We start from the raw sequence: 144,179 nt of genomic DNA, 5'->3' as shown, positions 1-144,179 counted from the left end.
TAAGGAATGGGCTTAAAAAGTAAAATGAGATTCCTAAAAAGCATTGACCACTTACCCAAATGCCATAAGTGAGATTGACTGACTGACATAATAATAAACATTTCAAAATGCTGACCAGCAGGGTAGCATTCGGGAAAGCGTGGAAATAAAAAGCCATACCTTCCAGGTCATCGATGGTCTTCTCAAGCTTGGCTACTGATCTCTCAGCGAACTCAGCACGAGTCTCAGCCTGTGGTGGAGAGACAGATTTGTGAGTCTCCGACACTCGTGTGAACTGCGATACTGCACCTCTGACATTTAGAAATTATTAGCCTGGCCGCCGGCCAACATCTCCCCAGATAAGGCCTTGTGAAACTTGCCTCCTTCAGCTTGTCTGTGAGGACCTTGATCTCCTCCTCGTACTTGTCCTCCTTCTGTGAGTACTGTGGGACAAAAACAACAACGATAGTCGTCAAACATACTGCAGGCGTGTGTGAGGAGCAGTCAAAGCCATCGAAATAATACCAGTGTGCTGGAAATGATACCAGCGCAGAGTTGATCTTCATACATTTCAAATCGACAAGCATTATTATGGAATAAGAGTGAAATGGAACATATATGGGTCCCCGGCTCTTCTGCTCCCTATATCCACCCAGTCTATGGGCGAGCTGAGGGGTTTGACGGCATGCACTGGGCTGCGGCCACACGTACCTTCTCAGCCTGGGCCTCCAGTGACTTCAGGTTGTTGGTCACAGTTTTCAACTCTTCCTCAAGCTCTGAGCATTTGCTGGTGTTTTAGACAAGGAGGGTAAGGTGCCAAGGAGAAGAGGAGGGATGGGGGTCGAGGAGAGAGGTCACAACAGGGAAGGGGGAGGGGGGGCGAGGATGGACAGACCAGAGGCAGACACAGAACGGGTAGAGGGAAAGCAAAGTAAGAAAAAGGGTAAAGGAGGAACAAGATGAATAAGAACTATGAGGATTAAAAACGAGGAGGTGAACCCCAAGTATCTCAAAGTGCCCCCAACACAGCAGGAATGTGAGAATAGCAATGTGAGCAATGCAACTACTCACAACGAGTGAGAGGCGGAGCTTAATGCATATTTTTGGTAAATGCCATTGGAGCATCTAGAGTTCACATGCAGCTGTTGCACTCTGTTAACTGTGAGGTGTCATTCTTGCACTATTCCTGCCAGGTTAGGTGTGAGTGACAGAGTCTAATTGATCCAGAATTTTAAAAAAAGAGAGCGCAAAAAGCAACAGGCACAGCAAGCAAGACAAGAGGCTTCATCCATTGAGGTGAATGAAAGGTGACATGGGAAGAAGCCATGTAGCAAAAGAAGCCGGCGTGCGTGAACATTGTCTGTAGTACCTTTGCAACTGAGGAGTTTAGCGATTTCGTGCTTTGCTCCAAAACTCGGAGCTCTTCCTCCGCTCGTCGAGCCCGTCTGTTAGTGGGTGTGGCGTCATGCAAGCCAAAAACCATTCAAACCGTGGAACACATGCAAATTATTAGCACATGCAATAAGAACATAGGGCGCATTGTTCAAATGCAAACCGAGCACGTCCTGTGCTCGCTGCGTCGTTAAAATAAAAAGCAGACCTGTTTCAACATCAGCATACATGCAGATTCAAAATGCAAATTTGTGTAGAGAGGTGAAACTTCTCACCCTTCTGAGAGCTCAGCGCGCTCCTCTGTGCGCTCCAGGTCGCTCTCAATGATGACCAGCTTACGGGCCACCTTTAGGTGCAGCACAACAAAGTGTCACAATACAGCAAAAACACATGGTGCAATTAGGATAAAGGGGTTTCCTCTCCACCCTTCCCTATGCCAATGAACAAATCTCTTCACTGTGTACTGCTCTCATACACACAAGTACACATGCACACACACACACACACACACACACACACACACACACTACTTTTAGAAAAACACAGTTCATATAGTCCCTACATTTTGGACTGATCGGTCAAAGTATTGCACTGAATTAGGCAATAGACAATAATGATTTGCAATTAATCCATTAATTCTGAAATTGTTTATGCTTTACATGTCTTAGCAAATATTCAAAATCCCCTGGCTGTTAGGGAGTCTAGTGAGTCTGACTGAATGGAAATCAATCAACTTGTCCAAAAGGCATGGAAGTAACGTGAGTGAGCAGCTGCATGTGGTGTTGCCAGATGGTTAGTAGCTGTATGGGCAGGGTGGGTGAGCTGCCAGTGGCTGGGAGACTCGCCTCCTCGTATTTGCGGTCAGCCTCCTCAGCGATGTGTTTGGCTTCCTTCAGCTGGATCTCCTGGAGCTCCATCTTCTCCTCGTCCTTCATGGCCCTGTTCTCAATGACCTTCATGCCTCTGTGGGAAGGAACAGACAGGCGAGACATGTCAGGAGTCACTTTCTCTCACAGAGCTGCTGTAACGCAGTGCAGATCAAAAGGCAGACAACTGAGGTGAACGCTGGCAGACAGCCCACAGTCTCCCTGAAGACATGTATGTATGCCTGGTGCACATTAGTGTAGGCTGGTGAATATTTCAGATTCCCTTCTACAGTTGAGGGCTGATGTAGGGGCTGGGCAATAGATCGATATTACATGGATATGGTGATGTGAGACAAGTTATTGTCTCTTACATTTTGGACATCGTAATATCGTAATATGCATAAGTGTTGTCTTTTCCCGGTCTTAAAGGCTGCATTACAGTGAAGTGATGTCATTTTATGAACTTACCAGTTCTAGTTGACCTATTGTAGCTCTTCTCTTACCTGTTCTAGCTTTTCTATTAATTGCCTTTACCAACTTAATCATTATATCCACATTACTGATCGTTATCCATCAAAGAATCTCATTGTGTAAATATTCTGTGAAAGCACCAATAATAATAGGGGAGGAAACCCTGTCCTTGCATTTTATTTAATTTAAAAGTTGGCTTTGATTTACAACTGAACCTTTAGCCCACATTGTAGAAAATACAGAGATATATATTGTGTATCACCATTCAGCCTCAAAATACAGAGATATGATTTTTGGTCGATATCACCGACGTTAGTCGGTTTTGGGGAAATGCAGCATTTGGGATGATAGAAGGACTGCACGCAGTCTGGTGCAGCAACCGTGATGGTGGGCTGTCTGGCATCAGGCCCTGCAGCACAGAGGAGCTGCTTATACCCAAAACAAAGGGATGGAAAGGCAGTCACATGACCCATTTACCCCCGGCCACCTGGTCTCTGGAGACGCGGGGGGCGAGGGAGATGATCTGAGGTGGTCTCTGGAGACGCGGGGGGGCGAGGGAGATGATCAGAGGTTTAAGTGTTCAGGGGGGAACCCACCTTTCGCTCTCATCTGCAGCCTTCTCAGCCTCCTCCAGCTTTTGCAGGGCAGTGGCCAGACGCTCCTGGGCACGATCCAACTCCTCCTCCACCAGCTGGATACGTCTGTTAAGGGAAGCCACATCGCTCTCAGCCTAAGGGGAGAAAGAAGAGGAGCATGTCAGAAGAGCCTGAGGGTCGGGACGTCACCATCTTGGATAGACAAAACAGGAGCTGAATTATTACAGACATACACAACAAAGATTAAACACTAAACATCAGCACAAAGAATGAAGGTGATCTAGATTTTTTTCCCCCTTTATCAGTTTGTTTAGTAGTGGTAATTCTATGCTCATTGATGAGCGTAATCACGGTTGTTCACGGACGGTTCTTTCTGTGTGCCACCACCTGTTGGGAAAAGCAGAGGGCCGTCCCAGGAGGAGTCCCTGTGCCTCATTGCCTATGTGTAATGATAACGATGCCCCCGGCTGACAGAGGGGGGAATACCCTGTCTCATTACTAGGCCCCCGGCTGACAGAGGGGGGAATACCCTGTCTCATTACTAGGCCCTGGAGGGGACATTACCAAGCCTCAAGCCAAAGGGCCTGTGACAATTACACTGTAAAAGACTGCACACATGACACACAATGCAACTGCAAAGGACTCCCTAGGTAGGTACAACTATAGGAGTTATTTTAATTTGCAACATATTGGTGAACCGGGGTCTGCAGTGACAAATTGCTATTCATTATGGTGGGGGATATCATATCAAAGCAATGACAAATGATACAGCTGTTTTCCACGAGCAATTATATCGATACTGGTGCTTCTGCATTTTGTGTTCAGCAAAACTGGCTATTCTTGAAAAAGGCCAGTGAACGCAGTCTGTTAAACTTCCCCATACTAAGGGTAATGCAGGACAAACTCAAAGGTCTCTTTAAATGCTTTCTCTTGTAACCCACAGCTGACTTTAAGGTGTGCTGTGTGGGGCCAAAGTGCACCTCAGGCTGTAAAAGTGTGACAAGGAGGAACTTACTAATAATAATGACTCAGCTTGAGCGTGGTTCAACTCCACCAAAACCGCTTAAAGTTGATTGAAAATAGACTGCGGACAAACTTGAATATCACGTTTTGAGATAACTGACGACATGCATCTATATTCACCTGCAGCAATGTCTATTTCCCGCCTCTGTTCACAGAGGAAATCACTCTGCACTCTGCATGTGAAAAGCCCTTGTCCTTATATGGAGAAGTCAAAGAGCAAAAGCTGAGAGCAGCACTGGCACATTCAACTGTTGTCACTGCCACAGTTCTATCACTTCCTGGTTGTAGACATTAGTTTATTAATCTACTGCTGATGTGTCTGTAGAGTTACTGTGTAGCAGGTCAAAATGAGAGTTATGATAAGTGCATCAAAGATGATATTGAAACCGACGAGAGCAATTGATGTGATGATGCAGCAACCAATATAGTGTCACATTGTATCAGCAACAACACACTGATACAATGTGACATGATTGATTGCTCAACTGCTCTATGTGGGCATCCAACGGCCTACCGATTATAATCGTTTAGCCACCAGCCACATAGCCTCAGATTAGCAGGCGATCAAAATCGTGGGCAGGGGGACTTTGTAATGGCACCGGAGCCAAGTAAAGCTCAGTTTACAGCACCGCAGTGCATCAAGACAAATCCCGCTATGTCACTGCTGCCTGCCTGCCTGCCTGTATCACTATCCGTTCAAACGGCCGCCTCCACACACACGAAACAAGCACACAGCAGCAAGGCTACACTGAGGATGCCGCTTTGCTTGGACGCATTTGATGAGGTCTCCTGTCCTGTCCTGCCTGGCAACACGAGGTAAACATGCTTACTTCTTCTTTGCTTTTCCTCTCCGACACCAACTCCTTTTGTAACCTCTCGGCTTTCTCTTCTGCACCGTCTGCCTGCTCCTGCAAGTTTCTGATTTTTCGTCTGACTGCCTCCAGCGATGTAGCTCCAGCCATTGTCTACTCTTGTTCAAAAAATGCACTAGGCTAAAGGCTACAGGGCAGCAGAATTTCCGAGAATTGAATGGAGAGAGAAATGACGTCCTTGATTGGGACTACGTGAAGGCGGCTGGACAGTGCGCGAGTTTTTTTTTTTTTAAGACGCACTCGGCTGTGTTCAGGAAGTAACAGATTACCGAATAAACCTTATTATTGTATTTCGCATTCTTATATGCAGGACACGAATCTGTAATAATCTTGTCTTGGCTCAAAAAATAAGAAAAGATAAAATGTGATTGTTACTAAATTACCAAAGAAGACACTTTAATGATAATATGGACCCGCCCAGTTATCATCAGCATCCTTTGGTCGCAGTTGCTACACGGCGCCCTCTGCGGGCCAACTGTGAGCAGTGCAAATGGTAGTCAAATTTTTTGAAACAGGATTCAACAGGAATACTAATCCTAGTATCCTACAATACATTTTAGAATTATACTAGACATATAATACAGACAGCGTGTCGTTTGAGAGATTGAGATATTACATGTATATATATATATATATATATATATATATATATATATATATATATATATATATATATATATATATATATATATATATATATATATATAAACACACACACACACAGGCTATCATACATAGTAGACACTATAAACTCACTGCTGGCTACTGTAGACAAAGTCCCTAAAGGAATCTTATTATAGGATTATCATAATGGGTTTTTGTTGTGTGTATCTTATGGTCCACACGACAGACTGATTTTTGTGATTGATACTTGTAGCTTGTAGGCCTATTTCAATTGTTACTTTTTTTTTTTTTTTTTTACTAGGCCAAGGCCTACGCGGACCTTTTGCTGGGAAACTTCAGTTCCCCTGTGGTAAGCAGCAAAGGGCGCAGCCCGGAGATGTGAGCTCTATCTTGACCATATAAAGCAGTGGGCTATATTTATCCAGGCGCTGCGCTCTGCTCTTGGGAAGACTGCACATTTAGCCAGTTCACTTTCCACTCAGAAAATGTCTTCTTCTGCCTATGAGCTACAGGAATAAACAGGATTATAATTGATCATTAATTGGATTTTTGAATAACACTGTTGTGTCAGTTGCAGTAACAGTCTTCTTTCTTTGTGCTGATTTGAGTGATTGTGCATTGTGATCAGTGATACAATAAAAAGATGACAGTTCAACACTAATAGGACATATGTCTGATGGAAAAAAGTTTATTTTATGTTTAGCCTACTTGCCAAGGATGGGCAGCAGGTGTAAATCATTTGAGGGATGTAAGATATTTTTGAACACTTGACAAGATAAGTCCTGTGGTGTTGCTCTGTCATTTCACATGTACATGGAAAAAGATGTGCAGGAAGAAGGCTGGTGCAGAAATTGTGCCATTGTGTAGGCCTACCCTCCTTACTTACGTCGGCGGCTTTCTTCTCTGCGAGCTCAAGTTTCTCCTGGGCGTCTTTAAGAGCCTCAGAGTACTTGTCCAGCTCATCCTCAGTTCCCTTGAGCTTCTTCTGCAGAGCTACCAGGTCGTCCTCAAGCTGAGGCGCGTTTCAGTGCAGCACAGTTTCAGAGGTGATCAGCGGGGAAACGGAGTGCGTGATGCGCGCACAGGCGCAAGACAGGCGGACAGAGAAACAGACAGAGAGAGAGACAGATAGACAGACACACAGATAGACAGACAGACATACAGACAGACGAAGAAAGTACAAGGGGGAAGAGAGAGAAGAGAAGTTAGGGAGACCCATGCAAGTCAGGTGAGAATACCTTGGTGGCGACCTCGTCAGCGCCCAGCATCTTTTCCTCAGCAGTTTGGAACTCCTCAAACACTTTATCTCTCTCGTCTTCAGTAATGCGCAATTTCTTTTCCAGCTCTCGCATATCATCCTCTAACTATAATACATGCATATAAAAGACACAACGTTTAATAGAACATGGAACAAAACATGCATTATCAAATTATTATCAGACTACACATTTTGAATTCTATCAGTTTATCTATATCAACATCCTTATTATATTATTAACATCGTTTAGGCTATTTACATCACCAATTGGCTCAACAGTTGAGATGATGACTTAGAAGTGAGGATATCCCCCAAAATCAAGAAAGACAATATTCTTATATTTTCTCATGATTTTTCTCCCAAATCCTTATTTCGAATTATCCATGAAAGCATTTAATCCGTATTGGGGGAAGTGATCCATTTAGCCGGCGTTAAGAGCCACTGGTATTCCTGCCCTTTTCTAGACATCTTTGGGATTGTCAAAAAAGCTGCCGACCTGTTTGCTCCTGTCCTCTGCTGCCTTCTTGTCTCCCTCAGCCTGCTCAGCTCTGTCCAAGGCATTCTCCTTGTCGAGCTTGAGCATCTGCATCTTCTTCTTGATGGCATCCATGGCTGTTTATCGTTTGTTCGGCCGCACTAATGTCCAAAAGAAATCAAGAGATGAGACTGACTGAGAGAGAGGCGAGAGCGTCTGTGCCTAACCGAACGCTAAGCTGGAGTGCAAGCTCTTCCTGACTGTGCCCTGTCAAATATGTACTTTCAAGGGGGGGTGACTGGATTCCTTTGGTCATCCAATACTTTTTCGGAGCGGGCCTGTGGGTGTGTGTGTGTGTGTGTGTGTGTGTGTGTGTGTGTGTGGGTGTGTGTGTGGGTGTGTGTGTGTGGGGGGGTGTGGGGTGGCCCTTCGGCGTGCCCCGTCGTTTTTTTAAGGATGTGCTCAGCGATTCGTCGCTCTCAGACATTTGATCATTCAGATGCCTATATATGGGGTCTGATGGGCAAGCCAATAGCTCCAGCAGAAAGGCTTCCTATTGCTAATGTAATAAAAGCCATTCAATGCACAGAGGAGATGGGGACGAAGACCTCTGCTCCTGGATCAATTCTCTCTGCATTGCACTTGTGAACATAGCCTACAGTGGTGTAGTCTGATTAATATGAAACACAGCATGTTGATAGGCTAGCTGTGTCTTTATTCAGTGCATCTTGTTTTTATTAATTTCCAGAATGATTTAAATCTGGACCATGTTTGCCTTTCATGCACATTATATCTTATCTAATGTTGACTCTTTTTCCGTGTTGCCCTGCAGGCTGGGATCTGGACCTTGGGCAGCTGGACCAGCGCTCTCTGTAACAGTTTGCACAGGATTTTATCAGCCAACAGCTATTGTTGTGTGGGTAACACTTTACAACAAGGGTCACTAAATGAATGGTTAGTTAATGCTAACCATTACTTAACAGTTAACTAATGTGTCTAGTAGCCTAATCATTTACTAATGGTGTCCATGTAGGCTATTACTTTATGCATTATTGAATAGTTTAGACTTAATGGTTAGGGTTAGTTAATGCTTAGGGCTAGAATTAGCCTACTGTAATAAACATGAATTAAGTAATGCTTATTAATGCTTATTAAACATTAACTATTAGATTATTAATGCTGTATTAACCATTCATTTAGTGACCCTTACTGTAGTGTTACCTGTGTGTGTGTGTGTGTGTGTGTGTGTGTGTGTGTGTGTGTGTGTGTGTGTGTGTGTGTGTGTGTGTGTGTGTGTGTGTGTGTGTGTGAGAGAGAGAGAGAGAGGCTGTAAAGTTCCTCAGGGATGAGCTTAGCTCAGGGCAAGTGTTCTGTCTGAAGAGCTCCTGTCGGTGAAAGACCTAAGCCAAGCAGCCCCGGAGGCATTGTTCACAGTCTGAGAGGCGTAAGACTGGGATGTGTATTACTGTACCGTACAGTAAATACCTGCTGTATCAAATATCCTCCCAGTCAACTGTTGATGGCTGGGCAGCCTTCATAGCAGCCTGCATAGCCAGGCGGGATGGCTATTATACCTCAATTACAGCAGCTTATCTTGGAATTACAGAAATGCTAACTGCTTTCTGAAGAATATATATTAAACACTTTCCTAAGACTTGAAATAGGGGAGGAGTGTTACATTTTGCAGTCTAGTTTCATCTACAATTTGAATTTGAATTTAATTTCTGACTTTGTTATTTGAACTGAGCCAACCAATATGTGAGTAGAACAGACTTACCATGCTTTTAATTTAATTAATTTAATTTTAGATGCTGATGCACTGAGCTAATTAAAAAAGCTGAAACATACATGGGTGGTAAGTGAGGACACACGGAGTCTCATCTAGTCTTCAGAAAGATTCTCAAGGAGATATTTTTAGGATCTCCTCTTTCATGCACCTGCCTTGGTCTGTAAAATGCATCCAAGACACTCTGCCAAGTGCCAAGGCCTACCGCTATAAGATACGGCCCTAAAATAATCTGTCTTACTCAGGCTTGGGTCTGTTCTTAAGATTATTGTAGGTAGGCTCAGCTAGCAGCAAAATAAACTATTGCTCATGTGCTAAACTTGTAGAATCAAATCCAATGCATGCTTACCGCAGTCAATAGCAAGATATGATCAAGGCAAGGCGTTTACCATTCATTCATCGTATTGCATCACTGTAGTTTGTGTTATTGCATTGGCAATGCAGACATAAGCCTATAGCCTTCAGCCAGTGGAGTTTAAAGTTGTCATGGACTTTAACGGACGGGTGCAGTAATACAAACATATTTTGATAATCCTACATACAGGGCCAGCTTGTGTTGACATTTTGTATAATTGTGATTGGCGGTGAAAAAATACTGGCCATACATACATACAGTACATACATACATACATAAATACATACATACATACTGGCTTATTTCTGCCTGTTTTTCATGTCCTCTGGCTCAGAATACCAGCCAAATGGTTTGAGGATCAGTGTTCTGGGAAACTTTATTATTTCACCTTTTCCTCAATCAGCAAATTAGTGACGATGATTGTATGTACAGTATGTATGTATGTATGTATGTATGTATGTATGTATGTATGTATGTATGTATTTTATTCAAAGGATTCAAAGTCTGAATTGATATATCATGATGTTTATGTTTCTATATTTAAATAAATATGTAAATATATAAATCTATAATCTTGTATTTGTCCATATTGTATAGGTATATTTAATGCTGTATATATTTCCAGTCTCGTAAATATTTTCAGATTTATTGCTCATTGAAAGTAAAGTGCTTGGTGCCTGCATGGCCTATTATTGCAATTTGATCTTAATTGTCTTCACAGTATTTTCACTTTGGGCACTCGGGAGCTTTGTGGTGACATGCTGGATTTGCTGTGGCATTCTGGGAATGGAAATAAGCTCCATTATGATGTTTTCTTTTAAGATATTGATACAGTAAAAATAGCCCAGGGTCCCATACTGTACACCTGCTTGTACAATAAGTAGTCACAAATCTCTTTCTCCGTCTAGACGGCATTAAAACCTCCATCCCAATGGGAAATTAAAGGTAATGTAAGCTTTACTCTGACACGTCCAGGTCCATTTGTTTACATGTGCAGTTATGAGAGAGTTAAAGGAATGAAAAGGCATATTCAAAGTTTGAAACATTATGAGAACAGCAACAATTACAGACCAACTAGTATATATGCCAAGTCAGTGTTAGTAGTGTTTTGGCAGTGCTAGCTTTCTGGAGCTAGAATATGTTTCTTTTTCCTTCCCACTGAAGTAAAAAAAACTCTCCAGAGGTATAATTTGGTGCTTTTTGGAGAGAGAGAGAGAAACTCTGCTTCCCAAGGCTTTCTAAAGCATTCTCTCAGAGACTCCAAAAACATTTACACTGTAAAATACATACTGGCTTTAGTAGTATCTCATTTAGTTTAAAATGTAAATTCAAATATGAACATGAAACAAGGTGAGCAGATTTCTGAAATGAAAATCGGCGCCATTAAAATGTTATCTATTAAATAGTTTCATGTATTTTGACCATGATACTGTAATAAACTATGGTGCAGGCCGACTGATATCCCTAAAAAAAAACCCATTAAGACACAGACCTTGAGGAACACCAAATTCATGCTGTGATTTGATATCAAAAGCTTTTGACATTTGGAGATTGCACTGAATGAGTAACATCTGTAGCAGGACATGGGTTGGGACCAATGGATGCCAGTAGGTCTTCTAGTTTCATATATTAAGTATCTTCACTATAACTTTAAAAATGAGCCCGCTAGAGCCTCTGAAAGACAGTAATGTCGGCGTAGAAAATCGGGGACAGCTCCAGCCAGGGACATGAAAACACACTGGAATTGAAATCAGAAAGTTAGTTGAAAGAACAACATGTTTACGCTATCAATGTTGTTTTGTTATATTTCAAATCTGCTTTTCATCCACTGCTAAGTGAAGGTTGTGTTGTCTTTCTACATGGGGGAACGCTACATTTGGCACTTAGACAAGGCTGTCTGTGCCGAAAACAGACACCCTCCTTTGTGGCAGACAGCTGAGGTGATCCACACAGACATTACTAGATCAGGAATTCATTCTTTATAGCTTCCTATTTGTCTGGCTGTCACAGTCAACGTCTTGTCAACACTCACACTGCTCATTTACAGACAGAATTGAGTCGTGGTGTTGTGATTGTGAACATCATAGCTTTCAGCTGGCATCATCATTTGAGTGGAGTTCCAGTTTGATTCTAGAGACAGGCGCAACATTCAAGCAGAATTGACCTTCACACTATCTCATCATTATCTCTATTGTCCCACCAGGGGACATTTTGGTTGCAGGGATGGATTAAAAACATATATGTTGGGGAAAAATATGCAGAACCACGTCAAAACTTGAGATAACACTCAGGACATGTAGACCAAACAGCGGTGATAGAATGCAAAAGGTGCTGATGTGCAAAAGAAGCAGGCAAGGTGTCAGGTATGCAAAGGTTATTTCAGATGCACATTCAGGTAATCAATAGTAACTGAGACAAAGAAGATACTGGACTCTGAAACAGTGACCCGGAGGGTGGAGCTCCGTTCAGAGCCGTGCCTCTGTGAACCACACAGAGCAATATTTCCATTTGTTTTAATGTCACTGTATTAATTAATGTGGTGGGCCTACAGTGACGGCTCCCTGTATATATATATATATACAATATATATATATATACATACACGCATTTTACAAAATGTCTATTGGAAAATAAATTGCGGAAGAAAACCTCTGGTACAGTGCTGAAGCAGGAAGTGACGTTCACTTTGCCTCTATATGTTTCGGAGAGGGAAGCTTAGCTTACGCTTCTATCATGGCTAAAATGTCATTGCATTATGTGCAGCTACCTCTCTGCCTCTGCGGTCGCTCATTCTGCCCCACAGAATGACAAGTGTGCGCTCCTTCCTTAGGGAATAACAAATACTGCTCTTTGTTTGCTCCTGACCAAAGCTTGGTGTGAAGCTATACCATTGTGACAGGACTTAAACTACACTACTGATCACCATGTGAGGCTGGAGCAGCGAGGGGCAAACAGTGTGGAGGGTAGCTGGAGTAGAAGCACAGTGTTGGTGGGCTCCTTGTCAAATACCATCTGAGGATTTCTGCAGACATGCTCCAGATATATATAGAGAGCCCCTTGGCTCCCAGTGACAGTACCCTGGGGATTAGATAGCTCCATGCAGGGGCATATTCATTTAGCACAGCAAATAGGGAGAGGGGTACTGGGAGGGTGCAACCCAAGATGTAACCCGAGTGCAGCCGCTGCCCTAACGCCATTGAGTTTCTTCACAGCTATGTTCCACTGGCTTATCCTATAGTCCCAACACTTGAACTGGTATATGTTGAACCTAGAAGGACATCTGGCTGCAACCAATAGTATACTAGAAGGCTGTGACACCTTGACTCATGCAGGTCCCGCGGTGATAAATCTCGATCAGTTGTAAATCTGTTAAAATCTTCTGTTTAATCAGTGGAATCTGACAGTATGCAGTAGACCCCTGCTTAATAATATGAGCAGTCAAATTCCTGAGGTAGGGAGGTCAAATATTTCAGCTGCAGGTGCTCCATTGAAGATGGGTAGAATTCCACGTGCCCTGGGTTTTTGCTCCGGTACGAGTAGCTGCTGATAATAGACAGACTCTGTCATCTCTTGGACTGTTGACACCTGCTTTGAGGCTCTTACAGGCCATGAATGGGGCTTAAAATGCCTTGCCTCAATTTTTTTTTCTTTTTTTAATCAAAGTAGAATGGATGCTGAAGGGATTTTTAGGAGATCTACTAGTGCATCCCCTGATTGACAATTTTCAATTTGAAGGTTTGTGCAGAAGTTCAAGTTCATATCCTGTTCTTGTGCACATTTGAAATTACAACTGGTCCCACAGTTGAACGAAAGATGTCATTTTCCCAGTTTAAACTTTTATATCTAAGAGAGAAGACACATATATAGTATTCTATTCTGGCACCTACAATTCATTCAAAGAAAACAAGCTGGGCTACAGTAAAAGTACCAAAAGTGAAGGTTTTCCTGCGCTAAAAAGAACCGTGGGTGGCAGGCAGTCATAACGGAGGGATATTTGTGGCCAACCTTGGGCTCCTCCCAAACTGTTTGTTTGTGTTCCCCTTCTACAGATGGGGACACACAAAGGCAAAGAATGTCGGCCATATCTGATGCTGCTCAGTCAGCTTAGCAACTGGAGGCGGGGGGGATGCATTTGGGGGGAACTGTCACGATTCATTTCAATCTCATGTGGGATGCTATGCTAGAAGCCCAGTGCATTACATTCCCCCAAAAATGCAAGACATGTCATAGCATGGATAGTAACCTCCCCATCCCTCCCACAGCCCAACAGTGCTGTTTCCTTACACTTTTACTGGTTGTTTGTGCACAGCAAAGGGCAACAAGCCAACAGGGATGTGGAGAGTAAATGATTGTTTACAGACAGCTTGAACTTCTCCCTGCAGACAGCGTCAGATAAGAGAGTCCTCCTCCCACAGCATCAGCTCTGTGTCCCTCTCAGGAATCCTTCCTTCAGGGCCTCCACACGCTGCTGGAAGATCGCTCTCAATATGGGGGAGATAGTTCTCACTCGTTGACCTAAACCCTCACTGTCCCCTGTGGTGCTTTTTAACACTATGATCTATATCTAGTTGATATCTTTACCCTCTTTACAATGATTGTCTTTTGGCTCATTTCTGGAGCTCAGCATCTTGTTGATAGGCCTCTTTAAATATTTGCTTTAAATCCTTGGCCCTTTGTGTCACAAGGGTAGAAGTTTCCGTGTTTGCACACAGAGGGAGAATCTTTCATATATGAGTCCATATATGGGGCTCTCTGGTGTAGTTGCCTTGTGTAAGCGAAGTGGAGACTCTGAGAGAGACGCAGGAGAGGGATAGGTTTTGGAAGCTTTCTGTGACGTCCAAAGACATACTTGATATTTCTTTCCATTCCAGAGGGCTGTAAAACTCCTTGGTATGCACTTACAGCTGAGCCACTGTTCTCTCTGTTACACTCCGGCCTGTCAGAGCCTCCTGGCACACAGAAATGAAACAATGGCAAGTAGAGGAGGATGCTATACTTGTGAGGCAGTAGCACCGTATATCAGAGATACATATTTTTGTCACTACAAACGTCATGAATCCACTCATGAAAACAGAATCCATCTGAGTGTTTCCCTACGATAGAGTAATCCTCATCAAAACCCTCACAATTTCCATTTTTGGTAAAAAAAACAAAAAAACAAAAAAACAGTTAAGTTAAGTCTAAATTTGAATTAGAAAGTTAAAGTCTAATTCTAGTTTATGAGCACGGACTCCAAACCCCAAAATGACCATAGCTTGGCTGAAGTAAAACCATAATTTGGAGGCTGTGTGAGAATCTATGGTGATGAGACATTCCACAGTGGTTTTGAGCGACTGTTTGAAAGCTTGCCGAGAGTGTGTTTTGTGTGACTGTGGCCACAGTGCTCCCCCTGCAGAGAGAGAGTATGTTCTCTGTGACTGTGGCCACAGTGCTCCCCCTGCAGAGAGAGAGTATGTTCTCTGTGACTGGGGCACAGAGGCCTGTCTCCCTATAGGCTACAGTGAGGAATGCCACAGGAACCCACAGCTCTGCGGTACCTGCATTCTTATACCAAAGCCTGTCTGTGCTCCTACAGTATGTTTAATCAGATGCCGTTTTCCAGCCAGACTCAGAATCACTGAGTTACAGTGATCACAGTGAATCACTCAGTTACAGTGAACACAGTGAATCACTGAGTTACAGTGAACACAGTGAATCACTGAGTTCCAGTGATCACAGTGAGTTCCAGTGAGTTAGTGATCACAGTTAGCTAGCTGGCTAAACTAGTTGTGCAAAGTCATAAAACAACTGTTCGGCTGCATATGAGGATAAATCTGGTGTGGCCTGGCTGTAGTTTGTGCCTCGAGGCCTTAGCAGGCTGAGATAACAACGTATGAGTGTAATTATCCTCTGAGGCTGCTTAAAGACATCACTCCTATATCAAAAGAATGGAAATGGCTCAGAGGTATTGGTGGGCGATATGGACCAAAAATCATATCTCTGTATTTTTAGGCTGAATGGCGATACATCTTGGTATTGTGAGATGTCACAAGCACTTTGATTAAAACTAGACTGATCAAATTAGGATTTTTCTCAAAATATTTACACAATGAGATTTGTGATAATCATCAGTATTGTGGATATAATGACTAAGTGGGTAAAGGAAAATAATAAAACGACTAGAACAGTGTGTGTGGTAAGTTCAGAAAATGACATCACTTTACTGTAATGCAGCCTGACAACACTTACTGTATGACATATCACAATATGACAATATCCAAAATCTAAGACGATATCTAGTCTCATATGACAATCTCGATATAATATCGCCAATATGAAAGATGTTTTGGATCACCCCCTGGATCCATCAAATTCGATCAGCTCAGTCTCTGGGTCAGTCTTTGGTTGGGTCAGTCTCTGGATCAGTCTTTGGTTGGGTCAGTCTCTGGGTCAGTCTTTGGTTGGGTCAGTCTCTGGGTCAGTCTTTGGTTGGGTCAGTCTTCGGTTGGGTAAATACAGCAGAGGAAGAGGGCAGACAGGCAAACTCTCTGTGTAATGGAGATAGTAACGTGGCGTCACATTGATTAATCAGTCTAAATCCCCTCGTGAAAAACGGCGTCAGTGTGGAGAAAAATCTGCTGAGTATTGAGTGGAGGCTGTTTATTTAGCTTTAATATGGGGTGGGGAGGCCGCAGAACTGAGAGAGAAAGGGAAGGAGCCAAGGACTTTTTCAGTTCATAAATGCGGCCTGTCATCTCTAGTGTTGAGCAAAGTTTCCTTATTAAGAGGGAGGGGATTGAATGGACAAGTGTTACATTTCACTCTAGACAGCTTATATCCCAGGAGACACTTGCAGATCACTTCCAGTCTGCAGCACAGAGACTGAGACAGACGGTTCTCCCGGCCACTCCACAGCTCACTCTCAACACACTGTTTCAGATGTGAGGGGGGGGGGGGAAATAAAAACGGAGAGAAAACTCGTCACAAATCCTGGGAAAGCCTGTCTTTGGAAGACTGGGTGATGGAGTCAGACCATAATGATTTAATAGATATTCCGTATGTTACTTGTAGAGTTGTCCAAAATTAGCCTCCATGGTTTAAGTCTCAGCTCTGGCCCAATATAGCCCTGCTGCCATTGCTGACTAAGAAATACTGCAGCTTCCTTAAAGGAGCTGCTGTGCCATGCTGGGAGCAGCACGATACTGTGGCACAGCACAGCACAGCACAGCACAGCACAGCACAGCACAGCACAGCACAGCACAGCACAGCACAGCACAGGATAGGATAGGATAGGATGGATCATCATTTTAGGGGAAAGGCCATTTGGCCTTCGGCGTTACACATTTCTTTAGAGCACAAGGGCACGTGCCAGGTCACAAAGGCCACTGCTCTATTGACATTGTAAAGAGCGATTTTTCTGAAACTCGCGTGCTATGCTCGATTCCTAGGGTGGAGACTCTGGAGATGATGTGCCATGGCTGCAGTTATGGAAATCGCCCGCTCTGTGGGCTCCCAAAATCATGACTGACATACAGACAGACAGACAGACCATAGAGACAGACAGACAGACAGACAGAGAGACAGACACCGCCCACCCACCTAGGTGCCATCGTGCAACCATGCGCCATCGGCTCATACCAGGAAGGATTTATTAGATCACTGATGACGTCACAATTGCTCGAGTGATATCACTAATGACATCACAATTGATCGCCTGACATCACCGATGACATCACAGTTGCTCGAGTAGACATCACTGATGACATTACAATCGTGACTGACACCGCCACAGACACCGCCGTCACAGACGCCACCCATTTAACCGATTTTAACTAAGAAGAATGAATAAGCCAATGACACATCCTTTGCACAGAGCAGGCGACATTAAACTGAGACCACTGATGCTTTTAAAGCAAATGACAGTAGCAGGCTGGTAGCAGGGTACTGCCAAGGTGACCTTAGAGCCAGTGGGAGGGGCAACATAGGCCTCCGTGTAATTCTCACCATGATGGACGCACCTCCCATCCTGGGAGCAGCCAATACTGTGGCACAGCAGAGGATGGACATGCCAAAGGTGACTGACTACCACTAACCCTAATGCACGACTACATCAAAGCCCCGCCCACCTGTCCAAAGAGATCTCCTGGAAATAGGTGAATTCTGTCTGCTGCAGCGTTACATAAGGGCTAGAATGTAGGACACGTCCTGCAATCCGACACTCAAAATATCCTTTTTATGATGTGCGGCTGGTGCAGTCGAGGCTTGAACTTGTGAACCAAATCTCCTTGTCATTTTTAGACATAGCCTGGATTTCATTTCATCAGCTCCTAAAGCTCACTTACTGTACATTGCTCTCCAAATTCAGGCAAAAGCATCTGTTCAATATCTCTTGGATATAGAATAAGAAATAGTTGTAAGTCAACCAACACTTAATTCAGAGCAATATTATTACTATGACCTTCGCAACCCCCTTTTTATATAAAGGTTGTGAGATATCGAGAAAATGGACATTCACCAGTTCCTGCTTATGATACCACAGAAGTCATCTGGACAGAGACTGTTTAGTATTCTGATTAGAATAACAAACAGTTAGGCAGTGCAAGCGGATGAGTTATGGAGCCGGAGCATGGGGAGAGCCCCCACTGATGGCCTAAAATAGTCATGTGTTCCAGACCAGAGTAAAGGGCTCTCTTAGATCCATCAGCTGCTGTATCCCACGTTTATGTTTGGCAGCATGTGTCTCGGAACAGAATCCTTTGTGTACACACACAAGGGCAGACAGACATCTTGTAACACAATGACCTCACTCGCTTAGGTAAAACCAAGTCACTATATTCCACAGGTTTTTCCCACAGCGCTGGGCCAGCAGGCCCTGCTGGGGTCAGAAGATGGCAACGTCACTCAGGACACTCAAGTCAGTCAGTCAGTCAGTCGATATTTAGTGAGGCTAGGGAATAGGGGCCATAGCTAGGGATAGGAAGGTGGTCGAGAGTCGGGATTCGAGGGGTGGGTAGGGGGAATGGCTATAGGGGGATATGGGTTTTGGTGGTGGGGGGATGCAAGGAATGGGGGGGGGGGGTGAGGGGAAATGGGCCGTAGCTAGGGGTAGGAAGGTGGTAGAGAGTCTGGATTTGAGGGGTGGATAGGGGGAGTGGCTAGGGGGATGTGGGTGGTGGGAGTGGACGTACTGCCATAAAGCTGAATGGCCACACCACTGCGCTGTGGGCTGAAATGTTTGCACTTTTTTGAGTAGGTAGAAATGTGTTTGCTTCTCCCTCCGAGACACCCGTGCTGTACACACGTTTCACCAGGAGCATCCTGGGAGCAGCTAAAGCTTCAGTGGCTCGCTCACGGGCATCTGGATAAAGATGGATACATTAGCTGCTACAGAGAACAAACCTATGACCCTCAGTTACAGGACAGCATCTCTAACAAAGAGGCCACCACGGCATGAACAATGGAGCTGAATTCTGAATATAGGCGACATTAAAGGAACACTCCGCCAATTTTCAACCAGCTTTGTATCATTAGAACATCAGTAGTATATCAGAAAACTGTAAACGGTTTTGAAGTCTGTCATTTAATTTGACAGTTATTGAGTGTTAAAGTGTGGACCAGTGACATCACTGGTCCACACTAACTCAAATTAATAACTCATTAACTCAAATCAACTCTCAATAACTGTCAAACTATTCATCATTCATCTAGTTTGACAGTTATTGAGAGTTGATTTGAGTTAATGAGTTATTAATTTGAGTTAGTGTGGACCAGTGATGTCACTGGTCCACACTTTAACACTCAATAACTGTCAAATTAAATGACAGACTTCAAAACCGGTTACAGTTTTCTGATATACTACTGATGTTCTAATGATACAAAGCTGGTTGAAAATGGGCGGAGTGTTCCTTTAAATGAGAGGTTACATAAAACAGAGGCTGGCCATGAAGGGAAAAACTGCCAAACCAGGTGTCAAAACACCTTAGACAAGGCCACACAATTCTGGGAGGTTTTCTTTCTCACAAGTTGTTTGCTGCGTTATCCATAATGTGATAACCTGCAACTTGACTTTTGGGGATTCAGTTCAAATAAACTGCCATGTCGGGTCTGTGCTACGTGAAACATCCTGACAAAATAGACTGAAGTTAAACACGAAGTACACGTAATCTAACCGAGAACAATACTAGATTCGTTCTTGCCAGTTTGGGTAAGATGTAGATGAAGATGCTTATGGGACTTTTAACTTCACATTCTCACAGCTATGCTATTTCCCCCCGTAAATATTTCACCCAGTTTTTCTACCAATTGTACTTGGCAGCTTGCTCCTTCTTTAGTCGACAGTATAGACACCACAATCCCAATACAGTCTGTTAAAAATGCACAACCCAAAACCAAAAATCCTTCCCTGACATGTGTTTTTTTCCCCAAACTCTGCTTCCCATTTCTCCACTGTCTGCCAGAGGAGAAACAGATGCATTTGGCTCAGGGCAGCGACTGCTTCTCTGCTCACTGCAAATGAGATAAAAGGAGTTATGATGCTCTCTGAACGTGGCTTGGACTGGTTTAAACAACAATAACAACAATGACCAAAAAAACAACACTACTGCAGACAGGGTCGATTCACACAGTTTTTCTATTTGTGCTGTTTTAATATATAAATTCACTGCTGTTTAGTCTAGCAATACAACTGTATAAGCAAATCCAAAAGGATCAACAGAGAAACTGGGTGACACTTTATAATAATGTTCAGTTATAAGTCATTTATAAGCCTTTAGTTAACAAACTAATAATTTAAAAACATTCATATGGATTTGTAGATGATTAATAAGTCATTCGTTTATATATTATGAATCATTTCTAAGTCGTTCAAAGATTTGATATTCCACAAATCTGATCAACAGGGACTAATGATTCCATGTGTGTCAGAGAAGACAGCTGTCTATACCACTGAGCTATATTAAATAGATCTATACCCTCCCCAGGCCTGCAGAAGCAGTCAGCACTTACAAACACTGCAGTACAAAACGACAAGTGTTCCTCGCCTGTAATAAATTACGTGTAAATCATTCACACTTCATTTACAAGGCTTTCTGCATCCCCCAATCTAAAGTGTTTAAACAATTCAGCACACATAAATGTGTTACATACAAGGGCGTAGCTCCGTTTGTGAAGATTGAAGCCAATGCAGAAGTGTCTTAAACCTGCATTCTTTCGAATATTGAAAGTGTTAGAAGCACATTTATTAGCAAAGAGTATTTGTTGTTGCTCGGCAACGGGCGGCTTCCATTGATGAATTGCACCTGTGAGCCAAAATAAAATGTTGAAATTGGAGAGTTGACCCAGTGTCAGTTAGTTTAGCTCTGGGTTTGCACGGCTTGGTTTTTTGTGAACTTGAGCGTGGAACAAAGCCCGAGCTAAATGGCTGCCAGGCTGTGGGGATTAGGCACGGCACTAGCAACAGCGCCTGCAATGCTAAACCTCCACACAGCGATTGTAACACATTTGGGAGGTCAGAGTTGCTCCGGTGTGGGTGCTAAGGAGGACCACTGCGTGTCTCATAGGCCTTTTAGAAACCCCCAAAATAATCTATCACTGCCTGGGCTGTTATTAATGACATGGGATACCTCACAGTGTAACAGATCAGGCATCAGTCTCCATATAGCACGAATGTGACATGGGTGACAGGAACTCTGTTTAATGCCAACCAACTGACTGCTAGGCCTCCATTCTTGCCTTAGAGAAACATGGGTAACACTTTACAATAAGGTTGACTAAATTAAGGGTTAGTTCATGCTTAATTAACAGTTAACTAATGTATCTAGTAATCATTTACGATTTGAATGTTGTTAATGTTAACTAGGTATTAATTTATGCATTATTTCATAGTTTAGGATTAGTTCATGGTTAGGGTTAGGTTTAGTTAATGGTTAGGGTTAGAGTTAACAAACATGAATTAGGGGTTAGTTAAGCATTAACACATGCTTATTAAGCATTAACTAACCATTCATTTAGTGACCCTTATAGTAAAGTGTTACTGAAATGAAACATGATTAAGAAACCCCATTGATTACAGGTGAATGAGAGAAAGAGAGCATGAGACATGTGGGGTAAAGTGAATAGTGGAGATGAGCATAAATAATAAAATAATGACTATTTGCTGCAACAATATTCACGTTGGGGCCATGGAGGTATTTGTGCCTCGGTGCCAAATGGAAATGTTGCAAGAGGAGGCTATAAATGCATGGTCTTTGTGGAAACTTGATTACAGCTATAATATAGCGGTTTGCTAATCAGTCTGCTGCAGCCATGGAGTTCATGACAATAAGAGGACGGACTGGACCAGACCATGGGCTCTGCTCAACATCACTCATCTACTGATGGTTTTGATCGTTCGATACATGCCAGAGTCAACCAGACAAACATCCTCCAGTTCCTCTGGACTAGTGTGTGTGAAAGTGAGAGAGAGACAGCCGAGAGACAGAGAGAGAGAGAATGAGTTGTAAAGGGGCACTCCCTGTTAAAACACATGGCTTCAGTTTCCCCTCTTCCCGTCTCCACTGTGTGGCCTGGCCTTGCATGAGACCCAAACACTCAAATAACCAAATATGGTGCTCATTAGGAAGACTCTGTGTATTGTGCCGACCACCTCTAACCATCCTTTTACACACTCTGTCCCCATAAGGTCCACATTGTGTGAAAGAGAATCAGCTTCAGAATGGAATAGCTATCACCTGAGAGAGAGGTTCAAATCCAATTTGATTTGTCCACATTACAGTAGTTGGCTGATGTGATATCAACATGCGGGTGTTTATCAATAACACTGAAATGGTTTTTATTCATACCAGACCGTGTAACCCGGAGGACAAGACCTGAAATCTGGAGTCTCATCATTGCACCAAAACATCTAAATGGGAATCTCTGCATAGTTCAAGGTCTGGTCTATGGACCGAGGAGGGGGGGAAACCACATAGACCATGTCCATATTTGGTCTGGCTAACCTTGCCAAGCCTTTCACAGAGAGCATATTTCTCCAAACACCCGTTGACCCCCTCCATCTGAACTATGAAGGATAATACTGACATCTATTGGAAAGAATGTAGGATGACTGGTAAAGTTTTACTTTTTGTGTCAACATCTCATTCAAGCTCCTCAGTATTATATACATTAATTAAAAAAAAAATGATTAATAATCATCTTATCTGAACTGGTTGTTTGAAACTCTTTTTATTTTTGGTGAATACAAAAAATACTTTTGTGACCAGATAAATATTATACATACAGCATGAAATCATAAAACTAACGGAGTCTGTTAAAGAAAGCACAACACCTATTCATAACGGAGCTAGTAACTTTTCTATTTCAGTTAATACTCGAACAAATCGGTTAGACAATATATCTCAGGATAATACATTTACTGATAAAAACTTCATTTAATAGTGGTTAAACAATGAAACAAGGAAGTTATTCGGTCCAACATGTGTGAGGGACTTGGTATCATGTATTTCGAGGCGCAACAATGTCTCCACTTTTAAATCACAAATTGCCACATGCTCATGGAATGCAGTGTAGTGTTAGTTCTCCGATATAGTCTCTAAATCCTAAGGTATCCACAGACGCCCTTTTCCTATCAGCATATAAGATGGTAGGCAGATAGGCCACCAGCCAAGGCATTGTATTGTATGGCAAAGACTAGGTGACAGATTAGACTTAATGTTCTGATCCAGAGAGAACAAGGCTCAGGCTCTCACCCAGCCTGCTCTCCAGCTGCTCAAGTAAGGCACTAGTACACAATGCAGACCAGACACTGACAAGAATGGACTCAGGAGATGTACTGGTTACAATTGCTAATATATTCTATGTAATAATAATACTATACAAACAGAATGATCACTGAATCCGCTAACCCCAATCAGAGCGTGAAGCTATTTTCCTTCTAGTTTGTTAGGAGGGTGTCCCATATTGAGGATAATGGAAGCCAATAATTGCCTTCCTCAGTGCATAAGGGTTTTTTATGAGCAATCTCAGTGCATTCTGCAGCCTTCCTCATGTTCAAATGATTGCACACAGTCTTTTCACCAATACTGCACAGACTCTCATTGATTTGCTAGAATATTCAATGTAATGTATTGCTATAGACGATAGTCTAAAAGTGAGAATGCCTCTACCATGACGGGACAGTGACTGTGTGCGCGTGTGTACAGTGGGCGCCCGAAACAAAATCTGGCCACTGTCAATAAGAGTGGAATTAAAACACCAAGACAAGAGAGAACAAACATGACAAATAATGTAAACATATCTTCCTTGTACAGCTCAGTGTGGCTAAGGGAGGGAGCGGGGGGAGAGACTGGGTGACGTGATGGATTTGGTCATAAAGACCTTATTCTCTGATCAACCCTTATTTCACCTGTCACAGCTTGTTTAGACCTCACTTGCTGTGAAAAAGGTTTGAGTCGAGAATCATTATCTTTATAGCTAGCGTCTGCCGATATAGCCCGTTACCCTTTCGACTGTGTCATCCACTCCGATCAGAACCGCTCGCCGTTTGGTGTTAAGCTGAACAATAGTTTCATCAAAACCCCTACGTTCTAAAGGTTTGCTAGTTCCAACAGCAAACCCCCGAAGTTCACATTTATATTCGCAAAATACAAGTGCCTTTCCATTCTATACTACTCTATTGGTTAGTAGCTTCATTGATATGTATAGACATGATGGTGCATGCAAGACAGTGGTGAAAGGCGGCATGGAGTTCCTGCCATTAGATGGACTCAGTGGGTATGTTAGAAGCTGTGGATTCCAAGGTTAGTTCTGCCCTAAACCTGCTTTTGTCACATTCATCAATTATAGAACATATCTGCATTCATAACATTTCCATCCATGATTGTAACGCTCACGAAGCAGTGACGCCTATTATCATACAGCCTGCCATAATAAAGATATACTGTCTCAACTTGCTTATAATGACAACTGTAACAACCTTCTCCATATTGAAGTCTGAATGTCAATTCCATTCTCTCTCTCTCACTCACACACACACACACACACACACACACACACACACACACACACACACACACACACACACACACACACACACACACACAATATAGAGCACAGGCACTTGTTTTTCTCGTCAAACAGGCCTGTTTCAAGTGCTGTATATTCCTCAATTATATGAGAGCAAAGCGGCCAATCATACATCGGCAACGTCTCTCCATAACAAGACGGTCCAATCGGAGGCTGGTATCCCGCCCGCTCAGCCAATCAGCCCTCATCCTCCCTCAGCTCGCTGGGCAGGAACTTGTACTGCTGCTGTCGGATCTGAGCCAGCTTCTTCCTGGCCTCCTCCAGCTCTCGCTCCTTCCTCAGCATCTCCTCCTGCGCTGCGATGATCTGAGGAAGACAGGAAACAGCTGTCAGAATGATCTGAGGAAGACAGGAAACAGCTGTCAGAATGATCTGAGGAAGACAGGAAACAGCTGTCAGAATGATCTGAGGAAGACAGGAAACAGCTGTCAGAATGATCTGAGGAAGACAGGAAACAGCTGTCAGAATGATCTGAGGAAGACAGGAAACAGCTGTCAGAATGATCTGAGGAAGACAGGAAACGGCTGGCAAAATGATCTGAGGAAGACAGGAAACAGCTGTCAGAATGATCTGAGGAAGACAGGAAACAGCTGTCAGAATGATCTGAGGAAGACAGGAAACGGCTGGCAAAATGATCTGAGGAAGACAGGAACCAGCTGGCAGAAAGGGAAAGTGCGTCTTCTACTCCTCCTGTTCCTGTGGATAGGACTGAACTGAAAAATCAATGACTGCATTCGACTCAGCTCACACTACAGTGTTTGTAATCTAAGAGCACAAGAGGACAACTCTTCAATTGTTTCATTGGCTTTTTATTTTAAGGGTGTTTGCTGTTATGGTTAGGCAAGAACAACTTGGTTAAAGTTGGGGTTTTCTTATTTAACCACAACCAAACCCAAACCAAATTGTTGGCGTTGCCTAACCCTAATAACCAATCTTTGGAATGTAATTTCAGTTTTCAAATAAGAAAAATGCTTGTTGAAAATGTATAAAGCTTGACCAGGAATCAAACACTGCAAGCATGGGCCAGGAGAGTGGGAGGGTCGTCTCACCCGGGCACAAAATATGACCCATGCTTTCATGTATATTTGAACAGTGTATATTTCATGTATGTTTGATCTGTGATGTAGAATAAAGTTTTATAAAAAGGTAATCAAAACCCACTCTCATAACTTTTGGACTGAATATACTTTATTCCAGATGCACGCTAAACAATATGGTACAATGATCAGATTGACACAATCACCACCTCACAGGGTGGAGCACATCCACACATAATTGATAATTAACCATGTAAAAAAGCCCAGGGAAATACATAATAAAGTGAAACAAAGTGGGCTTAAAAGGGAGAACAATATACAAACAACAATATAGGACTATAATGCAAGAAACACAAATTAAAATCTACATTGCGCCATGATACATAATATAAAGGTAGCAATGGAAGTTTTGAATAGAAAAATAGAAAAATAGAATAATATGGAAAAGGTTTAATTTTGTAAATGTTTTAAAAGGGGGGGGGTACATATATTATACGTATCTAGATGGTTCAAGGTCCAATAAATAAATAAATAAATAAACCGGACACTAGAGAAGACATTAGCAAACAATCATAGGGGCAATCATAGAACCTCCTATACATAGGCACATTTACAACTGTTTCAAGTTTTATTAAAGAAAGTGTTTTATATCGTACTCTTGGTTCAGACCTCTGGGTGCGAGAGTCTGAAGGTTAAAGATATGAAAACTCTCTCTTCTAAGAAGGAGGGTGTTTAGGTCACCTCCTCGTCTTGGAGTAGGTACATGCTCAATGCCTATATATTTCAGGGAGGACACTGGGTGCTTTGCCTCCCTAAAATGGACTGCCACCGGGTTCCGTGGATCCTGGGTTCTGATGCAGCTCCTGTGCTCTGCAATCCTAGTTTTAAGGGCTCTTTGTGTTTTGCCCACATACGCCAGGCCACATGGACATTTAATTAAATAGACCACATTTTTTGTTGAACAGGTTATCAGGCCCTTTATTTTCATCGTTTTACCTGTTGTCGGGTGAGTGTATGTGGTGCATTTATATGTGAAATTGCACTGTGTGCAAGAACCACATCGGTAGTTGCCAGGTGGCAGATCAAGAAAGGTGGTGTTTTTTGTTGGAATGAGGTCAGATTTGACCAGCATTTGCCTCAAATTAGGAGGACGTTTGTACACTACCTTGGGAGCAAAATTGAACTCATTTTTGAGCGATGGATCCGAACTTAAAATGTGCCAGTGTTAAGCTGAGCTGGCAGCGGAAACGTCAGACAAAGAAAAACTTTCCGCCATTGACAACAATCTGCTTAGATACCAAGCAGATCTGGAGAAAGAGATCAAATCCAACAAGATTAAGAAGTTCAAAAGAGACTCGGAGGACTACAAACTCCAGAATGTCTACCCCTGGCGCAGCGTGAACGGCGATGAGAAAGGGGATCCCCGACCCAACTTCAGAGGGAATCTCCAGACACGCGCATCTTCTAGTGCGTCATCGCTGGACGCCCAATCAGATGGCAGCCGAGGCTCCCGAACCACCACCCTTCCTTTTTTGGGCAGAGGCAGGGGCAGAGGTTGGAGAAAAAGAGGAGGAGGAACTGCCAACTGGGGTCCACCACCACCCCCTCACAACTGGGCACCGCCCTTCCCCCACCAAGAAGAAAGTGCCGACGGGGTAAGAAAAGAACAAAGACGTTATGCAACACGCTATTACGTCACCCACAACAAGACTTCCTAAGTGTGGTGAACTTGTCTGATAGATCCATCTCCCCAGAATGTGAATCTGCCCTATGTAAGGGCCTGAATTTTGTCCCCACCACTCACTGTGATCCTTTTGAAGCCTCTGTTGACTTTGAAAAGTTTTTCCGCAGCCTGCGATTAAGAGAGTTTTTTTCATGCAATAAGGCTTCCAATGAAAGCACAATAAATGCACATGAGCAGAATGTTGCTGTTGCTGTGGTTAATGAACATGTTTCTAATATCCTGCCCGATCCGGAGCAGGATAACAGGGTCTCTACCCCTTTCCGGGCAAAATCTACTTTTTGTCCCCCCAAGTATAGAAATGCTTCCTTAGATACATATTGTAGACTTGTAGAAAAAGACGTAATGGGTTTGTTGAATAAGCGAAAAGAATACAAAGTATTTAACAATTTATCCAAGAAAGAACGTGATGCTTTAATTGAACTTAAGGAAGATACTAGTATTGTTATTAAACCTGCCGACAAAGGTGGTGCAATTTGCATATTAAAACGGGTTGATTATAAAAATGAAGTTGAACGGCAATTGTCAGATCCCATTTATTATGAATCACTTGCAAAGGATCCAACTCATGTTTTTAAAAGTGAAATTGATGTAAAACTGAATGAATTTTTTGAAGCAGGAGAAATCACAAAAAAAGAATGTGCTTTTATGAAGGTGGCACACCCCATTATGCCCGTTTTTTATATCCTGCCAAAAATACATAAAAGGTTGGAAAATCCACCTGGGAGACCCATTGTGTCCGCCATTGGATCACTCACTGAGAATATTTCCAGTTATGTCGATTTCTTTATAAAACCCTTTGTCACTGCTCTCCCATCATATGTGCGAGATTCAATGGACATGATTAACATTTTAAAGGCAGTGAATAATCTCAGTAATGACACACATCTTGTCACAATGGACATACAAAACTTATTTACCAACGTTGACCACCAGGGCGGCCTAAATGCTTTGACCCACTTCCTAGACACAAGACCACTTGGAACTATACCCAGTACTCAGTGTCTAGGCAAATTGGCAGAATTGGTGTTGTCCAAAAATGTTTTTATGTTTGAAAAAGTGTCTTCTTTATACAGGCAATGCAAGGGGACAGCCATGGGCAGCAAAATGTCCCCTAATTTCAGTTCCCTGTATGTTGCCTGTTTTGAAAATAACTTTGTCTTTTCCCCTAATAATCCATTCCTCAATAATATTCAATTATGGAAAAGGTATGTTGATGATATTTTTATGATCTATGATGGTTCTATTGAGAGTTTGATGCAGTTTTATGAGTTCCTTAACCAATGTCATGAACATTTGAAATTCACCATTGAGCATGATACACAAAAAATCAGCTTTTTGGATATCTTGGTTTTACGGGAAGGTGATGTGTTAGTTACGGACCTGTATAGAAAGGAAACTGATAAATGTTCTTTCCTACATGGTCAATCGTTCCACCCACTACACCAGAAAAAAAGTCTTCCCATTAGCCAATTCAGTAGGATAAAAAGAATATGCACCAAACCCACTGACTATGAAAAACAAGCAGATGTTTTGGAGTACAGATTTAAGCACAGAGGCTACAATGACAGCTGGGTTAACTCTGCCCGTAATAGGTTTAAAACTGTCACACAAGAACAAAGTCTTATTAAGAAGGATAAACTTCCACCCACTAACACCCCTAGATGCTTCCTTAATTATTCAGCTCTGGGGAAAGACTTTGAGAGAACTATTAGGAAACACTGGCACATTTTAAGTTCGGATCCATCGCTCAAAAATGAGTTCAATTTTGCTCCCAAGGTAGTGTACAAACGTCCTCCTAATTTGAGGCAAATGCTGGTCAAATCTGACCTCATTCCAACAAAAAACACCACCTTTCTTGATCTGCCACCTGGCAACTACCGATGTGGTTCTTGCACACAGTGCAATTTCACATATAAATGCACCACATACACTCACCCGACAACAGGTAAAACGATGAAAATAAAGGGCCTGATAACCTGTTCAACAAAAAATGTGGTCTATTTAATTAAATGTCCATGTGGCCTGGCGTATGTGGGCAAAACACAAAGAGCCCTTAAAACTAGGATTGCAGAGCACAGGAGCTGCATCAGAACCCAGGATCCACGGAACCCGGTGGCAGTCCATTTTAGGGAGGCAAAGCACCCAGTGTCCTCCCTGAAATATATAGGCATTGAGCATGTACCTACTCCAAGACGAGGAGGTGACCTAAACACCCTCCTTCTTAGAAGAGAGAGTTTTCATATCTTTAACCTTCAGACTCTCGCACCCAGAGGTCTGAACCAAGAGTACGATATAAAACACTTTCTTTAATAAAACTTGAAACAGTTGTAAATGTGCCTATGTATAGGAGGTTCTATGATTGCCCCTATGATTGTTTGCTAATGTCTTCTCTAGTGTCCGGTTTATTTATTTATTTATTTATTGGACCTTGAACCATCTAGATACGTATAATATATGTACCCCCCCCCTTTTAAAACATTTACAAAATTAAACCTTTTCCATATTATTCTATTTTTCTATTTTTCTATTCAAAACTTCCATTGCTACCTTTATATTATGTATCATGGCGCAATGTAGATTTTAATTTGTGTTTCTTGCATTATAGTCCTATATTGTTGTTTGTATATTGTTCTCCCTTTTAAGCCCACTTTGTTTCACTTTATTATGTATTTCCCTGGGCTTTTTTACATGGTTAATTATCAATTATGTGTGGATGTGCTCCACCCTGTGAGGTGGTGATTGTGTCACCCCCACCTATCAGCATAGAGCCCATCAGCCTATGACTGCGCTTGTGGTGTACTATATATATGAGCATTCTTCATCCACTAATCATTGCTGACCTGACGAAGATCCAGTGTGGATCGAAAACGTTTGTTTTTGAATTAAACTTTTTTGGCATTGTGAGTAAGTGTGCAGGCTCTACCCTCTTTCATTTATGCAGCGTTTTTTGCTCCAGCCTTATTGCACCTTCCCGTGATGTGCGTATAAATCCCTCTTTTTACAATGATCAGATTGACCCAATATTTTAGATGCCAAAATGTACCCTTATAATTTAACTTAACAGTACAAGTTTTCAAATGCAGATAAAGGAAGATTTAGTGCAGAATTCTAATTAACTTGTAATAGCAGGACTGTGACACTGAGCCAATCCCTCCTTAATAGCTGCCACTTTGCCTCTATTTGATGTTTAATCGATCGTTTAAGCCTCATTAGTGTCAAACAACGGTGTTTGAAAGTGTGAATGTCCCTGGATAGAGACATAATAATGAGAACATTTGTCTCAGTAGGATGAACTACAGCGTAGCAAACCTTCTCTTCCTGTATTTGAGCTATTTTACTGGTATGTCTGTTGGTAAATGGTGGATGGAGCCTAATTGCTGCTCACTTTCCGTGTGATCGAAGGGATTAATAATTGTAAAGTGTTGTCATTTCTTCAGAGAAATAGGAAAATTGTTCAAGATTGAACAGACAGGTAATGTGGAAACAGCTTACTGCCTTCACATTCTCATGCTGACTTCACATGTCAGTAACGGACGACTGCAACGACGGATTTGATCCTCTGCCTCATGTCATCCCCTCTCTCCCTCCCCATCCTTCCTGTCTGCCTACTGTCCCCCCCCCCCCACAAAAAAAGAACAAGAAAGACCTCAACCTTGGGGGAGTGCACTGCCGGGAACCCGACAGAGTACGGTGCCCAATTTCGGACAAATGCAGTCATAGCACCACCTACTGGCAACACAAAAAGCGGATTATCTCAAGAACATCACAATGGAGTAGATGACCTCACACTCTGACTGATATCGCATATCTGGTAGCAGCTATTGCGAATTTGCGCTTCTTTTCAGTTTTTTCCGCACCAGATTCGTCCCAGACCCCTGAAAAGGGTTTGCAAATTTTGGAGGCGATCGGAGCAACGGTGCCCGTTTAAACAGATAGACGGACAGACAGCTCTCTAATTATAGTAGAACATGGCTGACCAATTTGGGGCCTGCGGGCCAAGTTCGGCCCATGCTCCGTTTGTTTTGGCCCGCCATGAATTGGACAAAAAAAAAAGAAAAAAAGAAAAGCCAATTACTGTCTTTCAAAGCTGTGGCAGGCTCATTTTTAAAGCTAGCGTGATGATACTTATACCAACTAGAAGGTCTAATGAATCCCTTGGTACCATGTCAACCAAGCTTGTCGGGAAGGGGGCTAAATAGCGCTCCAAGGTTAGGCTAAATTCTGACGAGGGAAATACTGGCATGGCTATTTTTAAAGGCGTTCCTTGACCTCTTACCTCAAGATATCTGAATGAGAATGGGTGCTATGGGTAGGGTTAGGGCTACACACACCTTGAGCTGCATGCACTTTCTGTCAGAAAGGTGCCTTTCCCTTTTAAATAGGCAGTTTTTTTTTTAAATGTATTTTAGATTTAGAATGTAAATTGTCTATAAAATATAATACATTTTAATGTAATGTAATGTCACATAACATCAACATTTCTTTTTGGCCCACGGCCCTCCATCCAGATTATTGTTTGGCCCTTCATAGGAAAGAATTTCTGCACCTCTGTAGTAGAAGGATGCACATACTGATCAACACATGGGAAGTCACACTCAAAAATGGGTAGAAGCCTCATTGGGGAGGTGCTAAAATGTGTCAAGTTGCCTAGGTTACCACCTGGGGTGTACCACCGGACTGAGATATGAACTCAGCCACGCTTCCTGTGGCACCCCAGAGTTTCTGAATAAATAGACACTCACCTTTCAATAACTTTCAATTTGGGCGAGGATGAAAAGGAAGTTGTTTGCTATAAGAGAACAAAGATAAAACTCCTGAAGAGAGCTGCTGAGGGTGCCTGCCGGGAAACAGCTTTGAAATCCAGCTGATGGGCTGTTTATCTACAGTGACTCATCGCCATTTCAGAAACATTTACAGCACCAAAGAAATGACAGACATTTTTGCTTTTAGGGCCAACAGCAAAGGGCGAAAAAGTGCAATGGAAAGGAAACTTATTTTTCAGCGTTTTGTCTCACCTGAGCAATGCCTCTCTTACCTGAGCAATGCCTCTCTTACCTGAGCAATGCCTCCAACAAATCTGGTCTTCACCACCACACGGTCATCGTCGGCCTTGTCAAACGCTGCTTTCTGAGCCGCCTTCACCAGGTTGTCTGACGCACGCTTCACCGCGTTGCCAGCAGCCTTCAGGGACAATAGTGTCAAAGTTAGCAGGCACAGTCAGTTTCAATGGGTAAATAAATGAAAATGTGCAGAAATGTCCAGCTGGTTACCTGCAGCCTCCTCATGGCTTCAGAGTCCTGGTCAGCCTTCACCTTGCAGGCCACCAGCAGCTGAGCTGTGGAGGCCGCGACCTGTTTGGCCGAAGAGATAAGCTTCTCCTCACTGGCGTGGCCCTGCACCGAGGCGTTGGCTGCTTCACACAGGTTACTGGTGGCTGCAGCTACCATGCGTGCCTGCAGCAAGCAGCACATTTACACATGATTATGGTCTGGTTTCATTTCGGTTACTGAGACCTATGACCCATTTTCCAATATCTCTCCCTTTCTCTCTGCTCCACGGTCTACAGCAGGGGTGGGCAACATTTTTTTTTCCAGAGTAAGCGAAGGGCCACACATTGGACATCATACCTGCCAACACTCAACTCATGATTTTTTTCCCCTGTTAATCCCTCGATATAATATATATATATATATAATGATACAAATCCAATGGCTGTAGCAGATGAGATTTATTAACATAATTCTGCGTTTTATTGATTTTTTGGGGGGTTGTTTTCTTTTCTTTTGAGGACATTGGGGGCCGGATTGAGATGGTCCAGGGGCCGGGGCTGGCCCTGGGGCCGCATTTTGCCCATGTGTGGTCTACAGGGTCACATGCCCTCCTGTTTCTCTGTTATGTAGTCAACACGTGCTGATTGTACCACACCAGGAGTAAAAAAGGATTCTGTGCTTCATAAATCAGTATGTAAACCTGTCCGTCAGTTACATTCAAAAACCTTTTGATCTCTAAGATCCCAATGAAATGGCATCTTTACTTTGTTAGTTTGATGTCCTGTTGAAACAGGATAGGCATAGACATAACATAGACATAACACAGTGAGGCATCATTCAAAAGTCTAAACCAATGGACTATCAGTCAGGGAGAGAACAGTTTTGATTTGATGGGAGAGGTGGAGAGGCGGGACTTTTCAAAAATCTGTGCTGGTTTTATTACCGGTAGTTGGAATTTATAAATGTACGTCTCCTGGTGCAGCATGAGGTCACCTTTAAAGATACATTGTCTACTAGGAAGGAAAGGTAATGGGAGGTCATTTCTCGGGGACAGTAATATGCATACTGTAGCAACTCACAGCTGATATGAGACCTTGTGACCACTGGCCATCATCCACTGCATTGGCTAGATTGGATCCCACCTGGGGTAGAGATGCAAAGACAGTGTTACATCAGCACTGACGCATGGCTCCCGTGCTGAGTGTGTGTGAGTGGGCATCCACTGACCTTGCCTTGTGCCACCAGTTCTCTCTGAGCTGCTGATGCAGATTTAACGAGAGCGCTGGTTGCCGCAGCGATGGACTTTGCTGCTTCTAGGATCTGCTCCTCAAAATCCAGCGTCTCATCTGCCTGCTGGAAGGAGAACCACATATCAACTTAGACTTTGAACTGCAGCGTCCTGCAGTAGAAAACATCTCACAAGTGTTGTTAGTATTATATCACCAACTGCAATAGCATCATTCAGCATGGTCAGCTTTTAGGGGTGTAACGGTTTGTAAAATTCACGGTTCGGTACGTTTTCGATACAGCAAAAAAAGGAGAAATACCAGAGACATTTCCTTGATTTTCTTCTTTTTTATTTATTCATTTTATTATTTTGACAGTCTAGTTTAAATTTGTATTTCATTTTACGACAACGTTTTTTTTAAACACCTTTCGTCTTTTTCGTCTGTTCAACAGTGAAAGATTGGCTCAGTTTCTAATGCGTATTGAACCTAAAGCCTCGTACCTAAATGGTTCAATACGAATATGCATATTGTTACACCCCTATCAGCTTTATCTTTCAACAACAGCAACAATGTTTCGTTTTCAGTGAAAACAGAGGGTGACATTCTCGTGGTATTTACCACCTCCCACTCCCACAAAACCAAACTGAAGATCAGTATAAAGATCAATGCATAAATTTGGGGACAATTTACAAACGGCCATCTCTGCCTCAGCGGTCAACAACACGTCATTGACCACAGATCTCCAAAAACACACAAGGCACACGTGGCTGGAGACAGAGCGGGACACTGTAGGAATATGTTTGATATATAGTTGGACTGAATAACAACCTAATATATCAAACATATCAGACAGAGCCCTGCAGAGAAGGCTTCCAGGTCTACAACGGCTCAGATAATGAAGGGGGGGGGGGGGGGGGGGGGGGGTGAAGGAGACAGTGAAGCATGCTGGGGCAGCAGAGCCCCCCCTATTGGATGGGAGGGACATATGAGCAAGGAGGAGAGGGGGAGCACAGAGGAGGAGATATGGAAGGAGGAGAATCAAAGGTGTTTTAGTCACTCACAAACACATACTTCTTTGATGGAAACATCTGAACACCTGCCATTCTTATGTTAAGTGTCTGATAGATTTGATGTTGGCTTGATGCTTTTAAGCATTAGTCCTGCTACTTTATTACCTCTTCCTCGGCATGAAGTAAATTAGAACTTTCCAACACTTGAAATATTTCTAATGGCTATAGGTGATAGCAATGCATGTTTACAAATACAAAATGAACTGTCCTCATGGGACAAAATAGCAAAAGTCAAATTCAGTGGTATCCCCCCTATATCTTGGTAGGACTGGATGCAACATCACTGCCAGATCACTAGAGGGAGACACTGACATCCAAAAGAGGAAAAGCCTTTAGCTGGCGAATCCCCCTCATAAACATTAAGCTGGTCATAAGTGCAGTATATTGGTATGGAATTATGGTATGAGACAGAGCATTATGAGGTATTAAAACCTGGGGTTACCTAGATATGCTTTCCTTCATATGATACAGACAGAGGGAGCACAAGCAGTGCAGTATGTATATACTGGAAGAGGTATAGAGAAGGGGACAAAGCACTACAGGCACAGAAGGAAGAGCATTGGGATCTAGCTATCCAGTCTCCAGAGACAGATAAACAAACAAAACAATCATGCCGCCAGTGAAACACTACAAACACAACCCCACATTGCATACTGTACAACAGCAAATTAATTTCACTTTCACAGAGCACGATGGTTATCATCTCCTGTCTACTACGACATTTTCATTAGGTGTTGTATGCTAACATTGTTTTGATTTTTATGCAATAGCACAGCATGGGGCAGACCAATAACAGCCTGAAAAAGCCTCCCTCAGTTTAGTTTAGAAACAATGAACGATGTAATAAAACAGAGGAAACAGGCCACACAGTTCATCATACACTTGAACTCAATCCAACATAAGCTTTTGGACCGGGCAATGTAATTGTGTCTCCTGGCAACGCAACTTAAAAATTTGATCCCCAAAAGTGACCTTGATGAAACTTTCCAATGATCATACGTCAGCTGCTCAGCTCACCGAACCATGAATTTGTCTGAGTCAACAAAGTATAAAAAAAAACTCCCTTTTTTATTTTTTTAAATGACATCAACATAGCAGCTTTTATTCACTGAAAAAGATGACTCCACTTCAAAGTCAGTGTCACCTTTTCCTCCCTTTGGCTCACAGTCTCTCCGCTGATTAATGGCAAAAAGCTGTGTGTGGTTGTCGCGTGGGAGGCGAGAATAACGAGGGGGCGTGGCACTAATACCTTGGGCTTGGCCCTGGGTTTCAGCTGCTCCAGTTTCTTGGCTGCGGCTTCGATGGACGCTGCAGCTCCCAGGAGCTCGGTCTCAGCGATGACAGTGGGGTCTTCAGGATCCACCCATTCTGAACCTGGAAGGCATCGTCACAAAACCCAGACGGTCATTATCTCATACTTTCCAGGCACGGGATCACAAAAGGGTCAAAACATCTCCGGTGACGATATTCCATTTAGCCTACTTCAGAAAACAGCATATCTCTACCACAAAACAAGTCAAAACGATGCCTCAAGCCAATGTTCTTGTTCGCATATCGATTCATACAATCCAGGCGTCGATAAAGATGGTAAATCTCAACAACATGTAGCAAAGTTCACTTGCTCCACTCTCAAAGAAATGGCTTGCAGTATGACTATAATGCCTCAAAGTTAAATAACATTAACTACGACTAAGAAGAAATGCATGTTTGATGGATCATTGTCTTTTTATAGGTTTTAAAGTGCCCATAAAATGAAGTGTTTTGGAACAGCTTGGCGAAGCAGATGGAACGATGTTTTCGTAGATTATGTCGAACCCTGGGGAAATCTGTTCTTGCACCCCCGCCCCCAGCCCCTCTACTCCTCTGCCCCCCTTCTGAGTCTATATGAAAGGTGATCTGGAGGAACAAAACACGACCATATCCCACTTACCTCCATCTGAGGCAGCAAGGCAAGAGAAAGAGAGGGAGGGAGGGAGAGGGAGGGAGCACAGGGGACATTAGAGAGGTGAAGTGGATAGCCCCGCTGGGTCTCAGGCTGTACGCTGAAATCTAATTCTCATCCAAACACAATCTATTACTCCTGTCAGAGATATGGCAACGCGCCTTCTAGAGGCACCACTCTGGTACGCTCGTGTCACAACCACACTACCGAGCTCAATTTGGAGCTATTTTCACAGCACTCACTCCACAGTACAATTTCAATATTCCAGAGTGATTTTCATAATCTATCTTTATTGGAGACACAGACAGTTTTGGTGGCTTGACTCAGTAATACTAGAAAAATTATCCATGCACAAGAGGATTAGTGCTCCTTTGCATGATTTCTAACATATTTTTTTACATTGTTAACTAAATTAGTCAGTTCCTAATGGGTATCTCCGTGCTCTGAACACAGTGGAAACTAGTTCAGGCTTTCGCAATTTTGAGGCCAGGATTCCTCATGTCCTTTGATATGAAAATGATTCCATGTCCTTTGATATGAAAATGGAGTCCTTGAAAAAGGAATTAATACTAAAACGACTACAATAATGTCTGACAGCCATTTTAAAATTAAAATCTACTGCCAGCAATTTTTGCACAGCACAGAAGTGTCTGTAAAATGATTGCAGCTTTAATAGCCTCAGCACAGCTGTCAATTAGCAGCTACAGTCAAAGTGGCTGGATTTCTGACACCCCGAGGAGGGAAAAAGTGAAAGATACATAACTTCTATGTCTTAAATGTTGGGTCCCTAAAAACTGACCTCTACATTTGCATCAACAGTGGAAAAAAGGCTGTGTGAACCCTCAGCTCTAGATGCTGTTCATGTGATTGTGAGTGTGTGTAGATGCTGTTGTGTGTGTGTGTGTGTGTGTGTGTGTGTGTGTGTGTGTGTGTGTCAGTGTCGAGTGGAGTCGGGACACATTTTTAGGACTTGTGACTCGCCTTGAGCACTGATGACTCGGACTTTGACTCGAGCATTCATGCATTTGGAATCAGAATTTGGAGACGATGACTCAGAATTATTAATTGATAAAGACTGTTTTTTGTTATATATTTTTTTTTATAGGGCCTAATCATTTGGCAGAAGATATTGATAGCTACAGTATATTACTACTGTGATATTATTACATTTTGTGCAAGGGCAGGCACGTGTGTTCCACCTACATGTGGATTCAGTTCTCATGTTCAGTAACTCTGGACTCAGACTCTGGAAATGGCGACTCAACTTGGACTCGACTTGGACTCCCCTTTGGTGACTTGGACTCTGAGTCGAACACTGGAGACTCAAGACTCAACTTGGACTCGAGATATAGTGACTTGTCTACAACACTGGTGTGTGTGTGTGTGTGTGTGTGTGTCTGTGTGTGGCCTCACCCTTCATAGCCTCAGCTGTCTGGATGAGCTCTGTCACACACGCGGCCACACGCTTAGAGTGTGCGGCCAGCTGCTGCTTCTGCTCCGCTGTAGGCTTCTGGAGCACCTGAAAACAAAACACAACACACACACACACACACACACACACGCACACAGGCACAAACATACCCACATGCACGCACACACATTATGAAAGCCAGCCCATTTCAGCAGCACAAGGATGTAAAATGCAAAGATGCACCCAGGCAATTTTGAAAGACGTGTTAGAGTGCCTAATCCACAGATCACAGCTACACAGAGCGCAGCACATTCTCCCAAACTGTCTATCTGCCCAAGATTCCTCAAACCAATAATGTCTGGCAGTAGACGCTAACACCAAACTGTGTCTTGCTATCTGTATCTGTTCTTCCATCTTATGATGAACGTGCCTCGACTGCAGATTCTAAGAGGCACTTGAGCTGCCACCATAAACAACATGATATATTAAACACCACCGGTGCTAATGCAAATGAGGTCATTAATTATGCTAACGGATGTATTATTTAGCAAATATGTCTATGTCAACATGCCTTCACATAACACACGGTGGTACTGTATTAATATGAACACTGCATCCTAAAGCATTAGGTAGTTTTATCGCACATTCAGGACTATCTGTTTTTCTTTATTACGGTAATATGCAGATTTATGCAGCAAGGTTCCAAAATAATCATCACATCATCTAGACTATGGGGGTGCTGTTGTGTAAGTCTGTCGTGTAAGTCTGAAGATTCTATCATGTAAGTTATTGTATTCACAGCATACACACACACACACACACACACACACACACACACACACACACACACACACGCGCGCGCGCGCGCGCGCGCGCACACACACACACACACACACACACACACACACACGCGCGCGCGCACGCACACAAACCAATAGCTGGCACCTGTAATTGAGCTGTTTTGAGTTGATACTATGCAGCTTGGAGACAGCGAGGCTGAAAGTACAACCCACTTCCAATATGAACACCTCTCTGAGCTCCTCATCACCAACAGCGTTGGGGGTATTATCAGCAAACGAGGCAAGATATGTGCCCAAGTAGTATTATACATCACTAATGAGAGTGGCTGCCTTGCGAATGCCCTTGGATATAAAGCAATTGTTGGATTTCAAGTGTTCAGTTCTGTCACGCCTGGCTGAAGACTGCTGTGAGCATGGTAATCATTCATGAGCTCTTCTTCCAGGGATCTATCTGTTCATGATAATAATGATACTGAGAAAACAGTCACAAGCAAACATGACTGACAGGAATCCAGGAAAGATTTGTCAAACGCTGGAAACATTTGATCTTGTGGATGAGACCTGTAAGCTTGCTAGTTAATGGTAGAGAGAGATGGTAATACACCCAGTACTAGCTGCAGACGTACAGAGAAACACACACACACACACACACACACACACACACACACACGCCACTTGGCCCCCTCTCCATCTATGAGCCTACGTGCGTGACTGCCTCGTTCTGACCTGCAGCACTTGCTCCAGAAGGTGGATGTATCCGGTGGTACACTCATAGCTGTACTGCAGGGCTTTGCTCCGTAAGTCCTCGCCCACCTCCGGGTGGCAAGCCGCTTGCTGGAGGGGAGAGAGAAAACATCATGTAGCCTAGATAAATATAGAGACGAGACAGAAATACTCTCCTACAGGGATGTCAAGACCTGAGACAGGTCTAAATGGCACAGTGAGAGAGAGAAGATGTGCTCTGTGAGCTCCTGGATAGCCTTCATATCGGGTTACGTGTCAGGCTGTTACATGAACATGACCTCAGCACCAACCACACAGAGGCTCATTTGCATCCTAATAAAGATCATCTTATTGTTCATTGAAACAGCTTGGTTTTGCAGCAGGAGAACAGCATCATATATATATAATGCTGTCCCGTCTTCCTCCTTGTTTTGAGAGCTGTGCTGCAGCTGAAGGACATCCTGACTGATGCTCCACGCCGTGACTTTGAAAAGTGAGTGAGTCACTACCGTGAGCGGTGACAGTGGAGGCAGTCATCTAAAGTGCTGTCCTATCCGATATCGCTCAGCAACCCGGGGCCGCTTTCGCACAGACACAAAGATCGACTTTGACGACGGCTTAGATATCACAAATCGTCAGACTTCAGATAGATGTCAGATTTTTGTGAAACAGTCTAACTTGGATTAGACCATGAGCAAAACCAAAGGGATAGTTCCTCCACAGTGCACAACAAAGTACATTTCAGTGAGCCTCAGACCGCATTGGTTTGTGGCTCACTATCTGGAGCTAGTATGAGGAACAGCATGGGTTGTGCTGAGAAAGGAATTTAACAAATCAACATCATCATTGATAAGTAGCAAATAGGGCTAGGCGTACAAAAAAACAGAACTATCCCTTTAAGACTGGCAAAAATACTACAGACTGGTCTAAAATATCTTTGAGAAACCGCCCCCCTGGGCTCTCCCTGGCAAGCCTGGTGCTGTGTGTGTGTGCGGCCTGCGGGGGCAGCGTGACAGACAGGGTGGATTAGCACCTTGCAGGCGGTCAGCATGTCGGAGATGGCTTTGCGGCTCAGGTTGGCCGTGGCGATCACGTCCTCCTGCTGGGCAGAGTTGCCGGCGGCCACCGCCTTGGCCGTCGCTATGGTGATGCCCTTTGTCATGCGGATGAACTCCTCAGGTGTGGTGGACCTCTCAGGGACCTCCCTGGACTGGAACACCTGGTCGCAAAGAGAGGAGTCAGTCACACACCGCGCTGATGCAGCTACTTTGATACCGCTTTGGCCCAGGCTGGCTCACGTATGTTGAAACCAAGCCGACAAGTTCTGGGTTCTGAAAATTGAGGCCAATGCGGAAGTACCAAAAACTGGCCAGTTCAGGCTGCCTCCGGCCAAAAGCAAGTAAATCCCCATTCACCTTCATGTTAAATTGCCCGACTTTACAGCGGAAATAAACATGTTTACAGCCTGGTACAAAAAAACAACTATTTTGGTCTCTATAGCTTTCACCTTTCATGACAACTGTATGGGGGGTGAATTTTTTATATAACTCATGCATTTAGAATAAAATAGATGACAGAAAAGACCGTCTTGGTTGTGATTGACAGGTCGGCTGTCCAATAGCAGGCAGCGGTGCGGTTCTGTGGGAAATCCCTGGACATCACGAGCTAGCAGCTTCTGGCTCCAAATAAACAAGATGGGGACGGCCAAACTGCCAAACTGGAGGCTTCAAAATGAGAGTTCAGAAAGCTGTGGGTGACGTCAATCTATTAGTCTATGGTTGAAACAGATGGGAGACTTGTTAGAGGAGAAGTGAGGCGCACAGCAGTAGGAAGTGTAAACAAGCGAGGAGGACAGATCTCCCCGCTATTGATGGCAGTATAATTGGGAGCTAGGTGGACTGTGTTTAATTTGGCTGCAGCAGTGGGTAAAGCTGCTCTGGGGGTCCTCTGATAAGGATTAGCAGTCGCACACGCACACGCACAGGCACACACACACACAGGCACACACACACGCACGCACAGGCACACATGCACACACACACACACACACACACGCACAGGCACACACGCACGCACAGGCACACACGCACGCACGCATGCACACACACACACGCACACACACACACACACACACACAAACAGACACACACGGACACACACACGCACACACACACACACACACACACACACTCCTGAAATCTTCTTCCTTTCTCACCGTCCCTGTGCCTGCTACACAATCCCCGATAAGAGCTGTGAGAAACCTGCAGGGGCTGAAGCAGGAGGAGCAGGCAGAGAGTTGAATAGATACTAGAAGAAAGGGACAAAACACTCTCCTGTGTTGTTTAGCATTACAGACATTGGATACACCTGACCTGCTTTGAGCCAGCTTGCACGCCAGAGAGAGGCTATCTGTTTACTGGCTGCTCAATCTTCCGGTCTAAAGAGCGCATGTTTGTGTTACAGTGTTATCGTTCCCCCATAGAAAGATGGTTTTATAATGTTTGTGTTACAGTGTTATCGTTCCCCCATAGAAAGATGGTTTTATAGACTGTCTCAAAACATGTTTGTGTTACAGTGTTATCGTTCCCCCATAGAAAGATGGTTTTATAGACTGTCTCAAAACATGTTTGTGTTACAGTGTTATCGTTCCCCCATAGAAAGATGGTTTTATAGACTGTCTCAAAACATGTTTGTGTTACAGTGTTATCGTTCCCCCATAGAAAGATGGTTTTATAGACTGTCTCAAAACATGTTTGTGTTACAGTGTTATCGTTCCCCCACAGAAAGATGGTTTTATAATGTTTGTGTTACAGTGTTATCGTTCCCCCATAGAAAGATGCTTTTATAATGTTTGTGTTACAGTGTTATCGTTCCCCCATAGAAAGATGCTTTTATAATGTTTGTGTTACAGTGTTATCGTTCCCCCACAGAAAGATGCTTTTATAATGTTTGTGTTACAGTGTTATCGTTCCCCCACAGAAAGATGGTTTTATAATGTTTGTGTTACAGTGTTATCGTTCCCCCATAGAAAGATGGTTTTATAGACTAGTCTCAAAACATTCTAAATGGCCCCTAGCTTACTTCCTGTTTGCAATGTTTGCTAATACAATAGCCGGCAGGAAATAAGCTAGGTTTCAAACTGTTCCCATAGCAACACAGTTCTGTGAAAACAGTCTATATGGTGTTAGTTCATTTGATCTTTGTGTATTAGTTACATAGGTAGATAACATGCATCACATTTATTTACTATGATGCCAATGTTTACAGATAGTTTTTATTTTATTTTATTTTTTTAGCACAGACTTTTCTGTTTCTGTATCTGCGGGATCTGCAACGTTTGGGCCCAGATTCTCAGGAGCCTCCCAACACAACAGCCTGTCAGCCACTCTTACTGTGAGCTCCTGCTTGATGCACTCAATGGTGGCCTCCAGTGCCCTCGTCCCGCGAGTGGCTTCATCCTCCACGGCCTTCACCGTTTTCAGAAGGGACGTCACATTGGTCACCATGACCTGTGGAACAAAGGAGAGAACAGTCGCTCACAGTCAGACCTGAGGGTGGAGCCTTTTCTCCTCAGCGTCACTAAGTTCTGCTTTCCAGCTGCTTTCCTAATTCTATTGGAATGAATGAATGAATGAATGAATGAGCTTTATTTGTCACTGTTACAAAACAAGTTAAGAACAACGAAATTGAAGCAATCCCCTCGGTGCATTAGACAAGACAATACAATAAGTCAAGGTAATAAAGATAAGGTATTAAAAAGTAACGAGGTAATAAGGATAAAGTGTTCAGTGTGTAAAAGTATGAGGTAATAAAAAGTGAAAAAAAGTAAAAAAAAAAAAAAAAGTGTCTAGTTTCAAGTTTGTTTCGTGTACACTCCTGTACACTCTATATACATTCGAGACGGTCATTCCACTTAGCATATTTCACAGTCCTATATACACAGTCCTATATACATTAAGGCATTGACAATTTACTTGGTTCTGTGTGCACATTTTTGAGCATTCTATATACATTAAAGCAGCTACGAGCAACTTTTTCGATTGTTATTAAACAGTATAATTACAATATTGATGCATCACATCTTACCTATAATAGTAGCTGAGACCAAAGCCGTGTGTATCTGAGATTGCTCCCTTAGGTGATTATTAAGTCTATGTCTGTCTAAACTCGCGTCAACAGGGGGCTCTCTAGAGAGACCGGACCGGGTAACCCGGAAGTGAAACGCGGAAGTGAAACCCGGAAGTGAAACGCAGCTGCCTGCCTACGCCGTTCGCGCTGCCTAGCAACATAGCATAAACATTGTGAACGCCACGCATACTCTCGGGAACATCTCTCGTTATATTCTAACAGGTTTTTTGGAAGTTATTTTGTGGTTATGGCCGAAGTGGCTGCTGCAAACCGTTTCATTTCACTTCCTGATCTGCCCTGGCTACAGACAGACTAACACTGGCCGATTCACTCGGGGTTCAAGCGAGACTACTCTGCGTTGGTCTCGTTGACTATTAGAGGTAAGATGTGATGCATTGATATTAAATTTATACTGTTTAATAACAATCGAAAAAGTTGCTCGTAGCTGCTTTAAGGCACAGTATATCTAAGATAACTGAGGGCGGTCGCTATACTTTTAGCATATTGCACGTATATTGCACTTTTTTTTTTTTTTTACCTTTATTTATACAGGGGGAGTCTCACTGAGAGCAATGCTCTCTTTTTCAGGAGTGCCCTGTTCACATTCACACACACATTCATACCTGGAAGCTGACCAGTACAACCACAGTCTGATCTGCTGGCCACATATTCTTATACATTAGGCACAGAGTATCTATGATAACTGTGTTAAGGCATGTTGAGTGCAGCTATGGCTCTTGGAAATAAACTGTCTCTGAACCGGCTCGTTCGTGTCCTCATCGCTCTGTAGCGTCTGCCTGAGGGCAGCAGTTCAAAGTGGCAGTGCCCGGGGTGGGATGGGTCTTTGAGGATGCTGTGGGCTTTCCTGAGACAGCAGGAGCTGTACAGGTCAGTCAGGGAGGGGAGGAGCTGTACAGGTCAGCCAGGGAGGGGAGGAGCTGTACAGGTCAGCCAGGGAGGGGAGGAGCTGTACAGGTCAGCCAGGGAGGGGAGGAGCTGTACAGGTCAGCCAGGGAGGGGAGGGGGCAGCCGACGATCCTCTGGGCGGTGTTGACGACTCTCTGGAGCGCCTTCCTCTCCGCGGCTGTACAGCTGCAGAACCACACACAGATACAGTACGTGAGGTTGCTCTCGATGGAGCACCGGTAGAAGGAGACCAGCAGTTCCTGCGCGAGATGGTTGTTCCTGAGTACTCTCAGTCTCTGGTGTGCCTTCTTGATGGTAGCAGTGGTGTTGGTGCTCCAGGTCAGGTCGTCATCTAGATGGACGCCCAGGAATCGGAAGTCGGAAGCTCTCTCCACGCCGTCCCCACCGATAACCAGGGGCTGAGTGTCTGTTTTCTTCCTCCTGTAGTCGTCGATGATTATTTCCTTGGTCTTGGAGGTGTTCAGGGCCAAGTTGTTTACCGTGCACCACACCGACAGCTTCTCCACCTCATCCGGGTACGCAGACTCGTCTCCCCCCGAGATGAGCCCCACCACAGTGGTGTCGTCCGCGAACTTGATGATGGAGTTGCTGGCGTGGGCAGGGGTGCAGTCGTAAGTGTAGATGGAGTAGAGAAGGGGGCTCAGCACGCAGCCCTGTGGAGAGCCGGTGCTGAGGTTTATGCTTGATGAGGTGTGGCGGCCTACCTTCACCCTCTGGGGGCGATCCGACAGGAAGTCCTTAATCCACAGGCAGATGGAGTTTGATATTCCCAGGTCTGACAGTTTGGTCACCAGTCTGTCAGGGATGATGGTGTTGAACGCCGAGCTGTAGTCCACAAAGAGCAGCCGGGCGTAGCTCCCCCCGCTGCTCCAGGTGGCTCAGAGTAGAGTGGAGAGCTGTGGCGATGGCGTCCTCCGTGGACCTGTTGGCTCTGTAGGCGAACTGGTGAGGGTCGAGCCCGGGAGGGAGTGCCGAGATGATGTGGGTCCGGACCAGCTTCTCGAAGCACTTCATGATGATGGGTGTGAGTGCAACTGGACGGTAGTCGTTCAGGCAGCTGATGTTGCTCTTCTTCGGTACTGGGATGATGGTGGAGGTCTTCAGGCAGGGTGGAACGGCGGCCTGGGAAAGGGACTGGTTGAAGATCTTGGTGAAGACCCCGGCCAGCTGGTCCGCGCAGTCTCTAAGTACAGTACCTGTCCCGGGACACCGTCGGGGCCCGTAGCCTTCCTACGGGCCCACCGCTCTCAGCGTGCACCTGACCTCATGCTCCTCCAGCAGGAGGGTTTGGCTGCTGTGGGAGGGGGTGATGTGTCGGCCGCCGGTGTCTCCCTCTCGAAGCGGGCGTAGAGGCGGTTTAGCTCCTCCGCTCGGGAGGTATGTGGGGCCGTGGGGTTGCTGGGTTTGTAATTGGTCATGTGTTTTATTCCCTGCCATACTATATATACTATAATGTTGAAGGTAAAATGGTAAATGGCCTGCATTTATATAGCGCTTTTATCCAAAGCGCTTTACAATCAGTAGGTACATTCACCCATTCATACACCGATGGCGGCAGGCTACCACGCAGGGTGCTGCTGGCACACCATCAGGAGCAATTTGGGGTTGAGTATCTTGCCCAAGGACACTTCGACATGCAGACTGGAGGAGGCGGGAATCGAACCACCGACCTCTTTTATCCAAAGTGATTAGTGGACGACCCGCTCCACCTCCTGAGCTACAGCCGCCCTTCTCCTGGTGGCTATCTAATGCATTGCTGTGCTCAATTTGATGAATGAGATCATGAAGGATGTATTCCCACATTCAAACATGCCACTCTTGTCCTGCTAGTACATCACTGAGAGCCAGGGTGGAAAGAGAAACACTTCAAATGATACTCATGGTCGCACATTCATCTAAGACTGTGCAGCGTTTTGCAAAGGGTACATTATGTCATGGGAGGTTAAGAATTTGAGCAACATGAGCACCCTAGGAGTTTGAGAGGGTCACATTTGGAGGTCACCATATGTTGGGGGGGGGGGATAGAAACAATCTGTCAGCATGGCCAGATCCATGGGTGGCCCTAATTCCATTTAGATGAGAAAGTATAAGAATCCTTATGCAACAGTTAGAGGTTACACGCTTGGATAGCTAGTTTGGAAAAAACAAAATGAATTGAGGAGGTTTCAAGATGTTTTAGAGGAGCAGAGTTATCTGATGGGTTGCTGTACAGCTGTCTGTCACTAACTAAACATTATAGTGTCTGCGCTCCAGTTTTCCCCCCAAAGAAGCCGGCATCTGTGCCAGCGATCAAGAGGATGGCGACTTGGAGTAAAATGACAGAAACTGATGGCTTTGGCAGAGCTTTGCTTGAAGTCGAGGAGATAACAGAAAGTCAAGCACACTTGCATACACACACACACACACACACACACACACACACACACGCGCGCACACACACACGCGCGCGCGCAATACCCATCTTAGTGGGACGAGGACAGTATCAGATACAGATATGACAGAGCATGCCAAACACACCCTGATAGGGACGGTTGTATTTTTTGTGTGACAATGTCTTGCTTGGCGCTACCAGATAAAGTCAAACAGGACAGAGTAATGCAGCATTTCTAGGATGTATAGCCACATATCCTGACATAGTATATCTCCCTGAGAAAGCAGCAGTTGAATAATAAATTGAGGACTCCTGGTGCCGGAATCAATACCATGTTAAAGCAGATATCTTGCTCCTTTGTCTGAGCGCTGGATTCCTTTACCTTGGCAGCGCTCTTCAGCTGATACATGGACGGGTCGTCGGCCGGCTTCCCCGCAGCACACTTAGTGGCACCGATGAGCTCGGCCAGAGCCTTGGCCACATCCCGCACCGCGTTGATCAGAACCACCTGAGGAGATGGATAGAGTTGGAATCAATACAGCACAATGCACAAAGTATAGGTTTATCAGCAGCTCCCCGGGGAGAGGATTTAACACCGCGGCGCTTATCACTCCCACCTAGAGTCATGATACTTCAGCCTTAGTGGAGGGCAGAGAGAGGTTTACACACAGGGGAAAGAGACTGAGAGTGTGTATCAGATGAGACTGCAATTACACAGAGTGTCTAACCCTGGCTGTATAGAAAGATAAAGGACATCCATTGTAGAGGGCTAAGACTAGACAATAAGAAATAATAATAATAATAATAATCATCATAATAAAAATAACAATAATATAATTGAGGCTGGATTATGAAGTAATCAAAATGTAATAACTGAACCTTGATGTAACATTTCCAGAAAACTAATAATTGCATAATGTGTGGTTTTAGCAGACTTCATTTACTCTAAATCAGGGGTGGGCAATTATTTTTCATGGGGGGCCACATGAAAAACCCAGTTTGTTGCCGGGGGCCGAACAAATATTGTCATGCCGTAACCCATAGATGGGTAACTTTGATGATAGAGAGGGCCACAAAAAATGTCCTCGCTACCAGGTTTTGCTGAGGGCCGAACGGCGCCAGCGCGAAAAATTTGGTGCATTTGAAGCCAGGTTTAGAGGAATAACTAAGTGTCCCGGGATGATCAAAGCCTGTGTTGAGGGTCACACGAACAAAAATGCAGTCTTGAAGCTAAATAAATCCAAAACCAATGAGTTATTTGAGTTATTTAAATTTCTACTTCAATGTAGCCTTTTACTCATAAAGATTATTAAAAGATATTCCATATTCCAGACTGAATAGTATTGGCCAGAATATGACATGAACATTTGGACACTTTATTCAGCGGGTATCTTGTATGTTGCGTTCAGGTGCACTGTGTGTGTTTTTTTTTTTGTGTTTTTTTGCAATTCCATCGCGGGCCACATCCGGCCCGCGGGCCATATTTTGCCCATGTGTGCTCTAAATGATGTCTTTTTGATTGTTGCCAGTGCGTCACCTGTGTCTCGGGGTCCTCAGAGCCCATGCTGGTCGCTCCCATTTTGACCACCTCAGTGAGCTGGGTGATGGTCTTGGCACTGGACTGGGCGGCCTGAGCCAGCTTCTCCTGGCTGGACGCTGCTCCAGCAACCAGCAGCTTGGTGTCCTCCACCAGCGCCTTGGCTGTCTTCAAGATGCTCTCCCTGAGGGACCGGACACATTGTGTCACAATCTGCTCTACAGTCACACTCCAGGACTAGCAATATGAAAGGAAGCAGTCCTTTTTCTTCGCAGAATGTGCCTTCAATAAGATTTTAATGTACATTTGGTTTTTTGGGGGATCAATTTCCCCCCCCTTCCCATTTTCTTAACTTAACTTAAGTAACTTAATTTTTCCCCCCAACTGTACTCGGCCCATTTCCCCTGCTGTCCCGGTCGTTGCTCCACCCCCTCTGCTGATCTGGGGAGAACCGTAGACTAGCATACGCTACCTCCGATACATGTGCAGTCGCCAGCTACTTCTTTTCACCTGACAATGAGGAATTTAACCGGCAGGACGTAGCCCGTGGGAGGATCACGCTATTCCCCCCCCCCCAAACAGGCGCCCCGACCAACCAGAGGAGGCACTAGTGCAGCGACCAGGACCTATACTTTCCCGGCTTCCCACCCGCAGACCCGCTCAATTGTGTCTGTAGGAACGACGGACCAAGCCGGAAGTACCGCTGCCAAGAATAGAACCGCGTGGTGGTAGGTGAGTGCTTTTAACTCTACACTACCCAGACTGACTCATCAAAGGAGCATGGAGCTACTAAGTACTGCAGTATGAAAAGTGTGTTACTATTTTTTAGTGCTTATTTTCAAAATAGTTGCCAATTTGAAAATAAACATAGTTTTCGTAATTCCTGAATTTGACAGCAGCAGTATCTTGGGCTCATGTTCGTGGGGCAAGGTCAGTGCACCTGTGGTCAGCGAAAGACTCTTCGCTCTCTGGGGTCAGGGTTCCAGCTGAGGCGAACATGATGGTGGTGTCCAGGTCAGCCATGATGCCAGACACAGCGCTGGCTGCTGTGATGCAGGCCTGGGTGCCTTTGTTCCCTGCCTGCAATGCTGACAGCACCAAGGACACCTGGAACATATGTAACGCACAGGAATGGATATGTACCGGTGCTTCCAAATGACTGCTTCCAGACAAGGTGCTGGTAAAGATCAATAAACAACTATCCCGATACCAGTGGGAAGATACCCACTGCTACTATTACTCTTATTACATTACTATTATTAGTTTTTATTATTACTACAGTTGCTATCGTTACGACTGTTGTCACTGTACATTACTATTACTTATGTTTTTACTTTGACAGTATTACAGTTGTTAATGGGATCATTTTCATTACTGCCACTACCCTGCCCAGGTCTGCTCAGCGTTGCTAAAGAAACTCACAGGTCGTGAGCACACTCAAAATGGATTAAAAGGTCACTGGGTGCAGGGCAAGCAAAGAGTTCAGTGAAGAGAGAAAAGCCAGCACTCCAAATGTCCTTTCATGTAGTTAACAGGTTTGAATAATTCCTCAAACCCGGGCAGCAGCAACGAATGTTTCAGCCAAAGGCCTTCCTCAGCGTTGTCAATGTTTCTCCCCTGGGGCTGTTCAGTAAACTACTATTGACACCCAACCTCTCTATTGACTCTCTATTGATGACACCCAAACTCTCTTCTTAAAGCCTGCAACTGCAAACAATCTAATCAAAATATATATTAAAATATGCTATTTATCTGGTCATTTGAATGGGAAGTGCTTGCTCTTGTTGGGAAGTTGTTTCAATTGCCACATCAATTGCCACGTGACTTGTGCAGTAAAATAGCCAGTGCACGTGAGAACTGTTTCAATTGTTGGGTCTAAAATAAAGAGGCTAGTCTTCCTCCCTGCTCTATTTGTAAAGCACCTTGAGATCACTTTGAGTCTTGATTGAGTAAAATGTATTGATTGAACTGCAGTTTCTACTGTACATGTATGTTTCCTGATGAAATAGCAGTTTTTCTTCCTCTGAACAGCATGCTGGTGAAGCCTTCAGCTGCCAGTTGAGCCAGGTAGTAAATCAGTGCAGTGAAAAAGCATGAGCAATCTGGATAAGGCAGGAGGCTGGCAGTGAGGGGAGAGAGAGCAGGGTTAAACATGCATTAGATCAGAGCCTGCTGCACAATCACATTAAGCCAATGAGCCTGACTCTGCAACTCACGGCGTCTGCCCATCGCTCACAAACAAATGGAAAGCCGGAGAGAGAGGTACATTTCAATGAGGTACGAGCTTCGGATATCAATACGCATGAGGCCACAAATGATTCAAGTCTGATGTGAGTCCTGAATCAAATCACGGGCTGGGTGGGGCCAGGAATTCTAATGTGATATCAGCGGGGCCACCTTCTGCCTGGGTCACAGCAGGGCCACGTGATTAGTCTAACTACACTGTGTGAGGGCTGGTCAGGAGCGCTTGCTCTCATGACCTGCATGCCTGCTAGGCTGCTGCTGCTGATGTACCAGTTCAGCATTAAAGGAACACTCCGCCAAAACCGTTTACAGTTTTCTGATATACTACTGATGTTCTAATGATACAAAGCTGGTTGAAAATGGGCGGAGTGTTCCTTTAAGGATAATTGGGATTGTATGGCTGGCAAAGAAGTGGAGATGTATTATAGCGAATAAACCTTAGAGAAAACATGGAAAGGCATCTCTGTTAACTACAGTACAGTACACTATTGACTCTCTTCTTAAAGCCTGCAACTGCAAAAAACAACAACAAATTAAAATGTGCTATTTATTTGTTCATTGGAATGGGAAGTCTTCATATAAAAACACAGAGTACTGCAAAAATATCTATTTCCATAAAAGAATGATGATGTCCGCTTTGTGCTACTGCTTAACTTCAAAGGGCAGAGATGACAAATTCTATCTGACATTTCTAATATGACTGTAAAACTGCAGTTAGAAAATGACATGATAAAAAAGCTTCATTCTACAAGTGATGTAGATACAGTAGAACGCTGTACCAGGCAGTGTGTTGCAAAGTATCTCCACGTAGCTTACCTTCTCTGTGACTGCGCGGGCACACTCGATGAGCTCCCTCTTGGAGAAGCTGTCGGTTGGGCTGAGCTGCAGGGCTCCAGCCTTCTGGACCAGGTAGATACAGCCATGGCCCAGTTCCTGCACCCGGGTCCTGATCTGGAAGCCCACCTGAAAGCACAGCCAGGCGGCATCATGTCCTCCTCTCTGTGTGTCAGCGTTACTAGACAACGGCAATCATGTCCTGAACTGGCAAGCCTCTTATCCGCTAGGTGGATGAACAACTGATTTCTAGCACCCTCGGAGAGGAAATGCTGGCACTACAGTACACCTTTAATTTCCTGACAGAGCTCCATGGGTGGGTGGTATTTTATTATAAGCATCACTATAGGCTTTTAGACTTGTGGAGGTACAATGTCGCTATGGTAACCAGCAGGGTTTCCAGCAGCCTATTATATTCAAGATATTGATAACAGAGTGTGCTTGTTAAGGCCAATGTTTTCACACATTCGCCGTCTTTTGGACGACACAGATGCTTTAAGACAAGACTACGTGGGTGCTGAGAGCGATGGGTGCTGGAGGGGTGAGAATGGATTTCTGTTTGATCGCACTGTCGCAGCAGCCTTTAGGAAGGGGCGTCATATCAAAGAACAGAAAACATCTGCTCTGATCTGTGTGTGAATAAATACATCAAAATTCTTTTTCTGGCTAAAATGCAGGCCTGAGCTGATATTCAGACTCACATTTCACGCACACAATAGCAAAGGTAATATGATAAGATATGATAAATCTTTCATAAGAGTGCATCATTTTCCCACTAGAGATAGACTGCATGTCTTCTTACCTCCTGTGGCTCAGCGGTGGCTGCTGCCAGGCGGCCTTGGTGTGCTAGCTGTCCATAGTCCACCGTCACCTGGGAGGCGAGGCCACCAAGCTCTTCTGGACAGGTCACCGATTTAGTCATCTGGGGCAGAGAGGACCAACAAACATCACCATTATAGGTGGATTAACTGTACCAGCTAGTAGTGTCATGCAGATTGGAGGATTAGGGATGGGACGATATAACGAAATATATCGCAATACAAAACAGTGACAGCAGGTATTGTGCGGTAGAAAAATGAATCATGACATTAGCCCCAATTTAATCTGGTATGAATCACAAATGAATTAGCTTGCGCATGGCAGTTTCACAAGCGCTCAATCAAGATGATATTATTTGCAATTTGTAATGACATTTCTTAATTATTGTTTACATCCTGTCAAGCCAATGCTATTGCCAGAAAGATCTGTGTCTCAGAAATAAACAATTCTGCAGAGTCATACTTTGTCAGTGATTATTTATTAAATGAGATAAACATATTGTCCCACCCCCTGATTGGAAGTGTTATGAAAAGAGAAACAGAGGGAGGATAATGGATATTTAAGTGCAGTGGATTGGAAGTGTTATGAAAAGAAAATCAGGGAGGATGTGGATACTTAAGTGCAGTGGATTGCTCACCATCTCCTGTGCGGTGATAGCAATGGCCTTTGAGAACTTCACCATGGTGGTCTGGTAGTCCACAAAGGAGCCCTCAGGTTCAGGAGGCGTTCCTTCATCCAGCTGTGGAGGTCAAACCACTAGCATATATCAACACATTAATCCTATGGCATTTACACCAATTAAACGGATTCAATTCAGACTTCGGTATGTTTAATTGGGGTATAAGGTTTCATAAAGCAGTTGTCCCATTTTGATTTGCTTTATAAATGCTAATACGTTCATAACGGTTGAGATGCTATGTTTAAGGTAAAGGTAGAATTATATGACAAAAAAAGGGAAAATAAAATGAGGATCAAATCTGACAGATAATGTAGAGATATGTGACTATGTGCAAACTATCTTCAATTATTAACCACAATGTCACGGCAGTGACATGTCCCCCAGCAGAAGAGTGACAGCGAACATCACCGGTGGGCTGTGGATTCAACACTTGTCATCTATTTGACTAATGAGAGGCACTGAGAAGGACAAGCTCTCCAGCACACCCACTGTGGAATTAATCTTACATCGAAAGCTCACTTTGCCTTTGGACCATTAAGACAGGGAATAAGCGTCCAAATGGAATCCCTTTAAACTACTGGAATAGCATTCTCTCCAGGCATACAGTACAGTACATTCTCCAACACACACACACACACACACACACACACACACACACACACAGCCTAACTTACCCTGCCCATAGACTCAGCGATGGACTCCACCATGCCCCCAACCATGCCGCCTTCACTGGCTGCCTCGTTCAATGTCACCATGAGGTCGTCCACCGCCTCCTTCATCAGCTGGGCAGCTTCAGAGATGGCATCGTGGGTGTGGGCAGCCTATAGGGACACAGTCAACAGCTCAAACCACATACAGTACAGTACATACATTTTGGGGGGGGATACTCTATTGGTCCTCTGAAAAAAAGACCCAGGCCTTCCATGACCCTACTTCCCCATAATTCACACAAATGTCAGATGATAAGTGTTATGGGCTACGTGGCCGACGACAGCTGCACAATCATGGTAGGCCATCTATAATTGGGAACGGCTTAATACCATGGACCGCAAATAATATGGACATAGCTACTGTGACATCCCCCTATGGTTTTTGGACTCCCGTTTTGAAGCCTAGTGTGGCCTGTCGCCATCTTGGGGTTCGCATGAGACAGCACGAGACACAGCTCTGCCTGCTATTTGTCCGTGATCGGCAAGCTGCGTGATCACTGGACAGGCGACCTGTCAATCACCCCAAAACATAGTCTTTTCTATCGGCTATTGTACTCTAAAGGGGCGAGTTATATAAAAATTCACCCCCTGTACAGTTGTTATGAAAGCCAAAACTGTGTTTTGAACCAGGCTGTAAACATGCTTAATCCTGTTACAAAGTCAGGCATTTTACCATGGGGGTGAATGGGGAACGACTCCCTTTTGGATACAGCCTCAAGTGGCCATTCGAGGAACTACAGTTTTCAGTATCACTTCTGGGGCTTCCTCTGTCAAACCCCCGAGCTAGCCCACTGCTTAATACCTTAGGGTTTCCTCCCCCTTCCTTGGCGGCATAGAGCATCTGCAGCGCGGACTCGGACAGAGTCTTGGTCTGGTCCAGGATGTTCATCTGCTGCTGGTGGTCCTGGAGCTTAGAGGCCAGGCCCACTGATGCGATGATAAGGGGCTCAAAGTAGCTGGCCAGCTGGGTCACCTGGGAGAACGGGTTGAAGAGAATTTGTCAGAAGGGCTGGATCACATGATATAAAGTGACAGAATGTTGTTGTTGTTTTTTTGTAAAGCTGGTGAAAGCCAGAGGGGATGTGGTCAGAGCAGCACCTTGTGCCCCAGTTGGGCAGCTTCGCCTCGGGCTGCTGTGGAGACTGGATCAATCAGGTGGCCAATCTCCTGCACAGAGGATGTCAGCTGCTCCTGGAGAGCCTGATGAGATACGACAGCAGATAATTGCAGTATTTATATGCCGCAAAACAGAACTACAGACTCCCACCAGACACAGTTCTTTCTCTGGGACATGACAGAACTTACTTCCATGGAGATATCATCTCTACAGGGCAGAGTCTGTCCAACGGCTGCCAGTGAGGCTTGCTCAATATCCCGGATGCACTTATTGATGTTGTCAATGGAGTAATCGCACTCTCTCTGTCCCGGTGCCTTGTCCCTATCAACAAAGATAACAAATAATGCCTTTATGCACAATACTATGTAAGACCCGGTAGTAAAAAAGTAATCAAAATCCATATTAGGTTTGGAGGTGACTGCTCTGCAGAGGGAAATCAAACACAGACTATTCCGTTGCTTCGCCGCTGTGAATGGAGTATGCATGTATTTGGAGGGTGATAATGAAGGAGAGAAGACACTTCTGTTCCAAACAGTGGGAGGGACACACAAGTGGCATGTGGCAATTTATTGCACAGTTGAACATATTTGTACAGAGCGAGCCTCCGATTTCAGACCCTGTGTGTTTCCCTCCGACTGTGAGCAAATCCTCCCAGATCATCCTACAGAGATGAACGTGGCCATGGGGTGGGTTCGCTCACTGACCTGATGGAGGTGATGAGGCTCTTGATTGAGTCGGACACTGTTCGGGAGTGGCCGGCGAGTATGGACCAGGTGGGAGGGTCTTTGGGGTTGAGGACCAGTGAGCGGGCTGTTTCCAGAAGGAGGGCGGAGCTATCCAGCATGGACCAGGACGAACGCACGATAGGCTCCTGGGCCGCCGAGCCCTGGGGAAAAGACAAAGATGAGTGTCAAGTGAAACAACAGCCCAGGTAACAGCTCAGCAGTGAAACGCTAACTAACCACATTGGTTTGACAGAGTTGTTAATATTCCTTGACTACCTTGGAGAGATCAAAGGCACAATCAAATGGGGGGTGAGATTAGAACGGCAGCTTTACAGAGACGCTGTAAGAAACACCTTCAGTCTTTATGATCCAAGCCAAAGCCTCCCTCGACAATTAGATTAACAAGCTGAAGATAATGGCAGCTGTGCTGAGAGAGAGTGCCCCTCCGACAGATTACAGCCATAACGCCTTTAGAGGTGTGCAAGGACTTTTCGGCTCAGATTGTAAAGTAAAAACCCATCCAGTTTCTCCTTGAGCCTTTTCGTGACATTAAAAGAAAAGGGAAAATTGCACATAAACCCAATTCCCCCCAGCTTCCCCGTACAAAGCATTCTGTGTTGGCTCAATATAAGAGACTCTGTTTCAAGGGGACTGAGTGCCGAAGTCACAAACATAACAATAATATTTCTTTGAGGAGTAGCTTTGACATCTTCCCGCATGAAGAGAGGAAAGAACCATACGAATAGGATGTTTCTGAGAACAAACCATTTTTAAAAATAAAAACAAAAATATTTTTCATGCAGATAAATTAAACTAGTCATTAACAACCATACAAAAGAGGAAAATGCAATTCTAATTTTGGCATAAAAAACAACAACCTGCAAATGCTCACACATGCGTGCATACCTCATTGCTGATCTGAGCAGGAATGCTAGCAAACTCTGGGTTGTTGGCAAATGTGGACAGGTTCTCCACAGCCTCCAGGAGCGGGGTTGTAGCAACACGGCACCTGTTTCTGTTCTCCTCAGAAAAATCCCCATCTAAGGTCTGTAACAAGAGAATGCCACTGGATATTTGATCATTTTGACCTCATATTAAAAACTGAATAAGAACAAAATACTGTACAACATCAATGTTCTACAGAAATTCACAACTTTTCACTGAAAGTTTCAATTAAATCTACCAGTTAAAAGCAATGAGAAAAAAGTTCCATTTCACAAATTGATGGTTTTGACTTGTGGAATTGACCTTGATGGTTTTGACGAGGTTGGCTGTGGTGTTGGCCACCTCCTTGGCTGACTGGACAAACTGTCTTCTAGCCACGGGGTTGGAGGTTTTGGAAGAAGCCAAGCGGCAGGCATTGCAGAGTGCTGAGGTATGCTTGGCTACAATCGTTGCTGCAGACAAGACCTAACAAACAGAAACACAAACAAATTGGAAGGTTCTATGAAAAGAGGCTTTTCGGTGCGGTGAGCACTGAGCAGGGTAAACTATTTAGGACATTTGAGGTCAATTTTAAGGTTTTCAAACTTAATGAGCCAAATAATTCAAGTCACAAGCGATCTACATTACAGTCCCCGCTGGTCTCCATATGCCAATGAATGGCCCCTGTAATGTTTTCTGGCCCCAGATGGACCTTCTCACCTGTGAGGGACTGCTGGCTGGGTCCACTAGGTTCTGACATGCCATCTGTATAGCCTGGTTGGCCCGTGCAAACTGGATGGGATCCACCAGCCCCTCATGGCCTGACTGGCTATTTGGATCAGACACACCTACTAGATATGAGGCCTACAGGACAGGAAACAAATGCATGGTTACTCCCAGGTTTGCCAAATCCCAATAATACGGAGCTGAGTGTGTGATTTTACTCAACAGTTTTAAGGTATTTTCAGACCATGGACGGAACGAAAAAGGGAAAGAAAATGTGGAATATTCGTTGATTAATTTTCATGTTCAAACCTTTCACACCAAGAGCAACATGAATAATCAACACACCATGCATTCCATCAAAAGTTAAAAGACCGCCACATTGTGTCAGGCACTAGTGGCTGAGCAGCAGCAGCAGCAGTGATGTGGTTAGAATTGGAGAAGGCAGATGGCAGCAGGTCGGGGGAAATGGTAACCATATCGCACTTGCCAGGGGCTCCGGGAACCTACTCGCCTCCGCCTTGCCAAGCCGGCTGTGGTGCACTGTGGCCGGGTGCAGCACCACTCCCCCGGTGCTCAGACCAGGGCACAGAGGCAGCTGGAGCCGCGATCTTCTGGCTCTCTTCCCTGCCTGCCCGGAGAGCTCTTCCCCTTTTTGTGCAAGTGGTGCGCATTTGGAGAGCCGAGTGCCCCGGTTGGTTCAAAATTTGTTTGAAGGGGATAATGGAATTATTGATTTCCCTCTGATCAAGGTGTGACTTGTGTCTTAATAGGTCCTATGGTTACCAATATGCACAGTCTACTGTACATGTAGCTGCATATCTCGTCGCTCCACCTCGGTGTCATTGCCCACACTAGTGAGTTAGTACCAAGCTTTTGATCACCTCACCTGTCCTGCAGCCTCCGTCAGCCCACACAGCGCCTTGGAGGCCACGCCCACACTGTCTCCGAACGCTGGCACATCGCCCGTCTTGCAGTGTTGAGAAATTCCTGCCATGGACTCTCCTAGGACCTGAGGCATGTAGAAATGGAGAAATGTGAAGGAATTAGATCTTGGGCTGCCTATTAATACAATATTTCTGACAGTTAAGAAGAGTATATGGCGCACGCAATTCTTTTGAAGGCTCGTCGTACCTTTGAGTTTTCCATGACGCTCTCGATGCAGTCAAAGTAGGAGAGCTCGCTGACAGGCTCGTTGGGATTATCCAGCAGCCCTCTGACAGCCTGGGCACACAGGGAGATGGTACAACGTGAAACCCCAGTGGACACACCGCTGAGCATTTCTGCTACCATACCCCCTGAGCTGTTTTCAGCCATTCAATTCAGATTTGAAAGCGTAAACTCAAACTTGATTGTATGGTAATGGTTTTAAAATGCACACAATTATAATAAATTAAAATGTCTGCATTAATTAGAGATGGCAACTGTATGCATAAGAATCATTACTGCAGAAAGTTCTGAAGGTGATGTCCCTCAAACTATAGTAGGCAGTGAATATCAAAATGAACAGCTAATTATTTCCCATGAAGACAGATCACTGCATCGCATATACAGTAACAATATTGTCAGTACTGAACCATTATGCAAAATACATAGCGATGGTAGAAAAAATGTACTCCGTTTCCCCTGAAGAAAAACACACAGGTTTGTAGGCCTGAGGGACCGTGTATGGTAGTGTGTGTCTGTGAGGAGGGCGGGGCTACCTCCAACTCCCTCAAGGCGTTGTCGCACTCCTTTTGCCCCGCTGCTTGCTGGGTACAGAGCGTGATCAGCTGGTTAATACTCTCTGTCACCGCCCTGAAACACAAGGGCAGCCACACAGCCTTTTTACCTCTCACATCACTCTCTGCATGGACACACACACAGACACACACACACGCACGCACACACACACACAGACACACACACACACACACACACACACGCGCACGCACACACACGCACACACACACGCGCACACACACACACACACACACACACACACACACACACACACGCACGCACAAACACACGCACACACACACACACACGCACGCACAAACACGCGCACACACACACACGCACGCACACGCACACGCACGCACACACACACGCACACAGCTCCTCTACGCAAGCACGGCATCGCTGGCCTCTCCCTGTGATATGCTAGCACAGGAGTGCCGGCATTGCTTTGAGTTTGTGTTCAGCCTTGCTGAGCACAGACAGGCTGTAGCCAAGGCTTCCATCTTCCTAATTAGACAGAGGGAAGTCAGTCATGCCCAAAGCCCTGCGGGACTGGCGGCTTGGCGTCTCTCCACTAGGGGGAAGGATACTCCCTCTAGCACTGCCGAGGAGACATGGCATACAGATGCAGCAGAGAGATGATTTGTGACATTTAAGTCCAAAATGTGAATTTCTAATTTGCTAGAGGGTCAAAACTGGACAGGGATTTATATGCAAGAAAGAAGACACTTCAATTTACTAGCACATACAAAATGACATTCATAAGAAAGGTCTTCTGGCTTATCAAAGAGAATCTTATCATATCTGGCACTATCTGCGTCTTATCGCACCTTGCAGCCACAGCGAGAAGATTCTTAGCATTTGCTGCTCCTGGATCCACGGACAGAGACTTGGCAGCCAGCAGCAGCTTACTGGACGCCATGGAGATGTTCTTCAGATTACCGATGACTTGGATCTGGTCGTCCTTGCTCTGCACAGTCAAGGAGAAAGATAATACAGCTATTTGATGATGGATGCAGAGTTTTACCATATAAAATGACATGGTCTGGTGAAAGCGGTAACAAGTACAGTAGGTAGGTAACCGTGAAACCGCACAAATTAAGATAAAAGGTTGTTTTTTGAAACTATTAATTTTTCCACTCCCCCCCCGCCATTACAGAAGTTTAGAAGAAGGCACTCAATATAACAAACGACAGTTTTAGGATCACTAAATACTAGGGGTGTCACAATATATCGTCCCACGAAATTTCGCGATAGTAAAACGTCACGATATGTATCGTTGAGATGAAATCTCATATCGTGAGGAAAAAAAAAAAAAAAAAAAAAATCTTTTTTTTTTTTTTTTTTTTTTTTTTTCTCAAAAGTAGACAAAGAAACGTCTTTGTTTGTTGAAGTTCAATGTGTGGAAAGTAGTTCAGTTGAACAAGTCTCTGAAGAGACACATGAGAAGTTATACAGGAGAGAAACCATTCAATTGAGTTTCTGGCAAAACTGTTTACTTGACAGGAAAAACTGAAGATGCATAAAAAATAGACTAAGAAAAGTCTTGTTGTTTGAGTTTGAAGAAAAACTGAAGATGCATAATGAGAATTTATACTGCTGAGAAACCTTTTAGTTCAAAGTAAATCTAAGTGACGGTGTAACTCATTCTATTTCAAGATAAGCCTTATCTCCAATCTCATGTTTTTTCTAGTTGTTATTGTAATAACAATTTCCCACAACAGCATGTTTTGTATTTGTGCATTTCAAATAAAATACTACTTTTCCAGTCATATATTGTCATTATTCAAGTTTAAAAAAATATTGTTAAAATCGTATCGTATCGTATCGTTATCGTGAACCCAGTATCGTGATACGTATCGTATCGTGAACTGAGTGTATCGTGACACCCCTACTAAATACTTATAATTTGTTAGCAATCTAAGCTTGCTCAGGGCAAACCAACTTTGTTCACCAACCTTCAGGATGATTTTCTCTGAATGTTGCTTTTAGGAGTACGTACGAACATTAAAATAAGCATTTTCTTCTTCAACTATTTTCAGATTTCACTGTATGACACATCATTTGAAAGCTTACAATCTGCACATTCATAATCTGCACAACACGGAAAATTACTACGTGTTACACAAAACACTAGTCCCTGTCACATATGATTAAAACAGCTATTCTGCAGTATTCCTCAGCAACCCTGTCCCGGGATAGCAGGTGTATTGTATATAAGGCTGGCGTGTATATTTGATGTGTGTACCCCCCACCTATACCCTCCTTCCTCTCTCAGGAGGCCTCTTTAAACCACCTATACCCTCCTTCCTCTCTCAGCAGGCCTCTTTAAACCACCTATACCCTCCTTCCTCTCTCAGCAGGCCTCTTTAAACCACCTATACCCTCCTTCCTCTCTCAGCAGGCCTCTTTAAACCACCTATACCCTCTCCTTCCTCTCTCAGCAGGCCTCTTTAAACCACCTATACCCTCCTTCCTCTCTCAGCAGGCCTCTTTAAACCACCTATACCCTCCTTCCTCTCTCAGCAGGCCTCTTTAAGCCACCTATACCCTCCTTCCTCTCTCAACAGGCCTCTTTAAACCACCTATACCCTCCTTCCTCTCTCAGCAGGCCTCTTTAAACCACCTATACCCTCCTTCCTCTCTCAGCAGGCCTCTTTAAACCACCTATACCCTCCTTCCTCTCTCAGCAGGCCTCTTTAAGCCACCTATACCCTCCTTCCTCTCTCAGCAGGCCTCTTTAAACCACCTATACCCTCCTTCCTCTCTCAGCAGGCCTCTTTAAACCACCTATACCCTCCTTCCTCTCTCAGCAGGCCTCTTTAAACCACCTATACCCTCCTTCCTCTCTCAGCAGGCCTCTTTAAACCACCTATACCCTCCTTCCTCTCTCAGCAGGCCTCTTTAAGCCACCTATACCCTCCTTCCTCTCTCAGCAGGCCTCTTTAAGCCACCTATACCCTCCTTCCTCTCTCAGCAGGCCTCTTTAAACCACCTATACCCTCCTTCCTCTCTCAGCAGGCCTCTTTAAGCCACCTATACCCTCCTTCCTCTCTCAGCAGGCCTCTTTAAACCACCTATACCCTCCTTCCTCTCTCAGCAGGCCTCTTTAAACCACCTATACACTCCTTCCTCTCTCAGCAGGCCTCTTTAAACCATCTATACCCTCCTTCCTCTCTCAGCAGGCCTCTTTAAACCACCTATACCCTCCTTCCTCTCTCAGCAGGCCTCTTTAAGCCACCTATACCCTCCTTCCTCTCTCAGCAGGCCTCTTTAAGCCACCTATACCCTCCTTCCTCTCTCAGCAGGCCTCTTTAAACCACCTATACCCTCCTTCCTCTCTCAGCAGGCCTCTTTAAACCACCTATACCCTCCTTCCTCTCTCAGCAGGCCTCTTTAAACCACCTATACCCTCCTTCCTCTCTCAGCAGGCCTCTTTAAACCACCTATACCCTCTCCTTCCTCTCTCAGCAGGCCTCTTTAAACCACCTATACCCTCCTTCCTCTCTCAGCAGGCCTCTTTAAACCACCTATACCCTCCTTCCTCTCTCAGCAGGCCTCTTTAAACCACCTATACCCTCCTTCCTCTCTCAGCAGGCCTCTTTAAACCATCTATACCCTCCTTCCTCTCTCAGCAGGCCTCTTTAAACCACCTATACCCTCCTTCCTCTCTCAGCAGGCCTCTTTAAGCCACCTATACCCTCCTTCCTCTCTCAGCAGGCCTCTTTAAGCCTGATTAAAGCACGGGTGCCATGCTACATCAACCCCACTCCCCGAAGATCTATCCAAATTAATGAACAAAATAACCAGAACAAGAACATCATCAAAGATCTCATTACATCTGACCGTTCGTGCTCTCTGGGACAATCATGTGCCTAAGTGAATTAGACGAAAATGTCAAATTCACAAATGGGTTAAATTGACAGTTAACGTAACATAAAAATATGAAACCAACCACTCAAGAGCTGACTACCTATGAGACGTTCTGATTTAGCCCATCAAAGCTCGGAGTGCTCTTGTCTCCTTGCAGAATAATCAGGCGCACATCACAGATTAATGGAACGTGTCTGGCAGTGGGGAATCATTCAATTCAGCTGCTTCTAGGTCATGTGGAGAAGCTTCTAGGTCATGTGGAGAAGCTTCTAGGTCATGTGGAGAAGCTTCTAGGTCAGGTGGAGAAGCTTCTAGGTCATGTGGAGAAGCTGTGCCACAGATCACAAAACCTACTTGGGTGTGGCCTGCCATCTCGACGCCGGCGTCCAGGAACTCGTCAAAGTCTTGGCTGAACTTCCCTGAAGCCACAGCCAGCTGGCTGCTGGTCCCTCGCGAGGAGTGGACCACCTCTCCTGCAGAGTGGTTGAGCTCAGCTGCTGTGTGGTTCAGATCGGTCTGGGCCTCCTGGAATGACTTACTGCAAGGAGGGAGCTTCAAAGACAACACACACATCAATTAAACCATACTGTACTGTAGTACTCGGCACATCATTATATAATACCAGTTAGATGGAGGTCACTATTTTAGATCTTGGCAGATACTGGAATACACTTTACTGGAGTACAGCAAAGACTCAATTCTTTGGGTGATGGGTGAGGAGGAGACATTTAATTTTGTGGCAAAAGTAATACGATCCTCTGCGAGCACCTGAAGAAATGCGAAGAAACACCAAAGTGAAAGCGACCAGCAGAACTCACAGTGTCCACCAGCAGCTTCTTGCTGGCCTCTCCGATGCTCCTCAGGGCCATGTCCACGTCCTTCTGGCCCGGCAGACAATTCACACAATTATTCAGGGAGTGGGACACTGCTTTGGCCACCTGAAACACAGCACACCACTCTGTCAACGGGCTGCCATTAGTCATTATAACAATGTGCTACACAAGACATGGTCCCAACAGCACGGCTGGAAGGGGGAAAACATCTCAAATGCAAATTGTGATCGCAGCGGTGCACAGCAATCCGGATGGCTAATTTATGCTGTGGTCACAGACATACAGTATGCCAAACAATATGTTGATCCCTGGAGGGCTGCTGTCACAGACATACAGTATGCCAAACAATATGTTTATCCCCTGGAGGGCTGCTGGAGAATGAGCAGTTCTACTCAGGCACTCCTGAGAGAGAGGAGTGCTACGGAAGAGACCGAGGAGAGAAAATAGCAATGCTAAGAGGGGATAATTGTCATGGAAAGGAGAAATGTTTACAAATCAGTAGAGGGGAGAGAAGAGCCTGAGAGGAACAATGTGATATCAACATGAACAGCGCTGCCTCTGGGGTAGACATCACCTGTGCCAGTCTCTGCTGACTCTCAGCATCTCCTGGGTGAACCAGGGCCTGGGAGCCATGCTCACCTGTGCCAGTCTCTGCTGACTCTCAGCATCTCCTGGGTGAACCAGGGCCTGGTTGGCCTCGTGGATCAGCATGGCGGAGCCCTCCATGACACACTGGGCTGAGTCCAGCATTGCAGCTGCAGCCTGAGGCTCCTTGGTACTGGCTGCCACGCCTCTGGCTGCCTGGGCCAATATCCTCAAAGCCTGGGCCGTCTCTCTTGCAGCCACACCTAGGAACAATCAGGGACAGTTCAACAATAACGAGTCATATTTTGTTCAATATAGCTTGACAGAGTGGGATATATATAAAGAGGGTATGTGTCTGATTTTAAATGGCGGTGCCCACCGAAGAAAAAGCTCCAAGGTGCACAGTCAGTTTGTCATAATTATGGATTCATGAAAAAAGATCACAGCGCACCAGTCCTGACATTTCAGGCTGGCTTTGTCATCTATCACCAGCCACCTTGATGAAGGCCTTTTCTGGTGTCTGTGTAAATTCATTTCTCAGACATCCAGGTAATAGAAGTTTTAAAACTAAGTAATTTTCTAAAAACACTGGACTAAAAAACAATATAAAACAAGACGTTTCGGTGTTTGTAAATGCAGCAGGAAGTAACTCATGACAAACACATGGCATGAAGTCACATGACTTCTTGAGATGTAGTCCTTAGTGTGTGTTTGCCAGAGACTGGTGTGGTCGTTTTTCATATACCAATCAATATGAGACAGTGATACAGCCTGATGCTTATGAGTGCACTTCATACAACATTTAGTAACTAGGGCTGGAAACTCTCCACATCGGGATGAATTACGGACACGGTGTTCACATTCTCCTGTGTTTTACATTGTTATGTACTGAGGCCACGTAACCATACCTTATAGATACTGACGCCGACGTTTTACTAACCAAATTCATTTCAATTTCATTATCTTCTCTTTGCAGCAGTGCTGCGTTTAATTAATGCAAACAATCAGGTAAGTATGATTACTGCCTTGAATAGGATTGTGTTGGCAAAGTGCAAATCAACCAGCAGAAGCCAACAGCACCACAATGAGAGCAATCTGAAACACCCTCATTGGGTTTTTTTTTTTAATATAAATGAGCTAATACAATAATACAAAATAGTAAAATATGGCCCCATGTGGGAGGTGCCCTTAACTTATTATACATAACGCTGAGAAGAAAAGCAGCCAATTGCATCAAGTTGCATTATCCAGCCAAGTGGAGCCATTTGCTGATGGAATGTTAAATCTAGTGAAAATAAGATTAATGAGTAGCTAGCAGCACCCAGGGCTGCAGCATCAAGTGCTGCCTGGGAGCTTTCATTGTTACAATACACTGTTCGCTATCTGTCTTCATCTCTCCTCCCCTGAGCGCATCAATTGAGCTAGAATTGAGGGCAAAACAGCCGGTCTGTGCTGCATCCACGGGACTCAGTTTTAGGCAACAGTGATAACGCCACTAAATAAACCAGTCCGAATTTCCCCTGCCTGCTTTATTCTCTGAATCCCAATTGGCACAGCTAACAGGATATACTTTTTTCAACTAAGAACCTACACTCAGCCATCTATGTATAGGTACAGTATATGTATAAATGATATATACTACAGCAATGTAACGTATTTAGACAGAAGACAGGAGTATATTATTGAAGTAAATGGCTTCTTTTTTTTTGGGTGGGGGGGGGGGGGGGGGCATTTTGCCTTTATTAGATAGGACAGTGGGCAGACAGTAAAGGTGGGGAGAGAGAGATAGAGAGAGGATGACATGCGGCAAACGACCACGGGTCGGATTCGAACCCGGGTCGGCTGCGCGAAGAACTAGGCATTTGTGGTACGCGTGCGGTGTGCTACCAGGTGAGCCACCGGCGGGACACCCCAAGTAAATAGCTCTTTAAGCTTCTCACATCTCCTCTCTGTGTGGAATAGGCTTCTTTTACCTGTATAGTGTTCATTTCCCTGTGCAGCACAGGTCAGCAGTTGGGCCATGGAGGAGCCCACCGCCTTAGATGTGCTTCCCAGGTCCTGAGCGCACTTCTCCAGCTGTGTGTGTACAACAGAAAACACATATAAACCATTGGATTTGATCCCTCTTCTCATCTCAACAGATGTCTATAATGTTTCAAGTGAATTGTAAGGGAGATTGTTGATATACTGACCGATTCCCCAGGAAGAGGTTTGAGTTGAGAGTCGATAACGGACATCTTGGCATCTTGAAGCTCACTCCTGAGCGTTTGCACTGTTTTCAGGGCTGAGTCGATCTCCAGAGGACCGCAGGCTTCATGGGCCTTCAACCAGTGCCGACACAAATGTTACTCACACTCTACTATCCACAATAAACGGGATACAATCCTGTATTTTGTGCTTGTTATCTTTCGCTTTATGGGATCAGAGATTGGGGTGTTGCTAAGAGCAGCCTTACTTGGAGAGAAAAAAAACATTTTACAAGAGATAGTGAGAAATCCCTGCATCAGCGAGATTTATCCTGCTGTCTCTAGCAGTGTTGCGTACAGATACCTTCTGGGTAGCAGTCCTGAGCTCTGCCAGGCAGGTAGCCAGGTTCTTGGCACACTGGCCCAGTTGCATAGCAGCAGCCTGGTCAGCCACTGTGGGAACTGCCGATTTTGCAGACGTCACCATCTTACTTCCAGGCTGGGGGGTGGCCATGAAAAAATAACATTAATAACACATACTGTAGCCACGCTCACTGAGAAGAAGCAGGTAAAACAAGTGGTGGTAAAATAGTCTCATGATAGTGTCTTTGATAGATAACTGTGACGTGCTGACAGGTCCCACCTGTAGGAAGCTCTGGCTGGCCATGATAAGGGCAAGCTGGGCACTCAGCTCCTCCGGCTGGGCCTGGCTGCTCCTCATGCCGTGGACCAACTGGGGAATGCTATCTGCCACTGCCTGCATGTGGGCACAGAGATACAAATCTGTGACATTTCCACACAGTCCACAGCACTGTAATTAAGTCTGCATCAGACAGGCAACCAATATTCTACTGGTTTCCGGGCTGTGCTTTTCAATACATGATTTGATAATGATTTTTATGTGGCAATAACAATTATGATTCCTTCTCATGTATTATTCTCAAGGTGCTTGTCCCTACCTTGCAGCTGTGCACTAGCTGTTGGTGCGAGGCGGTGTTTTTGTTGGAGGCAGCAGCATTTTGAGCAGCTGCGATGGTCTGAGTAGCAGCAGCCGCTGCCTGCTTTGCAGCTACCTGTTCAGAAGACACCAATGGAAATCATTCAGTATAAAGTAGGACACTAGGACCTGGCTACGGGTCACTTTGACTTTTGTTCAGTGTTATACTGTTGTGTATTCAGGATTAATCCACATCCATGGACCTTTCATTCTTTATTTCATGAGATGTTGAACACTGCTTTCAGCGTGCAAAACAAAAACATATATAGCGCTTAGTTGACACTAATCCGCAGGCAAAAGGCTAGCTTTGAAGTGACGGCAAGATTGCAAATAGAGGGAGAAGACATTCCTTGCTTTGTGGATGGAGGAAGCGAGGATGAAAAAAGAAACATGAAATACAATGATATCTTTGTCCTGCGGAAAACAAACAAGACTGCGCTGCACTTGGAAGTGAGATGAGTGGCAGAAGGAGCATTCCTATCTCTGGTGGAACTACAGAGTCACATATTCTATGTGCTCCTAAACAAAAGCATCTGTACAGCACAGCTGCACAGGAACTGTATACATGACAGTGGGGAAGGAAATCGAGGTGACACCGACCGGAGCAGATACAGAGACAACAGGGCAGATTAAAGGGCTCTTAAAGGGCACATACACACACGTCTGTGATATCTGTTACACACACATCACTCTGCAACTTGCAGATTCACGACACTCTAAATCCTAGTTCCTCATTGCGCGGCTCGCAAGACGCTGGCGGCTCTCGAAGCTTTAGTTGGCGGCTCTAAGAAATTGCACAAAAAAAAAGAAAAAAAAATCCCCCCCCAAATTTCAAAAATTTAAATAAACCTTTATGGCATATTATTACAATACAACAATACTGGTGTTGACAGTAATAGAAGGTGCCAAATCATTCAAAACAATAAGCATTTTGCTTTTAGGAGCATTGTGCCAGCGTGCAGCGCTGTTCCAAAACGTGTCAACGTGTGTCGTTGCCTGGGAAACGCACATCCCATAATACAACTGTTCGCATCGCATCCCATTATAGTATGATGATACTTGGGATGCCATTGCGAACATAGATGTGAACAGGTTAGCTAAAACTTTAGCGTCGCCAGCGATGGCCCCCACCGTTGAGGTCGGGGTACGTTTCGAAATCCCTCCAGGCCTGAAAGATTTTCTGGGGGAAACTGGTATATATATATGTGTGTGTGTGTGTGTGTGTGTGTGTCTGTCTGTGTGTGTGTGTGTGTGTGTGTGTGTGTGTGTGTGTGTGTGGAAAACAATAAAACACAAAAAAATGGTAGGCAGATGTGCTTGGTTGGGGTGGCTTTTGGTGTTTTGCGGTAAAAGTGGCTCTCCTATTGACTTTGTCCTGCCAGTGTGGCTCTCATCGAAAGAAATAGTGAGGATCACGGCTCTAAATGGTCTTCGGTGTCTCCTCGACGGAGGCGGCCATTAGCAGCATTATTGGGATGGTCTGATGCAATAGAGGCAGACTGAGATGTATGTCTGATAGCAGGCTGATCCCAGCCTTGGGTAATGCAAAGTTTATGTGCTTGGGAAATTGAACATTGTGGAGCTCTGGAGCAGAGAGGGGTGGTGAGTCATTAGGGGCAAACTGATACCAGGGGCTAAACACAGATCTTTACACTTAGATTAGCTCATTCACAGCAGTAATGGGATCTACAGCCCCTCTGCTGCAGGAAATAGAAATAACACAAGACAAATCTGCTCAATGTGCCTCATTTGTGCAAATGAAGGCTGAGTTATTTCAGTATTTTGACGGATTGCATTTCCTTTAGCCTGAAGAGCAAACTATAAATCTATACCTGCATGGATCTGATGTAATCTGCATTGTAGTTCTCTCTAAAGATGAGTCACGGTGTTGGGATGATATGGGAACATTTTGTGCATGACACTTTTGCAGATAGGGAGAAGCAGCTCTACTGGAGGAGGGTTTGTGTTCGATAAAGTCGAGCGATACACAGATAAGAATATGTTGCTGTCATGATTCACCTCCAGCCTGTTGACCAGTTTCTTCTTGATGGCATTCTGAGCAGCGGCGTTAGTGGCCACACGCAGCCCCTCCGCTGCCTCTCTTAGCCTCTGCTGCTGGTCCTCATTGTCTGGGTAGGCCGCCGCCCCCTGAGGGAACACGTGCACACACATACTGTAAACATATACATACTGTAAACATATAACGGCTAGAGCTCAGCAGTGAAAGGTGGCATCAGATCCCCTCTTACACTTTAACCACATTGTAAAATAGATGCAAAGAGGCATTTAGCTCAGTGTGCTTCCTCCTGACAGTTGCCAAGGAAACCGTCAGTGCCAGATTCCGACTTCCGCTTGATAACGGCGATGTGGTGATTAATGTGTCACACGGATCAAAAACATCTCTAACGAGCCATACGCAGCGTTTCACTTGCCCGCATATTTCATTTCATTGATAATATCCTGCTCATTTATACTTGTCGACAGTGCCAGGGGCTTATTAAGAACCACTGATGTTGTGCCCTTTCATCTCGGATGGGAAATGACACTGGCAACTGCATACAGTAAAACAGTTTTTCTTTTCCATCAAGTGACTGCAATTCAATTTCATTTTTTTTTTTTTACATTGCATTTGACATTTATTATCATATTTGACATACCGCATGCAAGACCACTATGGCAGTGACGGTGCTAAGGTCAATATTAGAAAATAAGACAAATTAAATACTCGTAGTTGGGGAGTAACAAATCACATAACAACAGTCAGATAGGTATTACTGTAAGACTGTTTAGAAGCTAACATTTTTACACAGCATGAAATAAGTTGTACATTGTTTTAACAACCATATTCCAAATTAAAGCCTTTCGATTGGAATAAACTTCAATTTAGTAACATAATCTGATTACTTTCACATTACAATTCTTTAGTGGATTACATTTAGACAGTGATCCTGTCACTATGTTACCTTCGCAGCCTCCACCATCCGAGCTGTGGCATCAGCCAGCAGTTTGGCTGCAGCCAGCAGTTTCTTAGAGTTGTCGACATCCACCTCTGCCTCAGCATCCGATCTCATGGCATTGACCAAGTCAGAGGTGGCCTGGGCAAGCACCCTGGCCTGTCGCACCATCTCCCCTGTTCACATTATACAGATGCACACATGAAGCACACATGTACACAAGTACATGCATAGAACAGAAAGAAAACCTCAACTAGCAGCACTAAGACAAAGCCATGTTTAGAGCTGCAACGATGAGTGGATTAATCGATAAGTCGATAGTCAGAAAATTAATTGCCAACCATCTTTATAATGGATTAATCTTTTAGGCACATTTTAGAATACATTTGAGGACATCATCTTGCGCTTTGGGGAAAAAGTGATCAACATTCTTCACCATTTTGTGACGATCGATTAGTTGAGAAAATAATAACAGATTCATCGATTATGAAGATCATCGTTAGCTGCGGCCCTAGCCATGTTACACCTGCAATTCTGTTTCTGCTTCCTGAGACATTCCAGTATTGAACAGCTAACTGCGGGATATTTATTTGATTGTCCGACTCTTCAGGAGTCGCACCATGGTTTTCATCTTCAGGTACCCTTACAGCTGAAGGTTTCTAGTGACTCATTCTCTCAACATTAATTAGAATTTTACAAGTATATGAAACATGGAACACATCGCAGGACACACCTGCTATAAAAATCTGTATTTCCCCAAAACCCACCACCAGCTGGAAATAACTTAGCAGGAGAGGACTATGAAAGATAAGACATCTAAAGTGTTTTACAACTACACAGTACGTCCTGGCCTTGGGAATCAAGCAATACTTCCAGAGTGAACTCTGATGACTGAATGTTGTTCTACGGCTACATATTTTCTTTCTTTTTTGATGATTTGGGAACGAAAGAGTTTTGCCCTCCGTAAAATGCCCAGGTCATGTGTTTCCTTTTAAGTTTCAAAGCCTCCCTGATGCTGATTGAGACCAGATTGGGAGCTCTGTAGTGGTTTTGGATGACATGTTTTCGACAAACCCTTGAGGATTGGCTGGGTTTGGAAATTCTTCAGCCTCATGGCTTGAACCATAACAAATACCATGAGCTTTGAAAATGTTTCAGCAGGAGAATTCTAAAGATCACTTAATATGAAACATAACCTGACAATATCTTAAATCCACTGAAAGAATAGAATAGATCAACAGATGACAAGCATTTTCAACTGTCAAAGTCCCCTTGGAATAATAGCTAGCAAACTGATTTGTGACAAACTGGTGGTCTACCAAACTGATCAGAAATGATAAGACTTTCAAGTCTTAAATCTCTCTCAAGTTCTCAACCATTTCTCCATTGAACTCACCAGCGTCACCCATGGAGGTGAAGATGTTTTCGGTGACGTTCATGATTGTGTCGGTGGCCTGGTCGTAACGTCCAATGGGCTCTCCACAGCTGGCGTAGTGGCGGACATGCAGCAGCAGGTCGCTGAGGGCCTGGCTCACCACACCGGCCGCCGCACCCACTTGCTTCAGCAAATCCCCGTGGTCGCTGGCCGAGCGGCAGGCCTTGACACAGGTCTCCACGGAGCGGTCCACCAGCTTCCCTGCCTCCACAAGCTGCTCCTGACACACTGGGGAGCTGATGGTAGGACTCACCACCTGCACCGCAAACAGTCACGGGGCACAGAACACAAACCAATCACTAAATTCTTGAAGACTATTTTGAAAATTTGACAGAATACATCTAATTCCTGTTTAATCAAATGTAGCACTATGTGTTGGGGTCAGTCCACTTTCAGTTCAGTCATTTTAAAATGTAAAATGAAACTGCTGTGTTATATCTTATTTCATTCAAGATATGACATGCAAACCTTTTCAAAGTTTTTGAATTTGAAGGAAAATCAACCTTGAATTGGTTGAATTATGAGAGAACTGACCATAAGCCTGCGGTCGACGGAGCTAAAGCAGCTACTGTAATTAAGTCACAGCTGCCATTGTATTCTGACCATCCCCTAGCTTGTGTTGTGTCCTTTACTACACGGCTGAGGAGTGGCATAGGGCTGTGGATCAGTACCTTGGTGCAGGCCACCAGCTGTGAGGTGGACAGGGCTGTGGATCAGTACCTTGGTGCAGGCCACCAGCTGTGAGGTGGACAGGGCGCACTGAGTAGCAGCTGCAATCACGCGGTTCTGCAGCATGGTGTCCTCGGCCACCTGGGCCACGTTCTTGGCCTTCAGGACTAACATCGCAGCTGCATTGGCCACTGCTTTGGCCAGATTCATCAGGATCTCCTGAAACACATTCATCAATGTCGTTTAACACAGCTGCGCACATGTGGGGAGGGACCAAAATATACTCTGAAGTTAGGATTGTAACATTGCATTGACCTGTATTACAGCAGAGCAGTGTTGGCCTAAGGTATGGAGACCAAGACTGTGTAAGATACATAATATACCACGTCATCTTGACAGGATAACAAGAGGAAAGCAAGGTGGTGGAGAGGGTGTAAGAAAACTAGACGATGTCTATGTGCCAGTTAAATGAATATGACTGTTAGTCTAAAGGGATAAACAGTGTTGGGAGTAACTAGTTACTAAGTAATGCATTACTGTAATTCCACAACTATTTTTGCAACAACTATAATATACCGTAGCCCATTACTTTTTGAGAAAAGTAACTATTAACTGTAACTAATTACTAATTTTCAGTAACTTGCCCAACACTAAATATCTGTTGTGTTTTATTGTTCCGCTATTTACATTTTCATCATAGTGATATGTGGTACAATGATACAGTAGATCACATTTGACAGTGTCCTACCTCAGCCAGTGTTTGCTCATGGCTAGCTCTACACAGCCATAAAAGTACTTATTGAAGGTGATGAGGAGGGAATAACAGACATTATTGTCTATAAGGAGCTGCTTAATCCTGTACTCATACAAACATTTCCATAACTGCATCATCTCCAGAGTCTCCACCCTAGAACTTGAGCGGGTACAGCGAGCGAGATTTCTAGTTACCGTACTTTCTTTTGCCATTTTGCCTTTATTTGATAGGATAGTGGGGCGGCTGTGGCTCAGGAGCTAGAGCGGGTCGTCCACTAATCAGAAGGTCGGTGGTTCGATCCCCGGCTCTTCCAGTCCGCATGCCGAAGTGTTCTTGGGCAAGACACTGAACCCCGAATTGCTCCCGATGGCTGTGCCAGCACCCTGCATGGCAGTTTGCCGCCTTCGGTGTGTGGGTAAATGTAGGCACATTGTGGACTGCATTTATATAGCGCTCTTATCCAAAGCGCTATATAAATGCAGTCCATTTACCATAGTGTGTGCTAGGCAGTGACAAGAAAGCAGGGAGCGAGACAGGGGAGGATATGCAGCAAATGGACCGCAGGTTGGATTCGAACCCGGGTCAGCTATGTGAAGGACTAAGTCTTAACGGGACACCCAATTTCTAGTTACATTTATTATTCAATAATTCGTAAAATAATTAAATTACTTTTTGAGATAAGTAACTAGTAACTGTAATCTAATTACTAATGTTCAGTAACTTGCCCAACCCTGGGGATAAATGAGGTAGATGGTGAAGGCTATGGATAAGCTTATGCTATTGGGTGTCTGGCATACTGTGTTGTCATTTCAATAGTCAAAAGCTCTCCTCCTGAAACAATGTCATGAACTCCACATCAACGAATGGTCTAATAATAAAGCCTGAAGTCATTACATAAGCGTGTGTTGAAATTGTTAAAAGGAGTGTATGTGTCTTCCTGTTTGGCAGCAGTGTCATAGGAACAGTGTGTGGGTGGTGTCCAACCTGGAACCTCTCGTCGGTCTCGCCCTCCCCCATGTGACGGAGCAGCTCCCCGCTGGCCTGACCGATGCATCCTGCTGCAGTCAGCACCGTCTGTCTGGGCTGCATGGGGATGACATCACCACATTCATTACACTGGCCTGGCCTGCTCGCACTCAGGCTTCCATCTATTATTGAAAACAGATTCCTGGATCGAAAATCACATCAATAAACACCATCGTGATATGTCTTCACTACGGCATTGATCAAAAGGAAAAGCTGCATGCAATGGTTTTTTTTTTACTTAAACTCTTTCTGAATTTTTTCTCTCCCATTTTCTCCCCAATTGTAGTTGGCCAATTCCCCCTCCTGGCTCCACCGCCCCCTGCCGATCTGGGGGGAGTCATCGATTAGCACGTGCCTCCTCCGGCACATGTGTAGCCTCCAGCCGCTTCTTTTCACCTGACAGGACGTAGGCGTGGGAGGATCACACGCCTTCCCCCCAGACAGGTGCCCCAACTGACCAGAGGAGGCACTAGTCTAGTGCAGCGACCAGGACTCATACCCCACCAGCTTCCCCTGTCTGTGGGAACATCTGACCAAGCCAGAGGTACCGCTGCTGGGAATTGAACCCGGGTCTCCGCGCGGTGGTAGGCGAGTGCTTTAACCTCTACGCTACCTAGACGCCCCAAAAGCATGCAATGTTGAGCGTGTCTTTGTGCCTGCTGCGATACAGTGCAGAATGAAGGCCAGGTCAGTACAATAGTCAGTGTCAGTGCGTCTCACCTCTGCGGCTGCCGGCTCAACCGATGTGAGCAGATCAGATACAGCCCCTGCCAGCGTCCTGGCAGCACCCATCAGCCTGTGACCGCTGCCCACCTCATCGTCCATTAGTGCTGCTAGCAGCTTGACGCCCTTGGACATTTCCGTGAGGTTGGATGAGATGGTGGTGATGGCACAGCCCACCGCTGTGTAGTCTGTTTCTGTAGGCTCACCTGCAGAGCACAGATCACCATCATTAGACAGCGCATCCTCTGCTGTGCATCTTCATTTGCTGCACTGCTGCCTCATTGATTTACCTAATCCAGCGGGCAGCTTGCCTGTCACATAACACACACATCAGTGTCACGGTCAGAATTAGACATGGTTCCGTGGAGATAAGTACGTAGATGGAGTACAGTAAGTGACCATGGTTCCATGGAGATAAGTACGTAGATGGAGTACAGTAAGTGACCATGGTTCCATGGAGATAAGTACGTAGATGGAGTACAGTAAGTGACCATGGTTCCATGGAGATAAGTACGTAGATGGAGTAAGTGACCATGGAGAAGAAAAACTTTCTATTGGATTTGGGCGGGGGGGTATAAGTACCATCTAACAGATGGCTAGGTAAGATTAAAACCCAACAAAAGGCTGGCAGGAACTTGGCTGGCACTGTGCCAAGCAATAGGGGGAGCAAGACACCAGTAAGTCGAGCTCTCAATTTTTTTTTTTTTTTTTTTACGATTTTTTTTTGGGGGGCATTTCGGCTTTATTTTTTTTTATATAGGACAGTGGGCAGACAGGAAGGGTGGGGAGAGAGAGAGGGGGTGACATGCGGCAAAGGACCGCAGGTTGGATTCGAACCCGGGTCAGGCGCGCGACGGGCCGAGCCTTCCTGGTATGCGTGCTACCAGGTGAGCTACCAGGACGCACAGTCGAGCTCTCAATAACATGTTCAAGATTTATTTATCGATACGAAGTATTTACCAGTGGAAATGGGAAATGCTCCATTATTAAAGCAGAACCCAGGGTCCATCCTTAGTGTGCGTTTGACATGCGTTTATTGATTTACATCTTGGGGGTTGCTAAGACTTTAAGATAAACAAGAGTTCTTGATAACAGTGCGATTCCCTTTCGAGCTTTGTCCAGCAAAGGCTTCATCATAAACAAGAAATCTGGTGAATTCTCCTGAAAGGAAATGAATGAAAAGTGAAAAAGATATATTCTGTATTGGCATTTTAGTATTCTCCTGAGCACCCACCTGCAGTGAGATTGACCACAGATGCTGTTCCAGCGGTGATGGCATCGACTTGAGAGTGTATTTCATGTTTGGATTCATCCACTTTGTTCTGAACCCAAACCCTGGACGCCTTTCAGCAGAGGAGGAAAAGGAGGTCTTTTGACTTTCATCACAGTGGGTGATTTTCAGCTCATATAAACGTTTTCGTCAAGGATTAAAGGACTAGGGCTTCACAACCCCCACAGTTTAGAAATGATCAACATAAGCTTAAAAACACATCCCCATATTTACAGTCAGTTCTACCACCAACTGCTTTAAAACAAAATACAAAAAACCTTCACAGAACAGATTCACAGAACAGGCTATAGAGAAAGCAGGCATGCACACAGTAAGTGGGGGAGGGGGATAGGAGGTGGTGGGATGGGGGCTTTAAGGAGAACTACAATATTCCTGACGGGGCAGTTTTGTTTGATTGCATTGAGGCCAATGTGGAAGTACCAAAAACTGCAGTTCCTCGAATGGCCACTTGAGGCTGGCTCCAAAAGGGAGTCTTTCCCCATTCACCCCCATGTTAAAATACCTGACTTTACAGGATAAATAAACATGTTTGGGTCTCTATAGCTAATCTCACCTTTCATGACAACATACAGGGAGTGAATTTTTTATAAACCTCACCCGTTTAAAGTAATAAAGACGGTAAAAAAATACTGTTTTGGGTGTGATTGACAGGTCGCCTGTCCAGTGATCTCACAGCTCACAGACCAAGATGCCAAACAGGCGGCTTCAAAACGGGAGTCCACAAACTAACGTCACACTCAAACCCATCCATCTCTTTTTACAGTCTATGGGCTGAACTCACCAAGTCGTGGCCCAGTGGAGGCAGGCTATCAATATGTCCCAGGTCAGCCTGGGCCTGCTGCACTGCATGCATACTGCTGTTGATGGTCCCCATCAGAGCCTGCTGGGCCAAACTCTTACAAGACAACACGTTTAACACCATGTATTAATGTACAACCAAGACATACCATCAATTATGTAAATGACTACACAAAATGTGCTAAAATGCATCGCATGCATTGTGTGTAAGTGCAAAATTAGGCCTATATTTTTTAAATGACGAGAGGGAATTATTCGAAAGGGACGACATGTTTGCTGTTGCTGCGTTTGCCATTTGAAATGGCCATACTCACCAGTGGGGGCATGTGTCCTCTGTGCATCTGCCCTGTGGTGATCTGCTGCTGGGCACAGGGCATAGAACCCATATTGAAGGTGTCAGGGCCGCCGATGGACCCCGAACGGATGATACCTGGTAGTGCTACTGAGCCGTGCTCCACACGACCCACCCGGTTGAACTGCTGCTGCAGAATCGTGGACCTAAGAGAGGAGCGAAGGAGACAGAGACACTCTACTCGTGGGATGTCTTCATCCTGGGCTCTCTTTAAGGGAGTGGCTATTCAGGACATTTGTGTGGCAGCGAGCTGGACCTTGCCCCTCTCTTTTGTTCGGTTCTATAGACTGGATGTCTCCGCCCCGTGCGTGGCACAAGCGGTTTTGGGACACAGTTAAGGAGCCCGGCAACTTCCCTTTCGGATCGGAGCGATGAGCTGTCTGGCATGGCATACGGGAGCTCCCATATCCCATTGTGAGAACCTTATAAAAAATAAAATTGTAGGTTATGTATACAACCACGGTTTTATGAATAAGGTGAGTGAGGTTCTCAGCAGACAACCCTCCTTGCCAGGGTGGGCGAGAAGAATGCTCATCAAGAATGAGAGCAAGCTCGCTCCACCGAGGGAGAAATTGTATTCCTTCAACCCAAAGTACAGGGATTTTGTGTAGAGAAAATAGTGCTTCTGTCTGGGGCCGAGGAGAGCTGGTCCCATTGTGAGAACCTCACTCACGTTATTCATAAAACCTGGGTTATATTCATAACCTTACGTTTTATGGCAAGGCCTATGCTTATATCAACCACCATCACATTTTTGGTCTCTATGATCTGGTCATTGAGAAGGCATTGTGTTCCTCAAATTATTGAGTGACGGTGACCACAAGTGGCTGTGAAGAGGGACAATGTCATTTTGGATCAAAAAGGAAATTCACTATGGGATCTCTCAGAGTTCACTTCAGTAGTTCCTTTTCCGTGATTTGCGGGTTTATCTTTAACTATTAAAATCCAACTTTTACTCATTTACTGTAGATAATAACCGAAAAAATATTGCACAGAAAAATGTCTGTTTTCTTGCCCTGCTCAAACGACAAACTCTATTGGCTAATCATAGCTCGTCTTGAGAGGTAGCAATTATGTTTTTGTGCTGAGAACCACAACACGAGTCAAATGGCCCAAAAACAGCGGGAATATCATGCCCCATTCTGTCACAGAGTGGGTTCACTAAAGAGTCGTGCAGATTTCTAATATCAACACGTCTCCAAGCTCTGTGTGACAGACTGCTGCTCCATCTGCATCACCTTCATTGCCTTAGCTACAAAGCAGCATCAGGAGAGACGGCACCCAACTGGGAGATGACAATTACTGAAGAAAACAGCTTTCCAACAAGATATCTTTACTCATGTATTCCAAACAATATAGCTTTCCTTTGTGAATTAATATGATAATGTAGTAGCTTTAACCTGAGGGTTTGAAACAGAAATTGCACAGGAAAGAACAATTTCTATTCTGGTATATAGTAGACTGGTGTCCGTGTTATTTCAAAATTGTTTGTGTGTTAATTCTAACATCACTCCTCTTGGGGGGCACTATGCTGGGCATGCAGAAATGTAATTATATTCACAATTAAACTGTGAGGTGTCAATTCACATGAGGAATAACTAAGCTGTGCTGCATGAATCTGATTGGTCAGCATACTCTTGTACTTTAGCAGGGCAAAGACCTCGCAGTACCGTAAATTTCGGACTATAAGCCGCGGCTTTTTCCCCGTTTTTTGGCCCTGTGGCTTATATAACGGTGCGGCTTATCTATGGATTTTTTCAAAAAAAAAAAAAAAAAAAAAAAAAAAATCTCTTCTTTAGCACTCTTTCTAACTATAAATCCACTTCTGTTTTAATTTCCTCTCTTGCCCTCTTTTCACCACACCGCGGACACTGTGTGCACTGTAAAAAAAAACACAGGTGGTGTTGTGTTATGTTGTTTTGTTGAAATGTTAATAAATGGGAGCTTCCTCAAACAGCCATCTCTTTCCCGACAATCCCCTCTGTGCATGAACCCTTACATATGGTAATTAAACATTAAAACACAAAAAAAAAAAAAAAAAAAAACATTAAAACACCTGCGGCTTATAGTCCGGTGCGGCTTATATATGTAACAAACAGGCAATTTTGCTGCTGCGGCTTATACTCCGGTGCGGCTTATAGTGCGGAAATTACGGTAGTTAGTACATGAACCCCGCTCACTTCTTAGGGGAGACCGATTCCTCCAGCATGGTGGATTCCTCGTCTCCCTCGAGGCCAAAACGATCCTTACTCTGCTTCTGTAGAGAAGACAAACAACAGAAATCACAGTGAACAATGTCTGCTAGGGAGGGATCATATTCTGCACTCTGTTAATTCACCAAGTGGTTGCATTTGATTCATGATCACTTGCCTTTTTGAGTATGATGTCGATGTATCCAGCAATAAGCTGGGAGATCTGTTCTCCCTCTGTAGTCTGAACCGAGTAGTAACTCTCCTGGTACTCTCCGAAATCCTTTAGAGTGCAGATGAAGACAGAGCAGAGATTCAGGGCAAACCCAAGTGTCCTTCAACTCTCGGTATTCCAACATTCTCCCTTTACGTCCTAACAGGAGCGTTACGGTCTTTTCACACATGAAATATAAAAATGCCTTACTGAGCATGAAGCTTTGCATAAACTATCCTGGCAATCATCATTCATAATATTAATGAAAAGAAAAAGTGTCTGGCTTCCAGGCCGCATCCAACTCCTTCAAAGAGCTGATTAAAAATGAGATGTTCTCGTTTTCAGATTCGCAAAACTACCCACTTCAAAGCATCCTATGGAGAGACGGGTGAAATATTCAGCGCAAATCAATGTTGGCAAATATACCTTCAATTTTTTTTCATTAGCATATTTCATCAATCTTTAAATGGAGTATAAATGGAGTACTGTTTTCCAGGCTTAATAATAAGACAATGTGGGGAGAAAAAAAGGAGAACGCCGTTGACAACAGCTGATATACAAAATTGAGAAAGCCTTCAGATGAATAAAACATCCAAATTCTCCATATTCTTCCCCTGGCCTCTATTGTAAACTGGGAAGAAACAGCAGACTATCATGCAGAAAACAGTCAATATTGTGGTTTGAGGTCTCAGCGATCTTCAGGATGCTGTGTGGGAAAATGAAAATGGGGGAAAGAATACTTGCTACCTCTACGAGACGTGTAAACCTGACTGTGTAGTACAGCACACAGTACAAACAAACACATCAGATTATGAGTCTGAGAATGGGGATTTGTCGGAGAGATGGCCACAGTACCAGGGTGAAGCTCTTGGGGGAGGCAGCCCATCTCTTGACTGTGGTCAGGGGCCACTCCTGCACCACATCCTTCGTCTTCTCCTCCACCCGCATCACCGACTCTTTGGTTATCCCCAGCAGCCGGGGCACCAGCTTATTTTTGCTCTTCATCTTCTCCTGTCGGAGAGCAAAACATCAGACAATGTTTGTGTGGGTGTCAAACGCCTACACAACATGATTCATACAAGGCCTGGATGCAAAACTGCTGTGCGATTCCGCTGGACCGGTGCTGCTTTAACACGCGGGCTGTCTGAGGAACCCAAGCCCCAATAGGAGTAGGAGGAAAGGGTCAGAAGCGAAAGTGACCCTGCAGAGTTCAGCCTTGTTTAAGTGCTGCTCTATTGAGCGTGGGGTCTCCCCAGGCTTTACTCACTGTCAGCGCACCAGCATGACGCTGCTGCAGCCACCTCTCTCTGCCACGCCTGGCTCCAGTGCCCTCTAACTCTCTCTGCCCACACTGACAATCTATTAGGGCTCACTTCAGAGCTTGAGCCTGCACTTGGCCGTCCTCCAGGGGTGCAGAGGACAACACAGAAATGAGCGGTTTGTGGAGACGGGGGGGAGTTGGAAATACCTTGCATGTCTACCCGGACCCATTGTTTTCATCTGTGGGTCAAAACATAGAACTCTGAGAATGGAACAAAAGCCACTAAGTAAAACAACTTGGACACTTCAATGCTCTTAAAACACAAGGACAGATAACATTATCCCAGTAATCGCGATGGCTATGTATAGAGATTTATTCAAAACCTCCATTGTCTTCGGTCACGCTATTTGAGCATCATGGTTATCCGGGTTGTATTCAAGCAGGAAGTTTGATGTTCTATACATCGTTTAACCTTGGTTAAGGTTTGGGGAACATCTGCTGGTGCAGGAATTCACAACAGAAGGGTGGATCAATGTCAGAAATATTTTATTGGCCTGAACAGAGCATCACACACACACAGACCTGCACGCACGGCTGTACACACACACACACACACACACACACACACACACACGCGCACGCACACACACACACACACACACACACACACACACTTAGCATATTTTATTTCCATATCTGTGCAGTCCTCGGAAGCTGTGGTGATTAAAGACTGACAGATGACAGATGGAAGGTTACAACAGACTCTCAGACTGTGCTTCAGCAAAGATGAGTCTATGCTTTTTGTGAGCAGCGAGAGAAGAGTGAATTATTTAACAGTTTCTTGAAATCGCCATCACTACATTTCCACACACACACACACACACACACACACACACACACACACACACACACACACACACACACACACACACACACACACAGAGAGATAATCTTGAGTAATCTTGCAGTCTGCTTTAACTGCTGGGCCAAACATTCCATTTATATAGTCCATTAAGGTCCATAGCAGACAACAGCACTATTCCTCCTTTTCCTACAGGAGCAAATGAGCTGCTGGCTGCCAAACAGCTGTTACAGTAACTTCACTTCACTCCACCGCTCCACTCACCAGACACCAAAGCAGCACAGAAAGCATGGTCGCATTGTGTGCTGCCGCTGCCTGGGTGACGCTCAGTCTTCCACTGTCACTCTGCTGCTTTGTTGCTGTCATGAGAATAGAAATCTTCTGTGGGTTTTCGACATGTTTCCATACGTGTTTGACAGCGTAAATCACAACAGCTCTCTAATGACAGCAGCTGCCATTCATTAGTACCGGAGCACTTAAGAGTCTGTTAGCTGTGACCAGATTACTCATTACACTCAATTGATATTGCTCCGTAATTATTAATTGCAGAAATGATGCGTATTATCTAGTGTGTCGAGCCGAGTGTGTATGATGGATTTGTTTAATGGTCGAGGTTAAATCTCACACCTATAATCGGAGAGGGGGTCCGGCGCACAAGCAAGGCCGGATATTGGCCAAGCTGGGGGGCGAGACCTCGAGGGGAAACCAACGAGGGACAATATCGTGACTCTAAAACTTGACAACGTTTTTCCGGAAGTGCGCACAACTGTCATGGCAGCGACAAAGAGGGAAGGAACAGACACACAGAGAACAGCGCTGCTGTCTATGTGCTGCCGTGGATTAATGATGGACCGTAGAAATGAGCGATGAGGAGAAGGAGGGGAAGGAGGAAGAGGATGAGGCACGGTAGGCTCGAAAGTATTTCGAGTATCTATAACTGTGATCACAAACTTTGACACAACCCATGAATGCTAAGTTCATCTTCAATGCAGAGCGATGAAGGGTGGATGTTGCATCGGGTAACTAACATGGGGAATTGTCACTTTGATTTGATTGCTCACCTGATCAATCAGACTGGGAAGCAGGTGCTTATTTGAGCATTTAGCATCTTTTCCATTAGTTTTACTGGGCTGTCAATTGTATAAATTAGCACCAGCTTATTCACCTTATTCTTGAGTCCTGATTGTGGTGTCTTGCTGTGTTGGAGGAGCTTACCTTCACCAGGAAGAAGGACACTCCGTAGGTCTGGAGGGATCTGGCAAGTTTCACATACTTCACTTTTGCCTCGATCTCTGTCATCTCGCCACAATTCTTATGATCCTGGGCAGAGAAAAACAGTGAGATGCCATTAACATTACACCCAGACACTGCCATCTACATGATGCATTTTGCCAATGCATGTCCAAACAGAGAAGCAATTAACATTTCTTTGGGCAAACATAATACATACATAACATTCTACCAAACAGCGCTGTAATGTACATACTTGGAATATTTTCTTCTCGGACCCTCTCTGCTTGATGTACTCTTTAGGTAGGAACTCCTTCAGGCTATGGAGATAAAGAACATTTTTACAGGGTTACTCTTTTGCGCTGCAGGCATTTCCTTTTCTATGAACATAGTTCCACATATGAGGTCATTCTTGCCCTGGTGCCTACATATCGCACAGCAACTTGTACCAGCTGACATGAAACCCCTGAGCCTTCCAGCAGAGGAAATCCCTGAAGGAACGGCCTGTACCCAACAGTACAAGGAGATAACCGCTGTATACGGATGGCTGTGAAGCGCACATGTGAAAAGCACAGTTGTTTGAGGGATGAGGCTCATGTGGGTGTTAATGCATCTCTCTGATAAGGGCAGCTTACTCCAGGAATCCAGGCTTGTGTTTGTGTTCCACATGGGGTCCGAACTGGATCTGAGCCTGGATCCCCGCGAACTCACAGGCTTTGTCAAAGGAGACAGGATGGGAGCCGTTCAGTATATCATCCCTGGCCTAGAGAGGAGAGGAAAGGAGGACAAGGGGGGAGTCAGTGAGAGACACACAGACGCTCTCACATGCTGATCCAGGAAGAAATCATAGAAAAAAAAATACAAAGAGAATTATCCAGGATTTCACCCAACAGAGCTCCATAATGAGCCCTTCATTTGGTGCTTTGAATGTAGCTTCAGAGAGGGTGTCAAGTAGTAAGTGAATAAGTAAGTGTATTTGCAGAACAAACACATACTGTAACTTAAAGATTCATTCGCACAGGGGAGCCAAATACGATTTGTTAGTGACAATAAAAGCCATTCTCCAAGCTTTCAAACGCAACAGCGTCAACAATTTGTCACCACAGCCCCATTACAGTACATGTTATTAAAATGGAAAAGACATCATACAAATACATCAATTCCCCACAGTATCCCATCTGTATTACGGAACAGCCCTAAAAATATCATTAAGAAATCTCATGACTGAATGATTTTTTGTGTGCGAGTCATAATAATACATACTGGCAATGTGTATTTGGTTTGCTGCTGAACGCCTTCTCAGTCAACACACTCCAGCAGGCTGTCTACATTACATTCACCGTTTAGGAAGCTGGAGGGAAGACGCTTTTGTTGACATCTTTCAAATGGTTGTCAGTATATTGTGTTTTCTCCAGGGGGCAGTCATCTCTCTCCCTCTCTAGTTCACTGCCGCAAAATTAATGGCTCCCAAAAGTGAGCGGCTAGCTGACACGTGAGAAAGGCTCCATCAGAGCTTGTAGCATTAGCATATCAGTGCACAGGCCCAACTCATCCCGTTCTTACATCAACGGCAAACTAATCCGCAGCTTACTGCTGTTATGAGGACAACAATCTCCTCCACTGGCAATCAAGCCCTTTCCCTGGTCCAGTGGTCCCCAAACTGGGGTATGTGTACCTCTAGGGGTACGTTGAGGTACTACAGGGGGTATTTGAGAGAAAGGGGGAAATGTTTATACGTTATATTCTTCAAAAGGTGGGTTATCGTTCAGTCATTGCATCATATGCTATAGTTTTCTCTTGCAGTTTTCTAAGCAGAATGTTGGGGACTTGGATTCAAAAATGAAGACAAAAACGTTTGAGAAGCACCTAGTCTAATCCACAGTGGAGTATCTGTGGTGGTCTGCAAAAACCCTTCACATGGTGGGAATTTGACATTTAAATTTTTTGACATTTCCATGAATTAGAAACTCTCCCCTATATATAACTTTTTGAATGACTGAGATAGCTCTCTCAGATCAAACGTTATGAGTATTTTTATCTGGTATGTGTCTAAAAGGAAAAGGTGAGAAAAATGGCTTTAAACATTCCACAACGTTGTATTTTCTACAGTGGCATTCCACCAAAACCATAACAATAAATACTTTCCCTTTTGTTTTATGAAAATAATTATTCACCATGATGTACTACAGAGATGAAAGTAACCAAATCACTCAAAATCACTCAAAATACCTGCAACACTCATGTTCAACCTTCTCTGGCTCATTACCAACAATGTGCAGCAGCGACGTGTGAAGGCCTCCACACACATAATAAGCTCTTACTGAACACAAGAAGGCACTCAACGTTGGCCCTGACGCATACAGTACAATTCAAATTCTTTCTCTTGATGCACACCACTCTGTGCCAGCCGTACTGCACTTTTGAGCAATAAGATGGTAGAAATGACAGGGAAACTATTTTACCAGTGGACCACCCATATTCAGAAAAGTCTTTAGGTTTCAAACTGTGATAGGGCAGACATTTCGTTTCGTTTATTCGGATCCCCATTAGCTGCCACTGACGTAGCAGCTACTCTTCCTGGGCTCCACATGCATTCTCCCGTACACAGAGAGAAAGAGAACTATAGGGACCAGTCTTCAGCCTGAATTTCCTCACTGCTTAGCTACATTATTCACATGACATTACTATTCCTGGAGTTCTTGGAGTGAATTTGGCAGCGACTCGATCATTTGAAGTCAATAAGCAAAGCTCTGAATAATGAGAAGTCCTGCAGGTACAAGCCGTGGTTTCTGTGTGGAAGACGTCTGGCGGGAGGATCATTTTACCATTGTTGCCCATGGAGAAGAAAGTGAGGCAAGACGCTGAATCTCCCCTAGTGGACGAGGCCAGCGACACAGGCGCTGGTTCTAGGACATTGTAATGGAGCTGCACAAGTGGAAGTGAACCACAAGACATCAGAAGCAGTGACACGTATACAGCACCAGTCCACCATGCCCTAGCTGAGCTCAGGGTGTAACACGGCCTTCAAAATAAATGCTGACATAGGATACACTAAAGCAACTAAATGCAGGCTGTGTTCGATCAACAGGCTGGCTAATAAATCACTGAGCAAATGAATAATACAGATCCTCACGACCTGCACAACACACAAGCTTCTTCTGGAAGCAAAGTGTAAATATTGCAGCATGAGAGGGATCATCCTGCTGCTGGCTCAGGTGGCTATGGCTCATGCTATACCAGCAATGTCCTGGCTTCAAAGCCATAATAGACCTTATTCACATGGCATCTCCCCTTTTGCCTGTTCCTCTTTAATGTCAATATTCCAATAAAGCAAAAAAATGCAAGGAGACTTTTTTCCTTTTTCTCCCCAATGGCACTTGGCCAATTCCCTGTCCTGGTCGATGCTCCGCCCCCTCTGCCGATGTGGGGAGAGCCGTAGAGACTAGCACATGCTTCCTCTGATAGATGTGCAGGTTGCCAGCCAGCTCTTTTCACCTGAGAGCAAGTTTTTCACCAGCAGCACGTAGCGTGTGGGAGGATCACGCTATCCCCCCCCCCAAACAGGCACCCCTTAATAAGATTTTGTCCCAGGGACCCCCCCCCCCCCATCTAATACGATTTCTGCTTGTAGATGTTTTATTACAGAAAGTGTATGAAACCCATGACCAAAATAGTCATACATTTTGTCATTGTGTTACTTATGGATGGAATTATAGTGAAAATAAACTATCCTCCTTTTTCCTGGGGACCCCTTCAAGGACCCCTGGACCCCACTCTGAAACCATTGCTCTATGCTGAATGATGAACATCGGGTTATGTATATTTTGTTTTGTTTTGTTTTTCTAAAGAGGATGAGGAGCTCATCCTTGCTTTGGACCATTCTGTCTCTTAGTAGGTGATATAGAATGGAACTTTCACCACTCCTCATCCCGCTATAATGATTCAAAGAGTGTCTCTAGCCAAAATGAGACCGGTGAGCAGACATTTAAAATAATAGAAGCAGGAGTCCAGGAAGTGTCTTATAAAAGTGTATTTAACCCATTGATACCTGATGCAGCATTTGCGTGTATATCCCTCATTTGTGTGCGTATCCCTTTAAGACCGCGAACCGCGTTGCCGCGGTTCGCGGTCTTAGAGGGATACACACACAAATGCTGCATCAGGTATCAATGGGTTAATAAAGCCATTACAAATCTCCTTTAGAGAAGGACTGCAAACAGGAATATGGCTGGTGTCAGAAGTGGGATCCAATGGGGTTTTCCCGCACAGTACACTTTTATAAAGACACTTCCTCGACTCTTGGTTTCAATTCATTTGGTTTATATTAGCTGTTATAATGATCATATAGCGGATGAGGAGTGGTAATAACAGCAGGCCTACATGTAATAAATACACATCATCAAGAACAGTGTGCAAAAGCACATGAGTGCCATGCACAGGGCGATGCTCTTGCTGTGGAGGTTTATCCATGTTCTGAGCAGAGATACACGACAGAAAGGGAGTGGCTGTGTAGTAAAAGAGATTAGTCTGTTGCTGGCAGAGCTTCCACTGTGTGTGTGTGTGTGTGTGTGTGTGTGTGTGTGTGTGTGTGTGTGTGTGTGTGTGTGTGCACGCGTGTGTATGTGTGTGTGTGTGTGTGTGTGTGTGTGTGTGTGCGTGTGCTGTGCGGGGTTGAAATCATGGAAGCTTCACATCATCCATAAACATTTGAGCTCATCACTAGGATGCTCTCGCAAAGAAATGCCAGCAACAACACCATAATCGGTCAAATCTGAGCTAACCTACTAAGTCAGTCATGGAGCCTGCGAGGGGTTACAGGGTTGGGGTTGTGAAAGGAGAGCGTGTGTCTGTGCCGTCGACGTGCCTCACAGTGAGTGAGAGAAGTCAGTGCCTCACAGTGAGTGAGAGAAGTCAGTGCCTCACAGTGAGTGAGAGAAGTCAGTGCCTCACAGTGAGTGAGAGAAGTCAGTGCCTCACAGTGAGTGAGAGAAGTCAGTGCCTCACAGTGAGTGAGAGAAGTCAGTGCCTCACAGTGAGTGAGAGACGTCAGTGCCTCACAGTGAGTGAGAGAAGTCAGGGGGCCAATGTGAAGCCTGGGGTGTGTCTGTCTGTGTTCTATCTCTCTTCTGCCTCTGTCGGCCCTTTTTTAACACTGTGACAAATTAGATCCACTGCCATGTGAAGAGGCTCTGCCCGAGTAACAATCTGAGCATGAGAGCGAGACAGAGACAGAGAGAGAGACAGAGAGAGAGAGAGAGAGAGAGAGACACACACACACACACACACACACACACACACACACACACACACACAGAGGCAGAGGCAGAGAGAGAGAACGAGATGGATGGGGAAGGGCAACGGAGAAGGAAAAAGGAGGCGGGGGAGGGTTGTTATTGTGAAAGGAAATAGTGTGTGTTGTGGGGAGAGCATGATATGCACTGTACTATAATATGTGCTGGGGCAGGAGGGGTGGGGACCTGAGCGATGATGTCACAGTGTGTGGGGGAGGAGGGGTGGGGACCTGAGCGATGATGTCACAGTGTGTGGGGGAGGAGGGGTGGGGACCTGAGCGATGATGTCACAGTGTGTGGGGGAGCAGGGGTGGGGACCGGAGTGATGATGTCACAGTGTGTGGGGGAGGAGGGGTGGGGACCTGAGCGATGATGTCACAGTGTGTGGGGGAGGAGGGGTGGGGACCTGAGCGATGATGTCACAGTGTGTGGGGGAGGAGGGGTGGGGACGTGAGCGATGATGTCACAGTGTGTGGGGGAGGAGGGGTGGGGACCTGAGCGATGATGTCACAGTGTGTGGGGGAGGAGGGGTGGGGACCTGAGAGATGATGTCACAGTGTGTGGGGGAGGAGGGGTGGGGACGTGAGCGATGATGTCACAGTGTGTGGGGGAGGAGGGGTGGGGACCTGAGTGATGATGTCACAGTGTGTGGGGGAGCAGGGGTGGGGACCTGAGCGATGATGTCACAGTGTGTGGGGGAGGAGGGGTGGGGACGTGAGCGATGATGTCACAGTGTGTGGGGGAGCAGGGGTGGGGACCTGAGTGATGATGTCACAGTGTGTGGGGGAGGAGGGGTGGGGACCTGAGCGATGATGTCACAGTGTGTGTGAGATCGAGGAGGGAGTGAAGACAGGCGGGAAGGAAAAGGAGGGCAAGAGCGAGAGAGCTACAAACAGAAACAGACAGATCAGAGAGGGAAGAGAGCAGAGTCATCTCTGGGTGGATGTCTGCTATGGACATATTCAGGAACTTCCAGAGTGGCTACTTTCAAGCTGGGCTTGAAAAGATGAAATTGAATATGAATGACTGCACATATGTCAGCTTTTTTATTTTCGTGTGGGGCGTGCATGCAACATGATTCGTTTTTTGGAACAATTTATGTTGTCTCCCTCTATCTATGTGTGCAGGTACTCCACACCCTGCTCTGTTAGTCCAGGTACCCCACACCCTGCTCTGTTAGTCCAGGTACCCCACACCCTGCTCTGTGAGTCCAGGTAATCTACACCCTGCTCTGTGAGTCCAGCTACTCCACACCCTGCTCTATGAGTCCAGCTACTCCACACCCTGCTCTATGAGTCCAGGTACTCCACACCCTGCTCTGTGAGTCCAGGTACTCTACACCCTGCTCTGTGAGTCCAGGTACTCCACACCCTGCTCTATGAGTCCAGCTACTCCACACCCTGCTCTGTGAGTCCAGCTACTCCACACCCTGCTCTGTGAGTCCAGCTACTCCACACCCTGCTCTGTGAGTCCAGCTACTCCACACCCTGCTCTGTGAGTCCAGCTACTCCACACCCTGCTCTGTGAGTCCAGCTACTCCACACCCTGCTCTGTGAGTCCAGCTACTCCACACCCTGCTCTGTGAGTCCAGCTACTCCACACCCTGCTCTGTGAGTCCAGGTACTCCACACCCTGCTCTGTGAGTCCAGGTACTCCACACCCTGCTCTATGAGTCCAGGTACTCTACACCCTGCTCTGTGAGTCCAGGTACTCTACACCCTGCTCTGTGAGTCCAGGTACTCCACACCCTGCTCTATGAGTCCAGCTACTCCACACCCTGCTCTGTGAGTCCAGCTACTCCACACCCTGCTCTGTGAGTCCAGCTACTCCACACCCTGCTCTGTGAGTCCAGCTACTCCACACCCTGCTCTGTGAGTCCAGCTACTCCACACCCTGCTCTGTGAGTCCAGCTACTCCACACCCTGCTCTGTGAGTCCAGCTACTCCACACCCTGCTCTGTGAGTCCAGGTACTCCACACCCTGCTCTGTGAGTCCAGGTACTCCACACCCTGCTCTGTGAGTCCAGGTACTCCACACCCTGCTCTATGAGTCCAGGTACTCCACACCCTGACTTGTTAGTCCAGGTACTCCACACCCTGCCCTATGAGTCCAGGTACTCCACACCCTGACTTGTTAGTCCAGGTACTCCACACCCTGCTCTATGAGTCCAGGTACTCCACACCCTGACTTGTTAGTCCAGGTACTCCACACCCTGCTCTGTTAGTCCAGCTACTCCACACCCTGCTCTGTTAGTCCAGCTACTCCACACCCTGCTCTGTGAGTCCAGCTACTCCACACCCTGCTCTGTGAGTCCAGGTACTCCACACCCTGCTCTATGAGTCCAGGTACTCCACACCCTGCTCTGTGAGTCCAGGTACTCCACACCCTGCTCTATGAGTCCAGGTACTCCACACCCTGACTTGTTAGTCCAGGTACTCCACACCCTGCTCTGTGAGTCTAGGTACTCCACACCCTGCTCTATGAGTCCAGGTACTCCACACCCTGCTCTGTGAGTCCAGGTACTCCACACCCTGCTCTGAGTCCAGGTACTCCACACCCTGCTCTGAGTCCAGGTACTCCACACCCTGCTCTGAGTCCAGGTACTCCACACCCTGCCCTATGAGTCCAGGTACTCCACACCCTGCTCTATGAGTCCAGGTACTCCACACCCTGCTCTGTGAGTCCAGGTACTCCACACCCTGCTCTGTGAGTCCAGCTACTCCACACCCTGCTCTGTGAGTCCAGGTACTCCACACCCTGCCCTATGAGTCCAGGTACTCCACACCCTGCTCTGTGAGTCCAGGTACTCCACACCCTGCTCTATGAGTCCAGGTACTCCACACCCTGCTCTGTGAGTCCAGGTACTCCACACCCTGCCCTATGAGTCCAGGTACTCCACACCCTGCTCTGTGAGTCCAGGTACTCCACACCCTGCTCTATGAGTCCAGGTACTCCACACCCTGCTCTATGAGTCCAGGTACTCCACACCCTGCTCTGTGAGTCCAGGTACTCCACACCCTGCTCTGTGAGTCCAGGTACTCCACACCCTGCTCTATGAGTCCAGCTACTCCACACCCTGCCCTATGAGTCCAGGTACTCCACACCCTGCTCTATGAGTCCAGGTACTCCACACCCTGCTCTATGAGTCCAGGTACTCCACACCCTGCTCTATGAGTCCAGGTACTCCACACCCTGCCCTATGAGTCCAGGTACTCCACACCCTGCTCTATGAGTCCAGGTACTCCACACCCTGCCCTATGAGTCCAGGTACTCCACACCCTGCTCTGTGAGTCCAGGTACTCCACACCCTGCTCTGTGAGTCCAGCTACTCCACACCCTGCTCTGTGAGTCCAGGTACTCTATACCCTGCTCTGTGAGTCCAGGTACTCTATACCCTGCTCTATGAGTCCAGGTACTCTATACCCTGCTCTGTGAGTCCAGGTACTCTATACCCTGCTCTATGAGTCCAGGTACTCTATACCCTGCTCTGTGAGTCCAGGTACTCTATACCCTGCTCTATGAGTCCAGGTACTCCACACCCTGCACCTATGAGTCCAGGTACTCCACACCCTGCTGTGTGAGTCCAGGGGTCAACATCTGAGTAGTGTGGTGCCGACCTAGCTGACCCCCCAGGGGAGCCCCCGGTGCCAGCAGCTCTCTCTTGCTTTACAACGCTGGTAGAACCAGCGCTGCCAACCACACACACACAGACATGCATGCACGCACACACACACACACACACACACACACACACACACACACACACACACACACACACACACGCACACACACACGCACAGACACATATACACGGGTTTCCATCCAAATGTATCGCAGATTTTAACTGAATTTTCTGAAAATCAGCAAAAGAAAAAGATAAGATACCCAAAATGACACCAGAGAAAGCAGAGCAGCAAACACAGGCAGCCTCGCCCAGACGTGCGTGCTGCCTGCCTGGCTCTTCAAAAGCAAATCAAACCTGTCTGGACTGCATCTGAGCCAACCACCATTCACAATCTGTCCAGACCTGGACAAAAGCTGGCTGAGAGCTACAATACAGAGGATGAATGGTTATGGAGTCTAATTAGAATGTCTCATCCTATCTTTTGTTAAATGAATTTCAATATTTCAATCATTGGAACAATTCTGTCATGGTGGGCTATGGAGTGCTCTCCCAGCATAAAGAGATCGGCTCCGGCTCTAGATTTGTGTTGCATGTCATCTTCTATCTCCTCTGCGTTTCCTCATTCACAACTGCTATCCACACAAACAAACCACTGATTTTAAATGGACCTCTTGTTCACAAAACAAACATTTGCGAGAAGATGCAATCCAAGTTGCACCAAACCAGAGCTCAATCTAGCTAGGCTGAAGACAGTATACTGTGGCAAATATAGATCAGTCATCAGTATTGATCTATGAGGGATAATTATCAGGAAGCTTGATCGTCTGCATGATAGAGAGTGAGAGAGAGAGAGTGAGAGAGAGAGAGAGCGAGAGAGAGTGAGAGAGAGAGAGAGAGTGAGAGAGAGAGAGAGAGCGAGAGAGAGAGAGAGAGCGAGAGAGAGTGAGAGAGAGTATTTTATTTATCCCCGGAGGGAAATTCTGCCGTTACAGCAGCAGCAACATCAATGACAGTAAACACAACATAACGTATATCAAAAACACACACAAGGTAGGTGTCGGTGAGAATATATACATACTTTAAAACAATATATACATATTTTACATGGCTACTATAATAAGGCTCTTGCACTGTGGTGGTAACCGTCCACTGTGGTGCATATTATATTCTATAATACTATTATTACCATGACTGTACAAGTACAAAATATAAAATGTGCTACAGTATGTGGACAAAGGTGTACAGTGTGCAATGTGCATTAGCAAATGACAGTTTAATAGTGACTTTATAGGAGGGGAGGAGAAGGAGGGAGAGAAGGATTCTCCTCTCTCTGCACGTTATTGTATAATGGTTATGGCGGTGGGCAGGAACGACCTCCTATAACGGTCTTTACTGCAGGGGAGCTGATGGAGCCTCTGACTGAAAACACTCTGTTGTCCAGCCAGTAGGTTGTGTAGGGGGTCTGTTGTGTCATCCATTATTTTGAGCACTTTGTGCAACATCCTTCTCTCCACAACCACCTCCAGGGGCTCCAGAGTGGTCCCCAGCACAGAGCCAGCTCTCTCCAGAGTGGTCCCCAGCACAGAGCCACCTCCAGGGGCTCCAGAGTGGTCCCCAGCACAGAGCCACCTCCAGGGGCTCCAGAGTGGTCCCCAGCACAGAGCCAGCTCTCTCCAGAGTGGTCCCCAGCACAGAGCCACCTCCAGGGGCTCCAGAGTGGTCCCCAGCACAGAGCCACCTCCAGGGGTTCCAGAGTGGTCCCCAGCACAGAGCCACCTCTCTTTATCAGTTTGTTCAGTGAGTCGCCGGCTCTCATGCTGCTGCCCCAACAAGTGGCTGCAAAGAGGATTGCACTTGCTGCACAGTGAACACATTGAAGGATGTGTTCAGGAGTGTGTGTCCGTGCATATGCACATGCATGTGATGAATAGCCTTACCTGAACATAGAGCAGGTTGAGCTGGACAGGGTCCCGTGAGTCGACGTTCTGGTCCGAATAGAAGAACTTGCGCCTGAGGAGCAGAGTCTCGCTCTCCTCCACTCCTTGCTCTCTGAATGTCCTGCTGTGGTCCAGCCAGTTCACTATCACATCAATATACATACTCGTTACCATACCTACTGAAATGAATTGACACTCACTTGATAAAGATTTTACTAGAAGAGGATACTGATGGCAAAATTAGAAAAGGCAGACATATTGACTTAGAACGGCAATCTAACAAATTAATTGCAGGCAAGTGAACGTCTTGACGGGGGCAAAAAGACTATCATCATTCGCATTATTTTCTGCTGAGAAGAAAGCTAGTTTTCAGCCAAAGTTGGAGGGTGATTTATATATTCACACATTTCAGAATTGAATTGGTGTCCTCTGGGCAAACAATAATAGTGTTAATTTCATTAAACTTTGATACGTCCATGCTATACTGTATATTAGACATGAGTGATGAAGCACACGTTCAGATGAGGGGTGGAGTCCGGGGTTGAGTCCGATTAATTCGTGTAAAAATAGGAAGGGTGTACGACTATCAAGATATCGACGACACTTCTGGCCGTTTTGGGAAACCCGCTCTCAAACTCACAGTCATCATCTGTGTGGAGTTTGGCTTTCAGCTTTTCCATCTTCCTCTCGTCTCGCATCTGCAGGGTTCTGTCTTTCTTCAGCGTCCCCGTCCCATCCTCCTTCTTGTCCTCCGTCGTCTCCTGAATGAGGGAGTACTCCTCGTAGTTGGTGATTCCTGCCAACGGGGGAGGAGAGGTGCTTAGGACCAGTGTGATAACCAGTACCATGATGGAGACACTCTCCTGCTCTCTTGCACTTTTCTTGATCTCTCTCTCTCTCTCTCTCTCTCTCTCTCTCTCTCTCTCTCTCTCTCTCTCTCTCTCTCTCTCTCTCTCTCTCTCTCTCTCTCTCTCTCTTCTCTCTCTCCTCTCTCTCCTCTCTCTCTCCTCTCTCTCTCCTCTCTCTCTCCTCTCTCTCTCTCTCTCTCTCTCTCTCTCGAAAGCCCTATCGAGGAAAGCTGGAGCAGGGCCAGCAAACTCTAATGGGAGCTGAGGAGAAGAAGCCAAGAAGAAAGACCTACTCTAAACAGTGGCAAATAAAGAGATCTTCCAGACACATGTCCCTCTCCTCCCCACCCACTTGAGCTTGATTGTGGCACAGTTATAATGGTTCTACACGGCTTTAGGTAACAGCAGTGAGGCAGGCGAGGAGCATGGCACTGTCTGGGCCTTCAGCAGTGAGGCAGGCGAGGAGCATGGCACTGTCTGGGCCTTAGGTAACAGCAGTGAGGCAGGCGAGGAGCATGGCACTGTCTGGGCCTTCAGCAGTGAGGCAGGCGAGGAGCATGGCACTGTCTGGGCCTTCAACAAGAACACTTCATCATTTAGCAGGAACAAGCTTGATCAATCATGTGCATTGTGGCTTTCAACAAAAAGTGATTAGGACTTGATCAAGCGTACAGAAATGCTCCAAAGTACTTAACAGACGCCTTTTTGTTCTCACAGGAACTTATGTCATAATAACACAGCAACACTTTTACCTCCATATGTAGCGGGTTACTGGATATATGCCTGGGACTAAAAATAAGACGGAGGATGAATAATTCACGCCTGGGAGAGATGGTGATTCACATCAGCTGTAGAGGTGGGTAGTGGTACTGTATATCACTAACCTATTCGACTGCATATGGTCACAAGCAGCTCTCCCACTGTTTTCGAGTCGTCCACCATGATGGTTTTAACCGCACCGTCCAACATCTTGATCTTTTGCGGCCTCTGTTTCTTCTTGTACTCCAGGACATCCTGAGGAACGAGAGGGAGCATGGTGACGACGACTACAACGACTACAACGACTACAACGACTACAACGACGACAACAACAACAACAACAACAACAACACTACTGAATGATCGTGAGTAAAGGGGTGACAATAAGTGACACTGACAGTTGTCTTCCATAGATTCCTTCATCTTACCCCATTTCGCAGCATGTAGTAATCCAAGGTTCGACCCGACTCCAGCCAGATTCCTTTCCTGGGATCATCGTCAGACAGGAACAGGCCGTAATCTGAGGCTGCGACACAGAGAGAGTCAGAACATGCAAATGTAGCTGCTGCCTGAGTGTTGCCATAATGTAAAGTAGCTGTGTCGGTCATGTGCTACCTTGTCCGGTCTGGGCCTCTGGGACTCTCTCTCTGACGATCCTGCAGGCGTCGTACACGGGCGTGCACGGCTCAAACTGCATGGTCTTCACCACGTTGCACTGGCGGACGCAGATTTTCAGCGACAGGGCCACCATCTTGGCGGGTGGTATAACGGCCTCACCAACCTTCACACCTGGAAAACACAACGGGGACACAGCGACGGTTTAGAGTGTAAACTCACACGACTTGCCAAGAGCAGAAATTGACCATCTGCACTCTGCTTGGTATCAACAGGCGGAGATTATTATTCAAATTTGCTCCTCGCATGGCAAACAGGGTGAGGAGGGGTATAATACAACACCACAGGGTACAAAATAAATCATCACAATTTACCTCCTCGGGGACATTTCTACATGCGACACTGAATGTGCCCTGCAGGGCGCCACCACTGCCTTCAATCCCCCACCCCTGTCCTCATATTAAAAGGTTAGGTGTATGTACTGTACTGTACTGTATGAGGAAGTGCTAGCGGATACCCGTGTGTTTAGCATTAGCTGAACCAAGGTGAGCAATGTCACCTTTCAGCTGAGAAGGGGGAAAAGAGCACATGTCTCTCTCTCTCTCTCTCTCTAAGCAGCGAGAATACCAGGAGCCAAGTCACAACAGTGAAAATGACATTGCACCGCCGCATCATTATGCACGCTTTTCCCTGGCTCCCGTAAAGTCAGGCCCTGCCAGGAGCAGACTGCACTCTGTGACAAATCACTGGCTGTTTGTCACATACTGCAATTACCTGCTCCTGCTACTGTAGGCTGAATCAATTCAGACACTCTGAAATCCTCAAATCTACCAAGAAGAAGAAAACGAGACCTATACTGCAGTGCCACGGCTGGCTGTCTCGACTTTCTGCTCCTTGGCATGGCCAGGGAGAGAGAGGCACGGCACGCACGCTGCAAAGTGTTCCAAATAAGGCCATCTATACCAGAGGGACTGCCGGGCCCTTTAATTAAAGATATTATACAGACCTCAAGTCCTGAGTCCCACTCCCTCCCAACTACTTTGTATTTTCTTTTACCACAGAAATATTTCTGGTAACTCATTCAAAGCCGATCCATCTCGTTTCTTTGCCTCTAGTTTGACTCGCTCACCCTGAAACTAGAGGAGGTACCTCGAGAATGTTACCGCCTGTCTTTATGGTGCTGTACATTTATGACGGTGTAGCCTGATGTTTTCTATGGTACTCATTGGTATGGTACAGTAGTAGTATATATAATTGGCTGTTGTTACTCTGAATTGGGCCTGAATGCTCACCTTGGATTATGGCACAAGGGATACTAACATGCTGTGTGTGTATTGATCAATGCTGCCAAAAAATGGGTAGTTCACACAGTAGATGAAAAGCTTCCAAGCATAGATTTTGAGTTCTGTACCCTGTATTTGTCTATGTCAACACTATTATAATGAAATTCAGCATTTCTGTTGTTGTTGTCGTGGTTAGATAGGCAGAAACTCAAACCTTCAAATTGACATAATTGAGAGCTTTAGGTTAGCCGCAGTAGGAAAGAAGAAAAGTTGACTTGTGGTCACAGGGTTCACAGCTCATCCGAATCCCCCTTTGAGCCGCGGCAGAGATGAGTTTGAGAGAGAGGTGCATTTTCTTCTATAATGACGGAGTTGTGAATGAGTTCGCCCGGCTGGCTCTGTCATGGCCAGGCGGGCGCTCCTCTCCAATTGCTTTCCTCCATGCAAAGTGGCAGAGACAGGCACAAAGAAGAAGGGCTAATGGCGCCGCATGGGCTCTCCTGCACACAGCCTGGCAGAGACGCCCCACAGAGCTTTTGTCATGCCGCCGCTGCTGCTGCTGCACACACACCCTCTCCTATAGACAAGCAGCTTGAGGCGCCAAACTGACAGCAGAGCAGAGCCACATGGGCAGAAGCCTACATAATGGTACAAAGGTGTACACTAACACAGGCATACATACACACACAAACACACACATAACATAGCGTGCGCACAAACTAAGTGTTGCATTTTTCTCTCCAGAGAGTATATTTCCGACAGCTGCATTACTATAAAAGCCAAGGTTACAGATGTTTGCCGAGGAATACATCTGACATGATTGCTACAATCACTTGAGTATCTGTTGTGACTCTCGCATCAGTCACTTCAGAGAAAGTCTCGAGTCCTGAAGAAGTCACATGATGAAACCCAGGAGGATCATCATCATCCCTGAGCTTACAGTGGTGCGAGAGCCCATTTTTCACCAGGATCCTGGTGCAAAACAGCCCCAGTGCAGCCCAACTCCTCCTCGTTAGCTCGGCTTTCAAGCACGGACACATCCATCTCCGAGAGAGAGAGAGAGAGAGAGAGGAGAGATGAGGATCAGCTCGCTTATGTCACTTTCTGTTAAGAAGAATCCATCTTATTTATGACCCTTTTCGACATCACTCTGGACCGACAAGCGTAGGATTTAAACCCCATCTCCCATAGCCATCAATGGCCCATCTGAGAAGCTTCCTGCACTGAAATTAGGTTTGTTCACTACTCCGAACATGACATGATATGAAAATGGGGCAAAGAGCAGCTTGGTGGGCAGTTTAAACATGGACAATTCAATAGAGAGCAGGCAAGGCAGGAGCCATCTGGAGGATACAGAGCTAATGATTGACTGTAATAACAGCCTGTAGCACAGAGGCTGAGAGGCTGACTACAGCTGAACCAGTCTGTCACACAACAAGCAGGGAGACCGAGGCGAGGGTTGATCAGTTTGTTTGGACGCTTCTAATTCCGACTGTTTCTAGTTAGAACATCACATTTGGAGTCGAATGACCCTTTGGAGCATAATTGAGGGTGTAAGTCAGAAACAATAACGTGTCTCCATTACAACAGTAATTCGGGTAGTTCAATTGTGTGGTTTTTTATATTAACAATAGCGGAGTAAAATGCCTGTGACCTCTTTCTCATGCTGTGTGTGTGTGTGGATATGAGGAGGCAGAAGAGCACGCAGAGTACAACACACAAGCCAGGATCACTTGTCCTCCTTGAGGGGGAATTCCTGGCCTCCGTTGGAAGAGAGCCACTGCAGTGATTTCCAGCTGTGATGGCTCAACAGACTCTGTACAGCTGCTTCAAAAGTGTTCAGTGCAACAGTCATAATCACACGTCAACCACAATAATGTACACGATTGTCCCTTGCGATTTACATCAAAACTCAAGTCTAATGTGGTCTATTGAATTATGTTTCATCAAAGATTATGCAAGATTCTCTCCCTATTCTCCACACAGCGACTATTTCTCTCTCACTACGAGGAGCGAGGAGCTGAAGATTTGACAAAACCTTCCTGACCTGTAGAAGAAAAACATCAGGTGGAGAAGAAAGACAATAAAATGCAAGATTCCGACCGTAACGAGATGAGGCGGTAATAATATTTTTCTAATGTGATTAGAATCCCCCAGTATAACAGCATCAATCCTCACCCACCCCCCTATTATCACTCAATGAATTTCAAGGTCAGGCTGTTTAACTGAGGTGGCAGGCAGGAGGAACAGCAGAGATCCAGAATCAGTAAGAGTAGCATTGTGTGTATATATAGGAGAGAAAGATACAGACATCTCCGCTCTTGCTAACAAAATCAGGCATCTCTCTCAACTGGCAGCAATTGCTGTGAGAGTACCAAAAACAGCCACTCTGGGATCAACGCTAGATTAGTATGGCATCATGTCTATTTGTCTAACGGCAAGCATGACTATTGTAACGGAGCTAAATGAGATTTTAACAAGCTGTAATACAGCTGAAAAGAACCCCAGAGCTTCAATGAAATGGCGAGTCAAATAGCAGTAAAATACGATGGATGCAGTCTTCTCTAACCTAACACAAACGCCTTGAATTGGCATTTTGCTATAGCAGCATAGTACCTGCAGGCTTGTAGACTACTGTTATGCTGTGTGATTTAAGCATGTCGTGTGTCAATGGCCTTGAGTGGATGGAAGGTTGAGGAGAATTCCATCATCAGCAGTTCTGCAGATTGTTGAGAGCGGCAGGATGAAAGCGCCTGTGCAAGCTGAGGATATGCTAATGAGCTCAGTAGCTCCTCACCTCCCTCTCTCTCTCTCTCTCTCTCTCTCCTCCTTACATCCCTCCCTCTCTCTCTCTCTCTCTCTCTCTCTCTCTCTCTCTCTCTCTCTCTCTCTCTCTCTCTCCTCCTTACATATCTCTCTCTCTCTCTCTCTCTCTCTCCTCCTTACATCCTGCACGGACACTCACAGCTCTTATCCCTGTGTGATTGAAAGCAGGGTCCGTTTCCTGCAGGTCCACAGGACGTCTCTGGAGACAAACACTTTTACTGTTTTCCCGGAACACACACAACAAGCACATGCTCCATAAGTGGGTCATATAAAATAAACGTGTAAGTAATAGCAAACAAGGCTGGTAAACTATCTATTGTCTTGATCATCTGTTTCGATTCAGATCCCCCCTTCCCCCTCAGCCCCCCACAACTGTGCACTGAAACTGGGGAGAGATATGTCAAGGTCAGGTGTGTGTTAATCGCACCAGATTTCGAGGCTGCAGCCCCTCTCATGCTCTGCTTCTACATTGAACCACTTTCAAGCTATCAGTTTGAGCATTGCACTGCCTAATTGGAATTCAGTAAATCAGGGGTCTTAAGAACAGTGTGCAAGGAGGAGGCATTAATCTGCCATCGTAAATACATCCTCTGTCATGAGGCTTGATTGATTTACTGCAAACATAGCGCAAATTATTATCCATCTATTTAATAGCCCAGGGCCATCCTCTCAGTAGCACATGGGCCCACAGACACATCATTCTGTCAGCTCGCCTGCCTTCACCACACTAACATCATCAGGAGAATATGATTATGGAACACTGGGGCAAAAAGTGAAATGTTTGTAAGCTGCCAGATGATTAATGGATGTTGCAAGTTTATTCAAAATGATTGAACCTCTCTCTCTCTCTCTGAGAGGTGGCAAGGGTGTATTTGTTTTAATTACGGTTGTGTATATATTATCATATCATTTCAAATTGGTAGATTCAAATTAATAATGTCCTAGGGTTAACACGTACCAATTCCAAATGTCCACTTTCTTACTGTATGCTGTGCGGAAACTATATTCTTTTCTTATCAAGATGCCCTTGCACCCATTTCCTTTCACACAGAGCGCTCACTGGATCTAGAGTCCAACTGAATACAACAGTTCCCATAATTAACCATCAGTCAAAGGTTTTCACTTCCACGCTTATCATTTCCTCCAACCGTTTGATAAATGGTCGTTGCCCCCGTGGAACACAGCCATCACCGGATGGTCGGGAGCATTATGCATTTTGGCTCAGCCTTAAAGCTATTTTAAGTTCACCAGGAATTCTATCAAAGTGGCTTAAACAGTTATATGTTCATCAACAGATGGTTGGTAGAACAGTGCTTGTTAATTCAGATCATGAAGGCAGTAAAGCTCCCATCAAAATCCCAAGGCAACCATAGCAACACTGATGATGTTTTCAGCAACATTTAAAAAATGGACCATGCCTCAATGACCCAGTCTCCTGGGCTACAGGCTTTGGTCTTGGGCTACAGGCGTAATGCAATTTGAGGGCACACACTGACAGAAAGTATGAATCTTGCCCTTGTCGCAGAGCAGCTCCTCTTACGCTAAAAATATCCTGCAAAGTAGAACGTCCTGCAGCAGCACTTCAAAAGGATCCACAGCAGAACCAGTGCAGGAAGAACCTTTTCTTTTAATGCAATTTCATTCATTCTTAAGCCTTGAAGAGAACGGCTGAATGTCTTGTACAATAAGTTGCACTAGGAAAATCAGAAAGTCGGTTCCCTCTCTGCGGAGTAGATTATAAGCAGCTCAGGCATTTACTTGCCCCAATTACATTACTTCTATAAGATCTTATTGGTTTAGGATGTCCAACTATTTTTAACGCATTTCAATTGACAGTCCTGAATTCAATGCTTTGTTTAGGCTCTTAACACTTTCAGTGCCACGGCCCTTGTGCAAAAGGTTGCTTGCTGTGCCACATAGGCCGCAATGCATTTTAAAACAGTCATATAATTTTTTTAATAATTACTATGTAAACACTGAACACGCACAAATAACGATGAGACTCTCTTCTATCACCTGCAAAAAAAAGTTTATTGATCCCATTTTCCGTTCTTTAGTTATGAGCCGGAGAAGATAGCCTGATTGAACGAAAAACATACCTTTTTTTCTACGAGCTGAGATAACGAGCCTTTTGTGAAATTAAACATTTCAAGCACATCTCTGACTCTGAAGCTAATTTTCTGATGTCTGGGTCTGTCTGGGTGAAGTGTATGCTGCTCTGCTGCTCTCCGTGCTCCCCCCCCCCCCCCCCCCCTCAACTGCACACGCCTCCTGGGTGTGTCTTATGTGTCTGGTGGCTCTCAGTCTCTGCTGAGTTTGCTGCGCACACACAGTGAATGGTGCGCGATATTCAGCTTTTTGGTTCCGCGTGTGTTTGTCACGGGCTGGCATGCTTCCAGTTCGGAATAATAATGCTGATTATGTGAATGTGCTGTTTGCAGCGTACATGAAGGTGCTCAGTTGTGACAGCGGATGCTGCTGCTCTGGGCACAGCTGGCGTTGTGCTCGTTGTGCTTCTGCACGTCGATGCATACGGACGGATGCGATGCGATTTCCTCCTTTTTCCCAGTGACTATTTCTGTGTGTTTGGCTCCTTTTTCTCTGATCAGGAGAGTGCTGTCGCCACCTAATGGGTTTGTAAAATAGGTTATCGACCTCCAATAGCTACAATATTGTTAGAGGCGACGTAAGAAGCTTAGATCGACACCCCCCCGTCAAAAAAACAATTTGGAGTTATGACGCCATTTGGCGTCGCTGGCACTGTACGGTAAATTTCTAATGACGCCATATGGCGTCGCTGGCACTGAACGTGTTAAAAGGAACACTCTGCCCATTTTCAACCAGCTTTGTATCATTAGACCATCAGTAGTATATCAGAAAACTGTAAACGGTTTTGAAGTCTGTCATTTAATTTGACAGTTATTGAGTGTTAAAGTGTGGACCAGTGACATCAATGGTCCACACTAACTCAAATTAATAACTCATTAACTCAAATCAACTCTCAATAACTGTCAAACTATTCATCATTCATCTAGTTTGACAGTTATTGAGAGTTGATTTGAGTTAATGAGTTATTCATTTGAGTTAGTGTGGACCAGTGATGTCACTGGTCCACACTTTAACACTCAATAACTGTCAAATTAAATGACAGACTTCAAAACAGTTTACAGTTTTCTGATATACTACTGATGTTCTAATGATACAAAGCTGGTTGAAAATGGGCAGAGTGTTCCTTTAAAGCACACAGTATTCTTCAGTATATACACCATCCCTCATCTCATATAGTGTCATGTGAAGGATCTATAGACAGAGGCGGAAACGGCAACTATAATAGAGGGGAGCTGCACCCAGCAGCTGCAGGCAGTCAGTCAGGCAGTCAGTCAATCAGTCAGTCAATCAGTCAATCTGTCTGTCTTGATTCTCTAGCTCGATAAGTGGCTGGAGGAGGGGATGCAGACAGATGTCCAAAATCTGTTGGTACCTCACATATCCTGATGAATGTAGATCTGCCTATAACAGCAAAGGACTCAATCCATGATGATTGGATTTTTATCATCAGCAGCAGCAGCAACGTTTCACATCCATAAATTTCAATGTTGCTAAATCCTTCCTGTGGTTTTTGGTACACTACATCTGGTTTTAGACTGATGATGTGGGAGACAAACTGCTTCACAGAAAAAGCCAACATGTTTGCAGTCAAAAGTTCAGCTTTCTGAAGGAAGAAGAAGAAGAAGAAGGAGGAGAAGAAGAAGACTATATCAGACTCACTGCACACATTTCTACTCTTCTCATGTTGGAGAGTACCATTGAGCATGTACAGTAATGACTGTGTTTCTCATAGCAGAATAGTGTTGAAGAGGCACTAGTAGTAAATTAGCTTGAACCACTTCACCCATATAGGTCATCCAAATGTACTGTGTATACTCACTGTATGAAAGGTCCGTCCAGTCAGCAACACCTTTTAACTGAATACAGAGCTGCATGCTGGCACAACAAGATTCCTCATTTATTAAGTGGATATATCACTTTTGAAACAAAAGTCATCATATTCTGACTTTAACTTATCCCCTAAGCCTGCATAAACAGACAAACAAATCAAAGCCCCATTTGTCAAATCCACCCAATCCTGTGAGGAATATAAATATTTATATACATATAACTGACATTACTCACACAATCTGGAACCAAAATGGATAACCACCCACGTACAGTGGCAGCAATCTTCAACGTGCCGCAGGCTGGACTTGGTTACACCTACACATCTATATTGTTTATTAAGAGGTTGACATGCTTTAAGTTATGATGAGTTAAGTTAAGTTTCTGTTTAATCAGCCAAGGACCTGTCAGGGACCTGTCATCATGGCCCAGAGGCCAAATGAAGATTTCTGCATTAATAGTATCACCATCACTACTCAAAGGTCGCAATGCTTTTGTGTGGAGCGAGCAGCGTTCTACTCTGCTGTGATTCAGCTCAACCCACACAGTTACATGTTGACTTCATGTTCTCACAAACGCCTCTCAGCTATCACACCAAGTGGAAAGCAGCGTCTTTATCTATGGTGACATTAGCACTCTCATACAGCATCTGTTCCTGAGCGTATGCTCTTAACACCATGGAGTTGTTGTTCATATCATGATGTGGGGGAGCAGAATCCCTAGTATGTGAAAGCGTATGACACCAGAATGTGTTAGTGACGGTGCTGCAGCGGGTCTCCAAAATACAACTTCAACACAAAACAGTCAGAGGACGATGTCAAACGACGGGCAGGAATATATCCATACATTTTAACCCTATTTTTCATGGTAATTAACAGCCAAATATGAAACTATTGTTTGGCAGGCATCTCAGGAAACCCAAGAAGGTAGTCAAGGGTACTTGAGGTTTTGGCAGTAGCCTATATTGACAATCTATGTTTGTTCATGCATTTATTTATCCAACGGTAAAGCTCTCAAAGCATAAAGTATTTCAAGTTGGGAGTGAATGAGCACATTCTGCTCAATTAAATCAAATCTAGGACAAAGCTCTCGCAGGTTCTTCCAGTCGTGTCCCTGAAACCAATAGGGAGACTGAATTAAGCCCATGTTCCTCCTCTTTCTGCTGTAGCGAACATGACTGGTGAGTGCCAGCACCAACAGTATGACACAGCTCTAATGCTATTTGATCAGATGCAGACAGAGAGGCTGTCTGTACTGTCGGGAGAAAGAGGAGCAGGGTGAAAAGATCCCACACATGTCAAATGACAGCAATTAGTGTAGGATTATGCAAATACAAGGCTACTGAAACTAATCTGAGTTCCCTATACCTTTTACTTAAATATATATGAAAATGTCTGCAGACATGAAATCATTGCACTACAGTTATCCCAAGACCACAGCTAAGACACTCCGTCCCTCCCAGTGTCCCACACAGCGGTGCCTACACCATACATACAGTACAACAACATCTAATTGGTGCAGCTGTTCCCGCCATGCAAACAATACAATTAAGACAAAAACAAGTGAATAGGACAATCACACATTAGTAGTATAAGAAAAAGACTGTAACACTGAGGCAAATATAGCAGACACACACAGAGACACACGCGATTACAAAAGGCAAACCTCGGTCGACTTCATTCACATAAATATTCAAAATTGATGACCCTGCAGTGGGCTGTGGACATCAGTATTCTCACAGCTCTGGCTCCCCACATATATTCTGCCTGGAATGTCATGTCCTGTAAATCAGGTGACTCCAATCTCCTGTCTGTCTACGCAGCCTCCATCCCAGCCCAGCCGCCGAGCCCCTCTCATAATTCAGAGGGCCGTGGCCTGAGTCGACTACACTAGCATGCTGATGATAGTATCAAGAGCAGTGGAACGGAACATACACTGGCTACGTGCCAAAGACTGATGCTCCGAGGGACTCTCTCTCAGAGTGTTATATCCTCTGGCATGTTGGAAACTTATAGGAAGACCCCTGCCCCCTGACACACTAAGGCAGAAATTAACGGTTCTTTAAGCAAAGACTACAGTACCATTTAGTAAAAGAATAGCACATCCAAAAGCAGAAATTAATTCAAGCATTTCTGTTGAATTGTGAAATATACAGTTAGTTTCAATTACTGCTGAAATGATGAGTTGATCGACCAGAAATTTCATTTGGTATTTTTGGGTGAACTGTGTTCCTTTAAGACAGCGGTTCCCAACCTTCTCCAAGTCAAGGCCCACTTGAAAATCTCAAAAATGTTTGTGGCCCACATCCCAGCGTAAACAGTACGGAGGCCAAATGATACGTTCTCAGAGCACTTTTTATTTCAACGATAAAAGGAGCTGTCCATCAGCACCACACAGAAACCATAACCTACAAGTGAGGCGCTGTCGTCTGCAATAGGCTAATTAACAAATAATTGATTACACAATTAAATAACCGTATGATTCAACAATGGAGAAATGCATTCTCATACATAATAATAATAACAATTACTTTTCCCCCACGAAGATTGTAATGTTTTGCAAATGAGTTGGCGGCCCACTTGCAATACCTTCGCGGCCCACAGGTTGGAAACGGCTGCTTTAACCCATTGATACCTGATGCAGCATTTGTGTGTGTATCCTTTTAAGACCGCGAACCGCGGTCTTAAAGGGATACACACACAAATGAGGGATATACACGCTGCATCAGGTATCAATGGGTTTTAAGACATGTGAAGAATCACTTTGGGCTCTGAGAACTATAATTATTTTTGACATTTTACAGACTAAATGATTAATAATAATAAAAACAGATTGATACAGTAGATTAATTAATTAAATAATTGTCCATTCATTTGCATTATTAGCCATATTGTAGGTAGTCTGAGTGGTACATTTTAAAAGAACACTTAATCAGCATAGCAATGGATGACAGTATGATCATGGTCCTCCTTGTTGAAGGTGAGTGAAACCTTGTTGTAGGAGAGAGGTTCAGGGAGAGGCCATGTTGTTAGCCCATTGTTTCCAGATCAGTGGCTCTGCCCACAGTTGCCATGGCTGCTGAGGTACCCACCTTTTCCTGGACATATAAGGCTGGACACCAGCAGCAGCCACATCCACTCTGCCCTCTGGTCCACGACTGCTGCCTCTTCCAGGGTCATCTCCATGAACATGTCAACAATACACTCAGCTGTGCTTTCAGGATTTCAGCTAAAGTCAGCTTTCAATTGTCAAGTGGACAAGGCCAGAGGGAGCTCTCACACATGTTAAGGGCCGCTTGCCTTTATCAGCTCTCAATGTGCTTTATCAACCTAGCCTGGGTAAACCCAGCCCCCACGTGACCTGCTCTCAGACCTGCTCTCAGTCACTAGTGACTGAGAACCAGAGGTCTGAGAGCAGGTCAGGTGGGGGCTGGGTTTACCCAGGCTATTATCAACCCACTGTATGTCCTTGCCTCATATCAGACAGAAGTGTCAACTCGTTACACTCCATTTCCATCTTCAGTCTGACATTGCTTCCACTCTAACCGATTTCAGTGGAGGAGGGGGATTAATGTTTTCCTAACAAATCACTAGAGACCAATCAACGGTGTTTGTTCCGCCCGTGGCGCTGCTGATTGGCTAATCGTCGGAAGTCAATCGGACAAACAGTGCTCAAGATAAACCTCTTTTTGTGTTGCCAGTAGGTGGGCACTATGACTATGCGCATGTCTGACTTGCATGAATTTTGCCAGCACTCCGTCGGGTGTCCAGCGGCGCACCCGCCAAGTTTGAAGTCCATCGGACAAACGGTTCTCAAGATAAACCACAACTCTTTCTCTACTTACCCAATGTGAGTGTCATAAATCAATTGTGACATCATCATCAGGGTTGTAATAAATCAAATAGACATGAGTGATGAGTGACCAAAATTGTGACTATCAGACACTGCCTGCCTGCCTGCCCGCCCACCCGCCTAGGCGATGACGATGATGACGATGACGATAAGAGCACGTCACTCCACTGTTCATATCCCTCCACTGACTCCCAGTTGCTGCCCGCATCCAGTTCAAGTCTTTGATGCAGCCAAAGCATAGACCTGAATGAGGGAGTTCAGGTAGGTCGGAGCCGTCCTACCTCCTTCAGGTCTACGCTCCCTCCCGCCCACTATGCTCTGCCAATTAGGAAGGGCGCCTGGTGCTGCCACCACAACAAGGCCATAGTCTCTAGCCGGACTTTTCTCTTCTGTGGTTCCTTGGTGGTGGAACAAGTTACATTCAATCACAAGTCCATTCGATCCGCAGGGTCCCTCTACAGTAAGTACATCGACATTTTCAGCAGAAAAAGAGATTGAGAGAGTTGACTTTGATTCACTTTGATCGAGTGGGTTTGAAAAATGAAAATATCTCTCTGTAAAACTCTGCTTCATTGAAGGCTGTGTGAGAAAGATAATGTAAAATTATATTGTAGAGCGTGGCACTGTGTAAATGGGAAACGGTCTCTGATATATCTCCTTTGTTCAAGGCTGAAGTTATTTGATCAAGCCACAACCTAAGGCTACTGGGGATTTGATCCCAGACCTTGCTATATGGAATCAATGCCACGCCACATTTGCCATCACAAAAAGGACTCTGCTTGTCTGCTGGTCAAATAAATACTTGTCGTGAAGAAGAGGTACAGCTACAAAGACAGGCAGACATGAGCACTTAAGCAAGAGCCTTTTCCCGACACGTTATTAGCCAAACAGCTTTCTAGTGTATGTACTGTATGCTCCCTCCCAACATGACTGATGATTGGTCACCATCCAGAGTGAACAATAAAAGTTGAAGGCAAACTGTGGGAGGCCAAGGCAAACCAAAAACTCCATTATTCAGTAAACTTGGGAGTACATTCCAAACACAAGTATCATTGTGAGACTTCTTGCCGCTTTGTTTTTCCCCCAGCAAGGACTCAAAGCACTGGAGAATCAAATGTTTAAATTGGCTGGAAAAGGCGTACACAACAGACAGATAGTATACACATCAGAAAGTTCTTCAAGAGGATGATGCCATGTGCTGGAGGCCTGCACACAAATTGGGAGCCTTTTCTAAAGACTGCTTCACAGACATACTGTACATGTGTCAGATTTGTACCATTTGTAACAAGATAGTTTATTCCAACATTTCCTACTACAGAGATACTATAGAATAAATCAATTTCTAGTGTGACCGACCGTCTACTCAGGAATAGAATATAAAACCCTCTTGGAAATAAAGACACATTTGAATATAGCAAGATCTTCATGCCCTCCAGTTCCTTGCAACGCAATCAGAAAAAAGACACATTGAGGAAGATGATGGCAAGAGAAGGAAAATAAGGGGCTCTGATGGGGGGGGGGAATCATTACATTTATTGCAGTTGGAATTTAGTTGTGTTATGTTTTTATGTGCAAACATACATTACTGGGTGAGAGCAACTATATCAATCAATTTCAATTTAGAATCAATCAATTTTATATTTATATAGCGCCAAATCATAACAAGAGTTATCTCAAGGCCGCTTTACAAATAGAGCAGGTAGAAGACCAGGCTCTTTATTTTAGACCCAACAATTGAAACAACTCTCACGTGCACTTGCCATTTTACTGCGAGGTCATGTGACAATTGAAACAATTTCCTAACAAGAGCAGCACTTGTGCACACGTGACTTCATTTGATTTTTGTCCCCGTTGTTATTTTTGTTTTGACTCCAAGTGAAATGTTTGATGGTCACTCACGATACGATACACTAGGTCACGGGTTGGCTTTGTTCCAGCCTTAAATATCGTTATATAAGGATTTTTCTAAATGTCTGTGGAGAAAATGAATTGGGAACTCACTTCCGGGGCAGGAAATGTCACAGAAAGTCACGTGACTGTCGAGTTCTATTCCACGAAGTCCAATTTGATAAAGGGATCAAAATTTGTACCTCCTAAACAATGCATTGTTTCATAGGACTTGGTTTAGCCCGGCCCGTGTATATTCTAAAGCTGAATTGGATACAGTTGCAAAGTGGATTTCTTAGATTTGCACCCTTAAATTATGTCCAAGTGTTTCTGATTACTAGAAACAAACATCTCTTGCTTAAATCCACCTCGTAAACATCTGGTCGACTAACAACAACAACACACCCACACTCGGCGCAGAGTCCGCCGGACCCCCTCACGTATTGTGCAACAGGGTCAACTGAGGAGAACGATGCTGATGACTTCTATTCTTCTCTGACTCCAGTGGCTGCATGTTTCCAGGACAGCGCCACAGGGGGCACAGTGGCAGCGCTCTGCAGCTGCACCTCACATGATGAGGAGTGGAGCATGGTAAGGGATGCCATGCTTAGTTAAGGACTCTCAGGCGCAACTATTTCATGCTCCACATCTGCTGGTTGCCATAGCAACCCTGGTTTTTTGGGCAATTCCCAGGTCAGGTGGTTTCTGTGTCGGCTCGGAGGAAATGGGCCGTTTGCTGTGTAGCGCCGTTTTCAGCAGAAAGCCAATGAATGACACGAGGCTCCGAATTTCATTACTGGTTCTTGAGAGTCATTGAGAAGTTTCTTCAGCCTAAATCGCTACACACAGCCTGGATATTTAAAAAAGAAATACTGTCCCTGCACTCTCAAAGATCAACTTGAGCCGCTTGCGCCCTGTGTGTTTTTTTTCATTGAACAATTGATTTTTGTTCTATAATTTCTCATGAGACAAGGGGAAAAAAGACAAGGCGGGTCGCATTATTGCTGAGCCATAAAATGGTCAAGGATTTCAGTTAGATATTTTACAACTGAAAATACAAAAGAAAACCCAGGCAAAAAAACAGGAAGGCAATATGCATGTCCAACACTATTATTACTGCTGAATCCAAACTTTTGTGACTCGGCAAAAATCTGCAACAAAAAAGACCCTCTCGAGTCGACACATGCAGCCATGCTACAGTATGAAATGCAGTGATTACTTCACCGTTTCAAATGTGCTGCATCTGCAAATCTTGTGAGAAACACTGACACACAAATAATGAAATGCTTAATAGATAAAAAGTGATTCTGTTACACATGAAACAGATACTCATCCCTCATCCCCTAGCTCATATTAGAGCACAAAAAAAACATAATGCAACTTGTTTCTTTTCTTTTTCGCCTTTGCTTCTTCAGCTTCATGTGTGCAATGCCACAAAGAGTCATCACTAGTTGCAGAGAGCCGAATTTGTTATTTAGTAAATATGTCAGTATGATCCAGTAGGGACAGAAACTTAGAAAATAATAGCTGCATATCGGAGGCGCTTTACAAATTCACGCCAGTCATTATGCCAGCATGGCCGCAGCTGAATAGCCCAGTGTGGATTGTGTACAAACAGAAGCAGTGAGAGCCCATCATTAGGGTCCCAGTAGCTCAGCCTGAGACTGTGCTGCTGTGTGAGAGAGTCTCACTGGGGAAGGCCAGAGGAAGCAAGCTGCAGGCCAAGCGCTCCCCAGTACCCCTCTCTTTAACCTGATTACTGTAATGAGCTTAGAGACTGTTGAATGCAGAGCATCGAACACAGATGCAGACAGTCTGACTCGCTCACTCACTCACTCACTCACTCACTCACTCACTCACTGGCATCATGAATGCAAAGCATATCATCATCAGGCCCAAAGCCAGCATAACTAGATGGCTCATTGGGCATGGAAATCGTTAGGGTAATGGATAGGAAGATGGTTGAAGGGAGAGTTCATAGCTATAGTTCAAGTACCAAGGAAATGATATAGGCTAAAAAAAATATACATAATAATAAATAACATAATGAAAGTCATGATATAAAAGTTGTCCTTAAAGGATCCCACAATCATGTATCACCACTCTTCCTCTAAGCACTTTTGGGTCTGATTCAGATTTGGACTTGAGTGCCTCAGAGTGGTGCTTATCTTGGGTTTTTAAGTGCAGATCGCACTCTGCCCATTCCAACCATGGACACCTCTGTGCTACTGCAAAGTGCACACTAAGGTGATGAAGATGTAAATCAACTCTTGTTCACCTTGAATCACCATGATACACAGACTCTGGCTCTGCTTCTGCACCAATAAATGCCAAAGACATCAAATATGTTTTTTTTTTTTTTTTACTTCTGAGTCACAAGTGCAAATGATTCTGCAACATTAAATAATTGGATGGCATTTTGTCTAGCCTCCACAACAAAGCTATCATTTCTGTGCCCTGCTCAAGCTTTTAAGGACAATGTTTAGACTTGTGCAGTGCCCGTTCACCCTGCTGCTGCTGCACAGCGCCGTTCGCTTGTTTATTCAAAGTTTATTATTCATATTGAACGTGTCTCACACACACACACAAATTGCACCAAATCCCGCACTGCACGACGTCCTTGGGTCGCCAGCGAGTGTCAAAACACTCGCCAAGTGTAAAGTAGATCAAACGAACAGGTCTCGAGATATGCAAAGGGGACACACACACACACACACACACACACACACACACACACACACACACACACACACACACACACACACACACACACACACACACACACACACACACACACACACACACACACACACACACAACCACCCATATACAATAGTCACATACTCTCAATCACAGAGAATCTGTGCTTTATAATATGAGGTTAACGGACACCCTGTGCATCCAGTGTTTCCACAGGGTCCTTAATCATGTATCTTTGTCTCCCCAATGTACATATTCACCTCCTCATTGCATTTGGAGTTGCAGCAGGCAGTGGGAGACAGAGGGTTGAAATGTTGCCACAACATCCTTGTCAGCTGATGCAGCACCTGTAGCTACTATGAAGAAGATGTGTGTTGACACAGCCAAACAGGGTGGTTGTTGGAATATCTCCAGCATCTGTCTCTCGCTGCCAGGTGCGGACACACACCAAGATACATGTATATTAGGGATGCACAGATATGAAAATTTTGGCCGATGCCGATAACCGATATTAACATTGCTGTTATGGCCGATAGCCGATATTTACCGATGTTGATATGATCTGTATAAAACCACATTTTTATGATCATCACATTTTGTACATACTGAAAAACACATGTAAACACTGAATTTGAAAAAGTTATGCATTTCTTTATTTGCAAAGCCTTTGGAAAAGCCCATAAATCATAGATTTACTGCATTATTTCATATCAATGTGAAGAATTTGGCTGATAATGATAACCGATATTAACATTGCAACATCTGACCGATACCGATATGACCGATATGTTAAAAAATGACCAACATCGGCCGATACCGATATGATTGCCGATATATCGTGCATCCCTAATATATATTGGCCAGATACTAATGCTCCGAGATGAACAATAAAGGACACATTCCCTCATGTTGCAGGCTTTCCAAATATCAGAACTAGATCCACTATAGTCCACTCCACAGTAATTGTATGTAAGTAAGTTGTGCAGTTTACTTTGTTACAGGCAAAGATGCAGAAGAGCCCGAATAATGAAATTTTCTGAGAGTATATTTTTATTGTTTGTATCCAATCAATGTCCCAAGAGCATGTTGCAAATTCAATCTTCAAGCACAGTTGTCCCAAACAAAACTGAATTCAAGGTGTATGTATTTAAATGCTTTGCTTCAGCAGAAAGCTGTGAAAATGGGCTGATTTACCATAACACCAATGGTAGAAGATCAAAGGTTTTGCATTTATAGGTGAAGGTAGTGCCTAAAAGCCACGTTGCACACAGTGAATTGTCCAAGTGAAGAAGCCAAACACGTGGATTCTCCACCTGCTCTCTCTGCATAAGACCCACGTAACCACATGCACTTTGAATCAAGCCCTTTATGAAGGCTTTTGCATTCAGCTGCAGAAAATGTAGCTTGATCTCATGGAGACCTCGATGTGTTGCGCCAGGTGCTGGTTCTCACTCAGACATGTACTGTACACTACTTTGTCATTACACAGTAAATCTTACATGGCAGAGTGGGGGGTCTCGTCGTGTACAACCTGTGTGTTCCTATCATATTCTGCCAATTCTTGTTCAGGGCATAGCATATAAAATGTGCACATGAGAAACATACTGTACAACCTTCCATAGCCAAGGAACTGACCCAATTCCTAAGAATGCACACAGCATTGATCAGATTAACATAAACAACCCTCTGGAAGCATGAAGGCAGATAGTTTAGTGAGAACAAGGCACAGGAGCAGATACGTTTCCTCCCTGCAATCAGTGTCTTTAAGTTTGGTGGACTGGTCAATGGCAGAACATCTGGTGAAGGACAAGCACACTGTAAAAAAACAGCTCTCAAATCCACAGAATCATTGAAATGTCTTGTCCTTGGAGAAAGTGCATTCTTGGTTGCTCATGAAAAATCCATGGAACTGCAGTGATTCATAATTCCATCCTCCCATTGAGACTATAAAATCAGCTGCACAGGAAGACATTAGTAAATGATAGTTTTGAGCAGGAAAAGTGATGACTGGATTGTGTGTGAGACTGAGACATGAGCCCAGGCAGTCTTGACACAGACTAAATAGGGCCACATAGAGATATAGGAGTAACTTCCTGATGGGGCTATCAGAGGAAGCTGGGGGCTTGACTGATGCTCAGAGGCAAAGAGACAATTGGTTATTGAATGAGTCCCATTTGGAAAGAGTCATGAACCTCTCATTTTTCAGTGTCAATGCAGTCCACAATCCCTTGAATAAGCCCCATTCACTATTTGAAAATTCTGGAGGTTTATCCTTTACTCGGCAATTGAGGAGCCGGATTTCTCAGAGAAGCTCTCCGATAGTGGCTCAAAAGTGTCATCAATTGAGTTTTTTTTCCCACTGCAGTGCCTATATAACATTACTGAACTTAGTGCAGGGCCAGGATATGTGACGCTGCATCTCCATTAGGATCAAAAGATTCTTGTGACATTACAAAATGTCAAGTTCCAGGAATCAACTATTTGTGTGTGTGAAAGTGAACAATTTTATACAGCTCCACAGAGAATATATCCATGGCAAAAACAATGCACATGTGTATTTTTTGAGCAGTTCAATCGCTAGTGTCCAAAAACGTCACTGAATGTGACTTTGAAGATGAAGTAGATAACATCAAACTTGATCTCCTCCTGATTCCTGGCTATGATAATGCATCTGTTCACTCAACTGAACAGGTTTTCCTCCGCACATGCAACACAACAGCTTTGTTGTGTATTGGTCATTTTTCTATTTTCATGTGGCTTGTTCTGGTTGTCACGGTCAGTATACAACAGGTGATTCTTGGGGCAGGTATGTATGCAATAGTTATAGCTTTCTGTTCGCTTTCAGTTATAACTGGCCCATGTATCTGCAGCTCAACAATTTGCTGTATAGTGTCACGCGTTCTGAAATCCACTAATTGCCTCAATGAATTTTGCCACCATAGCACACAACTCATTAATGCTGACACACACTTCTAATTAGTTAAGTGGGAGCATTCAGCCAGTCTTTAGAACTAATAACTAGAATACGTATTATTTCTGCTTTCTGAGTCAGTCTGATAACATTTCATCATCTACACCACACACACACACACACACACACACACACACACACACACACACGGATAAGAGTAAGACCTCTCTGGAATACAAGTTATTTTCATAGACAGGCAAATTTGTTATTTGTGGAATGCAGTTTCACAATCATTTACTGTACGCTCAATAGCCTATAGAGACATTATGATACAGATGTCTGCACAACGTATAACCAAAATGATTGTGTGATTGATACCCTATTGATTAGGGGTGCACCGATCACGTTTTTTGCCACCGATCACCGATTGCCGATCACCTATGAGAAATATCTGCCCAACCGATCATCGACCGATCACCGATTACCGATTACCGATCACCGATATATATATATATATTTATTTTATATTTTGTAGGCTAAAGGAAACTGCCAACATGAGACAGATGGGAGTTCAACCGTTTAGTTGTCAGTTCTCTTCAGTACAGTACAGCAGTATAGGCTTTTTACAGCATTATGACAGGAATAGTAGGATTGTGTGTGGTCTGGAAAAAGGAGGCAATAAAATATACAAACAGGTCAGTAACCAAGCTTGCTGTTATATAGGCCAATTATAGTGATAATTAACAACTAATAATATATAAATGATAATTAGGTAAACTGTAAGTCAGTTACTCTTAAACACCAGTCTTGAACCATGACTAAAGCCAAAGAGCTCCCACTCATAGAACCGGGGTTATGCACAATAACCGTCATACATTGGGATCCGCATCGAACGAACATCAAAACGACCCGCCCATCGAGGCCGAGTTACAGTGTTATAATTAGCAGCACTATGAGTGCGATCTACATAATGGTGACAGGGTTACATGACGGGAGAAACAACAGAATCACAAGCTACACACGAGCTAAACTCCATCTGAGTAGTGGCATTAATTAGCGCATCCGTCTGAATGGAGCGCACATCCACATAGCAGCACACTTTCGCTTCCTTCAAAGTGCCCGCGGGAACATCAATGCTTGCGTGGAAATTGTCTGTGTGTGCGCGTGCACTACCCCGACTACCACGTTAATCTGGGACTTTAATACACACGGATTTAACAGCATGCAAATGCCTCGGTAGGCGGGAGGACTGGAGGTAATTTATCTGCTGAGTCTGCTGTAATCACCAGCTGATTTGTGTGATTCAAAGACGCAAGAGGTGTGTTGACAGTCTGGTGCGGTGTGTGCATGGAGGTGAGTACACTGATGAAAGCAAAGCGTGTGCTTTGCAACACAATGATATAAACGTTAGAGCACAAATATGAAAGTTAAACGATAGACATTGAAGACATGAAAATGGGCTGCCTCATGTTTCTCACGTGCAGCATGATCGGCTATGCGATCGGCAAAATTAAAGGAATATCGGAAACAGCAGATCACATATTTGAGGTCCAAATCGGCCGATACAGATTGCGTGCAGATCGATCGGTGCACCCCTACTATTGATCATTCATGGGTGAGGCAATGAGGTATGCTTACCTAAAATGAGGTAGCTACCTTATATACAGTACAAGCACAGAGAAGAAGAACACCGAAACACAAACACACACACACACACACACACACACACACACACACACACACACACACACACACACACACACACACACACACGCACACACACACACACAGGTGCATGATTGTCTGCCTGAGCTGAACATCATATTCTCATCCTACACACACACAGTGTTTATGATTGTATCATGGAATGTCCTCATTAAAGAGATTAGTGAGTGCCTGCAGAGGAAACCTCTTGAACCGTTCTTTGTGAGGCACATCTAGGGCATTACCACTTTACCAGCCGCTTTCCCCTCGGGCATCAACACAATTACCAATCAATCAAATGAACTAGGCTATGGTAAGAGTTCAACTGGCTTCTCCTTTTCCCTGAATACTACTTTCTACCGTTTCTGTTCACTGGGATGGCATCAAAAGCAGTTGCAGGAGCAAGAGAGAGAGAGAGCAAAGGGAGGATACCAGTCATTCCAATATTCCTGTATTGTAGGTCATGAGCCAATTTTTGCAGCTGTGTGCACTGCAGTGTAGCTTAACCCAGTGTTTCCCAAACACTGGGTCGACTCGGGACCCACACATGGACCCACACATGGACCCACACATGGACCCACACATGGACCCACACATGGACCGACACATGGACCCACACATGGGTCGCTGGAGAATTTATTTGGGTCACCAAATAAGTGTGCAGAATTTCTTCCACAGTCTTTTCGTTCAAATCATCTGTGTGTATTGTTTTACTGATGAGAAATAAAAACAATTACATAGCCTGAAGGAAGAAAGCATCTGGAGCACACGGTCAATAAAGCAATTTAATATAGGTGCAAAAAGAGTGAGGTTTCGACACAAGCAGCGTCTTCCTCAGAGTCAAACAGAGGATTCCCTCTGTTACATAGCCTGTTAACTGTGCCTAAATGCATTCAATTTATTTGGTCTCATTTATAAAGTATTGAACACGTATAGGCTATGTGTTTTCAATAGACCTGTCATGCATGAAAGAAAGTTGTGATTTATCAAAGGTATATCTCTTCTAAATGGCTGGTTTACCTATTCAAGATAACATAAGGTGATGTGGAAACTGGCAGGAAAAATAGTCAGGAACGTTCATGTATGCAGCACAAATATGCTCTTCTCACCATTTATAGATAAGGCCTACTGTATGTGAATTGGGTCACGATGGTTTGTCATTTTTAAAAAGTGGCGCCCCAGAAAAAAAGGTGATGAGGTATCACTGTACACAGTTCAATCATTTGACAACAACTCACATACAGTATATAGACAAGGTCTAACACCATACTTAAGCAGCACATACTTACAAGAACGAAATACATAGCATCTCTCAGTGAGGTTATTGATATGCTGCTGGCTGTCTAAAAACACTAACAGCACTCCGTAAATAGCTTGTAAAGCTTAAAAACGGGAACACACTGTAAGCAGAAGTTTGGGGAAATGCAAATGGCCGTATTGTAGCGGCGATGCTTCAAATGGGCCGCCTGCAGTGTGTCATAGAAATCTCAAACAAGCTGTGTCAAACGATGCGTGACAAAAACCACGTCCAGTGCATTTGGGCCCTGACCCTTTGACACTACAGTACCTCCAGGGGAAATCTAATGTGAATAAGCTATTTGAGCTGATGTAGCATCAAATGGATAGTACATGCTTATGTGCGTGTGCGTGTGTGTGTGTGGGTGTGTGTGTGTTGGACAACGCTATTATATGTAGACAACACACTGAAGGCATAGAGATGCTCTGAAAGGCTTACATGTATTGATATTCATATAATATGCTCTAAAATTAGCTCAAATAGAGCTGTAATGGGTGGCATGCCTGCATTGAGTGAACATGAGAGCGATCTTAAAATAGCGGCGCTAGAGGATGTGGAGAGATTAAACAGGCGCAACTAGCAACAGTTTTGTTTTTTCGTTGCGCTCATAAAACAACAGTCTGTACCTACATGTACAGTTTGCAATCCAATTGACCTTTATTGTCAGCACAGCTAAAACTATAATATGCTGCTGGTACTGATGGAGCCGTAGAACAGCATGTGATGCAGCTGGCATGGGGATATGCAAAGCAATTACAAGATAATTAACTACTGGCAACATTTATTTTGTCAGTGCTTGAGTCTATTATGAGAGCAAAAGCATTAAATTGTATGAGATGGCCTCACTCGGTCACTGACGGTGGTTAAATGTTCTGCCTTGCCTGCTGCTATTCTCTTTAGCAATATGCTTGAGAAAAGAAAGTCAGAGAGACTAGTACTGTAGGCACTAGGCAGTAGGCACTAGTCAGTCAGGCACACAGGCTTGCAGGCAGGCAGGCAATGAATTGTGCCCTTTTCTGCTTTATGATCACTGGACAACGCATTCGGCTCATCGTTGCCACTCTGCAGCTCTCTGACATGGATACTATCATCAGATTCACTGGCAGAGATGTGGGGGAGAGCAGAAAAGCTGCCATCCTCCACACCCATCTGTAGTTAACAAGACAAGTCACGCTCTAAAGAGCTGTAGGAGAGGAAGGTACTGTGTGTGCACCATCTTCTCCACTCTCTCTTAAACTACTCCATCTAATTGTGAGGCTGAGCACAACTGTGCTATACTTCAGTTGGACACAGATTCTTTAATCTCTCCTTTTATATGACATTGTCATGTAATCTCCATCTAGCTACACAGGGAGCAGCGCAGAGGCAGGAAATGAAATCAATGCTGCGTCTCTTCACTGGGTGTTACTTCATTAGCATGGGGGCGCTACAGATGTAGCAGTAAATCTGATTTATGAAAGGGCAACAATGAAAGCACCACAAGGCAGGCAGGCAGGCAGACAGACAGACAGACAGACAGACAGACAGGCAGGCAGGCAGACAGACAGACAGACAGACAGGCAGACAGACAGACAGACAGACAGGCAGACAGACAGACAGACAGACAGACAGACAGGCAGACAGACAGACAGACAGACAGGCAGACAGACAGACAGGCAGGCAGACAGACAGACAGACAGACAGGCAGACAGACAGACAGACAGGCAGACAGACAGACAGACAGGCAGGCAGGCAGACAGACAGACAGACAGACAGACAGACAGACAGGCAGACAGACAGGCAGGCAGATAGGCAGGCAGGCAGGCAGACACTACAGGCAGGCAGGCAGGCAGACAGGCAGACAGGCAGACACTACAGGCAGGCAGGCAGACAGACAGGCAGGCAGACAGACAGACAGGCAGACAGACAGACAGACAGACAGACAGACAGGCAGGCAGGCAGACAGACAGGCAGACAGACAGACAGGCAGGCAGACAGACAGACAGACAGGCAGACAGACAGACAGACAGACAGGCAGACAGACAGGGGGATTCATAGGGTAGAGACACTCAATGTCCTCTTTCACCACAACTTTATCAATGTTTGACAGAGGGAAAAAACAATGAGAACAAATCCCTCTATCATACAGCATGTTTCCCTGTTGTAAAAAATGTAGATTTTAGATGCAGAATCAGACTGCATCAAATACTATAAAGCTTCATATATCATAAGTGCTCCTCATTTGCGAAGATTATCTTGCTGAAGACCATCTCCGCTGTTTCATAAACCTTTTGTTAAGCACAGACCTTATTTCAAGCGTTCAACCAAATTCCCCACACAAGCCCGGAAGTGCCAACGTCCAGGTCTTCCGGACTCATTCCTGCCGGACTCTATATTTTGGTCTACAATATACTTACAGTAAAATTTTAAATGAAGTGTATTCAAATAATCCAAATCACAGAAGGCAATGAAACAGAATCATTCATCATAATTACACCAACATTATTACACATAGGTCTGTAGACCACGTGCTCGGTGATGTCATATGTGCCTTGGCCATAAGTCATCAAATTCAAATATTGTGCTTTGGTGAAAGGTCACCACACAGTGCAGTGCTCTTTCATCAGTGAGCCATGCGGCGTGGTGGGGTAGGCCTACATCTGGCCACCAGCTGTACAGCAGCCTTTAGAGGTCAATAGGTTAGGAACCTTCTGGAGTGACGACATCTAATCCTACTGTAGCTATGGAGATGTTGTGGAAAATTCAACAACACGGGCCACACGCTCATAGGAGAACCATTGATAGACCCGCCCCCCTCCTCATTCCTGGAAAACACAGATTCCAAATGATTAGTTGTGCCCTCCCATGGGACGGAGAAGGCCAGGGGAGGGGGGTGTGCAATTCAATTAGCCCCACTGTTCTGCAGCACCAACGCTGGCCTTTGAGGGGAGGCAGACAGATCCATCTCATGGAGGATCTTAGATGTGCAGGGCCTGATGTGGAGACAAGACATCAGAAGATATTGGCAGCACATGATTAGTGCCGATGGTGGTCTGCATTCAATATACTGAGTCTCACTCACTATAGGACCTCTGGGGGTAAATACAGCCAGTCAATCCCTATACTAGCAACACCAGGTAGTCCAGGTGTCATTTCTCCCCTCAAATAGCCTCAGCGAGCTTTAAAAAATCCTATATAGTCAGAAAGTATGTGATGAGGAGGGATTGCCTGCTGAGGCAAGCTGTCACACATGACAAGCCGGAGCCAGAGCCACATTGGAGGCAAACGCCTCTGAGCCTCTGCCATGTGTCGAGGATGCCCACGTTCTCCACAAGTCGCATAGAGCGCGCTGCCTTTCAGGGGCAGAGCCCTCCTCTGCTGTCTCTTTGTCCCGCCTCCCAGCGGGGGATTTATACGGCTTTACTGTGCCTCACTCCATGAGGTTCCTGTAATTTATGACAGCCTTTTTCCCAGGCACAGAGAAATCAAATCAAACTGTAAATATAGTGCATGTTCCCCCCAGTAGGAGCTCTTCACATAGGCCAGTAGATCACCAAGAAATGCCAGAGATCCTGACAGTCATTAAATAACAGCATCAATAATCCCACATGTGGCAGCACTACATTAGATTTTGGATCGTGGAAGAGGCGGTGAGCAGCAGAGATAATAAACGAGGCACAACAGATACAAATCAGAGGGAATGAAAAATCACCAGAGGGAACCTATCAGCCCGCTTAATAATATCTTTAAAAAGGCAGAGGCACCAGCCGTGGTGATTAGTGCTGGTATGACCCTCCTCGACCCTGCAGGCTGGTGCACAGACTCCACACACCTGGCTGTGTTATGTGACACCATGGCAGGCCAGACTGGCGGGAGAGGAGTCATCTCTGGGGTGTATACTGTAGCCTAGTAGGAGTAGTAGTAGCATTATCATCCACTGCGGGTGGGCAACCGCCAACCCATCGGCTGAGGGTCTGTCAATCTCCTGTCTGCGGAAACTGAAGACTCGACGGAGAGAGCGACGAACAGCTGTCATGTAGTGGGCTGAACAGATGGTCCAAGGTGGCAAGAAATGAACACCGTATCGTTTGAAACTTACACACAGCATTTCCATTTGGAGGCAGTTGCACTGGTGAAAACCTGTGCAACTTCAACACTTCTGTATTAATAGATACACCCCCCACCAAAAATGAACTTCTCTGTACTATTGTCCATTATTGATTGTTGTGCGTTATTCTCTTAGAAGTACCCATCTATGTTTTGTTCCCATCTATGAGTATGAGAAAAATATTTGTGACGTTTTGTCGACGAAAGCGTAAACTGCTTACAGGGGCTTTCCAGTAATGACGAGGCTAGCGCGCCGCGGTGCCATGCAATAGCTCTTACATATTGCGAAATGAAACGATATGTTGCGAAAGCTGGACACAGTGTATCATGGTGCACTTAGATTTGCGACAAATTTGATGTCCCGGACACATCACTGTACCCTCTACATGTACATGAGCGTAGGCTGGCCCTCCTTAACACTACGGAGGATGTCTCATTGGTTCATTTTCATTTATAAGGCCATCTTGAGACAACTACCATCTTATCTATGCTCCTGCATTAATATACAAGAAAATCGTTCTTATCAGCTTAGGTCTCAAAACTGCATCCTGCTGACTGTACCTAAGACAAGGACTGAGTTTGGCAAGAAAGCTTTCCAGGTGCTAGTCCCTATGAGTATTTTTTAAAACCAGGGTAAAAAATATGGAGGAAGCTGAAATCCAGGTCTGCAAATATTTTGATCCATAATGAACCCTGTTGCTGAGTAAATGGATGTGTATTTTCTTACGTTTTAGATGTTTTTGTTTGTATTGTTTATGTTCAAATGTGTCTGTAACTTTATGCTGCTTTCTTGGCCAGGTCTCTCTTGAAAAAGAGATTTTCAATCTCAATGAGACTAACCTGGTTAAATAAAGGTCAAATAAAAAAATAAAAAAAATAAAAAAAATGATCAAGCTATATTGAGTGATGCGGTTTGTTCTTTCAGACTATTGCTGCACACAGGTATGCTGAAAGGGCAGGCAACATGAAAGCGCTAGCTAGCTGCTGAACGTATTCAAGCTATTACGCCATTATTACTTTGTCCAATTAGCTATTGTTTGATCCAATTAATATTGCATACATTTAATAGCTGTCCAGCATGGCTGCTCGCACAGAAGCTCAAAAGAAGCAATTTTGCAGCGCATGATCATAACTGCTGTGGAAACTGTGTGAGTACATGCAAGTGGGGCACATCACATGCACAGCGTAGGGACACAATGGATGTATTATTTAGGACAAGAAAATGTCTAATCTCACATAGAGCACAATCCCTCCACACTGTAATGAACTTGGCAGACTGTAAATTAAACCCAAATCATATGACAAAGTAACGTATGATCTTTTGTTTTGATGGCCCAGTGACTTTGATGACCCTGAATCAGTGATATGGATTAAAATGGGTACAATCTTTCTATAAATAACCAGATTATTCTAATGAGTAACTCTTCTAGTGCAGTGATACTCAACTGGCGGCCCGCGGGCCCACAGTGCACCTGAACGCAACATGCAAGATACCCGCTGAATAAGTGTCCAAATGTTCATGTCATTCTGGCCAATACTCCACTTCTGTTAAAGCATTTCAGTCTGGAATATGGAATATCTTTCAATAATCTATGATTTAGCTGCTAAATTGTCAAATACCGCCGTCCGCTCGCTACCCAGGCACTTATGTATGTACTTAACCTAACTAACTTAACCTAACTAACTATCCGGTGTGCACAACATTGTCAGACTAAACTCCGGCTGACACCCCAAAAACCTACAATCCGCTACAGAAAAATGTATATTGATTGTTTATTATTAACTGGCCCCTGGCCTTCTATCATTTCACGAAAGTGGCCCCCGGGCAAAGCAAGTTGAGTATCCCTGCTCTAGTGTACGTGCTCACAGGCAGGCTGAACCAATGACACAGCACTATACTCACAGGCAGGCTGAACCAATGACACAGCACTATACTCACAGGCAGGCTGAACCAATGACACAGCACTATACTCACAGGCAGGCTGAACCAATGACACAGCACTATACCCTCTGGGAAGAAATTAACAGAGCTTAATGGAAGGGGAAACAATCAAATGGATAATGTGATAGGCCACCCATGTTGACTGTACCAGCAGCTGCTACAGCCTCTAGTCTCTTTCTGTCTTCTCCAGCCAGCAGATCAGATCAGGTCAGATGATGCCATGACTGTCATGCTATGCTTTACAGTAGATGAATGGAGGCTAGCTTCTGATTTTTACACTTATCCTATCTCCTCTCACAGTTATGATACACACAATCCCAAAGATCTAAGTGGCATTCCCAGAGAAACAAAACTCAATCCAATCAATGTCAAGCTAACCCAGCAGCACTAGAGGACATGTCCTGGTTCTATGGATGAAGAAATAAGTAAATAAACAATACACAATATCCATAGCTAAAGATTGCTACAGTCCGTGAACACACAGCCTTCACTAATCACTAGAGAGCTTCTTACATCATGCTCTCCATTCTAATCACCCCTGTGTGGTGACATGAATCTAGTGGACATAAGCCGCAAGCACAAGGTTGGGCTGAGTCATACAGTCATGGCGACTTGCTGGGGCCAAAAGAGAGGCAACATGTCTCTCCGCTCCTGCGTCTCTTCACTGGTGACCCCAAGCTACCGGGTGTAGTAAACTACGGACACACAACGAGATGATGGACACAATGCTTCTACTCTTAGCTGCCACGAAGCTAGCTCTCAACAACAAAGCCCTGGCTACCTACCGCGCTAGCCGACAAGATGCTAATGCTAACGGTGGCTGCCTTGTCCTCTTGTCTCAACCCAGGAGCTTAGTGTACCGTGCCCAGCTGACCTGGTGAGTTGCAGCTCGTCTCTTCGCAGCTGAGGGATGCCCGATCTCCTTGTGCCACCTACTTAGAGGACACACCGGAGCTGCTGCCTGCAGGCTGCAGCCACAGCAGCAGTTTCACCGCCCGCCATGTTGGGGATCTTCCACTTCCCCTGCGTTGATGTCAGCTCCTGCCACGGTTCGAGTCCCGGCAGCGACCGACCAATCCATCTCCAGCGACTTCCACGCCACACGGCGCGGTGCTTCCGATTGAGCGCCTGCGTTTCCCCTGTCCTGCCCCCCTGTGAGCATCCCACACCTGTTCAGCAGCACCTCCCGCTCTACCGACCCATGTTTTTTCTTGTTTATAATGCTTTCTTTAACCTTTATTTATACAGCTGGAGTCTCACTGAGAGCAATGCTCTCTTTTTGAGGAGCGCCCTGTTCACATTCTCTCTCTCGCTCTCTCACACACACACACACACACACACACACACACACACACACACACACACACACACACACACACACACACACACACACACACACACACACACACACACACACACACACACACACACACACACACACACGGAAGCTGACCAGTACAAGCACAGTCTGATACGTATGGCCAATGAGCAGCTCAGCAGAGTGGTTGGGGTTAAGGGCCTTGCTCAAGGGCACCTCAGTGATGGTGAAGAGGGAGGGGCAAGCGCAGCTTTTTCACTTTCTCCACCCAGATTTATCATGCTGGTGCTGGGGATTGACCTGACGACCTTCCAGTTACAACCTTGCTTCTCTAACCTTTAGGACACCACTGCCCACAGAGTACTGAGTACTGAGTAAGTAACTGAGCCTAAAATCCAGCGCACCTTCCGGCTGTCAATCATTTGAAGACTTTGTGCCAACTTCCAAGCTCCGCCTCCATGTCCTCCACTCTGCACCGCCAAACACGGTTCATCCTCGCGTTCAGACGCGCAAAGGTCCAGTCTGGTGAATGACGTCCAACATGGCATCTGAAGACAGCGTTTGGGGGCTTTGCCTTCACCACCCCCGCAGCAGGTCAAGTGGGTGGAGGTTGGACCACATTCAATTAGCTTTGGAAAGGGAGAGAAACCACCTCGACACACCCAGGGCAGGCGATGACAGTCAGACAGACATGCGGGGCAGATTGACAGGGAGCCAGAGACAGACAGGATGGGCAGGCGGGCGGGGCAGGGTGGGGGGCGGAGTCACAGCGTCACTGGACCACCTTGGGGGAATGCAAGATGGCCATGATGTGCTGCGGCATGAAGACCGCCATGCCGGCTCCCGACAGCAGCGAGTGGAAGGCCGTCCTCTCCCACGGCTCCAGCATGTAGAGCGCTGTCACCAGCTGATACTGGTAGTAGAACCAGGACACGTGCTCACAGGAGAACCAGCTGATACTGCTGGTAGAACCAGGACACGTGCTCACAGGAGAACTGACTTTCTTTTCAAGTGATCCCATCATAGAATAACACCAACAGAGTGCAACCTCAGACTAGAAGATGGAAATGATTCTAATGAGTTGACAATTCAGTCTGATCAGGCTAGAGAAAAATGACTAGGCCTACAACTGTAGGGAAGATAGTCCTGTAGCTTTACTGTATATTACATATCCCTTCAGATTCTTGAAATCCATTTGTTTCTTACAATATGTTTTTAAGTGAGGAATCGGTGAAATGCTGTGTCTGATTGAAATGCTGTGTCTGATTCCCGACATAGTATGACGCCAATCTTGGTAACTTACACAACAGTAGGATGGTCGGGCTGTAGGCCAGCTCTTCTGGATAGAGTTTCAAAATGGCCAATAATGTCTGTAGAGTCTCACTGCAAATCATGCCCTGGTTTCTTGAGTCGACGTTATCAGTCTATCTCACACACACAAAAACAGAGCGACCTATGTAATCCTAGATATCACCTTCCATTTAGCGTAACCAGAGAATCCCTCTGCTTTTAAGACAAGGTCACTGCTGATGAGCTGAATATACAAGGCTAAAGTAACACAATCACTCATCCAGTACAGCCTCCAGCTGCTAAATGCACTTATGCCAGTAAAATATGAAATCATTTTGGCTACAGTCTGTCAGAGCAGTCCACAGTTCTTTGAGACTAGGTGCTGACACAATAGATAGACAGAGAGAGGGGGGAGAGAGACAGAGACAGAGAGAGGGAGAGGGAGAGATATAGAGGGGAGAGAGAGGGGAGAGAGAGAGAGAGAGAGGGGAGAGAGAGAGAGAGAGGGGGGAGAGAGAGGGGAGAGAGAGAGAGAGGGAAGAGAGAGAGAGAGAGAGAGAGAGAGAGGGGGGAGAGAGAGAGAGAGAGAGAGGGGAGAGAGAGAGAGGGGGAAGAGAGAGAGAGAGAGAGAGGGGAGAGAGAGAGAGAGAGAGAGAGAGAGAGAAAGGGGAAGAGAGAGAGAGAGGGGAGAGAGAGGGGGGGGAGAGAGAGGGAGAGAGAGGGGGGGAGAGAGAGATAGAGGGGAGAGAGAGGGGAGAGAGAGAGGGGGGGAGAGAGAGAGAGAGAGAGGGGGAGAGAGAGGGGGAAGAGAGAGAGAGAGAGGGAGAGAGAGAGATTCTCGCTGGGTCAGCAACCTCAGCAGCCTGCAGAGGCTGGCTGGGAGCAGAGGACAGCAGTAATTTCAGTGGTGCTGCTCTTCAGACAGCAGAGTCGTCTCACGGGGCTGCAGGCCGGCCAGCCACAGAAACAGCCTGACAGCTGCTGTACACAGGAAGAACCTGACGGGCCCTCAATTAACCTTGATGTGAAAGAACTGGCTCGTCAATTCTCCCTAAATAAGATCAATGGTGCAGATCAACAACAATGTCATTTGGTTTACCTTATGTGCTGTTATTAAATCTCCCCTCTGTCTCACTGCAGCCTTTGCTCCCTCCGTCCAAATCCGTTCAAATAAACAATAGTGTCATGGTGTAAAAAAATCACCTCATCATCTAATAATTAATGTTTTTTTCTGTACTTTGGTGCAGAACCTCTATTACTCTGTCACTGTCTTTGGCTGTGATGTATCATTAATGCGGATCGATGGCAAGTGGCTCGCCGGCTAGGATCTCTGCCCCGTTGTCATTGACCTCTGGCTCCTGTGGTGTCCTGGGAGAGAAGGCCTACCACTGAAAACCACTCCCTGCTGCATGCTGATGGAGGGTACGCCTTTAATCTGCCCCCACTGTGACACTCACTGACCACAACAACACCCCCAGTGGTTCAGCAGTGGAACACAACTAATGGACTCATCTGACACAGCCTAATACATCTAGTATACTAATCGCCTCAATACATACTGTAGTACACTGCTTGTAAGAGGAATAATTACATTTCTTCAATTATGTATTGGGTGCACAACCACTCAGAATGCACTGTGAATGCAAAAGAAAAGTGAGTCATCATCAATCTTCTTTCGAGGGCAATGTTAATACAGCTCTTAATAAAAGAGAAAGGCTTGTTGGCAGTTAGATGCTCTAACTGTGACAAGACATGCAATAGGGGTGTCAAAAATAATCGATTATAAGATGCATCGCGATGCGGACCTGCACGATTCTGCATCGATTCACAAATGTCAAAAATCGATTATTAAAAAAAGAAATATATATATATATATATATATATATATATATATATATATATATATATATATATATATATATATATATATAATCAAATAAAATATAATGGAAGTACATGCAGTTGTTTATTTTAATTATGGATCATAATACAATGCAATTCTAAATGCACTTTTATTTTAAAAGTAGCCACACAGTGAGAAAAAAGAAAGTGAGAAAAAAAATCATGTATTCGGGGAAAAAAGTGATGCATCGATTTAAGATGCATCGAGATGCATCGATAATCGTTATCGAATCGAATCGTGAGGCCAGTGAAGATTCACAGCCCTAACATGCAATGGCTCAAAAAGAAGCTGGGCAGGTTACAACTAGGTGGTTATTATTCACTGAGCACGAGCAGCCATCAAAAGGGAACAAAGACTAGCAGGTGATTAACTCTGTTCTATGGATTCTGTAGCCATTGTAGCCCCAATGTAGCAGTTTGCACTGTAAAATAAGTGTTTGTTTCAGTACCTGGTGGAACAGGTACTGTTCCTCTTAGTGCACTCGCATGCAGCCAAACCTTAATAATGCTCATTCAAATTGGTAATAATAATACAGGAAGAAGACCTGTCAAAGACAAGGAGCTCTTTCACACTTTTCCCCTTTTCACATGAGGCTACAATATCAAATGATCTTCACACTGATAATCAATTTCCCTCAGGCAGAGCTGGCCATGTTTCTTCCCGTCCCCATGCTTTTCTCTAACACCAAAACATTGATGTTAATCTGCATTTCTACAACGACTGAATCTATTTGCACCAATTGATAGTATTCTGTTACATCACCACACGGCCATCTTGGTAGGAAAATAGCAGGTGATTGTATTCAATTAACAGGCGATTACAATCAAGTGACATAACCAGCCAATGAGCTGTGTATTGTAGTGCCATATTGGTAGGAAAATGCTTGTGACGTCATGGGAATACTATGAATAACACCTTTCCAGACAGCATTAACTAGTGTTCATTACCTGCCATTACATACTAATATTGGCTGCTAGCTCAAACTGGCATGTCGTTTGAACCACTGCCTGCCAGCCTGTACCTCTGACCTGAGCTTGTCTCTGTGACCTACTTCTTGGACTGGTTCTCCCTGAGGCTCGATCAATAGCACAGCCATGTCAGTTTAGAACAAATATAACGACAGGGCATATACTCATTGTCTGCTTTGTTAGCATTATCTTTCACATCATCCCCTCCGGCTAGTTTCTTTTTTACATTATGTACAAGCATAATCATGGATGAGTACAGGACTGCAGCTGCTCAGCTTGTCTTTGTCTAAGGGCCTTTTCAGACTGGAAACGATTGCTTTCGTTCCGTGCCCGAGTACGACTGCCCCCCCCTCTCCTCTCCCCCGCTGGTCAGCATCAGATTACAAATGCTGTTCTACAAACTCCCGTTACAATAGGTGGCGATATGCACATAGTTGGCTTGCGATCCACCAATAAAGACAACAAAGAAGAAGAAGAAGAAGTAGGCTAATGTTCATTACATTACCTTTCAACATTTGCCAAGTGGATTATGTGGATAGTATTGGGGTGGAGTCGAGTGGACGACCAGTTTATTTTATGCTTTGGACTTTTGTTTCTGTGATCTACTACAAGAGATAAATACAAGTTTGTGTATTGTTTGTTTTCTATACAGTGCCTAGCTTGGCATTTGCAAATGAGCTAGCTGGTAGCTAGCGTCAGGTTCCCAGGCTAACAAAAGTCTAAACCATAGGATAACAGGGTCGTCACACAGTAAAGAAATACAGTAGCAGTCCACTTCAGTGTTTGGGTGCTGCTGTACGTTTGTGTTGACACTCAAGTGGACCGCGCCCGACACGCATGAACAGTTCCCCAGAACCACCTTTTCAAGTGGACCCGGGCACGGTTCACTGTTCCGTGCTCGGGTGCGGAATAGGAACCACTGGTCTATGAGATAAGTCTATGAGAATTACAGAATTTCCCTTTGAAAAATGACCACACAGCGGGAAGTGAGATAAGTGCTGGTCAAAGAGTGGGTGTATTGTTCAAGTGATTAGACCCAACAGGCAATATTGCACACAGGCACAGTAAGGGAAATGGGACAATGCATCAGATAATTAAAAGAAAGCTGTAAATCAAAATTATAATCATTTTGTTCCTACTAGTGTTTCAGTTACTGATGATGACAGACAAAATGCCACACTGGATCAACAACTGAGAGTGACCTGTGGATATTGATAGTGAATATAGTGATACAGTGGCCCACAAATGTTAAACAGTCAATACAGCCGATCCAATCAAATCCAAATCTAATCGTTAATTACTAGAAGGATCAACCTCATTTCTAATCTGAAAGCATGTTGGCAGTTGGTCAAGTTTTGGCTTCTAATGGAAAAAATGACCTTATTACAAGTCTCATATTTCGATCGCCTGCCACATTCATCTGCTGGGGAAAATACAGATTGCTGTGCATAGTTGAGAATAGCAGTCAGCTCATACATCTCCCTCCAGGTCTATAGAAAGGATTTGGGAGGTCAGCCAGGCTCTAAGGAGGCTGTGGTCAGTAGACGGCAGTAAGAAATACATACTGTAGGTAGGAGAGATCCATTTTAGTGGTCAACACGGAAACACAAAGGCCGGGTCAGAGCGACTGCTCGGGCCTTGGGGTGTTTTTACTTTCCACATCCTACGCACTCATGCATTAAATATGGTTCAACAATCACACTCTCCTCACTTCCCAAAACCCTCCAACTAAACATTTCCTGGGGAATTCCATCCAGGAATGTATTCTCGATGACGGAGCAACCCAAACAGCTGAGAGGGAAATCACTTTCTAATGAACAGCAGGGAAGCAGAGGCAGGGCCCTCTCTCATGCAACTGCTTGTTCTCAAATATCTTTAACTTATCTTGTGGAGGGAAAAACAGTAAACCTGCTTGGGAATGTATGACCTTGTTATTTTTACCCATTAAGCAGTTTCGAGATTGCTTATTTCTCTGAGGATCACAGATTTGAAATGTTCCCTTCTGCAGCTAAGATTACTTCATAAGCATGCAGTGCATACTGTATCAAGGCTATGTTTGAGTCCAGTGATTCCCACTATATACTAAGTTGGTATTAATGTTAGAATTGTATGTGAACTTAAGTTGTTGTTCCGATAATGCAGAATCACTGTGTTTATGGCCTCTTCAGTAGTCGGCAACAACTGGGAAACGGCATTCTCCAAACCATTCAAGAGTACTTGGACTTTAATTACAACTGCAACGAGAAAAATATTATTTTGGAAGATTAGCCTAGAGGCCAGTCTGGCATGCTGGTTATATTTACAGTACTTTACAACAGTTAATTAATTATTATTATTTCATTTTTCTAAGATAATTTTTGGGGCATTTTGCCTTTATTGAACAAGACAGTGGGCAGACAGGAAAGGTGGGGAGAGAGAGAGGGGATCAATTGGAACCCGGGTCGGCTGTGTGAAGGACTAGCCTTTGTGGTATGCATGCTACCTGCTACCAGGTGAGCCACCGGGACATCCCAGTTCAGGTCGAGCAATTTGATTGGACAAGAGCCATTCCATCCGTGCTCATAGCTCACTACTATAATAAGGCAGAGGGGTTCCACACTTGCTCAGTTGCTTAACTGCAAGCAGGCTGCACAATGCACAATATTTCTAGTTTAGTATAACAGCACGGGATGCATCACTGTACTACTGTATGTATACAGCAGTAAAGTGGCCAAATGAAATGAGTAACATCTGTATCACTCCACTTCACAGCTGTTCTAATGTACCGTTGATTAGGTTGCGTTCACAGAGTTTTTCTGTGCACAGTAGCGACAGCGATATGGATACATTTGACCTTAATTATGAATGAATGGTAAGCTGAAATTGTCTGCGCTAACCTCAAAGTAGCTAGCTTAGCAAGATTGCAGTCGGCAAACAGTTTAGCTGTTGCTTGGCAACACTTGGTAGTGTCACTGACCTAAATCAGTTGTTCCCAAATGGTGTGCCGTGGTGAGGCAACTCCAGGTGTGCAGTGGGATTTTGTGACAACCAGGGGTTCAAATGAGTTGCCTGGTGCCATCGACTAAAAGGGGATTCAGAGATTTATTATGAAACATACAAAAAAGAGGAGAGCACATTGCCAAACGAGGCCAACCAGTGTGACTATTCTAACTGATTCAACCTCAAACGGGCGAGTTATTATATAAAAATTCATCCCCCTACAGTTGCTATGAAAGGCGAAATTAACTAGATAAGCCAAAGCGGTGTTTCAGTCCATTCTGTGTACATGCTTCATCGCTGTTACAAAGTGGGGCATTTTAACATGGGGGTGAACAACCCCAAGCTAGCCCACTGGGTAGCGTTTCTGAGGGAACGGGAATTCTGAGGGAACGGTTTTTGTTGGCGGATAACAGACACAAATCATGTGTTGTCTCAAATTACTTTAAAAATGCTATTATTACTTGATGAACAGCTTTTACAGATGTCGTATGAAAGCAAAGTCACACTCGAGGTCGTGCTGTTGTTACTGTACATCACGTCTGTGATTATCTTCAGCGTTGGGCCCTGCGGCCTCGTGCCTACGACCCAATCACAGCCGTGACGTGGTGACGTACCGTAGAACAGCACTCCCTCTTGTGTGATATTGCTTAAATATTGTTGTAGTATAGTTATATACGTCTTTGTGTCCTTAGGCAATACAGAAGCTGTTGAGTGCTTTGTTATTGTCATCTTTAATTAAAACACTATCATGTGCACTGATAGTAAAACATTATGAGCCAAGTGGGCCTGCTTCCATTCAGCTATTAGCAGTAATTTAGACATCTATACAAAATGTATGTTGAGATTAATGTTGGGCACATGCTTAGAAGAATGGTAAATATGTCTTTTATAACCTCGGGTCTTTGCTTATGAATAGCACCTTGTGTTTGGCTTGATGGAGCTGCAGGCCTTCATGGGTTGACGGCGGCGGGTGCGTGCTGCATGTGAGCTTGTGACATTGCTGGTGTTGTGATCTAATTATATCTATACTGTGCTGCTGTGAGAAACGCTACAGTACACTATGTATCGCTACAGTACACTATGTATTGCTACAGTACACTATGTATTGCTACAGTACACTATGTATCGATTCGCTACAGTACACTATGTATTGCTACACTACATGTATGTATTGCTACAGTACACTATGTATTGCTGATGCTCTCTGGAGCGTTTCTGTATTAGAGCATGGACAAACTAAACAATGGGCTAATTCTCTCAGTCCAAAGCAATGTAGCATTTCTGAGATTTACATTACATAGCTTCAGTATTTCCATTAAAATGAGGTGTCTGAATGCAAAATGTTATTTGTTCTTTCTTATACAGTACGCACGCACGCACACACACACACACACACACACACACACACACACACACACACACACACACACACACACACACACACACACACACACACACACACACACACACACACACACACACACACACACACACACACACACACACACACACGCTTGTCTGCCTAGGCTGAACATCATCATCCTACAGCCAATCCAGCTCAATTCCTCTATCAGAGACAATGTATTTACAATTCATAAAGCCTTTCCAGCACTATGTAATCTCCAGATTATACTCTTTCAACACGTTTTAACAATCTGCCTTTCAACAACTCATTAATACACTACTATCCTACCTATGACTGTACTTACTCTCTCTATGAAAAGAATGCTGACATATGATTGGAGTATAGACAAATAAAAATCACTGATATTTATCTGTATGGGGATACAAGCCAATATACCAATATATACCAAAACATAATGTGGGCATACATATTTAGGTTAGATTTTGGATGATCAACTTTGCCTAAAACAATGCAGATATCCTATCCTATAATAAGAATGCAAAGTGACGTCGGTGAGTGAGCAGAATTGTGTTTGGTCACAGCTATGCCATTTCACGTGCGATCGGGCTGAATCTTTCAGGAAGTGTAAAGAGCACTCCTGCGGGTGTCGGGTGACCTAATGGAGCCAGATTTTTGAATTAGGTAATTAGGGTCGGCTAAATGGGCAAAAATGGCTAATTTGTCGCCAAAAAAAGAACGCCATGGTTCAACACCATGGAGAGCTCCAGAGTGGATGAGCCGACAGGAGTTGTAATCAGCCACTGAAGACCACCACGAAAACCCCCTGGGAAGAGAGAGGAGAGGCTGCATGCCAACTCTGTGAGTGAGGCCTAACTAAATGGATCGTCACACAGGGATGGGCATTCAGCTAGTACTCATAGACAGAGAAGGGAATACAGCTCATCTCTAGTGGCTGGGGTGGCTGATCATCCAAGAAAATTCCAACTGGCACACTTCTTTGCTGAAAAAGTTAAAAAGCTGTTATTGTATGGTCTATCTATGCCAACGTGTTGCAACTATTTAAGGTCCTTGCACACTTCCGTGCGATTAATTCGCACGTCAATGATATTTTTTCCTATTATCACTTATCAGTCAATGTAACCATGGATACCAACAGCAAAGTTTTGCTGAGCTATATTGTCGCGTTCATTTTTTTGAACCAACCATTTTTCAGAAATTTGCTACATGTTCATATCTGTTGCTGTGATTGACAGGTTGGTCAACATTCGCCTCGCAATTTTGTGCTGTACGCAATCGTTTTTGGTGTGTAATGATGGCCTTTACAGTCTTCATCAGCGCATACAGAGCCACATTGAAGGGCTTGTTAGAGCTACCTAGTGACAACAAAATTGACACCATGAAGCAGAATGCAATTTCCTATTTTCCTCTAACTCCACATTGCCATGCATGCTTCTATGCTACCTAAAGTAGTACATAAAGATCGACTCAACCCCCAGGGCAGACCCATCATCTCTGGGAATGGATCTTTGACAGAACCGCGATCTCAAAACATATAGTGACTTCTTCATTAAATCTTTTGTGTCTGTCTGACCTTTCCTCATGTATACAAGACAGTCAGTCGTATCCTCAATACACACAGACACAGACACACACACACACAGACACACACAGACACACACACACACACAGACACACACACACACACACACACACACACACGATAACGTTAACGCTAGCTTTGGGACTCCTGGTTGAATCAAGGCTATGTCGAACGTTAGCCCATTAGTAAATGCAACTGACTGTAAGAGGACAGTTGGCTTATTGCTACGTTAACGTTACTCTTCTCAGGAGCGTACTAGCGAGCGCTATTGGCATTTCCGCTACAACAGCGGATAGGCTTTTATCATCAGACCAGACTGATGAACTCGGAGTCAAGCAAGTCGCATGCAGGTCGTAAGCTAGCCATATACACCAGGCTCTCCCTTATTGGTGATAAGGATTTATGACATCACCAATGATGTCACATTATGCATAGATAATATTGCAATTTGCAATATCACTGACTAAGCAGTGACATCATCGGTGATAAGGATTTCTGTCGTCACTGATGATGTCACAATGGCTCTGTGCTTAAGTAGAGAAGGATTTATGGCAGCATGGAAAACTATTTGGTGACACAGGCTTTTATGGAGTGACCATGACGAGCCGGACAGCCTCCCGCTCTGTGTTTGACTTGTGTCCCCATGGCGATGATGTGCTCAGACTGAGAGAAGTGACCACTGTCCAGGAGACGCCTGTCCTCCCGGAGCCAACTGTCCAGGAGACGCCTGTCCTCCCAGAGCCAACTTCAGACAGAGGGGAGGACGGCAGACAGAGGGAGAGCAGCCTGGTTAGAGAGGTGCCAGACAAGGTGGTCTGCTCAGCCTGCAAGTGCTTCTTTCATAACCGCGAGGAACACATGGAGCACTATAAGCTCGACTGGCATCGGTTCAACTTGAGAAAAAAGATTGTAGGACTACCGCCGGTCACAGTGGAGGAGTTTGAGAGGAAGACTGGAACTGGAGATATGTCAAGTATATCAGGCTCAGAGTCGGACACCGGGGATGAGGACTCCGATAGCGACTGGGGAGGAAAAAGCAGTGACGTCACCCGCACAGATAATGACAGCTCAGCTGAAGCCGATTCAGTCCCTACCCGGCTCTCCAGCAAGGTGGTTTTCCAGGACTCAGAAGGACAATATCTAGCCGTCTACCGCTGTGTTCTCCAGAGCAAGTCAGATGCTGGGGGAGATGCGGTAGCTTCCCTGAAGGCGATAAGTAAGAAGACCATGTGGGTCATTCTCATGGCGGGAGGGGGGCATTTCGCTGGTGCTGTATTCCAAGGAAAGCAAGTTCTTGAGCACAAGACTTTCCACCGATACACAGTGCGAGCAAAGCGAGGCACCGCTCAAGGACTCAGAGATGCTCAGAACCGCAGCCATGCACCCAAGTCAGCCGGAGCAGCTCTGAGGAGACACAATGAGGCGGCGCTAGTCAAGGAGATCCAGGATCTTCTGGAGAGCTGGGATGATCACTTGAAGCAGGCCTCTGTGATATTCCTATGTGCCTCTAGCTACAATAAAAGCATCTTTTTCTATGGTCGCTCAGCCCCGCTGGACAAAAAGGACACCAGGATCCGCACATTTCCCTTTGTCACCCGCAGGGCAACCTTTCGAGAGGTACAGAGAGTTCATGAGGTACTCCATGGCTCATGTTTACGGGAACGACACAGACATCTCCACAATCTTCAGTCCCTCTAAGGAATGGAAAAGAAAACTCAAACCTACAGCACAAACAAACTCTGATCAAGAGAAAGCAGAAGCAAATGAACCTGCTAGTTTAGATCAGGAGGAGGATGGGGAGATCCAGCTGGAGACAACAGCTGAGTTGACATTAGGAACCCTGGACCTGGAGTTTGAAACCCATCCCTCCAGACAGAGGAAGAGGAGGAGGAAAAAGGAGGGAAACAAAATGCAGACTGATGTCCCAGAATTGAATACCATGGAAGCAGATGAGCAACAGGAGGAGGTGCCAGAGGCTACGACAACAGAAGATGCCCCTCCAGAGAAAGAAACTAAGAACAAGGGAAAGAGGAAAGCACAGAGTAAGAAGAAACAGCTGGATGAAGATGAGTCGTGGGAGTACGGACTGAGGGATGCTCTCTATACAGCCTGTAAGATCGGGGATGTGCACTCGCTGTACACACTCCTCCAGCTACCAGAGCAAGCGGCACAGAGTCCAGAGGAGCTGGGGAGCAAGACCGGCACCCCCAGTCCTCTGACTCTGCAACCACTCAACGCCCCCGGCTCTCTGACTCTGCAACCACCCGGCGCCCCCGGCCCTCTGACTCTGCAACCAACCGGCGCCCCCAGTCCTCTGACTCTGCAACCACCCGACGCCCCCAGTCCTCTGACTCTGCAACCACCCGACGCCCCCGGCTCTCTGACTCTGCAACCACCCGGCGCCCCCGGCCCTCTGACTCTGCAACCACCCGAAGCCCCCGGTCCTCTGACTCTGCAACCACCCGACGACCCCGGCCCTCTGACTCTGCAACCACTCGACGCCCCCGGCTCTCTGACTCTAATCAACAAGCCCATCGACTCCTCTGGCTTCACTCTGCTGCATGTTGCCTCAGCAGCCGGGCAGAAGGCGGTGGTCAAGCTGCTGATGGACGCAGGAGCAGATCCCGCTTGCAGGGATACTAAAGGCCAGACTCCGTATATTGTCACTCCAGAGAAAGACACTAGGAATGTCTTTCGTAAATACATGGGTGAGAATCCTGATAAATACGACTACAGTAAAGCACAGGTTCCTGGGCCGCTGACTGCAGAGATTGAAGCCAAAAAGATGGAGAAGAAGGTGGCCCAAAAGGTGGTGAGGAAACAGCGAGAGAAAGAGCAGAAGGAGGAGAAGAAGAAACAAGAGTTAGAGGTGGAGGAAAAGAAGAGGTTTGTCAATCTCACAGATCGGGAGAAGAGAGCCTTGGCAGCAGAGCGGAGGTTAGCAGAGCAGGAGGCTGCTACAGGAGTCTGCATCTCTAACATCAAGAGGTGCTGGCTGTGTGGACAGTCTCTGCTTGGGAAGATCCCGTTTCACTACCTGGATTATTCATTCTGCAGCCCTCGCTGTGTCCAAGCACATCGAAAAGCCAATACTGTCGCTGCCAAGTCCTAACACGCATGTAATATAAGATAGAACAAATGAATAGGTGGTATTAAAAATCTAATGCATAATTTATTTAAATATATATAATATATATAAATATATTTAAATTTGTTTATTTGGCTAAGTGGGTGGTGTCTGTCATGATTATATCATCAGTGAGGATGTCATCAGTGATGATGTCACCAGTGATGTCATCAGTGATGTCGCTTGAGAATTGGGATGTCATCAGTGATGTCACTCGAACAATTGTGATGTCATCAGTGATGTCACTCAAGCAACTGTGATGTAGTATGAGCCGACGGCGCCTACTGTAGGTGGGTGGGCGTGGGCGGTGTCTGTGTTTGTCAGTTACCGAGCGGGCGATTTCCATAACCCTGCGGCCAAGCCTTCCTTTCGTGGGGACAGACCCTCTTATAGATGCCTCGGCCCCTAGTGGCCATGCCATAAAAAGGTCAAAATGACCGCCATGGCTGTTCTAGTGTTAAGAGAGATGCTCTAGCGACAGAAGCTAGAGCCCATATGGGTTTTAGCCTCCTTGCTAGAGCATCTGAGCCGAGCTGTATTCCTTTCTCTATTGATACAGTATCTAAACCCTGACTCCAACAAGCCCCCTTTTTAAAACGTGGTAAGCAAGGCAGCACTCCTTCAGCTTCGATACAGTATACTGTTGGTACGTTTTAGAAACAACCTCGGCTCCAAAGAGGGCTGCGATGTTAACAGTGATGGTAAGCAGCAATAAACACGGCTTTGAAGTACTCGCTGTAGATCAGAGATTTATTTTTCTCCCAGCAGACTGTTTAAACGTGGAAGCCTCCAGTTTCATGTCAATACGTGACGCACGGCGTAAAGCTGTCAACATCTAATCTTGCTAGTTTGGAAACACTGGATGCCCAAGGCACACTGCATGCACTGTGTACATTCATGTCAAACCAGGAGGTCGCCATCTTCCAGCACTTGGTCCATTATCAACATCAAGGTCAGACCGAGAAATCCAGCATCACTTGTGTCTTACTAACGAGGGGGAAACATTTCTAATCTGCACTGTATGTGATATAGCTGCATGCAACAAATTCATTAGTCCTGCAACAAGGAATGTCCTGTATTCTGTGAAATGGATACTGGTCGCATGTTTTATAACAATGCTGCCTTACATCCTACTGAGGAGCCCATATGCCATTTCATAAAGTGGTTGGATGCTTTTATCCAAAGTGACTTACAGTATACGAGGGAATGCATCTCTTTTTAGCATGGGTAGCCCCGGTGGGAATCTATCCCCAAGCCCTGTCAGTGGTGCCATGCTGTATCAAGCTATGCGGGATCAGAGCTCTCGCTGCATGGTGCTGAAACAGCTTGACCTTATTAGCTATGTCACACAGGTAAGATATGTTCACTCTGCATTAGTATTGGTTTGAAAGTCCCCTCACGGAAAGAGTATCCTTCAACTGACCCTTGAGATCCAAACTGCCTCAGTTTGAGTTTCAGCGGCTGTACAGGTTTGATTTTTAAAACACATAGAAGCCAAAAAAAAAGCAGCTTCAGTAAATGAGCAATGTCAAAAGAGGCCAATGTGCATCTAATGTGGTTTGGCATAGCGAGTAAGCCCAGCAGTCACACATGTGATCCACAAACTATATAATGCGTCCAAAACCAATCATGTGAACAATGAATGTAGCTTACAGTGTGGCCCCTCAAACTCACAGCACAGCCACTCCCAACGTGGACCTACTCGTACCTGTGTGAAACAAGCCCGTGTCACGACTCACAGATCATAAAATCCCTCTTCACAAGCGCAGCATCACACTAGTGCATGTGGGGCAGCAGGGTGGCCGACTGGTTAAAGAGGCCGCCCTTCAAATCGGATGACCCGGTTCGAACCCCGTGTTGGAGCGTATAATCCTCCCTGCTGAAGTGCCCTGGAGCAAGGCACTGGCCTGCACTCTGACCTCTCTCTCTCTGTGGAGGGAGGGGCAGGTACAACAAGATCATTTTCCAGCTGGGATCAATGAAATAGCACATTATTACCGGTACTATTATTTTTTATTAGTCGAAGCAAAACCTTAGTGGGCTTGTAAGCTATAGCAATTGTAATGAACTTGACCATTATGTAGCCTATTCCGCCCATAGTATACTTCACAATTTTTTTTTATCGTCCCTGTATGACAGCAACGGTTAGCTCCACGCGCACCAAATTACACCGGCAATGTCAGCTTTGATTATCCATCATCCGATCCTAGATATCATTCGGGTCAAGTCCAGGTTACTAACAGTCCAGGAAGGCTGCTGGAACCGGGGCAGCATTATTAGCTAGTTGCCTACTTCAGTGGTGCACGAAATTCGGTAAGTCTAAATATTTAACACCAGCAACAACGCCAAACAAGTAGGTCAATGAAATATTCATCTCATTATCCCTTATCTATTCAATGTCATTAGCATGAACACGAAGGGAATCATTTTGACAGCCTGATAACCAAACCAAATGAAGCAAATTACAAGATAGCAAAGAGATGAATTGACATCACAGTATAACGTTAGTAATGTGATGAGCTCGTCTCCAGCCTGTTCTTCATATGAAATGCTTTTCAGCGCTTTCTACTGAGCCAACATCGAGCGGTCTGCCTCCTCGCTGGGGGGCACGACACCTTCAACAACACTAGCGTCAGCGTCTAAAACACATACCGGAAACATTAAAAAGAATGAATGCGAAATCCTACCTGTCTGTTACCCCGGCCGCCGGTAATGCATGCGAGCTGACTTGATGCAGGCGGCGGCTAGGCGACACACACACACGCACACACCCACAGAACAGAACGCACACTACAAGCGCTCGAGCTCTGCCTGCCTGCCTCCTCCACGGCATCAAGCCCCGCCTCTTTTATCGTACAGTGGAGTGGAGTGGTGGAGTAGTAGAGAGATGAAAAAATTGCACCGAAAAAAGGAAGCGCGTCACATTCATGAAGCTTTGCATGAAGATAATCATCATCATCATCATCTCATAACCCTCTTTACTGTAAATAAAGTAAAAAAAAATCATCAAAATAGACACAAAAAACGCAAATGAAATATTGACCTAGCTAGGTCAATATTTAAACTAGTTGAGCACTCAGATGACGATGATTATTATTATGATCATTATCATTATTATCATCGGGAATGCTGTGTGTTATAAAACAGCAGGTCTACTGTAACACAATAGTTTCTCTCTCTCTCTCTCTCTCTCTCTCTCTCTCTCTCTCTCTCTCTCTCTCTCTCTCTCTCTCTCTCTCTCTCTCTCTCTCTCTCTCTCTCTCCTGAAAGATGTAAACGATTGAGTTCTCTTCTTTGGGCAGTGAAGCAAACCTGCCACAAGCCTGTCAGCAAGCAAAACCAAGCATCAGTGGAGGAGGACAGTCCTGCACTTTATCCCACTTTGACACAAGATCAATGACACGTAGAAGATGATATTGTAAACCAGGGGGCACCTGTCCATGGTAGACGATAACAAAACATGCAATCCATCTCAAATGAATAGGACCCTGAGTGTGAGCGTATGGGTCTCTGTAGCTTTGGCTGTTATTGTTGGACATTTGTATAGCCTGGTAAACCAGCCGAGAACCCGTCTGGTTTACCAGGCTAGGAGGACATTTGTGTTTTCATGGTGAACATGCAGTAGTGTTGGTGTATCCATATCAGTGGTGGTGCTGAAACTTCACATCAAGGACCCCGAAATTGACACAAATTAGACCACGTATGTCGTACAGACCCCCCATTTGATAAGATCCCAGGGTCCCATCTAATAAGATTTTCGCTTTTGTGACGACCCTCCCACTCTCCTAGCCTGGTAAACCAGCCGCTCTTGCAGGAGCCTAGTGTTGGGGTGGATTGGGTGCAACTGGGCCCTGTGTCGGCCTACTCATTAGGCTTAAGAAGCCCTTCAGACCGTTCAGTCTCTCTCCTCCATCCTCACCGATGCACCTTTCATTCTGTTCATTTTTTTAGTTGTGTTGTCTAGTTATTTCCCCTTAGTTTGAATTAATAAATGAACCTGCCGTCCCTTCAGGACCTGCACACCACCAGGACACAGAAGCACTCACATAAAATCATGGCTAACCCCTGCCACCCCGGACTCAAACTCTTTGAAATACTTACCCCTCGGCAAGAGACTGAGGTCCGTCAAGACCAAAACCTACAGTATGGCTTCTTCCCAACTGCCATCGGCCTCAACAAGGCCCGAAGCCCCCTCTTCCAAGGACCTACCAACACCCCCCCCCCCACTACCCCCTGAACACAGTCGAATCTCCCCACTGACTAAGACAAATTCCTCATTATGCTCATTATATAGGCTAATCTTGCATATTGTAAGCGATTCTGATCCTGATTGTTCTAATTTTTTTTACTTTAGTGTATGACCCCTTATTTGTTACTTCCTCCTCCATGTAACATATGAGGGCAGTCAAACAAAGTAAAAGTTAAAACAATTATGCACAAAGTAAAATTATTTA

At 45.0% G+C, this 144,179-nt stretch overlaps 3 protein-coding genes across 11 annotated transcripts in view; 1 reads left to right on the top strand and 2 right to left on the bottom strand.

Annotated features, from left to right (window-relative positions):
* tpm1 (tropomyosin 1 (alpha)) overlaps positions 1-7,792 on the bottom strand; it is a 12,843-nt gene extending 5,051 nt beyond the window's left edge. For 2 of the 9 annotated variants that reach the window (XM_083654882.1, XM_083654883.1), the window contains exons 1-8: positions 7,578-7,792; positions 7,062-7,187; positions 3,305-3,438; positions 2,217-2,334; positions 1,647-1,717; positions 691-766; positions 360-422; positions 160-229 (exon numbers count right to left, since the gene is read on the bottom strand). In XM_083654882.1, coding sequence (XP_083511008.1) covers positions 160-229; positions 360-422; positions 691-766; positions 1,647-1,717; positions 2,217-2,334; positions 3,305-3,438; positions 7,062-7,187; positions 7,578-7,691 — 772 coding nt within the window. In that variant the 5' untranslated portion in view covers positions 7,692-7,792. Of the gene's footprint in view, positions 1-159; positions 230-359; positions 423-690; positions 767-1,348; positions 1,425-1,646; positions 1,718-2,216; positions 2,335-3,304; positions 3,439-5,157; positions 5,389-6,709; positions 6,836-7,061; positions 7,188-7,577 lie in introns of those variants that run through there. The other 7 variants (XM_083654884.1, XM_083654886.1, XM_083654880.1 and 4 more) reach the window with 5 other exon arrangements.
* Positions 7,793-24,846: 17,054 nt separating this feature from the next.
* Positions 24,847-96,892, bottom strand: tln2b (talin 2b). Its single transcript, XM_083654873.1, has 56 exons — positions 96,751-96,892; positions 96,564-96,661; positions 96,261-96,390; positions 95,169-95,324; positions 94,529-94,671; positions 84,311-84,438; positions 83,932-83,995; positions 83,661-83,765; positions 81,178-81,333; positions 80,290-80,391; positions 80,100-80,176; positions 77,882-78,065; positions 77,551-77,664; positions 76,713-76,821; positions 75,476-75,684; positions 74,714-74,812; positions 73,027-73,194; positions 72,268-72,562; positions 70,881-71,047; positions 69,937-70,065; positions 67,880-67,993; positions 67,564-67,677; positions 67,285-67,419; positions 66,927-67,055; positions 66,708-66,810; positions 64,789-64,997; positions 64,135-64,254; positions 63,671-63,868; positions 60,274-60,413; positions 59,425-59,518; positions 58,856-58,945; positions 58,611-58,733; positions 57,719-57,862; positions 57,323-57,484; positions 56,981-57,121; positions 56,054-56,235; positions 55,538-55,670; positions 55,331-55,432; positions 55,035-55,205; positions 54,197-54,343; positions 53,481-53,582; positions 52,827-52,946; positions 52,007-52,153; positions 49,887-50,053; positions 48,947-49,130; positions 47,792-47,917; positions 43,376-43,492; positions 41,017-41,202; positions 39,987-40,094; positions 38,463-38,568; positions 36,357-36,481; positions 34,036-34,161; positions 33,888-33,950; positions 32,809-32,991; positions 32,594-32,719; positions 24,847-25,063 (listed from the first exon to the last, which is right to left on the bottom strand). Exons 1-56 carry the CDS (start codon positions 96,884-96,886, stop codon positions 24,935-24,937), a joined length of 7,635 nt encoding a protein of 2,544 aa, XP_083510999.1. The 5' UTR covers positions 96,887-96,892; the 3' UTR covers positions 24,847-24,934.
* Positions 96,893-137,456: 40,564 nt separating this feature from the next.
* LOC310792897 (tRNA endonuclease ANKZF1-like) lies at positions 137,457-139,713 on the top strand (the record flags this gene model as incomplete). The annotated part of the gene is given in 3 exon segments (XM_083654667.1): positions 137,457-138,235; positions 138,237-138,772; positions 139,118-139,713. Coding segments are annotated over 3 exon segments (1,908 nt in total). The 3' UTR covers positions 139,711-139,713.
* Between the last annotated feature and the right edge of the window lie 4,466 nt (positions 139,714-144,179).

Source organism: Poromitra crassiceps (genome assembly GCF_964638095.1).
Source record: "Poromitra crassiceps genome assembly, chromosome: 18".
In the NCBI taxonomy this organism is placed as follows: Eukaryota; Metazoa; Chordata; class Actinopteri; order Beryciformes; family Melamphaidae; genus Poromitra; species Poromitra crassiceps.
This window is presented reverse-complemented; position numbering and strand designations above follow the sequence as displayed.

Excerpts from the sequence above, each read along its gene's own strand:
- tln2b (XM_083654873.1), bottom strand. The coding sequence starts at position 96,886 with ATGGTGGCCCTGTCGCTGAAAATCTGCGTCCGCCAGTGCAACGTGGTG. Across the intron at positions 66,811-66,926 it reads AACCTCTTCCTGGGGAATCG|CTGGAGAAGTGCGCTCAGGA; the intron begins GTCAGTATATCA and ends GTACACACACAG. Across the intron at positions 54,344-55,034 it reads AAGGGGGAGGAAACCCTAAG|GCTGCCCACACCCACGATGC; the intron begins GTATTAAGCAGT and ends GTGTCCCTATAG.